The 116,324-nt window shown below is 37.1% G+C and overlaps 7 protein-coding genes and 2 non-coding genes across 11 annotated transcripts; 4 read left to right on the top strand and 5 right to left on the bottom strand.

The window, feature by feature from the left end:
* Positions 1-12,808: 12,808 nt before the first annotated feature.
* Positions 12,809-17,608, top strand: nipal4 (NIPA like domain containing 4). The gene is made up of 6 exons (XM_048167082.1): positions 12,809-13,113; positions 13,939-14,202; positions 14,487-14,543; positions 14,628-14,718; positions 16,232-16,392; positions 16,474-17,608. The coding sequence occupies exons 1-6, from the start codon at positions 13,074-13,076 to the stop codon at positions 17,082-17,084; spliced, it is 1,224 nt and encodes a 407-aa protein (XP_048023039.1). The 5' UTR covers positions 12,809-13,073; the 3' UTR covers positions 17,085-17,608.
* A 3,688-nt stretch (positions 17,609-21,296) lies between these two features.
* Positions 21,297-30,331, top strand: tlcd1 (TLC domain containing 1). Its single transcript, XM_048167195.1, has 4 exons — positions 21,297-22,121; positions 22,600-22,682; positions 26,350-26,432; positions 28,121-30,331. The coding sequence occupies exons 1-4, from the start codon at positions 21,916-21,918 to the stop codon at positions 28,502-28,504; spliced, it is 756 nt and encodes a 251-aa protein (XP_048023152.1). The 5' UTR covers positions 21,297-21,915; the 3' UTR covers positions 28,505-30,331.
* Positions 30,332-32,360: 2,029 nt separating this feature from the next.
* rpl23a (ribosomal protein L23a) lies at positions 32,361-34,706 on the bottom strand. The gene is made up of 5 exons (XM_048166753.1): positions 34,553-34,706; positions 33,689-33,869; positions 33,253-33,429; positions 32,644-32,713; positions 32,361-32,422 (listed from the first exon to the last, which is right to left on the bottom strand). Exons 1-5 carry the CDS (start codon positions 34,575-34,577, stop codon positions 32,408-32,410), a joined length of 468 nt encoding a protein of 155 aa, XP_048022710.1. The 5' UTR covers positions 34,578-34,706; the 3' UTR covers positions 32,361-32,407.
* LOC125253641 lies at positions 32,492-32,559 on the bottom strand. Its single transcript, XR_007181505.1, has one exon. It is a non-coding gene; the product is annotated as a small nucleolar RNA SNORD42 (small nucleolar RNA).
* On the bottom strand, positions 32,783-32,847 carry LOC125253640. The gene has a single exon (XR_007181504.1). It is a non-coding gene; the product is annotated as a small nucleolar RNA SNORD42 (small nucleolar RNA).
* A 2-nt stretch (positions 34,707-34,708) lies between the features above and the next one.
* rab34b (RAB34, member RAS oncogene family b) lies at positions 34,709-40,529 on the top strand. Its single transcript, XM_048166752.1, has 11 exons — positions 34,709-34,943; positions 35,027-35,139; positions 35,410-35,492; positions 35,754-35,819; positions 35,974-36,075; positions 36,156-36,220; positions 36,292-36,343; positions 36,434-36,515; positions 36,716-36,806; positions 38,927-39,034; positions 39,872-40,529. The coding sequence occupies exons 2-11, from the start codon at positions 35,083-35,085 to the stop codon at positions 39,928-39,930; spliced, it is 765 nt and encodes a 254-aa protein (XP_048022709.1). The 5' UTR covers positions 34,709-34,943; positions 35,027-35,082; the 3' UTR covers positions 39,931-40,529.
* A 2,261-nt stretch (positions 40,530-42,790) lies between these two features.
* Positions 42,791-60,037, bottom strand: supt6h (SPT6 homolog, histone chaperone and transcription elongation factor). Its single transcript, XM_048165167.1, has 37 exons — positions 59,881-60,037; positions 59,276-59,386; positions 58,991-59,155; positions 57,437-57,510; positions 57,146-57,329; positions 56,954-57,035; positions 56,576-56,831; positions 56,386-56,487; positions 56,178-56,291; positions 55,911-56,000; positions 55,670-55,812; positions 55,442-55,590; positions 55,250-55,360; positions 54,186-54,315; positions 53,925-54,075; positions 53,430-53,584; positions 53,115-53,307; positions 52,869-53,008; positions 52,379-52,496; positions 51,245-51,321; positions 51,015-51,150; positions 50,796-50,933; positions 49,885-50,052; positions 49,601-49,728; positions 49,300-49,507; positions 48,990-49,137; positions 48,705-48,847; positions 48,459-48,599; positions 48,120-48,315; positions 47,798-48,036; positions 47,152-47,265; positions 46,897-47,021; positions 45,236-45,348; positions 45,079-45,153; positions 44,794-44,975; positions 44,513-44,709; positions 42,791-44,162 (listed from the first exon to the last, which is right to left on the bottom strand). The coding sequence occupies exons 2-37, from the start codon at positions 59,373-59,375 to the stop codon at positions 43,973-43,975; spliced, it is 5,175 nt and encodes a 1,724-aa protein (XP_048021124.1). The 5' UTR covers positions 59,376-59,386; positions 59,881-60,037; the 3' UTR covers positions 42,791-43,972.
* A 216-nt stretch (positions 60,038-60,253) lies between these two features.
* sdf2 (stromal cell-derived factor 2) lies at positions 60,254-63,270 on the top strand. Its single transcript, XM_048165168.1, has 3 exons — positions 60,254-60,502; positions 60,851-61,047; positions 61,151-63,270. The coding sequence occupies exons 1-3, from the start codon at positions 60,328-60,330 to the stop codon at positions 61,445-61,447; spliced, it is 669 nt and encodes a 222-aa protein (XP_048021125.1). The 5' UTR covers positions 60,254-60,327; the 3' UTR covers positions 61,448-63,270.
* A 4,715-nt stretch (positions 63,271-67,985) lies between these two features.
* Positions 67,986-111,630, bottom strand: caln2 (calneuron 2). 3 transcript variants are annotated; one of them, XM_048167265.1, is made up of 6 exons: positions 110,933-111,630; positions 104,611-104,732; positions 97,975-98,118; positions 94,029-94,141; positions 70,747-70,903; positions 67,986-69,312 (listed from the first exon to the last, which is right to left on the bottom strand). In XM_048167265.1, exons 2-6 carry the CDS (start codon positions 104,723-104,725, stop codon positions 69,185-69,187), a joined length of 657 nt encoding a protein of 218 aa, XP_048023222.1. In that variant the 5' UTR covers positions 104,726-104,732; positions 110,933-111,630; the 3' UTR covers positions 67,986-69,184. The 3 variants fall into 3 exon arrangements, with proteins under 3 accessions (XP_048023222.1, XP_048023221.1, XP_048023223.1); XM_048167264.1 differs by lacking the exon at positions 110,933-111,630 and adding an exon at positions 109,970-110,913; XM_048167266.1 differs by lacking the exon at positions 110,933-111,630 and adding an exon at positions 108,798-109,030.
* Positions 111,631-116,324: the final 4,694 nt, after the last annotated feature.

Here is a 116,324-nt window from a genome sequence, read left to right as displayed (position 1 = left end):
GCCAACGCCTGAAATCACGTGACTTTGGTGCTCTGAACAGCTGATTCAATACACTGATTCATTTGTGCTCCGAATCTTCCTGAAGCAGTGTTTTGAAATCGGCCATCACTAAATAAGTCGTTATTTTGTTTTTTTGGCGCTCCAGAAATATTCTCGTCGCTTTATAATATTAATATTGAACCACTGTACTCACATGAACTGATTTAAAGGTGCTCTAAGTGATGTCACGCATTTTTAGGCCAAAACATTTTTTGTCGCATACAGCAAACATCTCCTCACTATCCGCTAGCTGCCTGTCCCCTGAACACACTGTAAAAAAACGCGGTCTCTGTAGTCGCCACAAGCTCCGAAAACGGCAAAAAAAACAAACTGGTGAAGCCTGGACCACGAATCATAATAAACATGCTCCAGCCAATAACTGACAGGAATGATTTTAAATGCATGACTGTTTCAGGAAGCACGGAGGGGAGGGAGAACGTCAAGTGTTGACGTTCAACACTTCGAACGTCAACAGGAAGTTACATCCACCCAGGATCACTTAGAGCACCTTTAAATATGTTTTTAGTACCTTTATGGATCTTGAGAGAGGAAGTGTCATTGCTCCCTATGGAGGCCTCACGGAGCCATCGGATTTCAACAAAAATATCTTAATTTGTGTTCCGAAGATTAACGAAGGTCTTAAGGGTGTGGAACGGCATGAGGGTGAGTAATAAATGACAGAATTTTCATTTTTGGGTGAACTAACCCTTTAAGAGGAACATTTTTACCTAAAATATTCTTTAACCATAGTTACACATCATTATTTATCATATAGTTCAGGTGGAGTGTGTAATTTCTGTGCCACTTGCATCACTAAGAAGAATTGCAATGACCTCTGTCTGCCATTGGTTAGTCAAACAGATCTCTTTTTTTTTCAGGTGGGTTAGGATGCACACTGTAGAGTGCTTACTAAATAGTTGCATATTAATCTGGGAAAGGAAAAAGTATATTAAAGCTGTAGTTCCTCCAAAAAAGAAAATTCTGTCATCATTTACTTGCAAACCTGTATGACTCTCTATTTCTTCTGTGGAACATAAAAGAAGATATTTTGAAAAAATGTCTCTCTTTTTTCCCCATTTTCTCACTGTTTTGGTCTCCATTATGGACTAAATTTGAAACATTCTTTAAAATGTTATTTTATTTTCCACAAAAGAAAGAAAGCCATACAGATTTGGAACAACATGAGGTTGAGTGATGACACAATTTTCATTTTTGGATGAACTATCACTTTAACATTGAAAAAAGTATACACTTTACTTTCAAGTCAAAAATTATGAATGAAATGAGTGTTTGTTTGAGGTCGTCCCATGAAAAACTAGGAAGTGTGCTACATCAGTGTGTCAGCTTCATTGCACAGTCTACAAATGTCTTCCTTTCCAACCGGTTTGATTGGCAAACCTCTCTAGGGAAGGTGAGTTCTTCCATAGGTGCGGAGAGGCTGATTACCAGTCCTGTCATTGTTAGTGCTCTATCTCACAGTCTCACTCTTCACTTATGAACACTTTGGATCAATCACCGCTTCCCTATCCATGCTGCTCGATAGAGTCTGGGAGTTAAAGACGTCAAGAGAAAGAAAATGGGGTGTGTAGACTACGCATGCGGCTCCACTTTTTGTGTTATTGTTCTGCCACTTCTCTTCTGTCTTCCTTTCCTGGTTTATGTGACATTTTTCTGTTGAAGTAGCTGATGTTATGTACACTACATCATTCCCACACTGAACGGCTTATGAGGTCAGCTTACACGGGTGTGAGAGAATTAACAGATTCAAGGGCAGCATGAGCACCCAGAAGAACGTCAACTTAGAAACCCTAAAACTTCTGTTTGTAATAATATTGTCATTGTGATAACAATTGAAATATCGTCAACAACGATTCCATGAAAAGCATTTTATGGAAATCTGCCTAATAGCTGACACAGGGACAACAACATGAATTGCTCATGCTGTGAGATTAATAGCCTGACTCTAACAGTCCATTTGAGAAGAACAAAGCACGCTGGCAACAGCTTGTTTGCTTGTTGCTATTGTCGTTTTATGCTCCAATAAAATGAACACACTTTTGGATATATAGACATGAAAGAAATTATGTCATTAGCAAATGATGATACTCGAGCCTATCGCATCTTAAACTGACTTTTCGAATTTTGAGGTGCCACATCAGGCCTTGTGTTTCTCTACCAGACTGGACGCACTGATTCAAGCACAGAACAGGATGCGAGATGGATGAGATGAACTCTCATGGACCTGATTATCATGTACTATGAACGGGCACAGGTAAAACTGAATGTCAATAATCTAAGCACAAGATCTTCATTCAGCCATTCAGGAGAACTTTCTCCAAGGCTCGGTGGTGAGCTTTTCTCTGTTTGTATCCTTCCTCGATACTTTGCCAGTGGACTTTCAGCAGTCCTTACATTGTCTGTCCTTTTTATTGTCGATTCCATTTGTACAAAGTAGAGAGAATCAACCATAACGACATGGAACATTTGTGCTGACAAAACGGTGCTTTGTGGCCTTTGTTTTCCATTCTATGAGTTATTCGGTTTGTTTATTATATTTTGAATTATTTCTGGTCTTGTATTTAAAGTGAAATTATGTATTTTAGATGTTTTTTGTTGGTTTCACACTTCTAGTTTTATATAGGGCTGTCAATCGATTAAACATTTTAATCGAATGAATCATGATATGCTGATTAATCAAATTAATCGCATACTGTGTGTTTTCATGTTTGCTGAGAAATAAAAATAATTTTTAATTAATTAATTGTTTACAAATACAACATTATTGTGGCATGGCAACATTAACTAGAATAACATTAACAAAAAGTGATTTATATATTGTCAACTAGTCAGTTTATTGTTTCTTTCCATGTCATTGAACATATGCACTCAGTCCATAAATCATGCAATTTTTTTTTTTTTTTCATCACAATCGCGAAACACAGAAGTTTGCTGTTACTTGCTATTTATCATTGTGTTCATTTTATTATTGCTTATTTTAATCACACTAAATCAATTTATTATATTGACAGCCCTAATTATACAAAAATCTCCTCTTTTTCACATTCACCTCACAAAATACATTTTAAAAACAGCAGCAAGATGTAACAGCAAGAACCAACATGTTGATGAGGAGTATTCGGAAATAAACTTTTCTTACTGAATGCTTTTTGTATTCTTTCTATTTTTTTGCTTTTTTTATGTGGGTCTATATTTTCTCTCTTTTCTTAAAGGGTTAGTTCAACCAAAAATGAAATTTCTGTCATTATTTACTCACCCTCATGTCGTTCCACACCTGTAAGACCTTCGTTCATTTTCAGAACACAAATTAAGATGATTGTTTGATGAAATCAAAGAGGTTTTTTTTATTTATTTTTTTACAAAGCAACAAAATTACCACATTCAAGGTCCGAAAAAGTAGTAAAGACATCGGTAAAATAGTCAACGTGACTACAGTGGTTCAGCCTTGTTATGAAGCGACGAAAATACTTTTTGTGCGCAAAAACAAAACCAAAATAACGACTTTATTCAACAATTTCCTCTCTACCCAATGCAGAGCTTCTGTGTTCTACATCAGAATAGGGCTGCGCGATTAATCGAAAAAAAAGGTCACGATCTCGATTCATACATAAATGCGATCTTTTTTTTAAATGACGGCGATTCACTTGCATACAAAAAGTATTCTCGTTGCTTCATAAAATTAGGTTAAACCACTGCAGTCACGTTGACTATTTTAACAATGTCTTTAGTACCTTTCTGGACCTTAAAAATGGTGGTTAAATTGCTGAGGGATTAAAAAACCTCTCGGAGTTCATTAAAAATATCTTAATTTGTGTTCTGAAGATTAATGAAGGTCTTATGGGTGTGGAACGACATGAGGGTGAGTAATTAATGACAGAAATTTCATTTTTGGCTGAACTAACCATTTAACTAGATAATGTTTGCATGTGTTTTAAGACTGAATGATACCAGAATCTACAGAGTCAAGTCATCTACCTCGTATATCTTTCTGCTCAACGTCATCAGATGAATTCATGTTCACGACTGAGCTGCACTGATACAGAACATCTTGTTTGAGCTCTGTTGGCTCTCAGAGTGCTGTATTGATCTCGATAAATGCCACATTTGTTCTCTTCCTTCTGTTTCCCCCATAGGCCTGGCCTTTCACTCACTCACTTCCAGCTCATGTTCAAGACAGAGAAAGCGCCAAAGGCTTTTGTGCATTTGCAAAGTGTTCAGAAATGTAGAATATCTGAACTCGGCTAATTGTGTGCCTACAGGTATGCATTCATCTCTTCTGAGAGCTGAAGCTGAGAATTTTTGTATGGTTACTGAGGTGCCTAAATTTAAAACCCAGCTTGAGTTGCAGTTCTGTTTGGTGAAGTTAAAGGGTTAGTTCACCTAAAAATTAAAATTCTGTCATCAATTACTCACCCTCTTGTCGTTCCACACCCATAAGGCTTTTGTTCATCTTCGGAACACAAATGAAGATCTTTTTGATGAAGATCTTATAGCTTTCTGTCCCCCCATAGACTGCTGTGCAACTGAAACTTTGATGCTTTATAAAGTTCATAAAGAGATTGTAAAACTAACCTGTTCATTAAAACTGTTCATCACATAAAGTGATCCTTGTCTCTTCATTTGGACTCAATATGGATTATTTTTACAATCTCTTTACAAAGAGATCAAAGTTTCAATTGCATACCTGTCAATAGAGGAAAAGAAAGTGCTCAGATTTCATCAAAAAGATCTTCATTTGCGTTGCGAAGATGAATGAGTCTTTGGAACAACATGAGGGTGAGTAATTAATGACAGAGTTTTCATTTTTGGGTGAACTAACCCTTTAATCCAGCTAAAACTACATGACAATTGACATACGAAACTTGGATATGTCTGCTTGGATTTAGATTTGAAAACAACCATTTGCTATTTGCTCAAAATCTACAATGCAGATATGAAGTAGTTAGTAGACTTATTTCTGGAAAAACTTGAACTGCACATATTAATTCACATCCTGCTCTCAATCAGTCAATCATGTCCTCCTCTCAAAGTTTCTTAAATGCATCAGAATAGAAAAAAATAAACAAATTTCCCAAATGATCTTTACTACAATCCACAGGCACTTACAATGACAGAATTGCATTACACAATCATAAACAGACTCACCTCCTCAGAGACCATGTGTCTGTGCAGGAGTGAGCTTTAATCATTGCTATACATTATTTGCATGTATTTACCAAGGAGGTGCATAATGAATGGTCAAGGTTTTTTGGCTGGTTAGCATGACACAGTTAGCCCCTGCTGGTAGATGCTGTAACTACACCATTCTGGGGTCAAGAGCCACAAGTAGTGTAATGTTTTTTAAGTGAAATGTCCTGAAATGGTAAGTGTAACCAGTCACATTTATTGGGCTCAAGTCGCAAGTACAGCCTTTAAGGACTTGACGGAGCTTCACACATTATGTTTGCTTTTGCATAACCTTCCTAGATAGCTAAAACTTGTTTAACCACTTCTGTTGCAGGATGAATTCAGTATGCCCAAGATTCCCGTGCATTTCCTTTTAATATCAAATGAGAAATGTTTAAATTGTAAATACCATTTAGGTGGATATGTTTGGAACATGCTTGTCATTGTCAAAAAATATGAATATATTTGCTGAAAAATCAAATTTATCAACATAAAACAAAAATAAGATGTATTTTGTCAAAAGACAAAAAGCTTGAGAATGCTGAAAGCTTCATGGCAGAAACAATTTGGTTAGTTTCTACTGAACACATACTGCTGCAGTGAATCACTGTTTGCTAAAAAAGAAAGAAAGAAAGAAATCCTAAGAGATCAGCCCAAAATGTTTGATCTCTTTTGAAATAATTGTAAAAATAACTACTTTTGATTTGCTGTTCCATCTTTCGTGATTCATATTCTTTTCCTCTTCCTCCTTTCAAATAAATAAATATTACTATTTGTTTTATTTTTAAATCTTATATTAAGTAAATAAAATATATTTATAATAAAAGTATATAACTTATTTTATATTACCATTCTACAGAGATAAAAAGCCTGCCAGATATTTATCAAATTCAGTTATCATATGTTAAAAATAGTTTTTAATACTGGATTGCCAAAGGCAATATTATACTTGTTTGGTTTTATAAGATTGGATATTTTTACAAAAAAATGATTTCTTGATTTAGTAAAGAATAATTGACTCAGGGTCGTTGAATTCTTAGAAAATGATGCACACCCGAGGTGGTAATTATTTATTACAATGCACACCTCGAGTGTGCATTATTTTCTAAGAATTCAACGGCGGAGTCAATTATTCCGCTTATACGGTTACCACACCTCAAGACACTGTTCATATGTTATATTTCAAGACAGGTTATTGTCCTTAAAACACTCCTGTGTGTAGGACTAATTTCTTAGGCATCTCATCCCAGGCCTTGCTGATTCCAAAACGTCATTTCAGAACTAGTAATGAAGGCTTGAGCCTTGATAGCAGAATAATACACCTGATACAGTTAGTTAGCTGGAGAGAATAAGCATAGGCCTATGTGAATTAGCCTACCTGAGTCTATGCCTCTTTCACGGCAGCAGTGTCTCTACTAATAGCGAAACTACAAGTTTATCTACCTCAAGAACCGCACAGTTATTACCTCGCTGGTGAGAAATGTCCTGTAGCTTTTAAGTTGCTAAACTATTTTACTGATTAATTCGTCAGAGCAGCGCTGACAAAACGTTTCTGTGCGAGTGTGTGTCCGTACTATACAGTACGTGTGTACGTTTGAAAGAGAGAGAGCGGGAGAGATTGTGTGCTTTCAGGACACAATAAAACGTAGGCTATTTTGTGGCAAAAACCATGACAATAATTTGTCGTTTTCATCCTATTGTTTAATATATTTATTTGCTTGGTCGGTGTCGTTGTGGGTTTTGTTTAATTTGCGGACCTATTGAAAGATAACTGAAAACATTTGGTGAAGTGATATGGAACTGCAATGCGGTCAAGACCTGCTAGAACTACTTTAGCCGTGCGTTTCCCTGAAAATAATTGCACACCTTAGAACAGTGGTTTGTTCATTTAACTCTACCATACCGTAAAATAATATTAAAACCGAACATGTATTTCTAACTGGCAAAATGCCGTAAATCCATTATATTTAATCAAATTACCCCATCTTTTGCAGTCAAAAATGACTGCATCCACAGCATGCATATGATAGATTGCGTGCAGTCTGCTGCCTTAAAGAAAATTGAAAAAAAAAATGATGTCATTAATTAATCACCCTCATGCCGTATTTTTGGTGCGTAAACATTGCACTTATTCTCGTGAAGAACAAATATATACACAGATAGTGATATCGATTTAAGGCTCAAACTTTCTTCGATACAAAAACATACCTTGTGTGAGTTCTTGTATTTAATGTTGATAACGAGCAAGAATGCAATTGTTCCCAAATATCCACATGACTGCAAACGTGACATTATTATACAACAGGTCAAAAAACAAAACGTACATTTTAAACACAGTACTGTCAGTATTTACTCTATTTTGCAACGAAAAAATATTTCTAACGAAAACCACAGCATAACTACAACACACAAATGTGGCTGTGGATTTGAACAAATTGTGAGAGTCAATGATTCAATGATTCATTCACAGCCACTTGCTTCGTTACTGAATGAATGACTCGATGACTCACTGATAAAAACAGTGACTTGCTGCCACCTACTGGCGGTTTTAGTTTAATATTTAAAAGTATCACTTCGTTTTACCATCATTGCATATTTCTCTATTGAAATTTTATTATTTAAAACATTATTTATTTTATAAAGTTTTTCATAAAGGTAAAAATACGCACTGGAAAATCTATTTAGGGGCAAGTATTCTTAAAGGAAAAGGTGTGACTGCAGTCTAAGTGGAAGAGAGGGGGTACGAAGAAGGATGGTAATCCCTTCAGGGGGTACTCTAAAAAGTTTGAGAACCACTGCCTTAGAACATTGGTCAACCAGTCAGAAATGAGCATTCAACAGCCCCGTAGTATAATTATTAAAGGTCCCATTCTTCGTGATCCCATGTTTCAAACTTTAGTTAGTGTGTAATGTTGTTGTTAGAGTATAAATAAAATCTGTAAAATTTTAAAGCTCAAAGTTCAATGCCAAGCGAGATATTTTATTTAACAGAAGTCACCTACATCGAACGGCCAGTTTGGACTACATCCCTCTACTTCCTTCTTTAATGACGTCACTAAAACAGTTTTTTGACTAACCTCCGCCCACAGGAATACACAAGCCATGTCGTCGAAACGCTGTTATTTTCATCCTGCAGTCCAATCACCGGGTCTGATTCCGGCTCAAATTGATAGGGTAAAATTAAAGACATGTTTACAATAACACTGAGCGCGTGCATCTCCACGTTATGGTAAGAGGCGTGACTTTTCCGGGCACGGTGCGCTCAGAGCTGTCGAATCACAACACAGGAACCGCTGGCACAATCAGAACTCGTTACGTATTTCTGAAGGAGGGACTTCATAGAACAAGGAAGTCATCAGCCCGTTTTTATGACAGTGGAAACAGCGGTATACAGATAAGTAAATTATGTGAAAAATACTGTGTTTTTTTACACGCGAAACATGAGCACATGTTATTTTGCACACTATAAACACAATCAAAGCTTCAAAAAACCACGTAAAACGGGACCTTTAATAATTATTTTATCTCTAATGCAATGAATGTAAAAAGCGGTAGCAAGTACACCCCTCACATTTTTGTAAATATTTTATTATATCTTTTCATGTGACAACACTGAAGAAATGACACTTTGCTACAATGTAAAGTAGTGAGTGTACAGCTTGTATAACAGTGTAAATTTGCTGTCCCCTCAAAATAACTCAACACACAGCCATTAATGTCTAAACCGCTGGCCACAAAAGTGAGTACACCCCTAAGTGAAAATGTCCAAATTGGGCCCAATTAGCCATTTTCTCTCCCCGGTGTCATGTGACTCGTTAGTGTTAGAAGGTCTCAGGTGTGAATGGGGAGCAGGTGTGTTAAATTTGGTGTTATCGCTCTTACTCTCTCTGGAAGTTCAACATGGCACCTCATGGCAAAGAACTCTCTGAGGATCTGAAATAAAAGAATTGTTGCTCTACATAAAGATGGCGTAGGCTATAAGAAGATTGCCAAGACCCTGAAACTGAGCTGCAGCACGGTGGCCAAGACCATACAGCGGTTTAACAGGACAGGTTCCACTCAGAACAGGCCTCGCCATGGTCGACCAAAGAAGTTGAGTGCATGTGCTCAGCGTCATATCCAGAGGTCGTGTTTGGGACCATACGCCACACACTGCATCAAATGGGTCTGCATGGCTGTCATCCCAGAAGGAAGCCTCTTCTAAAGATGATGCACAAGAAAGCCCGCAAACAGTTTGCTGAAGACAAGCAGACTAAGGACATGGATTACTGGAACCATGTCCTGTGGTCTGATGAGACCAAGATAAACTTTTTTGGTTCAGATGGTGTCAAGCGTGTGTGGCAGCAACCAGGTGAGAAGTACAAAGACAAGTGTGTCTTGCCTACAGTCAAGCATGGTGGTGGAAGTGTTATGGTCTGGGGCTACATGAGTGCTGCCGGCACTGGGGAGCTACAGTTCATGAGCAGAGCATGATCCCCTCCCTTCGGAGACTGGGCCGCAGGGCAGTATTCCAACATGATAACGACCCCAAATACACCTCCAAGACGACTACTGCCTTGCTAAAGAAGCTGAGGGTAAAAGTGATGGACTGGCCAAGCATGTCTCCAGACCTAAACCCTATTGAGCATCTGTGGGGCATCCTCAAGGAGCGCAAGGTCTCTAACATCCAACAGCTCTGTAATGTCGTCATGGAGGATTGGCAGAGGACTCCAGTGGCAACCTGTGAAGCTCTGGTGAACTCCATGCCCAAAAGGGTTAAGGCAGTGCTGGAAAATAATGGTGGCCACACAAAATATTGACACTTTGGGCCCAATTTGGACATTTTCACTTAGGGGTGGCCAGCGGTTTAGACATTAATGGCTGTGTGTTGAGTTATTTTGAAGGGACAGCAAATTTACACTGTTATACAAGCTGTACACTCACTACTTTACATTGTAGCAAAGTGTCATTTCTTTAGTGTTGTCACATGAAAAGATATAATAAAATATTTACAAAAATGTGAGGGATGTACTCACTTGAGATACTGTATCATGGTTTGAATGCCATTATTAAATGTCTATATTACAAAGGTCACAACACCAAAGCCAGAGCTGTTTTAAGCCAGACTGATGCCTCACTCAGAACTTCATCCTTCTGTAAGCAAAAACTCATTTTTTTCCCCTCAGTTCTCCTAAAACAGTTGCCATGCCAACCCATGCAATTCCATGCCTTAACTTGGGAAAGAGCCTCAGTGTTACCAACTTCTGTCCGTAAGCTGTTTTTCACATCATTTATTTCTCCCGCTCACATATTCAAACAAACAGATTGCCTTTAAATCATTTGAGCTATAGATGAAAATAAAAACATGAACGCTAACATCAAAGTGTCCAGCATCAGCGTGTTTATAATGATCAATCATAGATGCATTGCATTTAAAGATAAAAGACTTGATTTTCTAACTCGAGCTGCTTGCAATTCATAAGAACAAAGACAAGAGGGGTTTATGCATAATAAAGTCAGTCACCTATACAGACATCAGACCTCCAATGGATAACAAGCACACTGAGATCTGATATCTTTGACAATCATAACGACCATAATTTGGCTAGTGCCTTTGTCATTAATGATGTTAATTCATATTGATTGACAGTGCCATCTGACCTGCTAATAATAACCTCATCCAGTACTGTTCTGTCATTGAAATGATGTTTACTATACCTATCTGTCCTATAAATGAGTAGATGTCATCGGTGCATCTGTCTGTGTGGCTGTATGAATTGTTTTTCAGAGCTTGTGTGGGAGGCTGCAAGCAAGAGTAGTGTGCTCCGTTTTGAATGATCATGGTAATTAGTGCAACACACACACTGAACAAAAGCCATCTTGAAAATAGAACATGCACAGATAAATTAAAACAGTGTATTACTATGAGTGACATGTTTTTCCATTCTCTATCTCTGTTTCAGTTGGCTAATCTGACATTTTATCTTTTCCTGCATGAGCATGAATAGATGGAAAAGGTATGGGACAACACCAGCAACTACATCACAGGATTTTGTTGTTTGTTAAAGAAATAGAGAAATAAAATGACAGGTTTATATAGGCTCAAGCATCTATCATTTGGGATATTGATTTGACAGAATGTAAAGAATGAAACTGAACTATGTTGGCCCTTTTAACTCAACAGCATAAACAGACGTAGCCCCCGTCTGGATTCTAATGAATTTAAAATGTCTTTCAGCACCTCTTTTATCCATATAATCACACTAAACATTCTGTTTAGATGGAGCACCAGAGCAAAACAAAAATCCTATTTCACCCTGTGTTACCATCAAAAAGAAAATCTCTCAACAACAAGCCAACTTTATCACCTGGTTCGACTTCAGATGTTTTCTCTTCGACAGTAGTTGAATAGCAATGGTGAAGCTGTGTTTTCTGTCCTTTAGTCTGCAGCGACATCAACTGGCCAATTACAGAATTGACCTGTAATATTTTGTCCTTTTTGTCCCATTTTGTCCCTCTCTCCTTTTTTTCTTTTTTGCATTTTGCAACTGGAAATTTTATTTTATTTCATTTCATTTCATTTCATTTCATTTCATAACAAAAGAACATTTAAAAAAAAAACACCTTATGAAATTCAGTGGAACGTGGTTAGGAGGACCCAGTGCTTTGGGACTTTTGTGTGAGTACACTTGCTCTAGGTAACCAGTCTCCAGGCAGACTGCAACAGCCCCAGGTGCTCTGTTTAAAAAAAAAAGAAAAAAGATTGACACACCTGAGAACAACAGAATAACTGCTTACAAATCCTGTTCTAACAGGTTACACCAATCGTGTTTCTGAAATGTTGGAGGGACAAAGAGTGTCTAAATTGATTTGCATGCAGTACAACAACCACTGATGACTCTCAAAGTTCTCCTTTCTCATAAGAGAATCAAGCATATTATGATCCTTCTCTAAACAGAATGGAGAACATAGTTACAAAACAACAAACAACATATCAAATAACACTGAGAGAGATTAAAGTTTAATGAGTTTAGGCCTACGCAGTGATCAAAATAAGCCTGGTAAACCAGTCTCTTTTAATATAAAAACAACACTTCAGTGAACATAAGAATGTCTTTCTTCTTCATCTCTGCTCAAACCCGTTATAAGCTAAACTGGTTCTTCAGCTTTCAGGGAGAAACTTCTTGTCAGCCTAACACCATCACCACAGCAGTATCAGGTGTCTGCTGCTCTGAGATTACTGTACAAACAAGCAAATAACATGTATTTGATAGGATATATTAATATAGGATAAGTATATATAGTTGAATTCTGGTTACATTAACATTGAGATGAAAGGTTAAATAAATAAACGAATGAATGATTGATTGAATGAATGAACTGAAGACATACTCTCAATTTAGTACAATGATAGGCCTAGTTCATATTGTAAAAGTCAGGCGACTTTTGACAAAACATCATGTCTTCCCCCATATCGATATTAATGTCATGTTTAAATAGGAAGCTTTACGTGTGTTTGAGTTCCGCTTATTGTATTATAAGGAAGGTTATTACTGTGTATCCTTATTGACAACGGCTCACGCGTTATTACGTGTGTCTCAGTCAACAAGGTGCTGCTCGGGCGTGGCAGTACCTGCTTTGCTCGTGGCCGTGTTTACGTGCGCGCGCATCTCAGGTATCGTATCTTCCTCCGCTGCGCGGATAGCACCGATGCAGAAATTTTATTCTGGCATATTCAAATGAACCGAGTCGAAATCCAAAAGAAAGATGTTTATCTCATAGTTTATTCCGATACAAAATAATGTTTTTATTTTTAAATGGATTCATTTCGTTAAGTTTTAACCCGTCGTTTACATAGTGAGAGGGATACAATGAAAGACATACACCTGCCATCCGATTCATGTATCAATGGTAAGAGAGTTTGTTGTTTGTTTAATAACTATCGTCAGTAATATAACTTAAATTGGTAGTTATTTTGTTCATGTATTTGTGTGATAGCCTATTGTTAGAGCTCTAAGCTGTTTTGGTTCGATACTTGAGGTAAATGCTAGGCCTGTTTGTAATTGTTGCACATTATATTGTTTTGGACTCATTAATATGTTCTCTTTCGGAAAGGATATGAATGACAACATGCTTATTAACATATGATAACATAGGGCAAATACGCTTTAATTAATCAATTAATGACAGATGATTGTTTGTGCCAGGAACTTTCGTTGCATTGTTAGTTACCTATAAAACACTACGTAAACACCGTCTTTAAAAAATGTAGATGCTTTAGAAATCAGATAATGAGGATGATGATTATTATTATTATTATCAATATAATTATTATGAAAGTAGTTGTGTATGTTGTACTGTTGTGTAACTGTTGTTACATTATTAACCTGAATAAAAATCTGAGAGAATTCTGTAAACTGTAATTTTGCAGCCTACTAAAATTTAAATAGGGTAAATTAAATAAAAATGTATATGCATACATACATTATAACATTTTTGAAATTTAAGTGAACAAAATGACAACCTGCAGTGTTAAGTTCATTGCCCTTTTTGCCTTGCTGTCAATTACGAAATGCTCTTGTTTGATTTAGCTGGTTCATGTTGATTTAGCTGTGTCACTAAAACTATATACTGTATAGTTAGTTAGTATATATTGTGAATAAGCTGTTGTGAAAATGAACTAATCAATTTAGCCTATTGTTGTAACATTCAGTTCCTCTTGCTTCTTTTGATCAGGTTCAGTAATAAGGATCTTCTGTGCCACATCCGCCTCTGTTTGTGTGTTTGACACGGGTGTTAGCAACACGTCTTATAGTGTGGACAACTCCAATAAAAACTCTACAGTCAACACAGCAGTTCCTGCCATTGACAAATGGAGCAACTACAATTTCTGGACGGGCTTGACACTGGCCGTGCTTTCAGCTTTCCTCATAGGTGGAAGTATTATCCTGAAAAAGAAGGCATTGCTGCGTTTGGCCAGTACTGGGGAGACGAGAGCAGGTCAGGTCATTTACATCAGTATTTACATAATACAAAGACTTTAAAAGCACCATCAAATTCTGACAAAATAAAGCTTGTTTGATGTTTATACTTCAATGTTCAGACTGTTAGAGTGACCAGTTATGTATATGAGGGTATTTGGTTTAATGCTAATTATTTTACTTGACTGAACAGAAATTGCGAAATTGGTTGAAACCGGTTCCTTGTTTGTTTGTGCTTATCTAATAATCACAGAATTACCAGTTTCGTGATCTTTAAATAAATGTTCTTTAATACCTGTTTAGCTGAGGGAGGTCATGGGTACCTGAAGGACTGGCTGTGGTGGGGAGGGCTTTTGACAAGTAAGTGCAATGCAAAGCAACCGTAAGTTATCTTCCTTTTATGATTTCCGTCAAACTCAGTTAATATCCTGCTTTTTTTTTAAGTGGGTGGAGGTGAAGCAGCAAACTTCACAGCGTACATGTTTGCTCCAGCCACAGTGGTGACCCCTTTAGGAGCTCTCAGTGTTCTCATCAGGTAACAGCACACCCTTATTTACACTCACCAATGGCTTGTTTTACAAGCCTGTGAGTGAGAGGACCAGTGTACTTTGAAATACATATGACTATAATTGTAAACATCCTGAATTGCAATATGTGTAATTAAATCAAATTTAGCTGAGCCCCCAAGTAACGCTACAGTATGTTGTGCAGTATTGACATTCCTGTGAATAGAAAGTTCAAAGCAGCAGCATTTATTGAAATAGAAATCTTGTAAAATAATAATTGTCTTCACTGTCGCTTTTGAAAAAACGTTTAAGGGTTAACAGAGTCAGAGGCACAAATGATGTAATTTCTCTGGCAAATGTCATTTTAACAGACACTAGATGTTCAAAGAATTTGTCAGTTGACATTGTCAATAACAAACAGTCAATTCATCATGAGATTATCATTATTATAAACATATGCTATGAATATCTCATGCACTGATCTCCACCTTTACCTACTGAAGTCACAAGATCATAGTTGAATACCTTGAATGTCTCTCAGTATGAGTGAATTCTGGTAATTAGGGCCCGAGCACCGGTGGTGTGAGGACCCTATTGGAATAGCTCAGTTTCTTTTTATTCTTCCCAGAAATTAATCGCATTTTTGAGTACCTAAACATGCTCGAAAACTCATGAAACTTTGCACACGTGTCAGAAGTGGTAAAAATTTACATCTGATATGAGTTTCAGAATTAGGTGTGGCAAAATGGCTCGATAGCACCACCTACAAAATTTCAATGAAGTGCTCCTCACACTACGTTTCACGTACAAGTATGAAATTCAGTAGACACATGTAAACAGCCCAATACCTACAAAAAAGTCTCTTGGAGCAAAATCTGAAAACCAGTTTTTGCCTGACAAAGTCTGATGTTTCGCCATGAAAGAGGAAGCTGTTGTAACTCAGGCATACAATGTCCGATCTGCCCCAAACTTCACGTGTGATAAGAGTCCTGGCCTGAAGACATCTATATGCCAATATTCAGTTAGTCATAGCGCCACCTGCTGACAACAGGAAATGGCATGCTTTACACTGTAATTCACTCCCAGGAACACATTTGTTATGCCGTGAAGTACCAAACATGCTAGAGACACGTTAAATCATGCAACACTTGGATAAGCGCTAATGTATGCGATTAACGCCACGAAACAGGAAGTTGTTGTAACTCAGGCATACAATGTCCGATCTGCTCCGAACTTAACATATTTGATAATAGTCCTGGCCTGAAGACATCTTCATGGCAATATTCAGTTATAGCCAAAGCACTACCTGTTGGCAATAGGAAGTGTGGCACATCAAAATGACTTTGCTATTTTTCTCCTATATTTACCCATTTAAATGCATGTCACCTGTTCTCTGTTTTCCTAAGGCCACCTTGTGGTGGTAGCCCCATGTGCAAGGGCCCTTTCAATGCTGTTTGTAGCTTTAGTGGCCTTTTCTTTCTGGTGTTTTCATTGGAACTAAATGGAAAGGTATTAATGTTAATGTTTATTTACTCTCTTCAGTGCAGTGCTGTCCTCCCACTTGTTTGGAGAAACAATGAATCTGCTAGGAAAACTTGGCTGCATGCTCAGCATACTGGGAAGCACTATAATGGTTATACATGCACCTGAAGAGGAAGAAGTGACGACTCTTGCAGAAATGACAGTGAAACTGCTGGATCCTGGTTAGTGTTACAAAACCTTTAGTTACGAAACCTAAAACACATTGTCATAGATAACAACAGCTTTTTTTGCTTCTCCTGAAGGTTTTCTGGTGTTTGCCAGCATCCTACTTGTTGCCTGTTTGATCCTGATCTTCTACGTCTCTCCTCGCTTCGGTCAATCCAACATATTAGTCTACATCAGTATCTGCTCTCTGCTAGGAGCGTTTACCGTGTCCTCAGTCAAGGGCCTCGGCATTGCGATCCGCACCATGTTCTCCGACCTTTCGGTGGCCCGTCACCCTCTCACTTGGATTCTTTTGCTGACTTTAATTGGATCCATCATCATCCAGGTCAACTATCTGAATAAGTCACTGGACACCTTCAATACGCTCTTGGTGTACCCCATCTACTACGTCTTCTTCACCACCGTGGTCCTGAGCACCTCTGTGATTCTGTTTAAAGAGTGGGGAGCCATGTCAGGAGTGGATGTGGTGGGCACCATCGGGGGCTTCTTGGTGATCGTGGTCGGGGTGAGCATGCTGCACATCTTCAAAGACTTGAATGTATGTTTTGAAGATCTGAGGAGCAATCTCTGTCAGCCGCTAGGTCAGGAGAGCCCGTCGAAGAGGGAGGACAAGCACATCCTCATAGAGCACATAGAAAGCCTGCCGCCCATGAGAGAGGAAGGGCCCAGAGTCTTCATCATCAGCTGAGACTGTATCAAATATATTTGGAATATGCAGTTTAGCAATATCTTCACTGTCTTAATTGTTCATTTCCTCTGCTGAAGGCTGTTGTACTGTGACGCAGTAGTTTGAATGGCCTGCTGCTGAGTACAGTGATGACGCAGACATTTTCTTCGAAAATATTATTTTGCTGTTGTGACTTGAATGAACTCTAAGCAGCCTTGGAAATATTTAAAGATTGAAACAACATATACAGAACATGACGCAGCAGAAATTCAAATCTTGCTGCTGAGAATTACCACCTAATTTACAAAATATTTAATCATATTTTTTTCTTGGATGCAATCGTGTGGATAATCGTTCCAGAGAAATATCTTGAAATAGATCAAAATATATTTATTTACACAAATATTTGAATGTAAAAAAAAAAAACATTTCACATGAAATGTATTGTAGTTTGGCTTGAAAAAAAAAAAAAAACTATTATTGAATGTTTTGGCTAATTTGATAATGCCTTCTTTTGATTCTACTATAAAGCAGTATCACATTCAGTGCCTGACTTTCTGTATTATATTTATTCATATTTGAAAATGAACATTCTCTGCATTGTTGGTTATTTGAGACTGTGTTTCCAAAGAAGTGTTGCTGTAAATCTGATAGCTCCAAACGTCAAGAGACAAGTCAACAAGACTGTATTTATCTTTTAAATCATTGACCAGAAGAGCATTGGGTCAAATGACTCTGTCAATAGAACTGTAGCCTGTGTGACAGTTGGCATCTCTGTCTCTCAATTAGCATTTGGTTTGAACTGAAAAGATCAAAGTCTTTCAGGACAATGGTTTTTAAGTGTTAATTTTTTTTTCTGTCAAAGAAATGTATTTGAAAGTTAAGTATACAGAAATTCATATTATTTTCACTTTGTGCTCCAGTATTCATTCACAGTCAAGGCAGTTGCACCACACAGACAGATTTACTACCTAAAATATCCAAGAGTTCATTGCAAAAAGAACAATAGAGCATAGTGCAGAATTGCCTTTCTCAGTTGCACCAGTAGATGGCAAACTCTACACACCAGTCAGTCCAACATCAGTCAGTCCTATATCATCCAAACTGCCTAAACAACCTATTACACAAGGCTTTACATAGGTGTGCCTGAAATTGCTTAGTGTTGCTATGATACGGTAATACAAAAGCACTTAAAGTGATAATTCACCCAAATGAAAATTCTGTCATCATTTACTCAACCTCAAGTTGTTCCAAACCTGTATAAATTTCTTTGTTCCGCTGAACAAAAAGGAAGATATTTGGAGGAATGTTTGTTTGTAGCCAAGCAGACCTCGTACCCCAGTATTTTTACCCTACTATGGTAATCAATGGGGGGCAAGATCTGCTTGGTTACAAACATTCTTCCAAATATCTTCCTTTGTGTACATTCGAACAAAGGAATTTGTACAGGTTTGGAACAAATTCCCTATCCGCTTGTTAAGTCGTGACGTAAGGAATGCCGTTTCCGGGTCCAAGCCTCGACTCGTTTCACTTGAGAATGCCATCGACGACCGTTTATGAGCGCTATTTATTCATTTTAAACATCAATCATTTTAAAAAGTTAAACATTTTAAATACTTACAGTCTACACAACAGTCTCCGTGCTCACAGCGTCACAGATATTAATATTTTAACGATTTATAAAAGATGAATCATTGTCTGGCCATCTGGAATTTTGGTATGGAGATAAAGGTTATGATTATAATTTTTTTGTAGTATTACACCACATCGTGTATGTATATTAGCACCATTTGTTGTTTTCTTGTGGTATGAGATAGAGCGTTAGGACCCGGAAGCGCTGCCGCGTGACGTCAGACTTAACAACCGAATAGTTCACCCAAAAATGAAAATTCTGTCATTTACTTACCCTCAAGATGTTCCAAACCTGTATGAATTTCTTTCATCTGCTGAACACAAAAGAAGATCCATCCATCCATCTTCAACCGCTTATCGGGGTCGGGTCGCGGGGGCAGCAGCTCCATCAGGGGACCCCAAACTTCCCTTTTCCAAGTCACATTAACTAAGCTCTCACTGGGGGATCCTGAGGCGTTCCCAGGCCAGTGTGGAGATGTAATATCTCCACCTAGTCCTGGGTCTTCCCCGTGGCCTTCTCCCATCTAACCAGATGCCCAAACCACCTCAACTGGCTCCTTTCGACACAAAGAAGCCGCAGCTCTACTCTGAGTTCCTTAATTGGCCTCAGATTTAGAGGTGCTAATCCACATCCCAGCTTCTTCACACTCGGCTACGAACCGATCCATTGAGTATTGAAGGTCACGGACCGATGATGCCATCAGGACCACATCATCTGCAAAAAGCAACGATGAGATTCCCATACCACCGAACCGCAACCCACTATGACTACGCCCCGATATCCTGTCCATAAATACCACAAACAGGATTGGTGACAAAGCGCAGCCCTGGCGGAGGCCAACCCACCTGGAACGAGTCCGACTTACCGCAGATAACCTGGACACAGTTCTTCTCGCTTTGGATGTACAGGCATTGGATAGCCCTGAGAAAGGACCCCCTCACCCCATACTCCCGCATCACCTCCCACAGTATCTCCCGGGGGACCCAGTCATACACCTTCTCCAGATCCACAAAGCACATGTAGACATGTGCATACTCCCAGGCCCCCTCCAGGATCCTTGTGAGAGTAAAAAGCTGGTCCGTTGTTCCACGACAAGGACGGAATCCGCATTGTTCATCTTTAAATCTGAGGTTCGACTATCGGCCGCACCCTCCTTTCCAGCACCTTTCCAGGCTGAGAAGTGTGATACCCTGGTAATTGGCACACACTCTCAGGTCCCCCTTTTTGAACAGGGGAACCACCACCCTGGTCTGCCACTCCATGGGAACTGTCCCCGACTCCCACGCAGTGTTGAAGAGGAGTGTCATCCAAGACATCCCCTCCACACCCATTGCTTTCAGTATTTCTGGAAGGATCTCATCAATCCCCCGGACTTTGCACTGTTGAGTTGTTTAACCTCAGTGACTTCCCCCAGGGAAATTGACAAAAGAAGATATTTTGAAGAATATGGTTAACCAAACAGTTGCTAGACCCCATTGACTTCCATAGTACGGGCGAAAAAAGTCAACGGAGGCCATCAACAATTTTGGTTACCGACATTCTTCAAAATATCTTCTTTTGTGTTCAAAAGAAGAAAGAAATCCATACAGGTTCGGAACAGCTTGAATTTTTTTTTTTTTTTTTTATCCCTTTAAATCCTAAGAGTCATAACTCAGTCTGAACTGTTTTTAATCAATTCATTCAAACATTTAAATTCTTTCCACAATTTTACTTCCATTTAATTGTACTTTTATATAGCCTATATGAAGAATTTATATAATTACGAATCATTTTAACATAATATATAAAAATAGTAAACCAATTGGTATTTATTTAAAATAACAAGATTATTGTGGCGACCAGGGCGGGCGAGAGCCGTGAGGCCAATGTAACACAGTTCGTAAATATGGGAAGAAGGAGGCGGGAACCGGCGAACGTTCAACATACTTTAATATAAAATAAACAAAGAACAAAACGAAAGTAATGCTGACAGACCCTCGCGGACGTTTGCCGGCCCCACAAACATAATAAAACATAAAATAAAGTCCAGGCCTGCTCCTCTCTCGTCGTTCACTGTCGTCCCTCCTCCTTTTATGCTCCCGGAGCTCCTCCGTGAGAGACTCAAGGCCGGTGCGCCTCCCAGGTGTAGCTCGTTAACTCTAGCGCCATCGGCCTCGCGCCGTTCCCTCACGGCTCTCGCCCGCCCTGGTCGCCACAATTATATATATAATTAATAACATATTTGTTATTAAATTATTGTGACAATTTATGGTTTTCAGACTTTAGTGGAACATGTTCATAAATCATTATGACACCAGTTGGCTAAAAAATGACAAAAATGTTACTTCTGAGAATTTTTTTTTAGCAACAATTGTTCTCTGATGCCACTTGGTTTTCGGTATTTCGCATCTAATGCAGTGACATTTAAACATTTATGTTACTAAAAGTGTCCCAAACGATGTCCAGTACTTTTGGGGCCACTTTATAGGGCATTGAGCACAATGTTGAGTCAATATGTAATTCAGATTCCTCAAAAGTACGGCCAGTAAACATGAATTAAGTTACTGTAGAGTGATAATTTGTCCCATATCACAACTGAAAGCTGACCAAACACAACAAAGTGTTTTCTGTAAGTCATTCCTCCCTGTTGTGACAGTATGAGTGAAGTCATTTGATCCAGCTGCAGGACAGAGGCCATTTCATTTATTAGGGACAGCAGTATGACTGTGAGTTTAAATGGTTTCTATTGTTCTATTGTGCTCCCCCACTCACTCACTCACTCACTCACCCACACACATACACACAATTTCACTCACAGTTGACATAACTGCATCACTGCAAGCACAAATGTTTTTCCTGAATTGTGGAATACAGGGAGATGGACACAGAAAGTTCAAGGGAAGGAGATACAACCGTCATTCCCTGTTGTAACACTCCCACAGACATATTCATTATCAGCCAATCAGTGTTCAACAAACAGGTACTGTGACAGATACCACACCTATGACAGGCACCAGCACGTGGAGAAAGGAGCAAGAAGGTGGAGAATACATACAAAGAGCCTGGGTGTAAGGAAGACTCGAGGAAAAAGTGGAAGAAAACAGGCACTGTTTCAAGAATCTGAATGCGATTCATGTGGACACTGTTGGAAAGGGCACAGAAAGTTTAGATCAGCAAGGAAACAACATAAGAAGGACTCGCTGTCCGAGAAAAGAAGAGACACAGAATAAAGTGTGGAGGATGGACACATGGCTGAATGAAGTGCAGAAGCATCCAGCCCTGTATGTCTTGTTCTTTTCTGTAACCTTCAGGATTCTTCACAGGTTCCTGCAGACTGTGCCCAGCCCGAGCATAGTGGACACAGACCCCTGGAGGACGTGGAAATGGAGGAACCTCTCTGTGTCACTTGTCCATTCACTGCTGACTGGCACTTGGGCCGTCGCCTGGTGAGTTGTTTTAGTTTTCATTCAGTTTTTCGTTGAATTGTTTTATGAATTGTGTTCAATAAGAGCAACAAATCACCAAACGCCAATCTTCACTTTCATTATATATATATATATAACTTGTGCTTATTGTTGGATGTTGCAGTTAGTTTGTACTAACAGCACTGTCTAAGAATAAACACAAGTTATTGAATGCTCATAAACAGCACTTAACCTTCAGTTACAGCTCTTTCAGTTTAGAAACAGGAAAAACCTGCTTTACCGGCATGGATTGAGAGAATGAGTGATTGTGTAACTTAAAAGTAATTAGTATTGTCAAAGTATGAATCACTTCTCCCCATATACCAAGAATTTCTATCAGCAATAGACTTTTTCACTCTTTTTTCTGTTCTTTAGTGTCTGTTATTGAGCACATGTCTGTTGTATTTTGATCCTCTGGTTGAAATAATCACCCTACATGAATCTGTCTGTGTGCCGACAGTGTCATACAGCATCCTGTGATGGTGCATGAAATCCACTCAACTTACACCCCTTCATCCTACATGCTAGTCATCGTCTCATCTGGTCAGTAATCACATCATCATATGAGGAACACATTGTACTAACATAGAGTAAAATGCAACACAACGAACCTAGAACTTTGACACAAGTAGTAAGTGTACAAATCATTATGCTACTCACATTTTATTTATCTGAGAGTACATATAAACATGTATATTATACACTGCCTGGCCAAAAAAAAAGTTGCTGTATGGATTTTAATAGGCAAATACTTAAGAGTCTATGGATGGATCATTATTACAGTAATTATTATTTTTCTAGCATGTTATATGTTTGACAACGGTTCTTTTAACCCTTAAAGATGGAGTGTGTAGCTTTTTATTTCTTAAACAACCATGTTTTAAGATGTACCATGGCCATATTCCAGGATGACAATGTCAAGATTCACCAGGCTCAAATTGTGAAAGAATTGTTGGGAGGGAGCATGAAGAATCATTTTCACACATGAACTGGCCTGACCTTAACCTCAGTGCAAGTTTTTGGGATGTGCTGGAGGAGACTTTACAGAGTGCTCACCTCTTGCATTGTCACTACAAGATCTTGACCAGAAAATGATGCACCTCTCGATGGAAATAAATATTGTGATGTTATGATGTATCTTTCTACATGGTTGTTTAAGAAATGAAAAGCTACACACTCCATCTTTTAGGATTAAAAGAAATGCTGCCAAACATATAACATGCATATATATATATATTATACAAAACCAAACAACCTCAAATATTTTGGTTGGTAAGATTTTTTAAATGTTTTTGAAAGATATGTTTCTCATGTTCAACAAGGCTAAATATTTTTGATCAATAATACAGTACAAACAGCAGTATTGTAAAATACAAACCCGATTCCAAAAAAGTTGGGATATTGTACAAATTGTGAATAAAAAAGGAATGCAATATTTTACAAATCTCATAAACTTATATTTTATTCACAATAGAAAATAGATAACATATCAAATATTGAAAGTGAGACATTTTGAAATGTCATGCCAAATATTGGCTCATTTTGGATTTCATGAGAGCTACACATTCCAAAAAAGTTGGGACAGTTAGCAATAAGAGGCCAGAAAAGTTAAATGTACATATAAGGAACAGCTGAAGGACCAATTTGCAACTTATTAGGTCAATTGGCAACATGATTGGGTATAAAAAGAGCCTCTCAGAGTGGCAGTGTCTCTCAGAAGTCAAGATGGGCAGAGGATCACCAATTCCCCCAATGCTGCGGTGAAAAATAGTGGAGCAATATCATAAAGGAGTTTCTCAGAGAAAAATTGCAAAGAGTCTGAAGTTATCATCATCTACAGTGCATAATATCATCCAAAGATTCAGAGAATCTGGAACAATCTCTGTGCGTAAGGGTCAAGGCCGGAAAACCATACTGGATGCCCGTGATCTTCAGGCCCTTAGACGGCACTGCATCACATACAGGAATGCTACTGTAATGGAAATCACAACATGGGCTCAGGAATACTTCCAGAAAACATTGTCGTGAACACAATCCACCGTGCCATTCACCGTTGCCGGCTAAAACTCTATAGGTCAAAAATGAAGCCATATCTAAACATGATCCAGAAGCGCAGGCGTTTTCTCTGGGCCAAGGCTCATTTAAAATGGCCTGTGGCAAAGTGGAAAACTGTTCTGTGGTCAGACGAATCAAAATTTGAAGTTCTTTTTGTAAAACTGGGACGCCATGTCATCCGGACTAAAGAGGACAAGGACAACCCAAGTTGTTATCAGCGTTCAGTTCAGAAGCCTGCATCTCTGATGGTATGGGGTTGCATGAGTGCGTGTGGCATGGGCAGCTTACACATCTGGAAAGGCACCATCAATGCTGAAAGGTATATCCAAGTTCTAGAACAACATATGCTCCCATCCAGACGTCGTCTCTTTCAGGGAAGACCTTGCATTTTCCAACATGACAATGCCAGACCACATACTGCATCAATTACAACATCATGACTGCGTAGAAGAAGGAGCCGGGTATGCCAATGGCCAGCCTGCAGTCCAGATCTTTCACCCATAGAAAACATTTGGCACATCATAAAGAGGAAGATGCGACAAAGAAGACCTAAGACAATTGAGCAACTAGAAGCCTGTATTAGACAAGAATGGGACAACATTCCTATTCCTAAACTTGAGCAACTTGTCTCCTCAGTCCCCAGACATTTGCAGACTGTTATAAAAAGAAGAGGGGATGCCACACAGTGGTAAACATGGCCTTGTCCCAACTTTTTTGAGATGTGTTGATGCCATGAAATTTAAAATCAACTTATTTTTCTTAAAATGATACATTTTCTCAGTTTAAACATTTGATATGTCATCTATGTTGTATTCTGAATAAAATATTGAAATTTGAAACTTCCACATCATTGCATTCTGTTTTCATTCACAGTTTGTACAGTGTCCCAACTTTTTTGGAATCGGGTTTGTATATAAAAAAATATTTATATACAAAATGTAATTTATTCCTGTGATGGCAAAGCCAAATTTTCCTTCTCATATGCTGATATAGTGCTTAAGAAACATTTCTTATTATTATAAGTGTTAAAAAACAGTTGTGCTGATTATTATTTTTGTAGAACCTGCGCTTTTTTAGATTGTTTGGTGAATAGAAAGTTTAAAATAACAGGTCTTTACTATAATCATTTTAATGCAGCCTTGCTGAATAAAAGTATTAATTTAACTGACCCCAAACATTTATTAATCAAAAGATTATTATAGTCAAAGAAATGTTGAAAGGACTGAAACCCTAGAGATTAAAGGGTTAGTTCACCCAAAAATGAAAATTCTGTCATTAATTACTCACCCTCATGTCGTTCCAAACCCGTAAGACCTTCGTTAATCTTCAGAACACAAATGAAGATATCTTTTGATGAAATCCAATGGCTCAGTGAGGCCTCCATTGCCAGCAAGATAATTAACACTTTCAATGCCCAGAAAGCTACTAAAGACACATTTAAAACAGTTCATGTGACTACAGTGGTTCAACCTTAATGTTATGAAGTGACGAGAATACTTTTTGTGCGCCAAAAAAAACAAAAGATGGGCGATTTCAAAACACTGTTTCATGAACCTTCGAAGCTTTACAAATCTTTTGTTTCAAATCAGTGGTTCGGAGCGTGTATCAAACTGCCAAAGCCTTGTTCACTGAAATCACGTGACTCTGGTAGTTTGATACACACTTCGAACCACTCATTCGAAATAAAAGATTCGTAAAGCTCCGAAGCTTCATGAAGCAGTGTTTTGAAATCACCCATCACTAGATATTGTTGAATAAAGTCTCACTGAGCTCACTGAGCCATTGGATTTCATCAAAAATATCTTAATTTGTGTTCCAAAGATGAACGAAGGTTTACAGGTTTGGAACAACATGAGGGTGAGTAATTATTATTTTTTTATCTACAATTTTTATTATACAGACAAAAAAAAAAAAAAAAAAAGAAAGAAAAAAAGTGAGTAATTAATGACAGAATTTTCATTTTTGGGTAAACTAACCCTTTAATCTGAGAATCTATAAAAACTGTTCCAAACACTGACACCTGGTTGAGTGACACTATAGTGAATCTGTTTCACATACAGGGACTGGAAATCGTAAAAATTTAACCCTCTTATAATAAAACACAATTTATTTTAATGGTATTGTCAATAAATTCAGCATTGATCTTCTTCAACAGGGTACTTCATTCAGGATGCTGGAGACATTATTTTTAGTGGATACGCAAAAGCATCTTGGGAGTTTTTACTTCACCATGCTATGGTAAGACAATACACAGGTTATCATACACGGCTATGAAACATTTTCTTTAAAGTGCTAGGCAAAGTCATAAAAAGTCTATTATTTAGACCTGGATAATGTCACAACTTGTTCCAGATGAAAAGCTTAAATTTCAGAGCAAAGTTTCTTGAGCAATCCAGTTATTGATTTTGAACACAGATTAGAGTGGGCTCAACCATAATCCTGCAGTGAGGTGTGTGCACAGCCACAGTGGCTCATTACACATCATTCCCAGTATACTCCAGGGAAACATGCCTTTTGTACTTTGTACATAATATATGTTTCTTTTACTTCTTGTACTTGATTCCTTGTTTGGCAAGTCCTCATTGTTCATCCTGGGGAAAAAAATCCATATAATTCTAGCAAGTTGAAACAATGTGCAATAATGACAAACAATCCCCCCTAGAAAGACACTCAACACACAAAAGCAGACTTCAAAACTCCTGGAAAGTGTAACTCGGTTATCACTAAGATTGGCTGGATTCATAGCTATTTACTAGAGCAAACAAGGTTGAAAGACACTACAGACAAAAACATTGTTGTGCATGCACTTGTAAATTTTGATATTTTGAACTATTTGGCATTTCATAATGTGTTGTTTAAATCAGACTAAGGCAATAGAATAAGTGTTTATTTTATTGCACTTTATCTATTTGCATCTGTAGACTTAAAGGGATAGTTCACCCAAAAATTTACTCACCCTCAAGCCACCCTAGGTGTATATGTCTATCTTCTTTCAGATGAACACAATCAGAGATACAGTATATTTAAAAATATCCTTAGTCCTCCAAGATTTATAATGGTTGTGAATGGGGGGGTCCACGTTTTGAAGTCAAAAATAATGCATCCATCCATAAAAAAATAATCCATACAACTCCAGGGGGTTAATAAAGGCCTTCTGAAGAGAAGTGATGCTATTGTAAGAAAAATATCCATATTTAAAACATTATAAATTCAAATAACCAGCTTCCGGCGGACGACCGTACGCAGAATGTGCAAGTCGATTTGCGGCAGAGGAGTATCCTTTGACCTGATCCACAACGTAATGACGAACGCAGAGGTGAATAGGATAGCGCAAAACAAATCACTGGTCACAGATTATAAGTCTAAAACGATCATTTTTAAAGAAAAATTTCAGAGGATTTCAATATAAGTGAAGAGGAGCTTAAATTTGTCGCACAGCCCTATTTGTTTGAACTGCGAAAGGCGACTAAGCTTACAATACACCTACATCCTGCGTCATACATCGTGTCACAGGTTACTCATTTGGTGAAGTTATTTGAATTTATAACGTTTTAAATATGGATATTTTTCTTACTTAAACGCATCGCTTCGCTCCAGAAGACCTTTATTATCCCCCTGGAGTCTTATGGATACTTTTTTTTATGGATGGATGCATTATTTTTTACTTCGAAACACGGCCCCCCATTCATAACCATTATAAAGCTTGAAGGACTAAGGAAATTTTAATTATATATCCGATTTCTGAAAGAAGATAGTCATACACCTAGAATGGTTTGAGGGTGAGTAATGGGATAATTTTCATTTTTGGGTGAACTATCCCTTTAGTAACACTCATTTTATTCAACTGAATAAATATGGTGATATCTATTTGTTATTTTTTTACTCTACTCATCTTGGGTGTCTTAATTGTATATCTTTCCCTTTAGGTGATCTGGTGTTTCATGTACGCCGTGTTCACACATCAGTACGTGGCGGGTGCAGTGGTGGCTTTATTTGTGGAGGTGAACAGCGTGTTCCTGCACACACGTTTACTGCTCAAACTGGCTAAGGTGGCCCATAACTCTTTCATCTACACTGTTAATAAACTGTTGAATGTGGCGACTTACGTGACCTTCCGGCTTGGAGCGCAGTTTTACCTCACCTGGTACCTCATCCATCACTACTCGACACTGGATCATGCTTTCTACTTCCTGATGACCATGATGCTCATGAACATCATGATTCTCATCTATTTCTACCGCCTCCTCCGAACCGACTTCTTCAACAAGCGTCGTCCTCACAACAGTGCTCCTAAATTTGCTGAGGACTGAACTAACAGATGCTGATGTCTATCAGTCCATAAACCAAAGACTGAATTCAAGTGACTGTTAACAACATTTATACATAGGATATCTGTTCTGAACAGATAAACCTCACCAGAGACGGTCTGATGCCAATCAGAGACATTTAAAACATGTTAGAATAAAACATTTATTTTGATTTTTTTTTAAAAAATGTTTAAAACTTAAACTCAATAAACAACTTTAAACTCAAGAGTCATGGTAGCCAATTGTTTAAGAATCTGCTGCAGATGGGTTTTCACTGCAAAATGAAGTATTTTTGCCTCATTTTGCAGTAAAAATAATGGGTCTCGTTCACTAAGCAAGCATGCGTACGCACAAATTTGTGCGTGAAATCTGCCTACGAATGTTTTCATTAACATACGATTCATCAATAACTTTAGTTCTAAAATTTATTCTAAATTTATGAAAAAAAATGTACGAGTGGTACAACTGAAACCACTAGTATACAAAAATTAGGTTACACCGTGGGTGGCATTATAAACAGGTTAAGATGAAGGAATTGGTGTTCGGAAAGCCCTTATGGACATGGTTTATTCTCCAAATTCATTAACGTTCGAACAAGGTTAAGAAAAATCCATGTGCGTATCACGTGTTGCGAATTAGGTGAACATTTTTCGTGAGTTCTCCTGTGCGTATAAATACAAATAATCCATGCAATTATTAGTGAATGAGACCCATTATCTTATGTAATTTTGCTTTTCAAGTAAATGTATGTTGATTTAAGAATGTTTAGATGTTTATACTGGAAAATAATACTAAGAAAGTAACTTTGCAGTGCAGTGTATCCAAGGCAAGGGACATCATAACCTATCCAAAGACATGAAAATATCCAAATTATGTCATTAGTATCCCCTTGAAATAATCAATTTTTTTAAAATTTTTTTTAATGGAAAAGTGTGTAAACAATTGTGTTTTATGGTCGGTTGGAATTGTGACCAGTGGGATAATGTGTATACTGAATTAACATATTGCTGCAGTAATCAAAATTCTTATATGGCCCAGTTATCTCAGCCCAGTTATTAACATGTTTAGGGTCACATTCTAGGGTAACTATTATACATAAAAACCATTATACAACACTTATAGGAATACAGAGATAAAAGACCAAAAAAAAAAAAAAAAAAAAATTACAAACATCAATGCATTTCAAAAATGTTATTGTAACATATATAGGCTAATAATATTGTTATATTAGTGCAACCAGTTGCCTATTTAAAACAATTACTATTTTATACTATTATATTTAAACTATTTAAAAATTATTTGTAACATTTTAACTTAGTGCAATATTCACTGTAACTTTGTCATTGCAACATTTTAGTGCAAACTTCCCTAAGGACTGCAACTGGATAGTTCATTCTGTATTACCCACTGGTCACTGTTGTTTCCATTAACACATTTACTCATTCTATGACCACATTTAACAAAACCAAGTAACTGTGAAGTCATATAATAATACTAGACACCTTAAAGATAATGTGTACCAAAAATATTTGTCACTTCTTTGTTAACATACTTAACTAAACTTTTGTTTTGGAGCTTTGATGCAGCCATCATCTACTGAACAATAATTAAACTGCTCTGGTCACGTGACTATTTGCACTAACCATGTGAAACTGCACATATTTAATTGAGACCTTTCCATATTTGCAAGAAATGCACTAAAACGTCAGTTAGTAACATTTCTTGAGCTTCATAAATGAAAACTTTCTTTACAGTCACTATTGTTACTGGTGGGATAAAATGGGTTATTTGAATTAGCAGCAATTTATTAAATGAAGCATTTTCCCAAAATGGTTGCTGTGGGGTAAAGTGTGTCAGATTCTTATACTGAGTAATAACAATATCAAGCTTTGCACCCAAATGCAATCCTTCTGAGAGAGCAATGAAGGGGAATTCAACCTTTAATAAAAAAAAAAAAAAGTATCTTCCTAATAAATTATGTATTAGGAATGAAGCTCTCTCATCAAAGTTACCTCAGTTCTGCAGGGGAAAAAAAGTAGTTCAGTAATAGTGTTTGGAATGAGACAGTAAATTACATTTAGCAAATTTAATTCAGAAGTATTCAACCGTTTTTAGGCTTGTTCCCTTGGTGGAGAGACAGAGCAGGGATCCCCAATACACACTGCATAAAACTTTTTTTTTTGGCTTATAGTGTATATTTAGCATACCCTATTATTACTGTATTCATATAGGGACCCGTTCTGTAACTTGAACTTTGGTTAAAATATTTAGCACTTTAGTTTGAAATAAAAAAATAAACACCCCCTCTGCAGGAGCACCACAGGCCCCTTAGGTGTCATACCGGTCCTTTTGAATCACCTGATGCAAATCACTCACCGTTAACAGCAGTGACATAACTGGAAAATATTTTGCTTTTTACCTGTAAATTTTTTTCCCAGAGGAAAACTCAAGGTAAGCCACTGTCCCACTTTTCATTTCTCACCCTAAAGATCAACCTAAAAATGTTGCCCTGCCAAGAATTCAGAATCTAACTAGGTAGGATGAATGGAACAAAGGGAAACAGTTGATCCATAAATCCATGGTCATGACACACAAACTTCAATTATGTATAATTACTAAGGCTGGGTAATTTTTTTAATCCATTCTCATTTTTATGAACCAATATCAATTCTTAAATCCCAAGAATCGATTAGTCTATCCTGTTTTCAGTTGAAAAAATAGATTGCTGCAGCGCTTGAGCTAAGTTTTGATAAATATATAATAAATACATCAAGTTATGGCAGCGACTATTTAAATTTCAAAAAACATTGGAGCAGAAAAAATTATGCGACTGTGAAGTATTATAACTTTATTATAAAAACTTCTTTGGGTGTAATGCAATTGCAAATCAGTTAATTTTAACCTTTAATATTATAGTAAAGTAGTAGGCCTACCAACTGACTACCATGTTTACAGCATTAGTTGAGTTTTTTTTCCATGAGAAAATTTGCCATATACTACGGAAGAGGATTAGGGCCAAGCAATAATAAAAAAATAAAACCATCTCAAGATTAAAGTTGTTAAATTTCGAGAAAAAACTCGTTAAATCTCAAGAAAAAAGTCGAAATAAAATGTTGAGAATAAACTCATTAAATTACGAGAATTCGTTAAATTGAGAAAAATGTCGTTAAATTTCGAGAAAAAAGTTGAGATAAAATGTTGAGATTAAACTCATTTAATTATGAGAAACAAGTCGTTAAACTACGAGAACAAATTTGTTAAATTACGAATTTGTTCTCATAATTTAACAACTTTTTTCTCGTAATTTAATGACTTAATTCTCATAATTTAATGTTTATCCTCATAATTTAATGAGTTTATTCTCAACATTTTATCTCGACTTCTCTCGAAATTTAACGACTTTTTTCTCGTAATTTAATGACTTTATTCTCAACATTTTATCTTGACCTTTTTCTCGAAATTTAATGAGTTTTTTCTCAAAATTTAACAACTTTAATCTCGAGATGGTTTTACTTTTTTAATATTGCTTGGCCCTAATCCTCTTCCGTAATATACTGTACCTGGTATATATCCAAAATAATCAATAGTGAATCAAAACTGAATCGCAAGCTTGTGAATTGAATCGAATAGTGAAGTGTGCGTCAATAACCAGCCCTAATAATTACAATAATTACATATTAGATGAATGATAATTAGATTATGATATCAGAATCAACCTGCTGATGCTCTAGCTTTACTTGTGATTAATTATACTGAAACTACAAAGAAAAAAAACGCAAATGAACATTTTTGGGCATGGGGTAAAAGCCCATTCTCAAACTAGTATTCAAACAAATGTAAACAAATGAAGCCACAAGAGCAGTTTTTACAAACATTTATTCTTCTGTACATCTGACCAAGAACACTTTAGATGATGCCAATCTGTAAGGAAAAAAGATGACAATCAGCACAGATCGGAGCACTAACATTTCATTAAAATAAAAAAAAACAAAGCATCAGTGGTTCCTTTGAATGCATCACAATCATTCAGGCAGAATTGTAGTTTACATCATTTGCAAAGATTGACAATTTCCCCAGCAGCCAATTCTAGCTACATGAAGCTGACAACACATCTACTGCTTGATACGAGTGTGAACATTTACCTTGTTTGCAACATCCAAGGCATCGTAATCTGGTGCAAGACGAACGTATGCCTTCTTTTCACCATCAGGCCTGCAGGGAGCAATAAAGCATTTAGAACACATTTCATCACAACATCACAAATTTAATAATGCTCTTCCTGTGCATCAGTGGTTCCTTTGAGAACATCACGTTTCAGAGAAATGATTATCTTTACATCATTGCACAGCAGGGCTTCTCCCTCAGTGATTATCATTCTAGCAGTCCTCATTGGCCAGAAAATTTTGCTTTAAAACAGTGGTTCTCAAACTTTTTGACCCAAAGGCCCCTATATTGCCATTTCCAATATTTCTATTATAACTGACAAAATGGTTTCATTTTTTTGCCAACTCTTTATTAGCATGATATATTAAATGAACCAACTGTATGTGCTCCAATTAAAAAAAGATTACTGAAGGGGAATTTTACAATTTTAATATTATAAAAAATGCATCTTGATTTTATGGAGTTTAGAGTTACAGTTAATACATTAATTTATTCATTTCAATATTTATTAGTAATCTTGAGTGGGCCCCAGACACCAGCTTGAGAACCACTGCTTTAAAAGACTTGATGAATGAACCGAGTTCTACCTGATCAGTGTGTTGACTTTAGCCACATCGATGTCGTACAGTTTCTTGACAGCATGTTTAATCTGATGCTTGTTAGCCTTGACATCAACAATGAACACCAGAGTGTTGTTGTCCTCAATCTTCTTCATGGCTGACTCAGTGGTCAGGGGGAACTTGATGATGGCATAATGGTCCAACCTGGCAGGATGAGAAAGATATTAATAAACTAATGCAAGCTCGGCATTGTATTTACGTTTGAGTTCCATCTATATCTCAATGTTGAAATGAGGATGCATCAGTGTTTAAAAAAAAATGTAATCACATAATTTCATGCTTTGATCGCAATTCCCATCACTTGCATCCTAAAACATCTGATTTTAAAACATTTGCCACAAAGTAACAGATGCACGCTGGACTTTAGGGAGTCACAAAGCACAAAATAGCATGCTGGTCTCACTTGTTTCTGCGTGGAGCGCTCTTCCTAGGGTACTTAGGCTGCCTCCTCAGACGCAGGGTCTTGGGCCGGCGGAAGGTTGGGGTGGTCCTGATCTTCTTCTTCCTCTGGCTGTGGACACCCTTCAGCACAGCCTTCTTGGCTTTAAGGGCCTTGGACTTGGCCTCGGTCTTAGCCGGTACAGCTGTACAAAGATAGACAAATTATGACCACAGAATATCACCAAATGAACAGATAATGAATGAGTACAATGTACTCGCTTTCACAGCCATAATAAGCATTTTATTGCTTTATTATCAAATGTAAGAGACTTCGTCACATTATTTTGAACAGGGATATTAACGTGTTTACATTTAAGCAGCAGCTTTAAAATACTTCAAACTCAAATTTGATGAAAATTTGAAGCGATATCGTTTTCGAGGCTAAGTGAATGACTCTTTAAATCACTAAAATAACTGGTAATGAATGAGAAATTAAGGGATATGGGTAGCCACGTGTGTGTCTCCTAGCTAACTATGACAAGCTAATGAGGTGTAATTTACTTGTATTTTACTCTGAACGATCCAAATGGAAAGTAAATAATCAGTTTATGCCAGCTAAATGGTTTTAGCACGCGGACAGTCCGATAGAGTGACACACTGCGAGGGCAAGTAGCTCAGTTTTGTTAGCTTGCTAACCGCGGATCTGACTGAGGACGTCTCACTCCGGCACTTCTTGCATTAAAAACAGTGTTATTTCACTCCAGACGCCCAATAAAACCGCTATATAGAAACATAACCATATCAATTACATTTAAGCGCACACGCAGAGGTATATAATCAGAATAAACTTTATTTTTACAATGTAAAATCTATAAACCAAACGCACCTTCCTTCTTCGCCTTCGGGGCCATGTTGGGAAAGGAAGAACGAGAGGGGTTTCCTTCAGTATATCGCAGGGGTTCACGTTAACAGACGCAGTCATCGCGAGAACACCGCTAGGCATTATGGGTTCTGTAGTTAAATTGCGCACTGTAAATATCGAGCGCAGCAGCCACAGGGCGAGAGTACTTATGTTGAGCACAGTCACGCAGGGAAACTTTTATAGGCGATTACTTGTTTATATATTTGATGCATTTGCCGCAAAACATCCTACAAAATAATATTTGCCTCAACAACAAATATGTGTCGACTAAATAATAGCCTAATGCGAATTTACTGTCAAGTCTAAAATATAGGCTACTCGTAGAATGTAAAAAAGCCTTCTGCCTTTCTGCAAGGTAAGTTGTATTTAATTTTTTTTTTTAAATAAATATTTATTATTACTATTATGTTTATGTTTTATGTTTGTTTATCCCACTAGTCACAGGACAGAATGGTTCAGTGTTTGTATTGGTGTGGTCTAGTTAAAGCTCTCACATGATGAACTCTCTACCCCCTGTGAAAGGAGACAGGATCATCTGTGAACTCCCTTTGGTAACACTTTCTGTATTTTTAGTTAGTTATTAATTTTGTTTCAATGCACATCTTTATACTTGTACATCTTTATACTTCTCCCTAGCTTTTTTTCTCAGAATTACAACACTTAACACATACATTGCGGATTACTTTGTTGAATAACTGTGTAATACTATAAGCCAGACTCAACTGGACCAGATTATTATGTAAAAGGCGATCATTTTGTTTTGTCTTGTTTGAATGTTTTAAAGCATAAGCTAACTAATTTATATTGGTCTATTTATTCAGTACTTTACAAGGGACGCTGCAGTGCACACCAAAGATGGCTTTAATATTACTGTTAGAGAGGCATGTCAAGGACAGAAAACAGGGTAAGTTACTCTTTTTCTCTCTTTCACACACATGCAATTATTTGTTTGGCTATTATGGTTGGGGGCTTTCCATTAACCGTATTGTTTTGATATTTTCATTATCATATATTAAGCCTTTTTCCACATGGGGACCTTTGGCTGGTACCCATAATGTAGGCAAAACCTCATACACAAACCATGTAGATTGGTTTAGATTGGATATATGATAAAAAATGTGCAATGCAGTATGAATGAAAATTGTTTTATTGTAAATATTTTCAGGCTAAACGTAGCCAAGGTCATTGTAGTTGGTGATGTAGGAGTTGGGAAGACTTGTTTAATAAACAGGTAAGAATCTGCAATGTTAATTTACTATGCTCAATTCAGATCTCATTGTGCTTTTACTGATAAATTTACATTTTACTAAATTAATCCCTACTGTGTGTGTAAAAAAAAATTACAGCTTGATTAACTATAATTTTTTATATTTTTTTACCTGAAGATTCTGCAAAGACACTTTTGACAAGACGTACAAGGCGACTATTGGAGTGGATTTTGAGATGGAGAGATTTGAGGTCCTCGGGGTGCCCTTCAATTTGCAGTTGTGAGTTTTGTGTATTTTATAGGTTTAACAGTCATTCATATGGTTGCATCCTTCAATCATGGACCTCTTTCCCTTTGCAGGTGGGACACAGCAGGTCAAGAAAGATTTAGATGCATTGCATCCACATACTACAGAGGAGCTCAAGGTAATAAAACAGACTATATTAAGCATATGCTTGCTGTGAATTGTGCAAAAACATTTATCTTTTGTTTCCAGCCATCATCGTTGTGTTTGACCTGAGCAATTATAACTCTTTGGATAATGCGAGGTACAGTATGACCACTTCTTTGGTTTGAAACACTTATCTGAATGGTCATGAACCATGTCTGTTTTCTCTCACCTGTCTCTGTGTATTCAGAGAGTGGCTTGAAGATGCCATGCGAGACAATGACCCTTCTAGTGTTCTCCTCTTCCTCGTGGGAACCAAGAAGGATCTTAGTGTAAGTTGTCAAATTAACACCTTTAAACCATTAAAAAGACATCACCACACTGTGACTTGAACATAATGTTGACATAGAAGCATCCCATTAACTTTTTTAAGAAAAAATGGATATGGATGCATGAAATTATATTAATCCAAAATAATGCCAAAAGTGTTTCCTCAAGATAACTAGTCTTGGTGAATATTTCTCCCCTACAGCACCCAGATCAGTTGGCCCAAATGGAGCAAGAGGCTGTTAAACTTTCTGAGGAGATCAGAGCAGAATATTGGGCCGTCTCTGCCCTGTCAGGTACAGTAAAGTGTTAAACACTTTTAACAGCAGGTGTTTTGAATCAAAGTAGTAGATCAAAATATACATATATTCTGTGCAGTAATGACAAAATCTTTCAGAATTTATGAAAGATTAAAAAAGTAATAATCTCACTAAAACGTCTTCATCTGTATTAAACCAGTCTGATTCCACTATGTTCCATTATTGCCACCACTGCAGTGCTCAATCCAAGAGAGGGTTGGTAGCACCATAACCATCTGAATATATCGTCATATCATACATTATCGGTCCAAAGTTTGGAATAAGATAGTTAATGTTTTTGAAAGAAGTCTCTTATGTTCACCAAAGTATAAACAGTAATATTACCTGTTTTCTATTTTAATCAATTTTAAAATGTAATTTATTCCTCTTGTTGGCAAAGCTGAATTTTTAGCATGATTACTCCTTCAGTGTCACATGATCCTTCAGAAATCATTCTAATTTGCTGCTCAAGAAACAATTATTCTTATTATCAATGCTGAAAACAGTTTTAAAATGTTTTAAAATATTTTTGTGGAAAACGTGTTCCCTACCATTCAAGTTTTGGGTATAGATTTTTTGTATGTGTGTAAAATACACCGCCCGGCTAAAAAAAAAATTAGTCACTGTTTGGATTTTAATAAGCAAATATTTAATAATCTATGAATGGATTATTATTGCAGTGATTATTATTTTTCTAGCATGTTATATGTTTGGCAACGGTTCTTTTAACCCTTAAAGATGGAGTGTGTGGCTTTTCATTTCTTAAACAACCATGTATTAAGATGTATCATGACCATATTCCAGGATGACAATGTCAAGATTCACCAGAGTTAAAATTGTGAAAGAATTGTTCAGAGAGCACGAAGAATCATTTTCACACATGAACTGGCCTGACCTTAACCTCAGTGTAAGTTTTTGGGATGTGCTGGAGGAGACTTTACATAGTGCTCACCTCTTGCATTGTCAATACAAGATCTTGACCAAAAAATTATGCACTTCTTGATGGAAATAAATGTTGTGATGTTATGATGTCTTCCTACATGGTTGTTTAAGAAATGAAAAGCTACACACTCCATCTTTAACGATTAAAAGAACCGTTGCCAAACATATAACATGCTAGAAACGTAATAATCACTTTAACAATGATCCATGTACGTGTGAGCATGTGAGAATATGTATGCATATACAGTATATATAGACAAAATTTGATGCACCTCTTGATGGAAATAACCTTTGCATCATTTTCTGGTCAAGATCTTGTATTGACAATGCAAGAGGTGAGCACTCTGTAAAGTCTCCTCCAGCACATCCCAAAAATTTGCACTGAGGTTAAGGTCAGGCCAGTTCATGTGTGAAAATGATTCTTCATGCTCCCTCCCAACAATTCTTTCACAATTTGAGCCTGATGAATCTTGACATTGTCATCCTGGAATATGGCCATGGTACATCTTAAAACATGGTTGTTTAAGAAATAAAAAGCTACACACTCCATCTTTAAGGGTTAAAAGAACCGTTGTCAAACATATAACATGTTAGAAAAATAATAATTACTGTAATAATGATCCATCCATAGACTCTTAAGTCCAAACAGGGACTTTTTTTTGGGCTGGGCAGTGTAAATTAATTTATTTATTTTTTTCAGCAAGGATGCATTAAATTGGTCAAAAGTGACAGTAAAGAGATTTATAATGTTACAAAAGATTTTTGTTTCAAATAAATGCTTTATTGAACTTTATTTTCATCAAAGAATATGGAAAAAATGTATCATGGTTTCCAGCAAAAACTGTTATCATCATTGATAATAATAAGGACTATTATTAATTGAGCAGCAAATCAGCATATTAGAATGATTTCTGAAGGATCTGTGACACTGAAGACTGGAGTAATGATGCTGAAAATTCAATGTTGCCATCACAGGAATAAATTACATTTTAAATTATATTAAAATAGAAAACACTAATTTTAAATTGTAATAATATTTCACAATATTGCTGTTTTTACTGAATTTTCGATTAAATAAATGCAGTCTTGGGAACATAAGAGACTTTTTTCAGAAAAAAAAAGTGATTCCAAACTTTTGATGACATCATATGTTTAATTTCTGTTGTCCACCATAGGGGACAGTGTGAGAGACTTCTTCCTCCGAGTCGCATCACTTACATTTGAGGCGACTGTATTATCTGAGCTGGAGAGGAACAATTCTAGACAAGTTGGTGATATTGTCAGTAAGTTCTTTTTCAATAACGTCCAAGTAACGTAACACAAATGTCTTAAAGGTCTAGTCAACAAAACATTAAAAGAAGATATTTTCAAGAACGTTGGTAATGAAACAATTTTGGGTCCCATTAACTTCCATTGTATTTTTTGACCGTATAATGGATGTCATTTGGAACCAGCTTTCTTCAAAATATGTTCTGTTATTTTTGAGAAAGTCATACATGTTTTAGAATGGCATGAAGATGAGTAAATTATGGTAGAACTTTAATTTTTGGGTGAACTACAGTGCTCAGCGTAAATGAGTACACCCCCTTTGAAAAGTAACATTTTAAACAATATCTCAATGAACACAAAAACAATTTCCAAAATGTTGACAAGACTAAGTTTTATATAACATCTGTTTAACTTAGAACATGAAAGTAAGGCCAATAATATAACTTAGATGACACATTTTTCAGTTTTACTCAAATTAGGGTCATGCAGAGACTTTCAGTGGGGTGTACTCATTTTTGCATCACCCTAATTTGAGTAAAACTGAAAATTTTGTTCTCTAAATTATATTATTAACCTTACTTTCATGTTATAAGTTAAACAGATGTTCTATTAAACTTAGTCTTGTCAACATTTTGGAAATTGGTTTTGTGTTCACTGAGATATTGTTTAAAATGTTACTTTTCAAAGGGGGTGTACTCACTTACGCTGAGCACTGTATTCCTTTAACGAGTTAAACATTCAACCATTTGGGCTCATTTCAAACATTTTATTTCTGTTTTACTTGGGAAATCTTTCACTATGTTCATACATCATCTTTTCTTACATCTGCAAATTTTTTGTTCACTCCACAGAAATTTCTAATAATTGTAACGAAAATTTTAAGAAGAGGCAATCAAACTGCTGTCATTGACTGAACGTATGCAGCATGTTTCAGTGGATCTGATCAAATGGGAATAAACGTGACCCTTGAATACAAACATTGGGATGATGTCCCATAATGCCCTGACACAAATCTCTGGGTGAAAGAAGAAAATAATACAAACAGAAGACTTGGCCAGTGAGAAAATGAGGGAATCTCAACAAGAATCCATCTGAAAGTACTTACAGATGTATTAATGAATGCAATGAAGTTCCACTTGTTTTAATTATGAATCTACTACTTTTACTACATTTTCTGCATCATTGTATTACATGGTTATGTGGATACACAGTTTGTCATAGACTCTCAAATAACCAGGATTAAGTATTATTTTGTCTATAAATGTGTTAATGTTTGTCCCAAGCAATGCCAGAGATATATAGATATTTATCTACTCTAGGATCTATAAATACTTGGTGTCATTTACTGACATTTAGTCTATCAGTATTACATTAAATGATGCAAATCCCTGTAATTTAATGGTAACGAGTTCTGCCTTCACGTTTCATTTTTATGATAGCAAACAGCAGTGTTTAGTGCAGCGTACTTAAGAGGTCACATTAAATGCCCTCCTGGCAGTTCTGAGTGGATTTTTTGTAAATGCAGCCCTTGTTTTTCATTGCATCATGAGTTTCTCTGGCTAATATGATACATATGCCAGCACTCATGACCACAGACTTTGCTGCCGTCTGCTCCGACACGAGATTCCCACTGTGAGCTAAATGGAAGAATTGTTAGACGTAAATGGAGAAGTATCTCTTAAGCAAAAATGAGCAACTCAACAAACATGTATGGGTCATTGATGAATAAGGTTTTTTAAAAGTATTAAAAAAAAACAAAATAGAGATATAACTAGATTAAAAAGTTTGTCAAGACAAACTTTAAGTTGGCTTGAAAAAGCCGGTCCAGAAGGTTTGAAGCAGTTTTAAAAGTTTTCAGTTTGAAAGTTTCAGTTTTAGTTTAGTAATTTTGATAGAGTACTAAGGTGCACTTTGTGGTTTCTAAGATGTTGCTATGTGGTTGCTAGGGTACTCGGGGTGGTTGCTAGGGTAGTGCTATGCGGTTGCTAGGGTACTCAGGATGGTTGCTAAGGTATTCTGGGTGATTGCTAGGGTGTTGCTATGCAGTTGCTAAGGTACTCGGGGTGGTCGCTAGGGTGTTGCTATGCGGTTGCTAAGGTACTCGGGGTGGTCGCTATGGTGTTGCTATGTGGTTGCTAGGGTACTCGGGGGGTCGTTATGGTGTTGCTATGCGGTTGCTAGGGTACTCGGGGTGGTCGCTAAGGTGTTGCTATGCGGTTGCTAGGGTACTCGGGGTGGTTGATGGGGTGTTGCTAGATTTAGTTTGATAGATACATTTAGTTTGATAGATAGATAGATAGATAGATAGATAGATAGATAGATGAGTTTATGAGTTTGAATGAATTTCAATGGATTAGAAATAGTACATAGAATGGCACTTGAGTCTAATTGAGTTTCTGAGTATAATGGGCTTCCGTAGTTTAAATTTGAATTTTGACAGTTGGAGTTTGAAAGTCTTGGCTCATTTGAACATTCCGTCAATGAAAGTCAATGGGATTTTTCAGAGCTTTAACAGTCTTTTTTAGGAAAACCGTAAGTCCGATCAGTTAGAAAAGATATAGCACACTAAGTCAGAACAGTCTGAAGATCTGACCCAAGTTTGGAGTATGTAGAGTTAAAGCTCTAGGAGGAGTTAGAGTTGGAAATTTTAGTCTCAGAAGAAAATAGCATAACAGTAAGTTGGCTTTTTCAAGCCAACTTAATTAATTTTGAAGTTTTATTAAGTGTTAACAATGAGATTATGTGGTTTTTATAATCAATTAACACTGCTTTTGTCATTTTTTACAAAATTTGTCATCAAAAAAGTTTTTCGGTTTTACCGAATGACACTTTTGGTTATACCAAATTATGATATTTTCAAACAATGCTAACAGGCTGATATCTAGCTAGCTAGCTAATTAGCAAAAGGACTGTCACACATTTTAAATTTAGTAGTAAGTTTTTAAAATATTACAACATTTTCCATGTTTTATAGCGGTTGTACCAAATGACAGATGTTTCGGGACATGCGTATGAGCAAGTGAAAACATTAATTTTTTAAATAGTTAAAAGAGCGACCATGTGGTCCTTTGCAGGTGTCTTAATGATGTCATCCTGTCACATGATATTGTCCACATGACTTGATCCAAAATGGTCCCTTAATATTGGTTACTCCGAATGACATAAATGAAATTCATTTTTCTGGACATTTATATTAAAATACCTTTATATGTAGCAAAATATAATTGAAACCATTTGGATTTAATAAAATAGATCTAGTTGTACTACCTTACATACTTTGGATGTCATATCTTTGTTTTTTATTATTAATAAGGCCAAAAATATTATTAGTAATATGGACAAATATGGAGCCGTCACATCATTGACCCATACACATCACTGTATTCTGTACTGAAATATCCTCAAGTCTTAATTCATAAGGCAGTAAAGGCTAACATAAAAAAAAAAAAAAAAAAGTATGAATTTAAGTATGGATTGTGTTGAAAAAAAATTGAAATTGTTGCCATTTTGGTCCACTGGTAGCTTTGCATTACATATGATAGCTTGTAGAATCTTCTCAAGTCTCTTAAGCATCGACGGCATTCAAATTCCTACGAATGTCACATGGAAAATAGCACAATGCAGCCGTATCTTAAAATCACAGCTGTCTGAAATGAATTATCTAAGGTCTGAAGCTTGAAGACAAACCCTCAAACCTCTTCTTTACTAACTGAAATCAGTATAGACCATTAAGAAACGCACTACTTAAATAAAAACACTTGAATCAGAAGTTTATTTTTGACAACTTTATCAAATGAAAAGAAATGAAATGGATGTCAGCAATGAAATACACTGAACAGTGACTGGTATAGACACTTTGAGCTCACTTCCTGACCTGAAGGCATAGTGCAGCTTCAGTGCCAAAAGAACACATGATCAGAGCAGAAACACTTCCCAGAACTTGGAAGATTCACTATATGGGTTGTGTGTGGGTGGGAAGTCATAATACAAATACCTGCTTGATGTGTGAAAATATTGTTACAGTATAAGGAGCCTATTCATAAAGTTCTCTTTGCTTAAATGTCACACTTTCAGTCTATAGTGATACATAGGATTGTACATGAAGGAAATACAGTTTAAAACAGCATGTGTGCAAACACCTTCAGGAAGTCTGGCCAGCAAAGATGCATTCACATACACAAACAGCCTCCAAACTGAAAAAGCAAAAAAAACTCAGGAGGTCTCAATATCTTTAGTTCAGTTTACTTGTACAAGCAATGACATCTGATTCTGAACTTAAATGAACAGCTAAATGAATGGGTTCAGCAAAACTTAAAAACATCATTTTTCAAAGTTTAGAATTTAAAATATGTTCAGATCACCGAAATGGTCCACAAGGACACAGCATTTACAGGATCTCTTTTAAACATACTTCATTTTAGAGTAGATAAACAAATCTCCCGAGTGCTTTATTCTCAGAGTTTTGCGTAACAGCTCAACAGAGCACGGATTTTAAATCATTACAGTGCTCTGGTTCATACTGAAACAGGGTTTTATTTTAATGTTTAAGCCAGATACAAAAAGAAAAGCTCTCTCAGTGGCCCTGAACTAATGATCTTATGATGAATTGAATACCAGCTCCCATGGGCACATTCATGCAGCGTCTCATGCTTTAAGCCTTTCCTTTTAATTTTAGTTTAAAAAAAAAAAAACTAAAGAAAAAGAGGTGCATTCTGCACATACTTAAAAAGAAGAAAAAGAAAGAAAAAACTTTCGTGACAAACTTTTATTTTAGGTCCATTTCCTATCGGTTTGTCGACACCATATTTCAAGTGTTTGTCTTTGTATCAGTAGCTCTGAATGACTCAAAGAAATACTTCTAGCAGCGGAAGAGAGCAAAAGACGGAGAGTGAGAGATGGGATGTGGATGGATTGGGTTTTATATGAGATGTCTGAACACCCCTTCCCTTCTCCTATCGGTCCATCTCGTCCAAGAGAGGAGTGGCGTCTCCGGCGATGGACATGGGCGTGCTTTCGATCATAGGGCTGGGCGAAGGTCGGGGCGTCATGCGGGGCGTCTTTTGCTTCCGCCGCTCGGCTTCTTTCTCCTGCAGCCATTGTTCAGCCATCTTACCCCAATCCACGGCAGTATGGGAACTTGTCCTGCAGGGAACACAGATCGAGTTTTAGTACTTAGCAGCCCATAATAACATAAACCAGGCAATATATAGCAATATAAAATCAATATTAAACCACCATTTCATCATATAAAGCGATTGAGTCTCTTATAAAAGTTTGGACAGAATGCTCTCAGATTTCATCAAAAAGATCATCATTTGTGTTCCGAAGATGAACGAAGGTCTTACGGGTTTGGAACGTCATGAGGGCGAGTCATTAATGACAGAAGTTCCATTTTTGGATGAACTAACCAAATCCAAGAGTACAGAGAGTTTTCTTTTTGTGATGTGGCTAACATGGTTCTGTGTGTTGAAGAAAGCAGCAGTAGCACTCACTTGGGCTGTGGCGTCCGCACTCTCGATGACGAGGACGATGGCGTGGAGGACGAATGCTGATGGTGTCCGTGTGAGGACTGCGGTGTGCTGCTGGGATACTGGGGCGTGGTCATGGCCTGCTGCTGGCCAGGTGTGGTGTAAGAATAGCTGGGCGTCATCATAGGTGTGGCCATTGGCTGCTGGGGCGTTGCAAATACCTTGAAAACGCGGAAATATTAAATATTAGCGTGCTCTATTTTGATTCAGTAGGATAAAGAGGCAAATAGGTGCAGGTCTCGTACGTGATAAGCGCTGCTGCTGCCGCCTCCTCCTGCACTGCTGCCACCACTGTAACCATACTGACTGGAGGCCCACTGGGCCGGTGTTGTGTTGGGATTCTGGCCCTGTCCTGTAACCGCTGCTATGGCGTTGAACATCTGGGATGTCATGTTTCGCGGGAGAGCGTTGACGGCTCGAGTCAAGTCTGAGAGCGAGGGGACAGGTATGTTTTAAAATACATTTATGAGAAGAATCATCTGAAGAAATCACTGTTGTTTTCAGGGAAGATGTCAGCATGTCTAACATACCCGCAATGTTAATGTTGGCAGGTGTGGCGTTGACTGATGCTGGTGTTCGCGTTCTGCTGCTGGTTGGCGTGACACCTTTAGAGAGACAACAACTCAGAATTAAAAGGAATAATAACGATGCTAGGCCAGAGATGGGGTTAAGATGGAGACTACTAACCTGGCACAGGATCCTGGTAGTGGTCCTTGAACCAGCGGAAGAGACCATTGACTGTAGGGAATATCTGAGAACGGTACCTAAAGCCATCTGGAGTGATGGTTACAAATTCTATCCTGCAAAACAAAAGACCAAAAGCAAAACATTATTAACCCTCTGGAGTCTGAGGCTGATTTGGGGCCTGGAGAAGTTTTGACATGCCCTGACATTTGTGCTTTTTTCAGTTGTTCATAAACATATTAATGACACAAGTGTCATTACACTGTATTCAGCACAAACTAGGCTACCATAATATGTGAGGAACATGTATGTACATGTTTGTGTTTTTGAAGGAATAATGTTTATGCATGGTTATTGAAAAAACAAAAAAACTTAAGTCACTGAAATAAGGCCAAAAAAGTATATTAAATCTGTGTTCACAAGACTTTTGGGTATTGGAGGTTATAGACTAGAGTTTTTGCTTCAGAATTATGTAAAAATTATGCTGCCTACTCCTTCATATAAAACAATATATTGATTTAGTTTTTGTAAGACACTTTTTGTCAAGAAACACAGTATGCGTGGAGGCGTGAATCATCATGAATAATGGGTCATTTACACCTGAGAAGACAAAAGAATCGCATAATAATGACCTGAAATGACTTGCATATTAATGAGGCCTTTCAGTAGGCTGTGAAAAAACCCTCTGTAATCATGTCTCAGCTCAATTTAAAATAAAGGTATTCTATTATATTCTTTAAAATATGTATTTCTGTGATGCAAAGTGTCTGAACAATTATGTTACCTCTATGGCATTTCATATAGGCTTTTAGCTTAAAAGCATGCACATTTGGAGAAATATTGATGGATTCTTATATATTTATGTCAGAGGAGTAATATTTATTCAATATTTATAGTCATCACTATGAGTGCTAGATACTGTGTTTTCAATTCATACTTGCAGCCGGAGGGCGCTATGTACACCTTCAGGCCACAAATTCATATAAAGAAGAAATGGAACCAGGAACTAACTGCATGTCTTCTAGAGATCGCTAACCATGGCTTTAACATCCAGATAAACACTTTTCAGGACAATAAATACACGATTGAGACAATGCATACAAGTATTGCCTCTGAATTTGCCTCTGAATAGCGCTGGCTCTGTGGGCGTGGCCACATTAGCGGATAATGAGCTGAATCACAGACTTCTGACATGGCTCTCTTTTCATACAGATTGTGTAAACACAGAATGTTTATTTTCGATTTGACTTGCACGATTTAAAACCTGACATTTCAACGTTTCTTTAGACATAAGTGTCATTTTTTTGTCATTAGTATTCATAAGTTACAGTTCTATTTTCTGAGAACTATCAGATTGGACTTCGTTCAGAGGGAGACGAGAGATCACGCATGATGTTAGTTTTCTTCATTTTACAAAAAGCACAACATTGTGTTTTTACTCTGAGTGTATACAAATAAAAGAAGATATTCTATAGTTTCAATTGATATATTACTTGTGTCTCTATGACAAGAAATGACAGAGTATTTTAAGTCTGTTTTGCTGCAATGTGAAAAAAAAAATCGGGGCGTTAACGGACTCCAGAGAGTTAAAAATAAATAAAATCAATCAATCAATCAATCATGACGTGTCTAGTGCCCTGTTCTAGTTGGGTAGTGTGCGTTACCTCGGCTTCCCTCTAGGCTGGTAACCCAGGAGAAATTTGCCCGGTAGGTCTCTACAAGCTGAAACAAAGTAGGGGATGAATGTTGGCTTCTCTTTCTTGGACCTTATGAGGAGTTCCTCCATTTTCTGTACAAAGGGAAGAAAAGATAAATGAAAAACTCATGTAAAATTTGCAGAGGCCATTTTATCTCTAATAGAGTATTAAATCAAGATGAAGAAAACAGAAAAGTGGTAGTTCCTCAGAATCATAACATACCTTCCTATCGCCCCCATTGCACTCGTGGAAGTACTTGTGGCCAAGCAGATCTCGTGCAAATGCAGCCATGGGCTGGACATATCTGGCTGTGATTTCATCCAGATCCTCAAATTCCTGCAGACAACCACAACTGCCGTTAGATTTCAGATGTACTGTATGAGCAAGTGTGCTTATCCGGTATCGTTCAAAAGTTTGGGGTCAAGATTGAAAAAAAAAAAAAGAAAAGAAATAAACTTTCATTTAGCAAGGATATATTAAAATGATCATGATGTTTATAATATTACAAATGTTTTCTGTCCTTTTGAATGATCATTTTAACAAATAATTATATAAAAAAAAATGTATCACAGTTTCCACAAAAAAAATAAGCAACTGTTTTCACCTGTGATAAGAAATGTTTCTAGATCAATAAATCAGCAAATTAGAATGATTTCTGAAGGATATGACACTGAAGACTGGAGTAAATACCATCATTTTAAAATATATTCAAATACAGATTTTAAAATTTTAATATTTGACAATATTAGTGTTTTTGTATTTTTAATCAAATTTCTTGGTGAGCATAAGACAAAAACAAAAGAAAAAAAAAATTCTTACTGACCCCAAACTTTTCAATGATAATGTGCGTGATGTCGCAACAGATCACCTCAGTGTTGATCCAGAGAGTATGTCCAAGGCTGAAGGCGTTCTCTTTGCCCTCCTCACGCACATCCACATGCTGATAGATCCCATCAGCCACCTTCCACGTGACCGTCAGGTGGTTCTCCCCTTTACTGCTGGGTCGAATAACTACGTCACCCTGGTCCATGGATTCCATCATCTTCTCTGCTTGTTTGAAGTTGATGTTGTGGAAGGATGGGTGAGCGATCACACGCTTAATGTAAGCTAGAGAAAGAAAACAAAAGTCATTCCTGCATTACTTAAAAAGATGGTAAATGCTCTCAAAAAGAGATTTGGTCAATACTGACTGGTTCTCTGCTGTTTCTTCTTATGCTCCTCTTCCTGTTTAACATCATCTGTCTCAGCATCAAAGTCATAGTAGGTGTCTTTAGGAAGCTTCCATTCATTGTTCTTGTCACTCAGATCAGATGTTCTGCAAGTGAGGTCCACATTGAACTTCTCGATGTCAATCTTCATGATGCGGCAGTGCACGGTCATGCCAACCTAACAGTGGAGATCCAGGCATAAGTGTGTCAAAAGGACATTTCCAGACTTCCAGAACTTTTCTAAGGCGACATATTTGATTTATATTGTATATAAATGAATAAACAGATAAAGTAAAGAAAGGAAATATGACATTAGCTCACCTTGACCCTCTCCTCAGGGTGCTTGACCACCTTGTCACTAAGAAACTTGGTTGGGATAAAGCCCATGACGGCATTATCTAACCTGGTTCTCACACCGATGGCTTGACCAGGACAGGAGCCGCTGTCAAAGTGATTCCACACCTGAGAAAAACACACAACATCATCATGACAAGCATTTTACTAATGTGCAATAGCTAAAACTTCCACAATCTCATTCCTTTGAAAGGTAACAGAAAAGATTCCCACCTCACTGAGTTCAGGGAAGTTGTCCTGCTGGCAAAAAGGACACTGCCAGAGTCCCGTCTCATCATTACGAATGGCCTGGTCATAACTCTCACCCTGTGGCCTTCTGTGAGCGATGCCAGTCACCACACAGGTGATGAGTTTACCTATATGTGCACAGAGATTGACAAAAATATTTCCAACAGTATCAAGACTGAGCATCTCTAAAATATGTAAATCTGTAGGTTTATGATTATAGATTATTCTAAAATCATTTATAATATCTAAAAACACTCAGGTAGTATTTACCAATATAGAAGGTCTCAGGCGTCTCCTTGGTGAGCATGTTAAAGACCTCTTCAGTGTTGGGAGGCCTGTAAGGGGCTCTCAAATCTTTATATCTACAGCTGAGCTCTGCTCGGATATCATACAGTGTAATTTGCTTATTGCCATAACCCTGGGGGAAAAAAAAAAAAGATACATGGTTACAGGAAACCTGTCTAGTTCAGTTAAGTGCATGGTTGAACAGCTTATGCTGTATTCCTTGATTGTCGCTTTGGATAAATGCATCCGCTAACAGAAAAGAAAAAACAAAAATTAAGACCTAAACAAAGCTCACCTGTCTCTCCAGCTCCTCAGCAAAGGCATCCAGATCCAAGTCTTTCAGTCTTTCTGGGTTCTCAAGAATCTCCTCTAGTGCTCCGGCTGGGTTGGCATCTTCTGCCGACTCGTCATACTCTAGAGCATCCACCGCCATTTTACGAGCCCACTCATATGTTTCAGGATGCACTCGGGAACCGTCCAGAACCTCAATGTAGGAATCAGTGCTGCAGAGTGAAAGATGATATTATTTCTTCAGTATGCAGAGTAATTCAGAGTGAGCTGCTGGTCATTCACACACATTACGTTTAGCATCTTACCTGTCTCCAAGAGAGGCGGTGTCGATCTTGATAAAGCCAGCGCAGTTAATAAAGACTTTGGGTCCCATATGGCACATAGTGACCAACTGTGTCCGGTTCTCTAACCTAGTGTTGTTCTGTTTAAGAATCTGAGGAACATTGGGAAGGTGCAGAAGATGATTTCAACATCTTGTGATTTAGTTCTAGCAAAAAAAATCTTAACCCATTATCTAGACAAATAGAGAACATTTTTAGGCAGAAAAAAAGAATGAAAGTGAGAATACAGATTTTGGAGAATGTCTCACCTTGAGCAGGTGGGAGCCTTTTCTAGGTCCGAGGCCACATATGTACTGGACCAGGCTCTGGGTGTAAGGGTGAGCAATAGCTCGGTTCACATCCACACCAACCTCATTCACCCGGTTTATAAACTCACAGTAGAGAGCGCCCAGCAGCTCCTCTTTCACTACATGCTCCTGAATAACATTTAAATGATAATACATGAGAAATGATTCACAAATAACCATCTCAAACAAGCGGCCACAAAGCTATCACAAATCAAAATATAGGGTAATTCCGTGTCAACTCAGCCAGAGGTCGCCGACTCAAATGTTTTATTTTGTTAATATTTTTTCTGAAGAAAGACTAAAATAAATATAGGGATGGAAGCCAAATTATTGAGGGGGTGGGGGGGTGATATCAAAATGACAATTTTCACATAAAATTACAGGAAGGAGAAAATTACTTTAGAAAGATTGCATCATTTTATTTTTACACAGAAATCGATAGGTTCACCAAGCGCTTACACAAATACACATAGGAGCGTTTGAAAGCAAGTGTCTATCAGCAGATCCCTAATATATCCACAGATAGACAGATCTGCTGATAGACACCTGCTTTTTGTCCCCTGCTGTGTGTACCTGTGTAAGCGCTCGGTGAAGAGCATCATTAATGATTATTTTTGAAGCGTTGATCACTGTAGCCAATCACAGACATAAATGTTGAGCGTGTGAACAATGGCCAATCAGAGGTGTTTAAGAATCCACTCAACAGCACTCAAAATGCTAGGGGGAAAGGCTGGTATCACCACATTTTTTAAATTTCAGTATCGACTTTGTAATTAATTACTTCGACTTTGACACCAAGAGGAGTTGTTCCAACCCTAGTATTTAAACAAATAGCAGAAACCAAGTCATTAGAGGAAAAAATGTGCTGGTACCTGCAGGGGATGCAGTTTCAAACACAGAATGTCATCATCGGTGCTGCAGACTTGAGCAAACTCCACTAGGGGGTCCTGAATCTTGCGAGCCACAGACACAGCCTGCCGAAGCAGAGGTGGGTAATCTCTGAAGTCCGCCTATGAGAGGAGCAGAATGTGAAAGAAACATTAGGAAAGGTATTGGAAGTGTTGTCAAATTTGTTATCTCAGTGCACTGACCTCAGACTTCTTGCTGTTCATATAAAGCACAGCCAGCTCATTGTCCACCAGCTCCACTCCCACCGCAGGAAGAGAGGAGTCCTGCTCCAGCTCACTGATGGTGCGCTTGATGTCCTCCATCACCATATGAGCATCACTGAACACAATCCAGATTCAGGATTAACATGCAGCCCAATACAAGTTTAAAACTTATGCCGTTTTTAAAACAAAAGTAGCAACAATAAACATACCGATTCTCCCCAGCAACTGCAACAACATGTGGCTTCTTACTAAGGAGGAATTTCTTGAGATTTTCGATGTCTTGAAGCTATGGAAACACAACTTTTGTTTTAAAAGCCACAATACTGAAGTCAACTGGAATTAAAGGTGCCGTAGAACGTCTTTTTACAAGATGTAATATAAGTCTAAGGTGTCCCCTGAATGTGTCTGAAGTTTCAGCTCAAAATACCCCATAGATTTTTTTTTTGTAATTTTTTTAACTGCCTATTTTGGGCATAATTAAATATGAGCCGATTCAGGCTGCGGCCCCTTTAAATTCTCGTGCTCCCCGCCCATGGAGCTCGCGCTTGCCTTTAACAGCATAAACAAAGTTCACATAACTAATATAACCCTCAAAATGGATCTTTACAAAGTGTTCGTCATGCAACATGTCTAATCGCGTAAGTATGGTATTTATTTGGAAGTTTACATTTGATTCTGAATGAGTTTGATTGTGCTCCGTGGCTAAAGCTAATATTACACACTGTTGGAGAAGTTTATAAAGAATGAAGTTGTGTTTATGAATTATACAGACTGCAAGTGTTTAAAAATGAAAATAACGACAGTCTTGTCTCCGTGAATACAGTAAGAAACGATGGTAACTTTAACCACATTTAACAGTACATTAGCAACATGCTAACGAAACATTAAAAAAGACAATTTACAAATATCACTAAAAATATCATGTAATCATGGATCATGTGAGTTATTATCGCTCCATCTGCCATTTTTCGCTGTTGTCCTTGCTTGCTTACCTGCATAGTCTGATGATTCAGCTGTGCACAGATCCAGACGTTAATACTGGCTGCCCTTGTGTAATGCCTTGAATATGGGCTGGCATATGCAAATATTGGGGGCGTACATATTAATGATTCCGACTGTTACGTAACAGTCGGTGTTATGTTGAGATTCGCCTGTTCGGAGGTCTTTTAAACAAATAAGATTTATATAAGAAGGAGGAAACAATGGTGTTTGAGACTCACTGTATGTCATTTCCATGTACTGAACTCTTGTTATTCAACTATGCCAAGATAAATTCAATTTTTAATTCTAGGGCACCTTTAACTAACAGCTCAATAGTAAAGGCAGGGCTTCCGTTTCTTCACCTTTTTCTCTCTTTCATCCTCTCTCCATGCATTTCTCCTCTTCAGGAAATAAGGTAGCCGGAGGAAGTCCACAACCTCTCCTTCACCATTGATGAGAGAACAGAAAACTGGTGTGTCTCTATAGAAACACAAGAAAATACTATCAGATACCATTCAAAAGTATAAAAGGACTGATAACAATTCTGGCCAATACTGACAAGCCGATAATTATAATGACTTTTTGGTGAGTAACTGATAAATGGTCATTATTCTGTTAAAAAAATAAAAATAAACTAGTATTTAAAACTATAAAATAAAATTATTCACAGATTCATAATAAACAGTGTTTAATATCATTGTGTGTTATTCTCTGAATTGTGATTCACTTTAAGTGAGAATTAGAGAACCTAAATGCATTAAATACCCAGTATTTGCCAATAACCGATATGATGATATAATGCATCCCTACTCAAAATCAAATGAAATTCTCTCACTCAGTACAAATATATACCTGCCAGAAGCAAAGGCCACCCCAAGTACACGGATACCCTTTCCTTGTGACTCATCCATGAGGTCATCATCCTCCTCTACCTGCTGATCAGGCCGATAAGGAGCCACCTTCAGGCAGTTATAAAGCTTCTTGCAGCAAGACTGTACCACAGACACAAGAAACACAAATCAATTTGTTTTAGGCCACAAATTGGTACAGAAACTGTTGGGTAGCTTTTAAAGGAAACGCATGCAATCAATGTGGCACCTTAACAATATTGTCCTTGGCTTCAGCGATAAGCTTATTCTTAAGTTCCTTGGCCATCTGTGGATACAGGAACTGCTGAAGGGAACGTTCAATGGCAAGGGTTCTCTGTTTGTTCCATTCCTGCACCTGGTGACTGAACTCATCCCTGTAGTAGAACTGCTTAATCTCATCAAAGTATGTCTGATCGCCATACCTGTACAGATGACAAACAAAACTGCTCTGTATCTCTTGTATATAATCCGTAACAACTCTTGAATGGTTTCCTGACACTGAATTCAGGTTAATCAAGCCAAAATTTTCAGGACACATCTATACCCTTTGACTCCCACAAGGTCAATACAGATGTCTATGGCAAGCAGGCCTTCCTCCTCAGCCAGGCACATCTTCAAGAACTGATCTCCACTGAGCTCTTTCACAGGCTTGTTCTTCAGGTACTTGAAGGAATAAGCATAGTGTGCCTCATCCACATCCTGGGAAACATGACAGACATTAGCTGATGTGGAATTACTGACAAAAGAACAAACAATGCAGTCACTGGCACATCAGGTCAGTCTGGGTTTGAATAGAAGTTCACTACGTTAACATCTATTGCAAAGCAAAAACAATGCCTACATGCATCAACAGAATTGATTCTAGCTAAAGCTCTAACACAATAGAACTCTGCTGGGATGGGAAAGTTTTCTATTCCGCCAATACCCTTTCCTTGACGAATATGGTTAAGCAAAAGAGTAGAAGATGAACAAAAATATAAGTTAATAAAATGATGGTAGAATACAGACACTTCTTCACAATAGTAGTAAAAGTACCAACCTTCTTTCCCTTCTTAGTTGGCTTGATGTTAATCTTGGCCCTCTCCTGGAAGGTCTGTCTGAGCACGTGCCTAACCAGAGGTTCACGGGCAATCTGCATCGCTACCATGTAGCGAGCACCTTCCAGAACAGTCTCCGGGGTGTTAAATTGGCTATGAAAACATGAATAAATAAATGAATGAATATGCAAATTGCTAACTTATTCAGTAAGCAGTGAGTTAAAGACTTGATCACAGAACAACTTTTAATAATGAGCCATTACCTGCACACATAATCCTTGGCCAGCTCCAAAGGCTCTGCAGGGAACTGCTCGGTTTCGTGTCTCTGATAACTGTCTCGCAAGTTTTCTCCAAACTGCTCTGGAGTCAGACCAAACTTCTTGGCAAGACCATCTAATAAAATTTTTTTTTTTTTAAAAAGTGTTTTTGAATTCATAACTTTCAAGGAGTTACATTGTCATTATATAATATGCATATAATTATATAAACTGAAAAATAATAGTAATAATAATTTTTTCCACTTTACATAATATTTATCATTATTATATATATATTATATTACATTATATTATATAACATATTTCTGACATGCAGGCCCTGTTCCCACCTGGTATTAAGAAGCGTTTTGGTTGATCGGATCAAAAGTGGATGAGGGAGACATTCCCGTTTACAACAGTTTTTTTTAATTAGTCATTTCTTCAAGGGGAGGGTTTATGGGCGGGTAAATGTTTGGGCTTTTTCAGATCTTTTGATGTAATGGATGAAAAAAACTCAAGCAATGTACATATGAATGCATCCGGAGACGATGGAAAAAACATATGGAAAACAGCAGCTTTCATTTGTGCTATGATAGCCACAAGACCAAGGTGAAAAAAATCAGGAATGGTACGTTTTTCATCTTCAAACCAAACATAGGTCTTCAGCCGACAAAGTTTAAATCCCATCTGGCTAGAGCGCTTCTCATAATGTTTATGCATTAGGCATAGAGTAGGTGGCCTTTTGTGGCTGTTTGAAAGCATTCAACCACATGAATGTCTAAACTATGAAAGCAATCCGGTCGAATGCGTTTTTGACGACCTCTGGAAGTGGTCGAAAGTGGACAAGCTCTAAACGTTTTACATCCCGTTCATACCCGTATTTAGCGTCGTCTACTTGAGATCCAATCGACCAAAATGCACCTTAAGACCAGGTGTAAACAAGGCCATAAAATGTGTTGCTATACATTTATGTTAAAAATGTAAAAATGTTAAAAACCCTAGTGGGCCTGGGAATTTTTCTTTTTTTTCTTTCCCCTTCTCAAAAAAATATAAATACAGTATGTACACACCAAGGCCTGCGCCCTGGCAGATGCTGTACATATCTCTGCGGGAGGCTTGTTTCAGATCTGGCCCCTTCTGCTCCTCTTCTTCCTCTTCCTCTTCCACTTCTGCTTCTTCCCCTAGTAGAACAAAAAAACGGTGTTAGCCTAATGCATGCCTGAACATCATAATTGGCCCATTCAATGAAAACAAGGCAGTACCATCTTCCTCTGACACTTCCTTGATCTTCTTCAGTTTCTTTTTGTTGGCCTTGGTTGCATTTTGCATCTTAGGAATGTCTCGGCCATAGTAGAGCAGGAAGTGGTTGTAGACGTCTCCCAGCTCATCAAGAGACTGAACATCTTTCAGCCTGTCAAAGCAGAAAGAACAAGTGATTGCTGTGAACACAGCATAATATATAAGAAAGTTTGTTAGGTTGGTGCTCATACCTCTCCATATCAGCAGTGTCCAGGGGACGAGTCGAGTCGGCCAGCGGCTTGTCAGGGTCAGCTGAGATCTGCTCAAATTGATAAGACTGCATTCGCTGGAAAAGACGTGTCAGGTTCTGCTTTCTGGTCTTCAACTGGGTCCACTGAGGAGGACAGCATAAACAGCCACATTTAACTGTTAAATTAAAACAAAAGGCAGCAACCACAATGCATTCTGAGAACATTTTGATTGTGCCCTTACCTTCTCGTCCCACTGCCACACCTTCCACAGATCATTAATGTTCAGCTCTGGTTCCACATACTCCTTCCTGTAGAATGCAATGAAGGGAACCTGTAGGATGGAAAAGAGAAGGGACAAATTAATATCAGATGATCCATCTATCAAGTTTAAAGGCTGCGACACACCAAACTGACGTCAAAGAACTAGCGGCAAATGTTCACCGGCGGCCGACCGTAGGCTTGGTGTGTCACGGCCCTAATACACCCTATTTTCTCCACATGACTATACCTCAAAGTGTTGATTCCTCATAAAGTTCAGGGCTTCTTTGATTTTATTAATAGTAGAGGGGCCCTTTCTGCTGAAATTAGTGGTTGTCCCACGATCCAGGTAGTCTGTGCTCTCCTAAAGTGCAAACCAAAACAAAATAAGCATAGAAGTTAACTTGTGCAATGTGCAATGATATAAACATCATGATATACAAACATTCAGTTCCTACCTGCATGGAGATGGTTGGTGTAGAGAAGGCATTCCTGTAAATCCATTCAGCTTCTTCCTCCAGCTCATCATCCTCAGCAGGCTTTACAGGGATGGCCCTCAACTGCAAATGACAAGAGGTTATGAAATATCCTCATTCCCACCCATGAAAGGGGAAACATTCATATACACAGCCCAACGCTGATCCACACCTGGAATCTTTCTGGCATGTCTGTAGAGCGGATCTCATTGTCCTGATCGGTCATGTGGCTGCTCTCCAGCTCACTGGGCTCATAGATCTCAAAGATGCTACGACGTCCAACTCTTCTCTTGGTCTGCTTCTTCGGTCGATCCCATGACTCATCATCCTGATCCTCCTCTTCCTCTTCTGCATGATCATATGCCTCAGTGTCGAACTCAGCAAAGTCAAAGTCACCCCCGAAAATATCTTGAGCTTCTTGCAAAGCACTGGAACGTCAGAAAAGAGAGCAACACTAGGGTTGAAGGCCATTTGAATTTAGTCCATGACACCAAGGCACACACACTATATTTACATAACCAAAACACTGTTTACAGTTTACACAACTTACGCATCAGCGTAGCCAGAGACTTTCTTTCCCTTCTTTTTAGTGATGGGCTGTCCATCATCATCCACAATGAAATCATCAATGTCTGCAAAGATTTAAAAAAAATAAATAAAAACAATAAAAATCAATACATTTCTACAGAATTGTAGCACAAGAATTCAAATCCACGATGAACAGAGTAAATGTCTTTTCTACCAGATTCCTCATCATCTTCCTCCTCTTCATCATCTCTTGTGTGAAGTGTGTCCACAGCCTCTCCGTCCTCAACTTCTCCATCTCCGTCTCCATCCCCAGTGAAGATCTCATCAGCAATCATGTCTTTCTCATCATCATCATCCCCCTCATCATCCATGGTTTTTACACGAGAGTACTTCTTTTTCTGAACACACGCGTGATTTTTTTATGAATTCAAAAGTGTTTAACTTGTATCAGTTAAATAAGCAAAAAACCTGCAATCTAGCACAGGCAGGAACTTTGGTGACTTACCCTCCTCTTCACTTTCACTCCTAAATTCTCCTCAATGAGGTCCAGATCATCATCATCCAGATAGTCATCAAAACCTGACAGATACAACACATATTCTTAAATGAGAACTAAGGTTGAGCAAAATAGAAAACCAATACAGAAAACAATTTAATTTTTGCCTTGTCAATATTTTAAATGCTTTTTTTCTAATCAGAACAACCTTAATTGTAGTCAAATTGATTAAAAAAAAACAAATGCAAGAAGTAATAATTTAGTTATAAGACACATTTTTCCTAAATAAACATTGGAAGTACATAATAGTACTCGCATGCAACCATCTAACCAAAAAAAGTATTATCATTTAAGTATTTCCTGAACAAATCTGAGTGATGATGCACTGATTCATACAACTGAATCAGAGCTGTCAATCAATCAACTGAAATGACTAGTTTGAACAGTTTCATAAAAATGAACTACATTTACCAACTTGAACACTGTTTTGCTAATGAAATATAAATCATAGACACTATTAATGTTTTACTGCTCTCATACTCACAAGTCATGAAACAAGGAATCATCACAACTAAGGTTGGGTATCGTTTGAATTTTAGTGATTCCAATTCCGATTCTGCTTATCGATTCCGATTCTTTTCGATTCCCAGTTTCGATTCCAGTAAGGTAAAAACATTTAGTCAAACAATTACATCAAACATATTTGTGTTTTTTGGCAAAATGTTTTGTTGCAGCTGATTTCCACAAACTAAAATCAGCAGCCTAAAGAACGCTAACATTTTCCTATGGTTTTAGCAAAAATACAACAGCAAAAACAACTGGACTAACTGATATAAATTTCAAACATCAGTAAAGACAAGTATAGAGCAATAAAACAAGAACAAAAACAAATTAGCAATAGTACAAATAAATACACCTGAAATCTATTCTTTGATTAATGAAACAAACTGTAGCATGATTATTAGGCTGCTGTCACTTTAAGACCTCATGCAGGATCCAATATGTGTTTTCTTTCTCAAACGTTTGTTCATTTAAGACATAACTGACTGTGTTTATGAGGATATTTTGACATAATTTTGTGTGTATTCATGCATTCAAGGGCAAGAAGACGCATATAGTATCATGCATTATAATGAGGGGTGGCTCTCTGTGCACGCTTTTGGATGTGTGACCAAAGAAAACAGGGCAGTGCGAGTCCCGAATTGAGTTCTCTTTTGTGTCTTCTTGCGCTTAAATGGTTTGAAGACACGAATCGATAAGCAGAATCCAAATTTTAACTTTATTACAAGTATCCGATTCCAGAATTGGAATCGATTTTCAATTCCCAACCCTAATCACAACAGTATTATAATGATATGTTCTTTAGGAAAGTTAATGTACACCTAGAAGCATTGCAGAACTCACAACAATGCTTAATTTGTTATCCTCAGCAAAATAGCAGTTATCATATTGTGAATATTTGATTTCACCCAGCCCTATTGAGAACTACATTATTATTCACTAGTGAATTTATGAAACACAAAATACAGAGGGATTTACTAATGTGGCTTTAGAGTAACCTACTTCGTTTCCTGCGCCGATGACGGACCTCTTCACCAGAGTCACTGTCCTCTCCCCCACTTTGCGCTTCTACCGGTTCTTCCTCTTCCACGTCACCATCATCGATGAGTCCTCTCAGGTTTCCATGCTCATCCTGATCTTCAGTATTCTCTTCTTCCTCTTCCTCTTCTGGAGACAACAACAACAACACAAGCAATGAAGCAATGAATTAAACACAGCAGCACACTAAAATGAGGTTTCTGGTGGTATTCCTGCCCTGGATGTGGCTTTAAGTAAGAAACATCTTACCATCATCTTCCATAAATCTCTGCGTCTTCTTGGGCTTCAGATCCTTCTCCTCAAACTCCTCCTCTGACTCCTCAGCCTCGCTCTCGATGAAGTCAGACATGTTTGCAAGGCCTGTATAAAAAAACCAAAACAGGATTATTATTTTTTTAACAAGGGATCTTAAATCAATTATTCTTGCACTAGATATTCAAAACAGCACTTTGTTATATATGTTAACCTAATGTTTATTTTAAATAAGACAAAATCTGAGTGTTACTCCTGTATATACAGGTCTTTTATACCAAAACGTATATCGAGATGAACTTGACAGACATGCAACTAGCCAGATAGATAAATTAGATTAGCCAAGGAATTTGGGACGCATAATTATACCTAAGTTTACACCAATAAGAAATATCCCGAAAGTTAGCGATGAATCAGACGTAAACAACTTGTTCTTTTATTGTTATAAAATAATGTAACGACTCTATCCGCGACACTGTGGGAGATCAAGGCCCACATGCTAACAGCTAATCAATACGATAAGAAAAACAACCCCAAGAATTATATTCCGCTTTTAAAAACACCAATCTGAAACTAAGAATCGAGCACAAAAGCGCACTTACTTTTCCTTGCGAGGAAGGTCGATTAGTTTAAATGCCTGAAAATAAGCGCTGAGGTGAAGAACGAAGCGTCTCTTTTGAAGAAGCTGGATACTGACAACAGAAATGGCTGAGGATTACGGTCGAGATTCTGGTTCCGGTATACACATATTTAACTTCCGGTCAGGATGAATTCATTTGCTGATATCGTTGTGGCCGTTTATGATATAAGCCGATAGAGAAAGTGTTATTGTCATTTTTCAAAAGTTTTATTAAAGTTTACCATATAATCATAATCTTGTTTTTACCCAATAATATAGTTTCTTACATAGATATGTGCATACATACATGTATATCTGTGGTTTCTCCAAACCTGAAGACGGCGCTCTAACGTTTAGTGATTCACACGCTCCTTGTGTGACGTCAGTAAGGGTTTTTAAAGATTAGTTTTTCCATAGGGCTCAACAAGCCATGGACAATTTGGGGTTATTGCGGGTTCAGTTGTCCATAACAGTGTTATTATCATGTATGTTTTCATTGTCCCATGGCAGTGAAATGAATTTTGTAACGTGCGGGTCGGTGGTGAAGCTGCTCAATGTGAAACACAACGTCAGATTACACTCTCATGATGTTCGCTATGGATCCGGTGAGTAACGTAACTCCCATTCATTAATGCTGCTCGTCCAATCTGTATGGAAGTGATTTAATCTTTGATGTAAAATATAATTTAACAACCCTCACTTATATTATATTAGGGTAATTATACTGTCCAACTGACGCACTACACAGTATGTACTTATACTTTGCACTATGTACTCTACCGTGTAGTGTTTGAATATGATTATTTGAGTCCATTATCGCGGTATTTGAAGTGCATTTTCAATGTGAACACACTATACTACATTTATTCTACTAAACAGCATGGAATAGTGCATAAGTACATGAAGGATGCACCTTCTCTCTATTATCTGTTAATGTGATGATTTAATTACAGGTAGTGGGCAGCAGTCAGTGACCGGTGTGACCGCAGTGGAGGACAGTAACAGTTACTGGAGTGTGCGGGGGACCAGTGATGCTTCATGTCATCGAGGGACTCCGGTACTGTGCGGACAGAACATCCGACTGACCCATGTGAACACGGGCCGCAATCTACACAGCCACTACTTTACTTCCCCTCTTTCTTCAAATCAGGTTTTAATATTTTTTAACACACACTGTAATGTAAAGGTACCTTAGGTACAGTTTTATGTTACAATAGGCAGTGCAAGTTTACCTATAAACTCTTCCCATTTAGGAGGTCAGTGCCTTTGGTGAGAACGGCGAGGGCGACCATCTGGACGAGTGGACCGTTCTGTGCTCAGGCTCAGTGTGGCAGCGGGACGAGTCCGTTCGCTTCCGTCACACGGCCACTGAGGCTCTGCTGTCTGTGACGGGCGAGCAGTACGGCAGACCCATCCACGGCCAGAGAGAAGTGCACGGCATGACGATCAGCAGCTCGCACAGCTACTGGAGAACAATGGAGGGCGTCTTCATGAAACCCAGTGAGACTGGATCCAGGGATTTCAGCAGTCCATTACACACTGAGTTTTAGAGAAACCTGATGAACTCTTAATTTTATAGAGTTCTGTTCTTTCTTTACCAACTGGCCCAGAAAACGAGCCTTGAGCTGTTATGAAAAACAGTTTGATAAATCAAATTGTGCCTCATGTTCATTTTTAACTCTTGAAACATATGATTTTATATTGCGCCGCATACACTACCGTTCAAAGGTTTTGGGTCAGTAAGTTTTCAGCAAGGACACATTGTATGATTTCTATTTCAAATTAAAATTCATCAAAGAATCCTTAAAAAATGTATCACGTTTCCACAAAAAATATTAAGTTGCACAACTGTTTTCTTGAGCAGCAAATAATTATACCAGAATGATTTCTTAAGGACACTGGAGGACTGAGGCTGAAAATTCAGCTCTATAATCACAGGAATAAATTACATTTTAAAATAGAAAACAGTTATTTAAAATTGTAAAAATATTTCACAATATTGTGTTTTTTTTTACTGTTTTTATGTGAAAAAAAACAAAACAACCTTGATGAGCATAAAAGACTTTCAAAAATATAAATCTTACTGACCCGAAACTTTTGAAAGGTAGTATATAATAAGGTAAACGGAAATTTTGGAAGGCAGAAAGAAAACACTTTTATCTTTTTAAACAAATGTTCCGAATTAATTCCACAATTTTACAGATTTCATGATTATAAGGCAAAATTTCAATTAACCGAGTTTCAACACAAGTCTTATCTTGTGGCATGAATGTTTTGAGAATATTTAACGGCCGTTAATATATATAAATCATGGCCATCTTACAAGTAAAAAAAAAAAATATATATATATATATAAAAAAAAAAAAAGAACAGCAAATTAAGTCATAAAATTCACCCACAACTGTTCTCAAACTCAAAAAAAAAAAAGTCAAGTATAAATGAATTGCACACCAAACAAACTTGAATTGCTTGATGCTGACCTCAGTGTGAAAACACTACAGCAGCAGTGCTACATTATATTGCAACAGTATTAACATTAATCTTATTGAGAGACTTGTGCTGTGTAATGATGTTTTAGGCTATTTTTCTAAAGGAAGCCATGAGTCATTTATGATAAAAGCTCCAGTACAGCCATTAGTATCATACTTGCACACCTGAATATTACACTAGTAACACTCTGGTAAAGCAAGTATCTTTCGCCAAATAAGGCAATTTCCTAAGTATACATTAAGTAGGTAACATCATTTTTAAAGTGCCACTAAAATCATTCATTTCATTTTCTAATGTATATTTGAAATTAAAGCAAGTGCCTTTTTACTCGTATTCAATTACTTTGATTACATAGAATGCTGTAAAATTTAAGTTACAATTTAAACAATTGATAAAAGCAGATTTCTTGAGAATGTTAACTTGAGGTGATCTGTAAACATTTTTCTGTTTACATGTTTGGGGTCACACATGTATAACGGAGAATAACTGAGTACACATTTTGAAGTATTCCTCAAACAGACTCTAGAGTTTATTACCTCAGACTATCACATTCTACTTCAGGCCTTGGAAAACAGTATTTTTGTTTAAATATGTTAGTAATATGCTTTGATGGTTGTGTAGATTCTTTAAATTAAAGAAATCAAGACTGGCGTATTCATTTATGCTCCTTCTTTTATCATATTTAGATATGCACAGCTTGAGAAGAGAAGTGCAGAAAAAAAAAATAGCATGTCATTTATTTTAGTCTTATTTGTAGAAAATCCAATTGTGCCTCCTACTGGCCCAAACAATAATAACAAAAAGTGATGGTTATGATGAGAACAATTATTGGATGCAAAGATATGTTTATTGTCATGTTCAATAAATAATTTTCTTTTATTCATATTCTTTACATGTAATGATACATTTTTGTTTAGAAACCATATTGCTGTAATCTGACTGTCAATCCACATCCTGCATGCATGTATACTGTTTTGCATATTAATAATCCTTTTGATATAATCCATAAAAATACATACATATAAAAATGTATTTGGCATGCTTCAAATTCAGATGAAGTTAGGATCTGGATTGAGAGTAAATTAATTTAAAAATTCCATTAACCTTTGCAAGATTAAAAAATAAACAAATAAAATACCAATATAAAACAAATATTATTAATCAACAAAATATAAAATACAGTGTCAAATAAAACCTGGACCAATTTATCTTTTCAAAATGCCCATAAACTAGAGGGGTTTTTATATATATATATATAGATTGTGTATTCTAACCACAAAATGGCAACAAGCGGAGGAATACATAGAATAACGGCTAGTAAAAATGATGCTGGACATTTTTAAACTTTAGTCCACCAATCTGCCTTTGTGATAATTGAAAGAAATAGCAAAGCAAATGTTCTTATAACGTATTAAAATAACAAGGTGTAACACTTTAAATTGATACCGTACCTGTCAAAAGTTTGGAAACATTAAAAAAATTTTTTACGTTTTTGAAAGAAGTCTCTTAGGCTCACCAAGGCTGCATTTATTTAATCAAAACTACAGTAAAAACAGTAATATTGCGAAATATCATTAAAAATTAAAATAACTGTTTTCTATATGAATATATATTAAAATGTAATTTATTCCTCTGATCAAAGCTGAATTTTCAGCATCATTACTCCAGTCTTCGGTGTCACATAATCCTTCAGAAATCATTATAATATGCCGATTTGCTGCTTAAGAAACATTTATTATTAATGTTGAAAACAGTTTCTGGTGATGAATAGAAAGTTCAATAAACAGCATTTATTAAATTTATTAAAGCATTTATTAAATAGAAATCTTTTGTAACATTATACATATCTTTACTGTCACTTTTGATCAATTTAATGCATCCTGGATGAATAAAATATATGTAATGTAATGTTTCCAAACTTTTGACAGGTACTGTATATATGGAATTTACACTGAATTACACTCCTGTTTCCAACTTATTTTTGGTAAAAGTTACTTGTTTCTTTCTTCTTTGCTATGTGTCATTTCCTTCTTTACCACTGTCATGTCACAACCTCCAAAATTCGAACCCACTAGATGGAGCCATCGATTCAGAGGTTTCCGCATTCAAAGCACAGACTGACAGAATAAAAAGCACCAGTCCTCAATCAAGCCGTTCTGTGACGTTCTGGAAAACTGACAGGAACTTTGTCCAGTAAACTGTTCCAAATAATCCGCTTTTCTTTTGCAGTGTATTTTGGCACAGAATGCTGGTACTGTTTCAGATAAGATTTGCTCACAGGAAGGAAACAATGGGAGTTCAGACATTTAGACTGATGCTCTCAGCAAATGCCTGCAAACAGTACAGACATTGAAAAAGCACTGCATTAGTGTTCTGAACATGCAAACATGACAGTCAAACAGACGACTCTTTTGTGTGGCACTATATGCATAAATACACATGCAATATACGGGGGAGTGTGACAAACGGCTGTTAAGCATACATAATAATAAGGGACACGGGGAAGGAGACTGATGTGCTCACACATATTATAAATATATAGACAAACAGGTAGACAAATACTTATATTACACACATAGACTCTAACTGTAAAAGAAAAAGTGCTATTTTAGAGATTGACCAGTTTACTTCTGGTTGATTCAGAGCAATTAATGTTGCATTCACTGACTCTCTGAACCTGAGTGAATAAAGACTCCAAATGGACCAAAAAGTCCAACTATGTAGTATAGACACTTCCGCAGAAGTTCAGTGTCATATATTTAAACCAGACAGTATATGCAGACATTGAGAAGACCTTGATACTATATTTAAAATCAAAGAGAGTATTATACTCTCTTCTTCTGCGTACACACACAAAATAAGAGATTACTGGGTAATTGAATGAATGAAACAAACGGACTTCTAATTCCCATAAAAAACAATAATTCTGTTTACACATAATGCACAAGGTGTACCACAAAATGGAGCTGTGTGGAATTTAATTCATCCCACTTGCTTTGCAGAATATGGAATCTGTTAATGTACAGCCACAAAGCATTTGTAACTCAAATTATGAAGCAAACAATGAGAAATCAGGCTGCTTCTCACACTGGGTACTATAAATTACCACTCAAAAGTTTGGGGTCGGTAAGATTTTAAAATGTTTTTGAAAGAAGTCTCTTATGCTCACAAAGGCTGCATTTATTTAATCAGATATAGAGTAAAACAGCAATATTATGATATATTATAACAATCTAACTGTTTTCTATTTTAATATATCTTAAAATATAATTAATTCCTGAATTTTAAGCAGCCATTTCTCCAGTGTTTTTCAGCGTCACATGATCAATGTTAAAAACAGTTGTGCTGCTTAATATTTTTGTGTAAAGTGATTCTTTGAAAAGAACAGTATTATTTAAAACAGAAATCTTTTGTAACATCATACATGTCTTTACTGTCACTTTTGATCAATTTAAAGGTGCACAGCAAAATCTCCAGAGTTAAATCAACTCTGCTCAGAGTACATATGGTCCCTCTCTAAATAGTGTTAAAATAACACTGAAGCAGAGTTAAAGTTAATGAGATAATTAAACAATTAATGAAGGGATGATTGTGAATTAGTGATGAACACCTGCTGTTAACAAGCAGAATCACAGAAGAAAAGATAAACGCAAGAACTGTAACTGACTTCAGTCACAGCCTTATTAATTGCTTCATTATCTCATTAACTTTAACTCTGCTTCAGTGTTACTTTAACACTATTTAGAGAAGGACCATATGTACTCTGAGTAGAGTTGATTTAACTCTGGGGATTTTACTGTGTGCAGTAAGCGATTTCTGAGAAACACTATCTGCGTTTGAATTATTGTGCAAAGTGAAATTGCGAATTGAAAACACACCCAATGGAAACACGTCAATTTCATGTCAAACTCCCATATATCGCAAAAAAGTTTTTATGCTCGCATGAGGTGGTTTTTCAGGCAATTGAAAAAGGAGTATTTCTCAAAATTGCAATGGAAACTGTTTTTTTTTACTGTTCACATTTACAGGTCACCTGGAGTACGTAAAAGTCAAATCTTTAAAGATGGTGTGGTAAAGATGAGACAGAGCTCTTTATTAAACTCATAAAAGACAAAAACAACAATGAAATGCCACAATTTATCAAGACCTCAAAGGGTCCTATATATCCTTCAATTAAAAATAATGGCTAGTGCAGTGGCTGCTATATACTTAAACCTACCAACATCCGTTTCCATGATTTTTGGAATGACTTTTTAGTCGCATAACATTGGTTAATGTAAATGCCGTCATTTCGCAATAGTTTTTTATCGACATTTATCGCAAAAGTCTTGTGTAAATCTGTAATGAAAACCCGGCTACTGTTGAAACTGGTTCGGACTTTGTACCACAACATACTTGTAGCCAATCATCAGTAGGGGGGCGTGTCCAGTCATAATGGGGGAGGAAAGAGAGTGAGCAAGAGGGAGATTTGAAGAAAGACTGTAGAGACATTACAAGAGAGAAAGGTCAGAGGAATATCAGTGGAAAAAGAAAGGTTATGATCATACATGATATTAGAATTAATATTAGAAAAGCTTTTTAGTGCTGAAGAGGCCTATAAGCGGGAAGGCCTGAAAATAGACGCTGTTTCTGCTCCATATGTGAGTAATGTTGGTTGTCTGGAGCTGGTGTGCTGCTGTCGACTAACAACAAACTCTTGCATGTATATACTCTTGTGTACTGTGTGTTCATTTTTTGTTCGTCCTTATCTTTCGCTAGTCATCCTCACTTTATTTTTTTCATTATTTTGCTTCACTTCAGCTATGATAAAGCAGCATCCTACGGAAGAGGATTAGGGCCAAGGAATAATAAAAAAGTAAAACCATCTCGAGATTAAAGTTGTTAAATTTTGAGAAAAAACTCGTTAAATTTCAAGAAAAAAGTCGAAATAAAATGTTGAGAATGAACTCATTAAATTATGAGAAAAAACTCGTTAAATTTCAAGAAAAAAGTCGAGATAAAATGTTGAGAATAAAGTCATTAAATTACGAGAAAAAAGTCGTTAAATTACGAGAACAAATTCGTTAAATTTCAAGAAAAAAGTCGAGATAAAATGTTGAGAATAAAGTCATTAAATTTCAAGAAAAAAGTCGAGATAAAATGTTGAGAATAAAGTCATTCAATTTCGAGAAAAAAGTCGAGATAAAATGTTGAGAATGAACTCATTAAATTATGAGAAAAATGTCGTTAAATTTCGAGAAAAAAGTTGAGATAAAATGTTGAGAATAAACTCATTAAATTATGAGAATAAAGTCATTAAATTACGAGAAAAAAGTCGTTAAATTATAAGAACAAATACGGAATTTAATGAATTTGTTCTCGTAATTTAACAACTTTTTTCTCGTAATTTAATGACTTTATTCTCAACATTTTATCTCGACTTTTTTCTCGAAATTTAACGACATTTTTTAAATAATTTAACGAATTTGTTCTCGCTTTTTAACGACTTTTTTCTCGTAATTTAATGACTTTATTCTCAAAATTTTATCTCGACTTTTTTCTCGAAATGTAACGAGTTTTTTCTCGAAATTTAACAACTTTAATCTTGAGATGGTTTTATTTTTTATTATTGCTTGGCCCTAATCCTCTTCCGTAGCATCCACTCTTGCATTGTGTGTTTGTGTATTTTGGGGCCGAAGCAATGAAGGCAGTGTGTGTTCGGGCTGATTTCAAATATCAGCAGTTTCTCAGAAATTGCTTACTGTACCTTTAATGCATCCTTGCATAGAAGTTTTTTACAAATAAAAAAAAATAATTATGATCACAAACTTTTGAACGGTAGTGTACGTCTAACTATTTTTTGATGCTGTTGTCATTTAATTTGACACTGCATGTTTAGTTCAACGACTGCTATCAATTATTATTTTAAACTTTTATTTAAACTTGTTTCTTTCTTACCTTACTCATTTTTATGTTCTTAAATGATGTTGAAATATTTTGTTTTAAATGTCTCCCTCTCCCCCTATGCTATTGTAATGTAAATAAACTTGCCTCACTTTGGAAATATGGCAAGTACTTACAGTTCAGCCAAAGATGGAGATGTTAAAAATCAGCTGAAATAGTTTCTGGCTCATTCATCACATCAGATTCATCAGATGCATTGTGAGATACAGTATCCCATGCAGGTTGTATCCTGCATATTTTGGTAATAGGAGTTTTCTTTGCATACTGTACACAGTATACTGCATACTGTAAAAGTAATAGTATGGTCGTATGCTATTCCAAAATACCCAACAGTCCCTTCAACACTAAAAAATATCTTCAATGATTTCCATAGATGAGCTTCAACACAGTAAGGCTCAGAACAAATCGGACATTGCATTTGAGATGAACATGCACACACTCTTGATGCCAGACATCCTGCAGTGGCTCAGTTGGACAGGCTGCCAATCACTCCTCATCGTTCCCATCTGACATAGCTTGGAGTGAGATAATGTACAAAGTCGTCGCCTTTCAAAGACAGGGAATGAGAAAAACACGCAGCGCAGAGGGACACGGCATGTTATTGCATTAAATGATATTCAGTGAGGAGCCCTTGCATGTCGCTGTCAAGCTGATGATGGAGGACATTCCTCACTGTTGTTTCTGTCTGTCACAATCACAATCGACATTATAAATATAAGAGAGAAATCTCGCTTGGGATTCACATCCTCTGTACTGTGGTCGCCCTAACACTCTTCAAACTAAAATAAAGTGTAGCTTTTAATGCATGTTTCTTAAGTAGAGGTCAGATCAACCAGGGTTCACAGTGGGCGGGGCTACTCCATGCCATTCCGCAACATCTGATTGGCTGCGATGAGCATGACGCTGATGATGAAGGCCATTGCAAAAGCGCAGATGAGGCTCTTGCGGACACACGTCTGACGATTCTTCTTTTTCGAATGCACTGATGGAGTAGAACAGAGCATATATGAAAGACAGAAGAGCTGCTAGCGGTTACTGCTATGGAGCATTAGACATCAATGAGAAGAGATGACAGCAGACAATGAGCAAAAGCCATCCGAACAATGATCCAGCAGTGCTGTTGATCTCTGTGCATAATGAGGCTTTGAATATGCACAATAATGAAACAAAACATGTGGATCCGCTGAGGTGCCTTACTGGACTCAACACACGTCGCACACTAATTATCGCAAACGCACACACAAATAGCATAAATTATTCGGGTGAAACTGTTTAAGGGCACGGCGTGGGCCAATAAAAGATATATTTTTAAACAACGAGACAGACTAATTGGATTTTGAGGCATGAAATTGTTACATTTTATTCACCTTTTTCTCAGGCCAGCAGATTCAATTCCATTCAATTTGTGTTGTTATTCTGTGCTGCATATTGAGATTAAATATTGAACTGCTGAAACATAATTGGATACGAACCGTTACAATAATTTCCCTGTTTCTGAATTCCATTCATTCCCTTTACTTTTGTTGGCTGATGAAAACATCTGGTTCAATTATGCCTCAAAACGGGGCCATCTATGGCCATATTCAAAAGTAACCTGTGAAGAATGGTTTGAGTTGAATTTCTTCCTGGAATTAAAGAAAACATTATGCAAGTTGTTTTCATTTATCAGATGATTTTCATCCATAAAAACATATAATGTACTGAGACCACAGAACTCTCAACTCATTAAACGGACAGTTTCTGGGCAAACACAGCAGGCTATAGACCACAATAGTCTGGCTCCGGAAGTAAAAATCCATAAAGAAATGGATTTTTTATGATAACATATAAATCTTTGAAGACCTGCTATGAGCTCTGAGATTGTGAAGCGATGATTTATGCTTCTGCAGAAGCCAAAAGTCAATGTGGTTTCAGCTTAATTTAATAAACAAGCTTCTAGTTGGATGCACCAATCAGAGAAGTTGCTGTTACCATGAGTAAATGACTAGTGAATAATAAAGTCAATAATTTTATATTTTACTATCATTTTTGATTCAATTCATTTCGAATGTGTCATAGGAGGAGTACTTTATTGCCTCATAAAAGTACACAGTTTTGTACTTTGATTTGAATTACAACAGTATTTGATATAGTTTGTACTGTATGTTGGTTTAAACTCTTTATTGAAGACGTTTTTGAAATGCCTGTGTAGAAAAATACATATAGGCTCTTGAAAAACTGTCCGTTCACTGCTGCGCTTTATTGTCATGTGAAGGTGGAAATAAAATATTTTCATCAGAATTCATACAGATCTGAATTCTCGAGTACTGTCAGTTTTAAGCATCACCTCACTGAAGCTTCGCAAAGTTTCCAGTGTCTGTAAACAACTGTTGCATGATCCGTCAATTAATATGAAATTGTTTTCTTTGCTATTTACCTCCCTGAAATTCGGTCTGGCAGTTTCCTGAGTTCTCCTTCAAGCTCTCTTCCTCTGTGACGATAATATTCTCGATGTCCTTCATGGTGAGATGGTCTCTGAAGGCGTGGAACAGGACATGTTTGAGCTCCTCCAGGGACATCTGTTGCATGTCAAACTGCAGGGTGGAAACACAAGAGGCCTCTCGTCAAATCTCAGCACGGCTGGGCTGTCAACGCTTCTCTGTTGGGCAGTGCTCAAATCCTAGAGTGATTTATTAAGGGAGAATTTCCTTCGACAGAAAGTTTTGAGAAGTGAAGCTAGTAGGAAAATGACCAGATGAGCTGTTCACTATTCAGTCACTACACTAATCATTTGTTTACTTGCTCAATCTAATGCACATTGAAAAGAAGCACAGCACACTGGACAATGTTTCTGACGCAAACTGAGATGTGAATCAGCATTGATGCTGAAGTGTGTAATAGTCCTCAACATCTTTACTGTCCTTCAAACCAGAAAAAACGTCAACAGAAACACATTTCAGCTAAAAAAAAATGTCATTTCAGACATCCAATTAGCACAGCAGCTCTGTCCTCAATGAATTTCAATGCTTGAAGTGACAGCACTACACTTGTGACCTCAAGCTGGGTGAAAGCTGAATAAAAAAAGAGAAGAAGAAAAGGAGGAGGCATATTTGGGCTGGTTCAATAATTCAGAATCACTGAGAGACAGATTTGAACTTTTCCAATTTCCCAGCAAACTCTGTGTCAAGGGTCTTCTCAGAAACCTTGAATGAGCTTTGGTGGCGGGTGTGTTATCCTGTCTTGGCAGAGTCAATAAATTATTGAACTGTATGAAAAAGTATGTATTACACTGCTGAGAGTGTCCTTCTCCATGATTCCATCCACTCACATGCTTTTTTATCTTTTGATGTCTTTGTTTGCCGTTCCAGCGTGTTTTCATTAATGCTGCTCAATCATATAAAATGTGTATCACGCAAATGCAGTGATTACATATCTGCTTATTATTAACTAAACAAATCAAAAAGATGGTCAAAACTTACTTAGTTTCACTTTATTTTGATAGTTCACTTCAGACATTCTAACTTCTACATGTCAACTAACTCTCATTATTTTGCAACTACATGTCAACTAAAGGCTGGAATACACTACACAACTTTTGCCCAGATTTTTGCACCGACAGTCTCAACCTGGTCTCATGGAAAGACGCACCTGTTGTAAAAGATCTGCTTTTACATCTGCTTTTGAGATCTGCTTGGTTACAAACATTCTTCCGAACATCTTCCTTTGTGTTCAGCAGAACAAAGAAATTTATACAGGTTTGGAAAAAAGAGAGGGATTAAATGATAATAGAATTTTCATTTTTGGGTGAACTATCCCTTTAACTCTCATTAGAGTATTAGTAGACTGTTAGGTTATGATTGAGGTTAGTAGAATAAGTTGACATACCTGCAAAGATACTTATAGTTAGTAGAATGTCAAAATAAAGTGTTAGCAGAAATTAAGCAGACAGTCTACTGATACTCTAATGATGGTAACTGACAAGTAATTACCAGGTTACTTGTAGTTTGTATAATGTTTAAAGTGGACTATCGAAAGTGAAATTATTTTATTTTCATCAGAATAAACAGAAACCTTATTCAAGAAGATTTTTGCCCTCGGATGTTGTGGTTAAGGCATCTAGTGGTAGTAACTGGACCATGCTAACCAGCCAAACCTTGACGTCTTGCAAACACACATGGTTTTTAAGCCCTTTAGAAGCTCCTGGGATTCAGTTCAGATGCAGAACAATGGTTATCTGATGTTATCACCGAGGCCTGTCAGGAAATGTCACTTAAACAAAGCCATGCGTAAGGCCTCAATGAGACATTATCGGCTGGGATTGTCTCTTCTGATGAGTGAGATGACAGCACTGAGCGTGTATCTCTGTCATTCAGCCATTCACACCCATTCAGACATGTACTCTCATGGGATCCCTTCAACTCCAAATTCAGTTCTTTCCCAGCACTGTCTATTCTCTCACTCTGAAAGAAAACTACATGAAAGAGACCTATTGATGTCTACTGATGAACTCTGTAATATCATAGCATTCCTTGTATTAGACTGTGTTTTTCTCTTATTAGTTAAGAGTAAGCTGCCCCACTTTCTACTAAGCAGCTAAGCCAAAAAAGATGATGCAATAAAAATAAGAGACTGAATGCTTGTTGTGTTAACAAGGGATGATGATGTAGTACTTCAACGCATCCAGTTCTAACGTTCAAGCTCTTCACATGACCAATACCTGTATGACATTAAGTGAGGCAATTTACTGCAAGTTGTTTCATAGGTGTTGAAGTTCTCTATCAACATAATTGCACTTAGAGTGTGCTTGAAAACAAATTTGATATATGGTAACATAGCTGACTTTAATGAGATGATTTGAAAAGAATATTGTAGGAGTCTATTACTGTGCACCACAGACACATCCATGAGCCGTGGGGAAGACTACACTCTAAAAAATTCTGTAAAAATAGGGCACAATGTACTGTATTAATTTAACAAAATTTTTTTACAGTTTTTTTTTTTTTTTTACCTGTATTTAGAATTTTGCACTTCATTGAGTTGTGTTTTAGGGTTAACGGAAATGTCCGTAAAATTACTGGATAATGTCCAGGTAATGAGCTGCGAGTACCTTTTCCGTTATTTTACGGATTTATTTTAATAATTTATAATAATAATAATACAAACAGTAATATTGTGAAATATTATTACAATTTAAAATATATTAATATTTAATTATATAATTTATATAATTTAATTATATAATTTAATATTTAAATATATTTTAAAATGTAATTTATTCCTGTGATGACAAAGCTGATTTTTTAAAGCAGCCAGTACTCCAGTCTTCAGAGTCACATGATCTTCCAGAAATCATTTTAATATGCTGATTTTGTGATCAAGGAGCAGTTCGTATTACTTTTTGATTATTTTGTTATTTTTTCTGATAAACTTGATAAATGTGCTTACTGTCACGATTGATCAACTTAAAGTGTCTAGGCTGAATAAAAGTATTCATTTCTATTTATTTAAAAAAAAAAATGAAACAATGTTATATGCAGTATATATATATATATATATTTATACAACAGTTCTGTCTGGTTCTCGAATCTGATTGGCTGATAGCCGTGCGATATTTCAGTGATAACAGCACTCCTACCTTTTCACCCGTTTGTATCACTCCGCTTGAAGTGACCGTCATGGCGGCAGATCAAATCAACCGTAATATTTGCGAATACTACTTGTTGTACCACGAACTGTTGTTTTAATAGTTTTTTAAGACGAGAATGTAGTTGTTTAGACCTGAAATATGTGACTCATATTTACTCATAGTGCCTATTTTACATGCCTATGGACAACTTACAGCTGTGCTGATATACAGCCATATCGCATGGCTACTCGTGTGTATATATATATATATATATATATATATATATATATATACTGTATATGTATTAATATTTTTTATCATTTTTTATCTGTACTGTTTAACTAAATAACAGGTGCCAGACTTGCAAAGCTAGCACAGCTTTAAATAAAACATTACTATACAGCATGGAAATAAATTACTTTAAAAAAAAAAATTTACACCAAAAAAAAAAACATGATACATGTGTCACATGATACATTATTTTTCTTTCACATTCCGTTTGACTTGATGACATCAGTAAAGGAGTGATTTTGTAGGAGAACGCTACTTTATTGTGCAAGATCGCTCCTTTATCAGTGCGTGAGTAAATGCTATTGTTTGTGTGTGTGTGTGTGTGTGTGACTGCTGGCTGTAATCCACGCAGTCTGTTTGATTTGACAGGCATTTGAAAGGCCTCTGATTATTCCAGATTTACACTTACTGTGTTGCTTATTTTGCAGTGGCGGCACTAAAAGCCTGTATTGATTCCCATCATTGACCATCAATCCTGAAGTACCACCCAGTAGAGCAGGTGATTAACATTTCAATTACCTGAACGCTCTCATTTTAATGGCAGGTACATGATTAATGTGAGAATGAAAATGCCTCTGTGAAATGATTTGGGAGAGCTCTCATAAAGAAAGACAGAACAAACAATTCAATATAATAAACTATAATTCAGAGAGTTTAAATGCCTGTTAACTATTGCCAAATTCTTGTGAATTTACACATTGATCATCTCACATACACAGTTTGTATTCAATACATGCCTAAGATTTAAAATGCTGTGCCTGTGGGCAGATCATTAGGTTCATCAGAGTAATTGTGTCTTAACATCTCACTGTTTGCTATTGCCTTCCCCTCCAAAACCTAGACCTGGTGTTAAAAGTGTGTCTGGATTGTGGCCAGTTCTCATGTCAAATGGCTACGGATCTGCACGTAGGGGGAGATGGGCCATGGAGAAATCTGTCAGAGGCTGATGTCTTTGGTTGACCCACTGAGCAAGGGACGAGGCGGTAAGTGTCGTGTTGAAGGTGTCCAGACACATTTGTCACAATGAAATAGGAGCTGGGCTCTTTTTCCTTCCCAATCCTGTCTGCCTGCTCCCCTCTATAACTCACAGCCACAGCCACATTAATGCTGATATAAAGAGATAAGCTACACTGAAGTGAGGAGAGAAGAGTGAGGGACCATATCCGCTGACTATGGACACAGCAATGAACTGAAATTTGTAGTAATTAGCACTGATTAAAGGCAGGGTAGGTGATTTGCTTCAAAAAAAATTTTTGTTATGCTGTTTGAAAGTCTCTTCACATCCCGATAACAATCACTACGTTCATTTATATGTATTTATATCATCTGTGGAAGGCGTAGGACCATAAAATGTTCGTACAATCATATCCCTTGGTCCGAGGGATACGATAGGATGTCCTACCTGCCTTTCAACGTATGTTTTTACATACCCTCACGCACCCTGTTTGCGTGACATCATATGTCATCAGTGCATTTTAAGACAGACACGAGCACCGCAACCAGCAGCCATGTTTTACAGTTCCTCCTGAACCAAAGCAATGAGCTTATGCTGCATTCACGCCATAACTACCATAATTTGGATGAGATGGAAACCCATAACATTATGCTCAGAGCGAATTTATGCGTCTTAATGGCAACAATATCAACACCAATGGTACAGGTCAGTGCTCCTGTTGTTTACGTTCATTATTACTGTAATGTTATGTGCTTTGAGACATGAGGTAGTTTAACCCTCTGGAGTCTGAGGCTGATTTGGGGCCTGGAGAAGTTTTGACATGCCCTGACATTTGTGCTTTTTTCAGTTGTTCATAAACATATTAATGGAAAAAGTGCCATTACAATGTATTCAGCACAAACTAGGCTACAATAATATGTGAGGAACATGTATGTACATGTTTGTGTTTTTGAAGGAATAACATTTATGCGTGGTTATTGAAAAAACAAAAAACTTAAGTCACTGAAATAAGGCCCAAAAAAGTATAGTAAATCTGTGTTTACCATACTTTAGGGTATTGGAGGTTGTAAACTAGAGTTTTTGCTTCAAAATTATGCAAAAATTATGCTGCCTACTCCTTCATATAAACAATATATTGATTTAGTTTTTGTAAGACACTTTTTGCCAAGAAACACAGTATGTGTGGAGGCGTGAATCACCACTGAATAATGGGCCATTCTCACCTGAGAAGACAAAAGAATTGGATAGTAATGAGCTGAAATGACTTGCATATTAATGAGGCATTTCAGTCAGGTAGGCTGTGAAAAAAACCTTCTGTGATGTCTCAAGCTCATCATGATATATGAAACATACAGAAAAATATTATTACAATATAAAGTAATGGTTTTATATTATACTTTAAAATATAATGTATTTATGTGATGCAAAGAGTCTGAATATAGGCTTTTAGTTTAAAAGCATGCACATTTGGAGAAATATTGGATTCTCATATGCTTATGTCAATTTTCTATACAGAGGAGTTATATTTATTTAATATTCATTGACATTACTATGAGCGCTGGTGTTTTCAATTCATCCTTGAAGTCGGAGGGCGCTCTCTGTGCATTTTTAGTCCACAAATTCATCTAAAAGAAGAAGAGGCTATTCCATGAATGGAGTTTCCAATTCATACTGCAGCCGGAGGGCGCTAAAGAAACAAAAACTCATCTAAAATTCATCTATAGAAGAAAAGAAAACAGGAACTAACTGCATGTCTTGTCTTCTACAGATCGCTAACCATGACTTTTACATCCAGATAAACACTTTTCAAGACAATAAATACACGATTGAGACGATGAATGCATGTATTGCCTCTGAATTTGCGTCTGAATAGTGCTCCCTCCGTGGGCGTGGCCGCATTATCAGATAATGAGCTGAATCACGGACTTCTGACATGGCTCTCTTTTCATACAGATTACATAAACACAGAAGGTTTGTTTTCGATTTGACTTACATGATTTAAAACCTGACATCTTAATGTTTTTTTAGACATAAGTTTAAATTTTCTGTGATTAGTATACACTAAGTTACAGTTCATTTTCTGAGAACTATCAGATTGGACTTCGTTCAGAGGGAGAGGAGAAATCACGCATCATGTTAGTTTTCTTTATTTTACAAAAAGCACAACATTTTGTTTTTACTCTGAGTGTATACAAATAAAAGAAGATATTCTATAGTTTCAATTGATATATTACTTATGTCTCTATGACAAAAAATGACGGAGTATTTTAAGTCTGTTTTGCTGCAATGTGAAAAAAAACCTGCAAAACGCGCCGGCGCATTTTCAGACCTCAGAGTGTTAACGCAGTCTCTCGAGATATTTTTGTTTGCTCCCTGCTGTATGCGTTCATATGTTTTGGAGGAGGCGTGGCTTTGGAGAACGCTCTGAAGGATCTTATGCTTTCAAAGCTAGCTTGCTATTGCTAGTCTCTCCAAAAATGACTTACTCTACCTTTAAGTTATTTGCGATGGTCAAATGCTCATAACTATTTCTGTGAAAATGGCACATGTAATTGGCTCAGTGGTCCAAAGAGCCCCCCAAAACACCTGGTGAGAAAGTTACCCTGGTGAAGCAGTACTGAGTTAAGCATGGCACTGCAGTGGTAGCATCAAAGCCACTGGAAGGCAAGCCTGCAACCTTTAGCCAAAAAAGCATAACGGCTAAAGCTAACGCTCCAGCTGTGGCGGTACGCAGGGAAGGACCAGAGGCCATTACATGATAGGCTGAGAGGTGTCACATGTGATTAAATTAGCCATTACGCTTTCTCCAATGGTAAGAGATACAGACCCTCTCATCTCCCTATAATAATACAATCTCTGGTAAAATCGAGCTCCTATGCGAGTTGTCTGCAGACTAGAGGTTTGCCGCTGAGGTTGGAGAGTTTCCTGCCACTGCATCCATGACATGGAGCCTAGGAATTACAGAATGTGAGGCTCACCAATGTCGCAGAAGGGGCAGGAGCTTCTAACCTGTGAAGAACAGGCTCAATGACCCCCAAAGTGGAAAAGGAAACCATAAAAATAACTCACATGGCATTCCCATTCCCTCCTGATGTGAGCGCCTGAACTATGAGAGGATGCGAGGGCCAGTTCCCTCCAAAAGCAGAGATTCTGGCACCTCCAGTCGCGAAAAAACTCAGACGGAAGGCCCCGTGAATAGAAACATGAGAGATCACACTGCAGTTCGGAAAGGGGGAAGCCACTACTGCATCCAATGACAGGCTCTAACTTGGGTTGATTTGAGTTGCGAGGCAACAACTAAAGGGAGGCGAGGGTTAGAGGGGCTTGTTTGAGGCCAATCAAAAATAACCCGAAAGTAGCCGCATGAACGTATCCCAAAATCCCATACCGAAAATACATATTTCACTAAAATACTGTTATGAAAAATGAAAATGACTATATCGTAGTGATCACTAAGTTTTATCATTGGTAGAATATAAAATATTTCCATACAAGCATTTCTATCAAATATAATTTATGCGATATGTAAAACCTTTAACCCACGGGGGGAAAATCAACCTGCAGCAACCATATAAAAGTAGCCCAAATTCATAGAAAAACCGCAGACGTGGCAAACCTGTTGATGAGAGTCACAGTTGGGGCGACTGCAGAACTATTGCCTGCGAGTAGACTGCCGGCTGGGATGAGCGGCAGACGAGGAACCGGTGGTCGTGGATAAAGGCGGAGGCTGTAGAGGGTTGAAGGCGAGCGGCCTAGTCCATGTGAGGATTTGCTTCGGTGCTTCAGTTTGGTGAAGGACGAGTTAATGTCATCAGGGGAAAAGGAAATTTCCTGAAAGTTTGACATGATACCAGATTGGGGAGGGCCAAATGGCGAAAAAAATGATGGCGGGAAGAAGAGGCTGCTTTTATATTATGGTATTAATTAGAAGATTAGATGGATGTACTCCTCCCGAAATTATTTTTAATAACTTCCCTTCCGTTTTTTACTTTAGCGCAAATTGCTTACATTGAAGGATTTTTTTTCTCATTTCTCCCTGTTTCTCAATCTGGAATATATGTATGATAAAATATGTTAATTTTTAAAATAACTAACTGTATTAAACTAACATGTTAAATTGACATGTCTATTTTTTATCTGCTGCTTTTATTTGGGTGTTTTTTTTTCATTGTCCCCTCAAAGCCACAGCTGAATCCAAGTAAGCTGATCCTTAATCAAGATGATTCAGAATATCTCATACAGTCTGCCAATCGATACTATATCACTCCGTCAAGACATCAGGGGGGACCGTCTGTGGTGTCTTATCAGAGACTCCAACATCTTATTACTGTGTGCCAAAAAAAAAAAGCACTGAAAAATCGTTTGAGGAACTGCAGTGATATGCCTCTACTATAACTTGGTGTATACCCTTGAACTACAAGTACATACACAAACACACACATAACTGTCTTCTGCGAAATCATTTCCAAGGCACTAACAGCCTGTAATTCAGCTGCCAGTTCTGCAACTGTCACTTTGGGAAGTGTGAACTGAACAGATGGCATTTGGGCGTGAATGGTGCGTTTGGGAGCAGGGCGATTGTAACAGGAGGGTCTGGGGTTCATCAGCCATCCATTACTTCACATGGACTCATTTTCATTCAGCTCCATGAACCCTGGACCAATATCACTCCTACTTACTCTATTAAAGGCTATAGTAGATTAAATATTTGAACCAAGACCTGGCTAAATATTGGTTTAAATTTCACTGCGCAGAGTCTAGTGTGACCATGGCACGCACACACACATATCCAGATTTGCTTGTATGCATAAAGTACTCACCATTCATAGCACTATCAAGCCAAAAACACTCGCACAGACAAAAACCGACAAGGGTGACAAGCCGATTACGAGGTATAAGACATAACCAATGCAGTGTCTCTGTCACAGTCTCCACATGTGACATTTGACATGGTTAGGGCCCATCTGCTCGTGGGCCTGATTGTTATCGCATCATGTTAATGACTGCCAGTGTGAACGAAGCAATGCATCTGTCCTACTTTCATCCCCTTTCCATTAGCTGAAGTGTCCTAGAGGATAGAAGGCAATCAACAGGATAATTGCAGACCAGCAGCCATGAGAGAATTACAAGCAGCAAACAGGTGCCATTAACCACTAACCTTTTCTCTTCTCAAAGAGATGTTTCTTAACACACAGCCATATGCAGTGACAAAATAATCCGAAGTTTGTGATTTCCGGCGACCAGAAGCAACCGTGGGCGTGTCCAGCAATGCGACAAAGTTGAGAAAAGTTTCACTTTATGCAAATGAGCAGTGACTGCCAATGGGAGTGAAGACATGGGAGCACATGTGTGAGATGCTGTTGTCGAGTGAAGGCAAGATGGAGAAGATAACATTGCTATGAGCGATTTCTGCCCACATATAATAGAAAAATTATGCTTGGAAAACCGTGTCAGAAATTGTCTGCATTCTGAGTGATCCGTGCATTGACAGTCATTCATCTTGTTCATGAAATGATGTATTATCCCCTGCTGCACTTTATATTCAAATGCTTTCCCATCCAGAATGTTCATTTTTAGCAACAAAAAGCAGATTCCTTGTTGAATTAAAATTTTGTATATTTTACCAGCAATGCATCCCTTTTCTGATCAGATTTTGAAAAGCTATGACCAGTTGAGCAGCCCATCAATCATATTCGTCCAGCTTTAGAAACTATGACTAAAAATACAGTCACTATAGCAAACTATAGCCACTAAAGCAATACTGTGTCTGGGTGTGTATATATATATATATATATATATATATATATATATATATATACATATTATGGCATGCCATTCAGGAAATTATTGTATTTATGCTATGAAGTTTGAGTATATGGAATGGAAATCGGAATATATGGAATGGAATGAAAGTCTGAATATATCCCCTAGTGAAAAAAAGTATACTTTATTGTATTTTAAATATATTCCCTTTTTCTATAGTACACTGCAAATATACTAACAAAAAATGTACTTTCATTAAATATATAAAAAGTATATTAGTATCATATTTTCACAATGCAACTTTTAACACACATTGTACTTTAGTATATTTTCTAAAAAATATATTTTAGAAAAATATACTTGAAGTGTAAATTCAGTTTATTTTTTAAAAGTGTATTTATTTGCACTTTATAAAAATATATTTGAGGTATATTTTAACAGTGTGCTGAAAATGATCATTGTAACAATGCACTGAAAGTATATTTAAAAAATACATTATTTAATATCCTGAAGTTGTAGTGAACCTAATGTTAAATTTGAGTATATTTTTTAAGTTTACTTCTTCATCCTTGGAATTCATTATATTACTTGTGCTTATTTATTTCAGTATGAATGCATTACAAGCCCATTTAAAGGGTCATGAACCCCCCCTCTTTCAGCTCAAGTCTAGCTCACAATCTTTTTGAAAAATGCAACTTAAATGGGCGTGGTGGCTGTGAGAGGAGAGGAGAGGAGAGGGGAGGAGAGGGGAGGGGGGAAACTCTCATCGCCAGTAGCCCATGCATATCGACTGTCACTAAAAATCAGTGGTAAAATGTGAGGAAATACTACAATTTTTTAAAAAACTGGAAAAGTTAAAATCTAATGAAATACACTGACACTTTATTTTTGTCTTTTCAAGAGTTACTGAATGCCCTGCTACATATATCCTACAGTAATCGTAATTATATTTAAAACATATTAATGTACATGTGTAATTACAGTCATTATAAAATATATAGTTGTTTATATACACACTATACATGCATATATTTGAAAAAAAAATAACGCTTAAAAAAAAACCTTGCTTACATAGCATAGATCTACGCGCCGAACCTGCAACACGCTCAGTCAGTCAGGCTGCGTGTCGACTGGAGCAGAGCAAGCGACCAGAGCATTTTTAGATTCATTCCTATGGAAGTTGAGCGTCACATTTAACTTACGCGCGGCTAAACTTCCATAGGAATGAACCGAAAACACTCGCGCTTACCCGCTCGCTCCGCGCCAACGGACACGCACCGTCAGTCAGTCAGTCTCTCTCGCTGTTTAGTGCCGTTAACCGTCCTCTCATTGGAAAGATCCACGTGGTGTCATGAATAATTAAGAGAGTGTCTTCTCATTGGATAAAAAACTCAGTCTCGTTAATAATTATGAAACACCGATGAGTCATCAAAGCACTATCGTGCTCTGCCACGTCACAGCCTGTGACGTGGACAGGATGAAGATTTTAAACCCGGAAGACGAAAATAGCGTACTAAAACTAAAATTTAACCATTTCCCCCCTACTATTAAATCTAACAGATGCTAACATTGTCTTCAATGGTGTTCAACACACAACAGATGCACTGTTAAAATCTCAGAAATTTTGGTTTAGGGTTTCATGACCCTTTAATATATGCAGTGTAGCCTATACAATTTCCAAATATGTGTAAATGTTTATTAATTTTACACTGGCAGAATCATTTTACAATCGTACACACAAATCTATATTAAACAACACACCAGCAGCACAAGTAACGTTACATGCGAAAAAATATGTCGAGTGGTTAAACTTATCGGAATTCAAATGTCTCTTCAACTTGGTGTGTGACCAATCAGATTTTGTTGCTCACTGGCTTCAGCCAATCAGAGCTGCTGACGTCACGGTCGTCATCTGAATCCCCTCGCTCAGTCACTCAGGTGAAATATAATGTCGCAATGTATAATTTATTTAATAAAACACTGAAAGCGCAATACATCGCTCAATCTTGGGGATTTTGACCAGTTCAATCAAGTGACATCGCAGCCTGACCGTGATGGCGACGACAACCGGCTAATCTAATGGCCTACGCGATCCTGAAAGAACCGGAGAAAAGTGCTGCTACTGGGAGGTGAGTTGTAGTCTACCAGTTAACAAACTTTATTTTATTTCCTTTAACAAACGGAGAGCGATATTTCGGCTTGATATCTCCTTTTTGAGTTTTTGTGTGGTGGTTTATGGCGCATGTTTGTATGCAGCACCAAAACATTCATATGATTGGTCAAATCGGCCCGTATTCTGTACGATATTAATTCATAAAGTGTTTTATGCTTGACTATGTACCAAAAACAATATCGACATGCCATTCTGATACAGTTCCCTGCTGCTAATCCTCATTTACTGTTCAAAAATAGTATTGGTTCAATGTAGGATTTAGACAGACTATTGTAAACGTGAATAAAGAGTTGAACATGCTGTCTTATATCTTTGGTATATTCTGTCAACAGATGCTGTTCTTCACGAGTCTCTGCGGTCATCATTGTGCCATCAGACACAATGAGAAGCTCATCAGAAAATGGAATATAATGTGTCATTTGTATTTGTGTATAGAGGGTCACCATGGTCCAATATATATTTTTTTTCTTTAATGAAAAACATGGTAAGTTTTGCTGAATCTAAGTTTAAATAAAAACTATTGGATTTGTCAATGAAATATGTCTCTTCATTAGTGATGTTACATTTTATTTATTTTAATGGCCTTGAAAACAAATGCATTCAACTTTGGGAAAATGTGTTAAACTGTATTTAAATAGTAGCACAACTGTATTGTGTGAGATTATGTAATTCAAAGTACAGTAGTCAACATTTGAAGTGGATCAAAAAAGTTAGGACAACTTTGATTAAAGGTTTTGATCCGCTTCAAATGTTGACTATATTATACAAAGTATAAGTAATAACAAAGTGTATTGTTATTGACTGCAAAGTGTGTAATGTTTAATATTTTGAATAAGCCAAAGGTACTGAGCATACAGTATATACTATTACCTGTAAAATAATATATTCAGTGTATATTGCTTGTGTTTTCTGAAGACACTCGTAATTATTTTGTAATGTACTTAAATCACAAATAAAGTGTACTTATAACACAAAGTGTACTCATAACAGAAATAAAGTATACTTATAACACAAATAAAAGTATACTTATAATGCAACGTATATTATAACAAAAAATATACTTTTAACACAAATAAAGTATACTTATAACACAAATGAAGTACACTTTAATATCACTAATCAAGCATGTAATTAGTCCCTACACAGACATATATTTAAAGTGTACTAAGTATACTTGAAGTTATTCCAATTTAGCACACATAAGTATACTAAATATACTTAAAGTTGTATTTTAATACTACTTAATTTCAACTTAAATATACTTAGTACAAAATTAGTTGTTTCAAAATAGCACACTTTAAATGAACTAATCATTAACATACTTGAAATATACTAATAATTAGTCTTGCTGCAAGTATACTTAGTATACTTAGTATACAAATGTCTTAGGACAGAACTATGCTCTTGTACGTGCTCATACAGGTGATCTTCATTGTTTGTTCACACAGAGCACATTACCGGTAATTTAATGGTAATGTTACAACTTCTTAAACTTATTACCGTTAAGAGATCACGTGTGAACAGGACCTTTTCAAAAATACTGGTAAATTGGTTCTGGCAATTTACCAGTATTTTTGAAAAGGTCCTGTTTACACATGATCTCTTAACGGTAATTTTCAGTCAATTGCCGGTAATAAAAAGCCTACCAGTAAAGACTGCATGTGGGAAAGGGGCTATATTGCAACATTCTTAGGGCTTATGAGTAATCATGTTCAACAAAATGTTGCTGAAAAGAACATCACACATCATTCTTGAAGGAATTTACAAATCTCTCTTTAGACTTTCCTTTTAAATATTCTCAGGTTGCATTTCAAATGTTCTAATATAATATAATATAATATAATATAATATAATATAATATAATATAATATAATATAATATAATATAATATAATATAATATAATATAATATAATATAATATAATATAATATAATATAATATAATATAATATAATATAATATAATATTCCAGTATATTCAGACTTCATTCCATATACTCAGACATCATATTATAAATAAAATTATTTTATTCCAAATAAGCTGTATTCCATATATTTAGACTTTCATTCTATTTATTCAGACTTCCATTCCATATATTCAGACTTTCATACCATATATTCAAACTTTCATTCCATATATTCAGACTTTTGTTCCATATATTCAGACTGTGATTCTATATATTCAGAGTTTCATTCTATATATTCAGACTTTCATTCCATTCCATATACTCGAACTTCATATTATAAATAAAATAATTTCCTGAACGACATGCCATAATATATATATATATATATATATATATATATATATATATATATATATATATATATATATATATATATATATATATATATATATATATATATATATATATATATATATATATACAGTGGTGGTCAAAATTATTGGCACCCTTGATAAATATGATCAAAGATGACTATAAAAATAAATATGCATTGTTTATCCTTTTGATCTTTATTTCATAAAATTAGCAAAAATATAACCTTTCATTGAAAACAGACTTTCATACCATATATTCAAACTTTCATTCCATATATTCAGACTTTTGTTCCATATATTCAGACTGTGATTCTATATATTCAGAGTTTAATTCTATATATTCAGACTTTCATTCCATTCCATATACTCGAACTTCATATTATAAATAAAATAATTTCCTGAACGACATGCCATAATATATATATATATATATATATATATATATATATATATATATATATATATACACACAGTGGTGGTCAAAATTATTGGCACCCTTGATAAATATGATCAAAGATGACTATAAAAATAAATATGCATTGTTTATCCTTTTGATCTTTATTTCATAAAATTAGCAAAAATATAACCTTTCATTGAAGGAAAATAATTGAAAGTGCGGGCAAATCACATTATGAAATAAATGTTTTTCTCCAAAACACGTTGGCCACAATTATTGGCACCCATTTTATGAGTAAAATATCTCTGAAGTATATTCCCATTTATATTTACATTTTTTTAGCACACCAGGGTGATCATAAACATGAAATTGTCCAGCCATGACTTCCAGTTCCACAGGAGTATAAACATGAGTAAACACAAAGGCCAAATTCCTGTAATCATTCATCACAATGAGTAAAACCAAATAATATAGTTCTGATGTGCAGCAAAAGATTGTTGAGCTTCACAAAATAGAAAGTGGCTGTAAGAATATAGCTAAAGCATTGAAAATCCCCATTTCCACTACCAGGACAATAATTAAGAAGTTCTAATCAACTAAAGATGTTACAAATCTGCCAGGAAGAGGACGTGTGTCTAAACCGTCCTAATGCACGGTGAGGAGGAGAGTTTGAGTGGACAAAGACTCCAAGGATCACAGCTGGAGAATTGCAGAGATTAGTTGAGTCTTGAGTCTCAGAAAGCATAAAAAAAATTATCAAACAGCACCTATATCCCCACAAGTTGATCAGGAGGGTTTCAAGAAAAATCCTCCTCACTCATCCAGAAACAATCTCCAGCATATTCAGTAGTCAGACACGACTGGAACTTCAAACGGGACCGGCTTCTATGGTCAGATGAAACTAAAAAAGAGCTTTTTGGCAGCAAACTCACCAGATGGGTTTGGTGCACACATGGATAAAAAGTGCCCCTGCCCACGGTTAAATACAATGCTGGATCTTTAATGTTGTGAGCCTATTTTTCTGCTGGAGGTCCTGGACATCTTGTTCAGATAAATGGTATCATGGATTCTATCAAATACCAACAGATAAAAAATCAAAACCTGACCGCTTCTGCTAGAAATCCAATAAGGGGCCGTGATTGGATCTTCCATCGGGACAATGATCCAAAACAAACATCAAAACCAACACAAAAATGTGTCACTGAGCACAAAATGAAGCTTCTGCCATGGTCGTCCCAGTTCCCTGACCTGAACCCTAAAGAAAATGAGTGGAGTGAACTGAAGAGAAGAAGCACCAACATGGAGCTGGAATCTGAAGGATCTGGAGAGATTCTGCATGAAGGAATGGTCTCCGATCTCTTGTCAGGTGTTCTCCAAACTCATCAGGCATTATAGAAGAAGACTCAGAGCTGTTATCTTGGCAAAAGGAGGTTGCAAAAAGTATTGAATAAAAGGGTGCCAATAATTGTGGCCAACGTGTTTTGGAGAAAAACATTTATTTCCTAATGTGATTTTCTCCCCACTTTCAATTATTTTCCTTCAACGAAAGGTTAGATTTTTTGCTAATTGTATGAATTAAAGATAAAAAGGATAAACAATGCAGATTTATTTTTATAGTCATCTTTGATCATATTTACCAAGGGTGCCAATAATTCTGACCACAGCATATACATATATGCTGCAAGAATATAATATAAATTGAGGTTATAGCTAATGTGATGTGGAGGTATTTGTGTGTCATTAACAGCTTGCAGAATTTTAAATTCACTGCCTATAGAGGTAATCTCCATTGTACACTTGTCAGCACAAACAGCTCTGAAAAGTGAATATTTGTGCATTCAGCCCTGCTGAGTTTGTTTGTCATGCTGCTCTAAATGTCTCCACAGAGAGTTTTAGTTTACTTTTAAGACAGCTATAGCTTTATAGCATTGATGCCGCTGGCTACAAGCAAACAATAGTACAGAGATCCTGGTGTCATTCATCTGGGCTGGACATGGAGGAGGAAAGTGCCGGGCTGATTCACGGCTTAATTGAGTTGTCAGCTGTGGCGAGTTGGAAAAAAAGAGACACACTCCCTAAAGCTGTGGTGACCGTTGGGGATACTCCTGAAAGCTCTTTAATTTTGGCTCACTTCATCTTTCATATTTCTCTTAGTTTCTCTCTCTCGCTCTCTTTCCTGTCACTGTTTTTATATCCACTCCTTCAACTTTCTGTCATCTGTCTAAAAAAATATGTAAATCTTGATTTCAGAACAGAACAGAGACAGAAGTATTGTCCATTGCTCACATGAATACTACACAGAGGGCAAAACAACACTGGCTGATTCTAAAAAAAAAACAGGCTATTACTGTCTCTGAACTTTAGAATGGTAGTGTTTAGAAAAGACACCATGCAGGTTAAAATTCTATAGAATCAAAGAATATATAGAAATGTGCTTGTAATGCAGTGCAAGACAACAGAGGCAGACTACATAATTTAATATCAGCTGATGTGTATAGGCGCCAATCACTGACTCTAGCACCCATGCAGTAGAGATGTTTTTAAATAATAGTAAAACAATAGACAAATGTGAATTATACATCATAGATGGCTAGAATGTGTTATTAATGATACTGGTTAATGCTGACTGTTTGTCTCAAATCATTTCTACTGTCAAAATTGGGCTGTTGGCAGCAACTCTACATACACTCCCCAGGCTTGTACTCCTCGGGGTGGGGAAAACAAGCTTGTTTATGCCTATGTGTTCCTAATAATCCATGATTGCCTGTAGCTCTTGGCTCTGACATCCCCATTGACAATCTTGTTAAGAACATTTTTAAATGCCCCCCACTAATAAGTGCTCAGTCTTTCATGTTACACAAGGGCCTCGAGGTTGTTCGGATAAAAAATGTCCTAGTCAGCATGCAAATTTAAACTGAGATGACACCCTGATGAGCACATACACAATTTCTTTTTGCTGACAGATAAAAGCTAACTTTCTTCTGACTGGTGTATGACTTCACATCTACAGCTCAGATTTAAAAAAAAAAAAAAAAAAAAAAAAAAACAGCTTTTGGAGGGGATGGGTCTAGCTCCAATGCACTGTGTGTGAGACTTTACTTCATCACTACCATACTTCAATGTCAAAGACATGGTGTGTTAATATTTATTAGAGTTATTAGAGCAGGTTATTATGCAAATAGCTTGAAATATATTTGACAGGAATCTTACAGATTATGCCTGCAAAGATGCACTTGACCTTGAAATCATAAGATAAGAGTAGATCTGATGTACTATACTGTAAATTTATACAAATAAAGTGAGAAATTCTAATTTAAATCCTTCATTTATTCTATTGTATTTGAATTATTATTGTTATTATTAATCCCTTTTGTTTGTCTACAATTAGTAGACACAATTATTAGAGATGCACCAATACTAAACTTCTCTGCTGATACTGATAGCCGATTATTCAGAATGATATTGGTCGATGCCAATTTCGATACTGATTTTTCATAAGGAAAAAAAATCTCTCCCAAATAATGCAGGGAACCCTCTCATTTGGTACACTGTAATATTAGAGATAACAATAGAGGTATTATATTCAGCTGTTGATATAATAATTACACTCAAATAAAAATTGAAATGTTTGAATACAACTCAGATGCACATAAGGTGCATCAGTTTTCATAAGAACTTGTCTTCATGGAAAATTTATTCAAACATATAAGTGTTTTTTATAGTTAACTAAGGAACTGTGAACATTGGAAAACTTTCCTGAGGTAAATGTGACATTATGTGACATATTGTTCACAAGCTGTGTTATTGACGTCTTTCCACGGTTGAAACACGGATAAAGTGATTACATGAGACATGATACATTCCGGTATGTTTTACTGTATCTTTTAACATACCTTTTGATGTTCATGCATGTTTTTCAAAATATAACTTTTATTAATGTGGAAGAAAAGGCTCGTGCCCCACGCTGCCACTTTACATGAGGTGCTACAGCAATCTGTCATATCACATTTAAGAGCGTCAAAACGCCATTTATTTGTTTGAATGTCCTGACAAAATTTGAAAGAGGAGACTTTGTTTCTTATCAGAAGTAACAAAACACAAAGCTCTTTGTGATTCTTGGATGGGAAGAGCTACAAATAATGTTTGATGTAGCAAAAAAATAATAATAATAAAACGCAGATCTGGCAACCCTGGCTTTTACTACAGGTGTTTCAGGGTCAAATAGAGCCTGCTCTAACTGCGCTATTTTTTAACTGTTTAATGCGTTATTTTCACGTTAACTAAATTCAACACAAGAGAGATTTTCATCACAGTATGAGTTGCAGTCTGAACATGTTTTTCTGCACCCCTTTGATTGACAGGATATAATCGACCCTGATCATAGGCTGTTTTTAAACAATCGGCTGATGGCCAATAGTGATAATAATAGCTTTTGTTGGCCATAATAATTATTCTTGGGCAACAAATAATTGCATCTCTAATAATTATTCATTTTGTAGTCACTTTAAAACATTTTAAATTAATTTCATAATTTGTTATGTTTGTAATTTTAATGGATAACTGTAGTAAAGCGAATGATGACAAAGGAGATATCAGCAGTCTAATGAATAAATCCAAAAACATAACATAACACATAGAAGATCACTTGAAAAGCAGAATAGCACAACCACTTCAACATAAATGACAATCAAACTGAACAGAACTAAACATAACCCTGACATTAGACAGCCCCCCGAAAAGGTGTGTCCTCATGCCGTAATGGTGGGGTGCTCTGGAGGAGGGACGAGGAGTCAGAGACAGGCGGAAACAGGGAGGAGCCGGCAAATAGAGACACCAAGGTAGAACGAATGGTGGGATGAGCCAGGGAGGAATCAGATGTCTGACCACCAGCGGTAAAGCCAGGAGATTTGGAGACCAAGGTGGAGCCGAGGAGACACAGAGACCGGGCGGCACCGTATGTCCTGGTCACCGTGATTTTGCTAAGTAAGACATGTTCCTGGATCAACATATTTTGTTGATCCTGGAACAACATTCCTGTCTGAAAATTTAGTCTTAACCCTATTCCTACCCCTAATCCTAATCCTACCCATAACTTATCCCTAAAATCAGAGGGGAAAATATGTGAATAACACTGATGTAGAAGCACCTAACCCTGGTTGCAAGCCTAAACTTGACATAAATGGTAAACTTGTCCCTCAAATCTGATTGGTTGATTGGAATGTTGTTCCAGCATAAACAAAGATGTTGATCCAGGAACATGTCGTACTTGGTGAAATCACATTCACTGTATGTCCTGGAGGCCAAGGCAGAGCTGTGGTGATGAGCGGCTGAGGTAGAGCCAGGGTGCCGGAGGTAAGGCGGAGCCCGATGGAGCTCCATGTTGTTGGCAGAGCGAGAACTGACCTAGGTAGAGCCAGAGGGACGAGGCAGCCCAGTGGAGCCGTAAGGACGATAGGTGAGACGAAGGAGGGAGGAGCCAAGGTGGAGCAGACTAGACGAGCCAAGGTGGAGCAAAGAAAGGGAGGAGCCAAGGTGGTGCTGACTGGTTGACAGGCTGAGGTGGAGTACAGGCTCTCAAGGCAGAGACAAGGGATCCACATGTCAAAGCAGAACTAGAGACCAGAAGACCCGAGACAGATCCACAGAGCAGAGTGGAGCAAACAGAAGAGGAGCCTGAAGGGAACCAGCAAAGGTGGGGATGAAGAACTGGCTGTCTTTGGTAGAGGAAGTAGGAGACGGAGGCTGAGCGGGACCATCAGGGACAGTGGAGATGCAGGAGAATTGGACCTGGACGGGACCAGTGGGAGAAATCCCAGACAATAACACAGAATAACACAGTAACTTTGCACAGCTCACATTCAGCAACAAGAGTATGGGCGGGGCTCCATTTTATTCCCTTGAACTCCACAATGACACCCACTGTTGCTGACGACATTGCTGGTTCACACACCTGATCAGACATATTGTTGGGCTCAGGCTCCTCAGGCATAATGTCCGTGTTGGGTGTTGCTGGTGACTGGCTGGTCTCTGGGTCCGCAGTGGGGCTGGCTTTGGCCTCATTCATGAGGCAGACGGTCATAGGGGAGTTGTTGTTTAGCCAGCACCCACTCCACACAAGAGCAAATGGAGGACCATCACCGGGCAGGCATGCCTTACATTGCTCATTTAAGCTGGTGAGGAAAACACACTCATACCCCTTTTCCACCAAGGTAGTTTGAGTGCTGTTTCAGAGCCAGAGCCTAGTTTCAAATCAGCTCTTTGACTTTCGACACACAAAGCACCAGCTCCGAACCAGGAAAAGTGGTTCGTAAGTAGCATCAAAACATTGCTGGGCTAGAAGTAAGAACTGCTTGCATCAGGGGTTGGGGGCGGGGTTACCGTGACCAACAAGAAACTTGTGACCGCCATTTTTGAAATAGCAGCTAATTGAGCTAATAGCAGCTCACTTGTAATCTCCGTCTATATACAAATTATGGCGAGCCGTGTTTGGATGCCGATGTAGGTTTGCAAAGCCATGAGCATCAACAGTAGTGAAACATCCACGATTGTTGATAGAAGGTTTGTTTGAGATGCATCGGAGCAGCACGGACCGATTCGGCGGGTGCCGCGGATCCGCGGGAGCGTCTGTAGAGCATACGACTCCTTGTGCTTTTGGATCGTTCTGCGGAGCTTTGATGCTATTCGAGAAGCCGAGGCATCTCAAACGAGCCTGGTGTATTTGTGTTTGGTGCTGCGGTGCTAGCTTTGCTATAAAATATGAGATGTATGCAGTGACATAAGACCTGGCTTTGTGCTTGCTCTCTAGCCTGTGGAAAGGCAAACCGGTTCTTAGAAGGCTCGTCAGTTGAACCAACTCCAAACTGGCACTAGCACTATCTCTGAACTAGCACCCGGCTCATGCTGGTGGAAAGGGGGTATCAGGGAGCAGTCGGGGAAGGAGGTAAGACACAGCAGCTCTACAAAGTCACTTGTGTGGTCCACGAGGGTATTATCTTCCTGATCTAAACAGAACAATCTGACCACAGGAAGACCCATTTCTTGTACGGTTCTGTCTTCTGTAACAGGTGGCTGTAGTAAAGCGCACAGTGACGAAGGAGATATCAACAATGAATAAATCCAAAAACGTAACACACAGGAGATCAATGGAAAAATGCAATAGCTTATGTGCACCAAGGCTGATAAAAATACAGTAAAAACTGTACCGTACTTTAACTGTTTTCTATTTGAATATATTTAAAATGTAATTTATTCCTGTGATGGCAAAGCTGAATTTTCAGCATCATTACTCCAGACTTCAGTGTCACATGATCCCTCAGAAAATCATCCAAATTTTCTTATTATCAATGTTGAAAACAGCTGCTTAATATTTTTTTGTGGAAACCATGATACATTTTTTCATAATTCTTTAAAAAAAAAAAACGAGCTGTGTAAGAAAAGTGTAGGATTTCTAACAGAAAATTGTGAAATGATCTCAATAACAGTAGCTCTGTCAAAACACAATATTTCCCAGGGGGTTTTGTCATTTTGCCAAGATTAGACTTGCATTGGCCTCATAATAACATCAGAGAGGGAGAGGGTGTTTGGTATGCTGGTGTGATGATGTTACAAGGATTACCGTTGCAGTTATGAGTCACTGTATCCCACTAAAGGTGTGTTGAGATGAGCATTTAAATCACCTTCGAGACAACCAGTGTCTGTGACCTTGCTGTTACTCACTCCTACACACACCGCTCTGTTTCCTCTGTGAGGGAGAGACGCTACACATAAACATGCAAATCCAAACTCAGACACTGCTCCTTCAAGAAAGGAAGTCTATTTTTCCAGTCTAAATTCTTATTTAATAAAAGCAGAGATGGAGACCTCAAGAGAGAGAAAGTGAAAAAAATGCCCAAATGCCTATGATGACTAATTCAGATCTATACTTCCCTTTTAAGTGGCAAATCTTTCAATTAATATGCCTTCCTCTACGCTCACAGAAATCTCTTGGAAGTAAAACTGGGATTTCCCCACTATTTGAATGAATGTTCATTTTGAAATGGACAGATCTGCCTGCTCACTTTGAAGCCCACAATCTGGGAAGAATCACATTCACCAGTCGTCACGGGACGGAGGAGGCATGTGGAGAGGGCAGAGCGTGACCCATAATCTTATCAGTATGCTCAGAATACAAATGCATGCCCAAACAATGAAGAAGAGAAAAGAACACTGAAATATAGAAAGAAATGTTTTCCATACCTGCCAGAATATGCTGTCTATAGTGCTGCCTAAGAAGCCCTCTCTGGTTTCAGAAGAAACGAGTTTAGGTCCCAATATTGTCATAAATTCATCAAAATCCACCTGTCCATCACCTGCATCAAGAAGAGAACATACATGTTAGAATTAGAGAGAATTTTAAAAAGAGCCTCAATACGTTTAAGTAAAACAACGGGATCTTACATATCGGTACCATGATGCTTATCAGTTAAAATGAGATCTTTTTTTTTTTTTAAGTTTATGATATTCGTCCATATTTATTAAATATCTTCATTCTCAATTACTTTATTTTTACAATTGGATTACTTTTGCTGTCATCTAAAAGGTAATCTTTACAACACTTATAATTTAATAACACTGTTTTAAATGTCATTATATTGCTGTGATGCCTAAAATCACTTTAGCATTTAAAATGACTGACTTTAGTTTTAACATTATTATTTATTTTCATTTATTTAGATAAAATAGTATAGTATAATAATATAGAGTTTTAATATCTGCCATTTATCTGATATTATTCATGACATGAAAATAGTTATTGGTTTATCTATACATTGCTAGATTACTGAAGCAGTTTTTATGTAACACAAACAGAAACACTGTGTCCTAACCAGATGCGACACCAAAGAAACAAGTTATAAAATATATCTCTCTTCCATGTAATTCTAAGTTTTCTTTCTAACCAGCAGCAAAATCAAATAATCAAATGTCTTCTGAGTAGTTGAAATTTTGTCACGTTGCACAGCAATTTCACATTCAGTCTGGACAAGACAAACTGGTTGTCGCTGGAAACTTTTTACATTGCAGCTGATGAGGACAAAGTTAAAGAATAGAGTATAACAGAACAGACTAGAATTATATGGGGAAACCAAAATTGCCTTTTTCCATTTAATTTTAATTGAATAGGATCTACCCTGCAATGAGATTGATTTATTATGCAGTTTTTATTGGTGTGGCTCAGCTAAATGAAACCATTCAGGGTCTTTGAACTAAGCACTAAGCTACAGATCTGATATATTCAAGTTCACTTGATTACAATTTGAAACCGACAATGATATTTTTCTCTTCACAATTTATCTCCCATTGTTTTCTTGTTCAGTTTAATTCAATAAAGCAAATATTATGGGCCAGGCAAATTAAAATTCACATCAACTTGCAGCTGCTAATACCTACTACTTTTAATGAATACTTTTTTCATTAATAATTTAAAATTAAACTGAATTTAATTATCTCCTAAGGTGCATGCTTCTGACCTTACCTTTGCCCTAAAAAGGATTAGCTTACTTTCAAATGAAAATTAGCCCAAGCTTTACTCACCCTCAAGCCATCCTAGGTGTATATGACTTTCTTTCAGATGAACACTATCAGAGAAATCTTAAAGGTGCCCTAGATTCAAAAATTGAATTTACCTCAGCATAGTTAAATAACAAGAGTTCAGTACATGGAAAAGACATACAGTGAATCTCAAACACCATTGTTTCCTCCTTCTTATATAAATCTCATTTGTTTAAGCGACCTCCGAAGAACAGGCGAATCTCAACATAACACCGACTGTTACGTAACAGTCGGGGTGTACGCCCCCAATATTTGCATAATGCCAGCCCATGTTTAAGGGATTACACAAGCCAGTAACGTCTGGATCTGTGCACAGATGAATCATCAGACTAGGTAAGCAAGCAAGAACAACAGCGAAAAATGGCAGATGGAGCAATAATAACTGACATAATCCATGATATCATGATATTTTTACTGATATTTGTAAATTGTCTTTCTAAATGTTTCGTTAGCATGTTGCTAATGTACTGTTAAATGTGGTTAAAGTTACCATCGTTTCTTACTGTATTCACGGAGACAAGAGCCGTCGCTATTTTCATTTTTAAACACTTGCAGTCTGTATAATGCATAAACACAACTTCATTCTTTATAAATCTCTCCAACAGTGTACCATTAGCCATTAGCCACAGAGCATATAACCTCAAATTCACTCAGAATAAAACGTTAACATCCAAATAAATACTTTACTCACATAATTCGAAGCATGCATACAGCATGCATGACGAACATCTTGTAAAGATCCATTTGAGGGTTATATTAGCTGTGTGAACTTTGTAAATGCGCTGTAATATAGTCGAGAGCTCGTTTGGCAGGGAGCACGCGATTTAAAGGGGCGGCGCCGAGTGAAAATCAGTGCATTGTTAATGATGCCCCAAAATAGGCAGTTAAAAAAATTTATTAAAAAAAATCTATGGGGTATTTTGAGCTGAAACTTCACAGACACATTCAGGAGACACCTTAGATTTATATTACATCTTGTGAAAAAGCATTCTTGGGCACCTTTAATAAATATCCTGACGCATCCGAGCTTTATACTGACAGTGAACGGGATCAACGAGTATGAGCTGAAGAAAGTGCTTTCATCCACATCTATCCATCATTAATAAAGGTCTTCTGAAGTGAAGCGATGTGTTTGTGTAAAAAAAAAAATCCACATTTAACGAGATATGAAGTAAAATATCTAGCTTCCGTCAGACCGCCTTCTGTATTCAAGTTATGGCGCCATGTCAGTTACACTTTTTCTGTAAGTTAAATAGGGAAGGCGTAGGACGTAGCATAATCTTTTTGAACTGCAAGAGTTTTACACTTGCTTTGTACATTGAATATAGAAGGCGGTCTGGCGGAAGTTAGATATTTTACTTCATAACTTGTTAAATATGGATATTATTTTTTACAAACGCATCGCTTCTCTTCAGAAGGACTTTATTAACCCCCCCCAGAGCCGTGTGGAGTATGTTCATAATGGATAGATGTGGATGGAAGCACTTTCTTCAGCTCATACTCTACAATTTGGTAACGCTCACTGCCATTTTAAAGCTTGGATGCGTCAGGATATTTATTAATAATAATATATCTCCTATTGTGTTCATCAGAAAGTCATATACACTCAGGATGGCTTGAGAGTGAGTAAAGCTTGGCCTAATTTTCATTTGAAAGTGAACTAATCCTTTAAAACAAGAAAATATCTACAGTATATGGCATGTGAGCAAATGTGAGCATAACATCTATCAAACTTCCTCTCTCAATCCTTCCTGAAAAAAAGAAAATGCCTGGTCTGAGATACAAAAGGAATTAAACACCAGCTGAGAGCGAGTGGAACTTAAAGTGATAAGTCAGAGAGAGCTGTTATCATGCTAGTGTTTCCACTTGCTTCAAAACCTTGTCTCCGCTCGGCTGCTGAATCTTAAATATTTATTACTGAAATACAAAAAAGTGTGCATTCATATCTGCATTCTGTACAGCACTAAAGACCATATTTTCAATTAAGAGTCAAAAAGCTAAAGATGTGCCGTGCTTAAAGCCGACACAGCAAAGCTATGCAGAAGTCTTTGAGGTAAAATATATATTGAAAAGACATTTTATTTTAATCTTAGAATGATATTATAGATGTGACCCTGGTCTTAAACTAATAAAATTCATATTATGAGGGGTAAATGACCTTCCAAAACCACTTCATGGTGTGAGTTTTATTAAACGCCCTACTTTCACAAAAATGTCTGCATCAAGAACAGCAACAACCTGTCGGTGCTGATTGATGAGCTAAATCAATGCATGTTCTCTAACCATTCAGTCAACTGGTCTGACCTTGAGGGACCCCCGGATCCGAACACACACACACATGCACACATACACACAGTAAGATGAAGATTTCTCAGAATTCACCTCACAGAATTAATCTATTTACAGCTCCCTGTAGCATGAACGGTTCAGGATGTCATATATCTCTTCAGTGCAAGGATTGGAAGGGGTCTGTGACAGACTCTAAAGCTGTTTTTACAGATGATCAGAAGGCTGACGCTCTTTTGTTTGTGTGAATGGTGCAAGCTCAGAATGAACCAGAGAATAAGAGAGATGTAGAAAGAGAGTGACTCACCGTCCATATCCAGTCTCTGCATGATAATAGCCAGCTCCACCTCACTGGGCATGTACCCCAGAGAGCGCATGGCCATACCCAGCTCCTGCTTTGAGATAAATCCATTACCATCCCTGTCTAAAACTCGGAACGCCTCACGAATCTCTGCAGAGAGAAATAGAGAAACAAGAAATAAAACCGAAATGTATTAACAACAGGATGCAGAACAGTAAGTAAACACAAAAAACTCAATTGGCGTTCATAATTCAAGTGATTCAAGTGAATCAAGTGAACATGTGCATGTCATCAGGGACCATTAGACTGTATGTATTATATAATGCATGCTTTTCTCAGCGGTAACACAGAGTCCTATCACACTAACAGCAGACATACTAAATACAGCTCATTCTGTTTTCAAAGGCGCATATTTAGTGTGCTGTGACTAAATGTTTATCCACCGTTTCAAAGGGCATCAGTGCCGGTTTTTCAGTTCAGCTCAGGTTAAGGAACCCACACCAAGTCGCAAATGGCAACAACAAAAATAACACGTGTATCTCAGATCATTTCTGACGAGTATTACACTTTTTTTTCTGCTGTCTTAAAGACCTACCTTTGTGTTATTCTGGGATAAAGAGGCAGAGGTGCTGTGTACCTTGTAATATGCTGAACTGAGCACTTCCTGCATTTCACAAACCCTAAATGTTTCTTCACTGCTTTAGATAAAATATCCTTAACATTCACAGCTATGTTTCATCTGTTTCATTTGAGACAGGCCTCACAACAGAAGGGGCCCTGTATGAGTTCTTGTTTGTAATATTTGCAGGATATAATGTGCTGTTTTCCCGAATATCAGCACGACTGCAAATATATTAGCCTATTGATTTTATACAACAGTTAATAAACAAGAAGCTACTGTTAGGTGACTTTCATTTTAGACTTAGAACCATGTCTGTTTTTGCTGTTTCGCAACAAATCCACAGCAGAGCCATTGTGCATCTCCGAGCAATGGAATGAGTCCGTGTTTTGAAGGAGTGATTGAATGACTCACATATTAAGACAAAGATTTGCCACTACCTACTAGCAGTTTTAGTTTCATTAAATTTGTTTCCATCGCTTCATTTTCTATATGTGACCCGCTCTGCCGAAATGAGTCGGAAGTCGCAACGTTCTATTTTAAGATATGGGCTGATAATGTGGAAAAACAATGAAAAATCGATTTTTGAGCTAATTTCAAAGAACAGACTTTCAAAAATAATCTCCCAAAGTTTCGTAGTCCAGATAATTGAGTAAAGGTATTTAAATGGCTATTAAATTTGACATGGAACTCCTCTAGTCACTTATGAGCATTTCCCAGTATCCCTTGAAACGTCTCTGCTCTCCAAATATGGTGTTACACGTTGTATAGAACCAATCAAAAAGCTTAGAAATGTAAACACACTGACATAAACGCTGATTTTTATCAATGGGAAGCCCCGTTTCGACTGACAGGCACGCGATTGGTCCAGCCATCCTCCTGTCAGACTAGCGCTTCAGACAGTCCTTCAGACTGAAGTTTTCGTGAAGATTTATAGTTTATGAACTGTTTTGATTTCGGTAATTACATCTAGAAAGGTAAAAGCATTGATGGCATCTATAAAAGAGATATATGAAAGTGAAACGAAAGTCCAGTGAGGAGGACGCACGAGAGGAGACCTGCGCGTTTAATTGGTATGTGTATACAGTGTAATACTGCATTTACAATGCTTATCAGTGGCATGCACTTTGATCGTGAAAGTGAAAGTGCCCTTTGCGGTCGCATCGCGGTGCCCCCGTGTTCCCATTTCTCCTGATGTGAGCTTCAGTCCATTACAATTTAGAGCGGTTAAGGCCCGGGTATACTTCATTTCCCGCGAGCCTTTTAAAGAAACTCCTTTGGCCATGAGCGCGGAAAGACACGTTCGGCTCATGCACACGTGCATCTCCTGTGGTCATAACAATTCACCCCCAGCCTGGTTTAATAGCATTTATATATATAAAAATGTCTTTGGTCAAATTAGGCTGTAAAATAAATAGTTTATCCCTTTAAATGCAATGGATTTTGAAAGATATCAACAAAAAACGGGCAAAAAACTTTAAAAGCGATTTTCTCAGGTTTTCAATTGGAAAAAGGAGGCAGACAACCATAATTCAAATGGGAATATCTTTAAAACCATTCAAGGATGACTAGGATGACTAGGATATCATTTTAAAGCTTATTGTCTCATCTTTCCATTGATACCAAAATCTCAATTTTGAAATTTGGGTCACTGTGACTCATTTTGCTGGATCAGGTCACATATTTATATCTTGCGCAAGAAAGACTGTCTGCACTTGCCCAGATGTCAGTTGAACACGATGTTATGAGATCGCTGGATAAACTTGTCAGAGCTTTTGTAGCACTTCATTATCATAAAGTTCTAAACGTCCAAATCGGAGTAAGTCTGTGTGTCCACCAAAGCATTTTTTCTAATGGCTAGCATACTTTTCCAATTGTTTTCAATAGGAGCGCGGTGTTTTTTTAAATGCCATAAGCATAACAAGGCGCTCGGTGTCTTTTTCATGCTCAAGCGCTGAGCGCTCTGCGTATTTTATCAGTTGCCTCGAGTTGAAAAATGTTCAACTTTGAGTAAAACACTGAGCTCATCACTGTCACTTTTTAGCCAACCATCCAATCATAGTGTAGGAGGGGCGGGACAAATACAACACCGACCAACTGTAACAACATTCTTGCTGTACAACGACATCAACAAGCAGAGAACGGGACAAAATAGATGAGAAATTAATATTGCTGGTCTCCGAACATACATAGCATAGCATTGTGTCGACATTTTTAGTCTAAAACAAATTATCAGCAAAATCAGTTAAAAGTAACAGTGCCACGGAAATTCCATATCATAGCAACAAAGCGTCTCAACTGAAAAAAAAAAAAAAAAACGCTGTGCTGCTGAAGCGCTCTCAAGCGCTCACAGATTTGCATTTTAAGCAGAGCGCCTAGCATTTTCAGCTGGCTAAAAATGCTTTGGTGGACTCACGGCCTAAGTGTAAAACATTTCCTCTTGATGTAGCGGTCACACGTGGTTGAAATCAAAGTAGAGGATGCAGGATCTAAGTGCAGCAGTACATTTATTAAATAAACTCCAAAACAGACTTAAGAAACAGGCAGGAACAGAACAACATATATGCAACAGAGAACTGACAACTGAACTGAACAAACACAGTGTTTAAATACACAGAACTGAGGAGCAAATTAACAAGACACACCTGAACTCAAACACTAATCAAATCAGTTACCAAGGATACAAATGAGTAGCGGGAAACACTGAACAAAGAAGAACATGTGACTAATGGAAAACAGACTCTAGACATGAACAACTAAACAGAACAAAACACAACTCAAACTGTGACAGTAGCCTATTCGAATTCATCTTGTATTAAAGCACTTATCTAATCCCTGTTTGCTCATTTTTATTTCTTTGCTCTCATGGCCAGGTCATTATGCTGTCTAAAGTGCTCGCTAAGGGGCTGAGAGAGTGATGATGATTGAATGTTGATTTTGCTATAGGTCGTGATTGTAATGCGTGGATAGTGGTAGATAGAATGTGTTTATAAATAGACTATAAAGAGTGAAATAAGAGTTAACAATGTTAAAGCTGCAGTCCGTAACTTTTTTTGGTTAAAAATGATCCAAAATCAATTTTTGAGCAAGTACATATCCAGCCAGTGTTCAAAACTATCTCCTTACCTTAGCTCAATTCACAACGGTAAGCTTGTAATAATGTTTTATAATAAGAGCGACCTGGTAGATTTCTGCGGGAAATTCGAACATGCAGCAGTTCGTCTTTGCATCATTACGTCACGTCTGTAAACAGAAAGGAGTCCAGGCTAGTCGGCTTTATCATGTGAGGATGCTGCTTGTAGCGGATCATTTATAGTCTGTTCTCACAGAAGCTAGAATAATTAAACTTATCATTTTGATGACGGATTGTAATCCAGAAAGGTCCAAATGACAATCATCAGTGACAATTGGAGATTCAGCCATAATCAAAAAGCAAAAGACTTTGGACTGTGGAATGGCTACAGAAATTGAAATCTACAGGTAACGCTAATACACACTAAATACACAGTCACGCAATGCTGATGTTGTTAACATTAACAATTTGAGAACAAAGTATAACAACAATAATAATTTGCATGGTTTGGCATGATCCAAGCTAAGCGATCATTAGATTTAATCATCATTGGCAGCATGATTTATCGTAGGTTAATGCTTTTCCCCTCAGTTGGTCAGAACAAAAGTGTCAGACATGTTACTTACTTGTTCAGATGACATTTTCCGGTGAAAATTCCTACTTTGGTCATACTTCAAGACTACATTCTGTAATTCTGAAGTGCAGTATCCACACCGGTGTGGTGACTGACAGCAAACATTAGATTCATTCGCGCTGACGAGCTGTGCCGAGGCACGACGCACGTACAGATAATAATTCCGCATATGACTGCAATCGCAGGTTTCAAACAGAGATGGCGACAAAGAGGAAAAATGCCGGACTGCAGCTTTAAATATACCATAGATAATAAATTTAAGATTATGCAAAGTAATGTCAATCTCAGAAGAACATGCAGTTTATTTTCCTCTGCCATTAGAAAAACCCAATCCTCTCCACTCTTTCATACAAGGCTAATTGTCTATGAATTCATGACATTTTAATGCATTTTAATGCATCTCTTTAATGCATTACATGCCATTTAGTACCCGATTTAGACGAAGGTTCTAGATTTCATTCAATATGAGTTAACTGATAAGTTGATCCAGTCAGTGGGTCATTATTATTTGTCTCCCTTAAGATTTTTTCTTTCTGCAAATGCAGACCTCATCTGAACGGCCACTTAAACTTATTACCCCTCATCTCATGAATGTTTTACATTGTGGGTATCCCTTGGTTCCTGGTCTGTCAAAACAATCATTTTCAAAGGAGGTGCAGGAAGCTTTAATACCATCTGAGAGTTTCACAGCTCAAACATCTCTTCAAATCAACCACTGTATTGTCAATACCCTCAAACCCACCAGTCAGACCATCGATTTTCTTCTTGTTTGCCCTAAGGCAGTGCCTAAACACATGACCGGCAAGACATTCTAGATGAGGAAATGAGACTTACAGCTGCATTGGACTGTAGTGGGGCAGAAACTGTAATGGGTTTGTAATATTTATCACTGAAGGCACAAGAGAGTGAAACCTGAGGCTCATTTGCTTAGATTTTTTCCCTATAAAACAGCAGTTAATAATGAAAGGACAAAAACAATATATTCCAAGTTTTCTAAAGCCATACTACAGGTTTCCTCTCTGCTGTAACTGTAATCTCATTTATGTTCACATTCAGATTCAAAAATGTGCCGGATGCTTTGTGCCAAGATATGACATCACTGATGCCAAAATGGCATTTGCTTCTTCCATGTGTTATAACCAAAATATGCAGAATGGAAAATGAGATTTGAGATCAGCAGAGAAATAGATTTTTACAAAACAGCCTAGATTTTGATGTTTTACTCAGAATATATTTGCAAAATTGTCCTTGTGTGTTTAAAGGTGCCCTAGAATTGAAAATTGAATTTACCTTGGCATAGTTGAATAACAAGAGTTCAGTACATGGAAATGACATACAGTGAGTCTCAAACTCCATTATTTCCTCCATCTTGTGTAAATCTCATTTGTTTAAAAGACCTCCGAAGAACAGGCGAATCTCAACATAACACCGACTGTTACGTAACAGTCGGGGTGTACGCCCCCAATATTTGCATATGCCAGCCCATGTTCAAGGCATTAGACAAGGGCAGCTAGTATTAACGTCTGGATCTGTGCGCAGCTGAATCATCAGACTAGGTAAGCAAGCAAGGACAACAGCGAAAAATGGCAGATGGAGCGATAATAACTGACATGATCCATGATTACATGATATTTTTAGTGATATTTGTAAATTGTCTTTCTAAATGTTTCGTTAGCATGTTGCTAATGTACTGTTAAATGTGGTTAAAGTTACCATCGTTTCTTACTGTATTCACGGAGACAAGAGCCGTCGCTATTTTCATTTTTTAAACACTTGCAGTCTGTATAATTCATAAACACAACTTCATTCTTTATAAATCTCTCCAACAGTGTGTAATGTTAGCTTTAGCCACGGAGCACAGACTCAAACGCATTCAGAATCAAATGTAAACATCCAAATAAATACTATACTCACATGATCTGATATGCTGCATGACGAACACTTTGTAAAGATCCATTTTGAGGGTTATATTAGCTGTGTGAACTTTGTTTATGCTGTTTAAGGCAGTCGCGAGCTTGAGGGCGGGGAACACGGGAATTTAAAGGGGAAGCAGCCTGAATCGGTGCATAGTTAATGATGCCCCAAAATAGGCAGTTAAAAAAATTAATTTAAAAAATCTATGGGGTATTTTGAGCGGAAACTTCACAGACACATTCAGGGGACACCTTAGACTTATATTACATCTTTTGAAAACACGTTCTATGGCACCTTTAATAAAATAATTACAGCATACAGGTTTGGAATGAAATGGGAAAGAGTTCAGAATTGAGACAAATAGCAGCCATGCAAACAAAACACACACAGAAACACACTCACCACCAAGCTCCTCTGTGGAGATGTTGGCAAGCTGTTCTTCACTGGTTTCAGAGAGAGAGGTGCTCAGGAAGTTGTCTGTGTAGAGCAGCCCTGCTCTCACATGGTGAAAAGGCATCTTCACCCTTCAAAGGAACAACAAACAACTGAGATGAATCGATGAACACGCAACCACTGTGCCTGCAGCCTCACCGAATGTGAGTAATGATCTCATGTCTGTTGCTGAAAGAAAGTGACTAGACCTAGAAAGGAGGATAGAGCACAGGCGAACAGGTTCCTCAGTGTATAATACACAGTGGTGTAAGGGGGCATAAATTTACAACTATAAGTGTGTTCAACCAAATTCATTTTTAAGGATAACATTCAAATACATAAATTCCCACATGTACACACACAGTGTATACACATTATATTAGCATTTACCTCATTAATTCATTGAGTTTCTCTTTACCAACTGTTTTAAGGTGGTTGTCAGTATATTATAAAGGTATAAAACTGGTTTTAGTGATTTGGTATATTGTATACTTATATTTTAGTTAATGAAGTATGTAACTGTAAATTTACGTACAATCTGTAAAAATTAAAAAATGTTGCTACCATTTTTTTATGGTAAAGTTCAGGCAACCACCGCTGCCTTTTTATATAAATCTCACAGATTTTTTACAGTTATATATTTACATATTTTTTTAATATTTAAATCAATATTATATTATATTATATTATATTATATTATATTATATTATATTATGTATAAATATTATTTATAAAACGGTTAGTTCCTCTCCTTGATTCTGATTGGTCAATAACTGTGTTTTATTCATGACAAAACACGGCTATGACCGCTTCACCCAACGGTTCTGTGTATCACTACACAACACCCTTAGCAACCACTCTTAGCAACGTAAACTGTTTGTTCTCAGTTGATATTGTTCATTGAAACTTACTGTATTATGTAGAAGAGTATTGTAAGAAAGAGATCGAGTGAGCGAATTCATTACCTGCATTCAGATTTAGCATTTTCCTTCAGGTCAGTCCTATGTTCATAATAAAAAAAAAAAGTCTGTTTAATTATCTTGTCCTTTTAACAGTTAAGGGGTTTTCCCATGACTGACAGCGCTAGTCAAAGCATTTGTCAGTTGCGTTGCATCGTGTTCTGTGTTCACAACAATTCAGTCTTTTCAATGTAAAAGTCTTCGCTACTGACTGACACACTCATAAAGACAGTCTTTGCCGCCATCTAATGGCATAATAATGTAACTTCTGTTGCTGTTCAGGGACTATTTTTTTTTGGTGGAAGGAAGGCTTTTGGTAAAAGTTTACTTCATAAAAGTTGCATTGTTACATATTTTTGGCTTTAATATTTGTAATGTGTGGTAACCGTTTTTTTAAAAGCAATAAGGTACTCGAGGCTAGTGCTGTATCGTGAATAAGTCACGGCTGAAGGGGTTGCTCCGCTTCCCTTCAGCCGTGACTTATTCACTATACAGCACAGACTCTTGTACTTTATTGCTTACTAGTATCATTTTTTTTTTTTACTTCAACTATTATGTTGATCGTTTTAATTAATATATTTGTATTAAATTTGTATCTTTTTTCTAGTGGTCTGTAAATGTGTGTCTGAGGGATCATTCGTTCAAGCCATTGATTTTTTTTTTTTCCCTGTGAGCACAACAGGGCTTTTATTTAGTAAAACAATGACAGTGCCAAGGTAGATAAGTTGCCAAATAATTTAGTGGCACAATTTTTTATGGACTGAAACTGTGGATCTGTTTCTAGCAGCCTGACAAAAGATGAAAAATTTTCCACAGGATTTAGGTTTTTGTTTTCTTAGTGGTTTGATTCACTGTCAGCGCATCAAGCAAAGGCTTGAATGTGTCTTGAGTGTCTGATCTGTTTTAATAATTTCAGCCCTGTTATTCTGTTAAAATGCTGACTGACCGGAGAGAGTTTTTGTATAGCTATAGACACATCTAAAACACCAGAAAGCACAAAGCTGGGGAAACCTCTGAGACAAAAAAGAGCCACTATCAAGAGAATTTCATGTAAATTAAGGGTAAATTACAAAGAGGTGACAGAGGGGTTGAAGCAGCTAATTTGTGGTGCTGCTCACCAAGGACGAACCCTAGCTGTACAATTGGGTTCCGTGCTACTGTAATTACCATAGATATTAACAGGGCTTTAGCTAAAGGCAGCTTTGGGAGCAGTTTGATTGATATTAGGCTCAGCTAAGGGCAGCTAGACATGAATATTTTAAAGAGCCATTGATGAGTCATTTGGCTCACTTTTAAAACTTGACCTGTGTAGTGGATATCAACATACACTACCATTCAAATGTTTGGAATTAGTAATTAATTCTTTTATTCAGTGAGGATGCATTAAATTAATCAATTGACAGTAACAACATTTACATTGTTACAAGAAAAATCTATTATTTAAAAATGCTGGTTTTTTTTTTGGAACTTTCTATTTTTCAAAGAATCCTGGAAACAGACTCTGCATTGTGGTTTCCACAAAAATATTTAACAGCACAATCATTTTCAGCATTGATAATAATAAGTGTGACTTGAGCAGCAAATCAGCATATTAAAGGGTTAGTTCACCCAAAAATGAAATTTCTGTCATTAATTACTCACCCTCATGCCGTTCCACACCCGTAAGACCTTTGTTAATCTTCAGAACACAAATTAAGATATTTTTTATGAAATCCGAGAGGTTTCTGATCCCCAAGAGAAAGCAACATAATTACCACATTCCAGGTCTAGAGAAGTAGTAAAGACATTGATAAAATAGTCCACGTGACTACAGTGGTTCAACCTTAATGTTATGAAGTGATGAGAATACACTTTGTGTGCAAAGACAAAACAAAAATAACGACTTTATTCAACAATTTCTTCTCTTTTCCTTCATTCTCCTATGCTGTTTACGTTGTAAACATAGTGTAGCACTTCTGGGTTCTACATCAGAACGCCGACTCATTATTAACCGGCTCCTGCATCAGCAGCACACATATGCATTGTGAACAGTGAACAGTGTCGGCCAATAATGAGCCGGCGTTCTGATGTAGAACCCGGAAGTGCTGCACTGTGTTTACAATATGAACAGCATAGGAGAATGAGAGAGAAGAAATTGTTGAATAAAGTTACAATTATTTTTGTTTTGTTTTGTTTTTGTGCACCAAAAATATTGTCTTCGCTTCATAACATCAAGGTTGAACCATTGTAGTCACATGGACTATTTTAACAATGTCTTTACTACTTTTCTGGACCTTGAATGTGGTAATTTCGTTGCTCTTTATGGGAGATAAAAAACCTCTTGGATTTCATCAAAAATATCTTAATTTGTGTTGTGAAGATGAACGAAGGTCTTACATTTTTGGAACAACATGAGGGTAAGTAATTAATGACAGAAATTTCATTTTTGGGTGAACTGAAATTGATTTCTGAAGGAACACTGACACTGAAGACTGGAGTAATGGCTGCTGAAAATTCAGCTCCTTAGAAAATTCTATTTTAAAATATATTAAAACAGATGTTATACATTCTAAAATACTTCACAATATTACTGTATTTTTACATGTATTTTATTTACAAATTTACTGTATTTTTCATCAAATAAATGTCTTGGTGAGCATAAGAGACGTCTTTCAAAAACGTAAAATAAATTAAAAATTAAAATAAATTAAAAACTTTTGAACAGTAGCGTACATGAAGCTCAATATAAATGCAAAATAGAAGTAAATGGTATATTTTAAGGTAATGCATTTTAAAAAACAACATAAAGTAATTTGGAAAATGCTGTCAGTTCAAATGACCCTCAATTTCTTGGCATTTACTTGCTAAAAAACATGCAAATAACAAATACTCAAGGCCAGATTGTACTGTACGTTGTTTCTTTGGTAACAGATTTTGAAGTTTATTATTCTGAGGTTGCAAGAGTAACCTTACCAAACATTCTCTTCTAAAGTTCTTTAAATCTGACCCATGTCTAATTCACAGGCAGTGTGAATGCTGAAGCAAATTGATATTGAGCGAAACTGCCATCACATTAAGCCTTTAGTGTGGCAAGGACTGTTAATTTAATTGTTTAAAAAACTGAGATAGAGAAAGAGCGAGAGAAGGAAAGGAAGTGACAGCCATTGTTGGCATGATAAATAACATATGATGCTATATTAATGGATTCTTTCCAGACACCTTTTAGCTGGTCTGACTCATGGGATTTAATGGGACCAACATCGACCAGTACCGGAAAAAGTGTGAGACCTTCCCATGTCGTGAGTAGTAGGTGCTATCTTGGCTTTTTGGTTTTGTACATCTGCTGCTGGCTCTGTTCCAGGACCTCTTAAAGAGGGTTCATTGACATTTTGGTGACAGACACCACACCTACCTAGGAGACATGTAAGCTAGTTCATTAAATGACCTCAAACAGAAACACATGGGACAGTGATGATAATGAGCCAACAATAAAAATGCACCTTCACAAGGTCAACTGTTGTTCTCATCCTCAAAGCAATAAAAGAGATTCAGTGTTCCGAACAGTTCAGGGAGTGAAAATATGTCCGAATGGCATCTAAGATACAATTATACGACCTTCACAAGGTGATGAGAATGCAGATGAAGCTGATTTTTTGACTGAAATGCGAAAGCAGAATGTTTAGTCCACAAATAATGCCATGCTTAGAATGGCAACCTTATATGAATGGTCTTTAAAAAGATGGGCAAATAGATAGAGAGGGATGGAAAGATCTGACATTGTGAAGTTGCATCAGAGAAATGTCAGAGCTGCTCCACAGGGACTTAACACTTAGTGTTCACAACAGCCACATCAAAAATACAGTTTAACCCTTCTGTCATGTTCAAATATCTTTTTTCAATATAAAACGTGAAGTTAAGGATAGAAACATAAAGAAAATAACTAATGCAAAGTAATGCACCAAGAAGTGTGTAAAATATCCGAATGACAACTGCATTATGGCATATCATGCACTGTAAAAAAGCGAAAATGTGCAGTTTTTTTTTTTTTTTTTTTGCTCGGACAAAGAAAAAATGCAAAATTGCTGCAATATCAACTCAATCAGCATCTTTCAACAGATGTCAAATATTACAGCTCATAAAGCTACAGGTCCAATTTCTTAAGTTATTGCTTATTTGGTGTCTGAAAACTAAACTGACACCCAATTATGATTCAAATACACCAGAGATGAACCGAGCGGCCAGTTCACCATCTGCACTGAGAACTTCACTCGCCTCAATACCAGCCAAAAAGCCTCTGATAAAGAAGAACAAACACCCTTATTTAGAATACATCGTATTTGGTTAATGCATTAAAGCGATTTTTACAAGACTTTACAAGACCTCGCAGTTACCTCCACAGATCGCAGTCAGCGGGCATCACAAAGGAATCCTCTGAGTGACTCTCTCCGCACAGCTCCGTTTCTTCTGCTCTGTTAGTTGGAGACGGGCCGGACACATCCACCGTGCGCAAAGGCAGTTCTAAACCTTACTTTTCCGGACCCATTATCGTTTATTATAGTATCAAGGCATTTTACGCTGACGTCCCCGCAAAACTACTGCCGTTTGCGTTCCCACGGACAGCCCAGGCGAACAGCTAGGAGTGCGGGCTTGTAGCCTCCCGTCCCCTCGCCTCTGGAGACTGGAGTGACAAGCAATAACTCACATGGGCCATACATCACTAGTCCTTCAAATATCACCTTGCTCTTACCGTAATGAACGCCCGTCCACCACTACCATTTAAACAGATTGAGAATTGCTTTTATATAAACATTTTATATTTAAAATTTAAAGGGTATAGGCTAAATTTAAGTTTAACGTGCAAGCCTTGTGTAGGACACTACAGTTAGTCGGTTATACTTTTGTTAAGCGGGTAACCAACATTTTAAACATTATCCCGCTTATAGGCATATGTCTACAAACAAATATATTGTTGTTGAGCTCTTACTTGATAACCTGTAGTGACACAAAGCTATGAAACGGTTTAACTGTCGAGCTGTCAGTTATTCAGCGTCTCATTAATATTCGCAAAAATTTGATCGCTATCAAGTGATTGGCTAATAAGAATCAAGTATTCCGTAAAGCCGTGTAATAAAGTTTTATAATGTAGGCCAAAAAACTACTAGGCAAACTTTCTAAATGTAAAATTCATTTTTTTTTTAAAAATCCACTCGATGAAGAACGGACCATGAATAGCCTATATATCTACGACCAATTCTTTTCACAACAGGTGCCATATAACCAGATTGTTCTTCGTCTTCCAAACACTCCATAGACCTGCATAGCCATTTTAAAGACATCCTATGAAATCTACTCACCTCCTCAAAGACTGTGTTTTGCAATTCGCAAAGTCTCGGGGTGCTTATAATGCCAGTGTTTTGAAATTTTCTCGGTTGGAGTTATGGTTATCGTTGGTCTCATGTAGTATGCTGAACACACTAATTCTGAGGGAAAACAACGAAATTTTCAGTTGCCCCAGTTATCTCTTCTCGGTCCTGCTGGGATGTGACAGCCCCATTGCCACCGCAGCAGAGTTTCCTGAAGATCCATCAGGTGAAATGCTCGTTCCAAAAGCCACTGTCGTATTTTTTTAAGTTAAACAATTGAACTGATTTGTTCAGAAATTCCCCAGTCTCGCGCTCGCCTCGTGCGTAACAGGCGCTCTCCGCCGCGCGCCTAAGGGTGTGTTGCATTTAAAGTCCTTTCCGAATGCACCCGGACAGATTTATAACCGTCTTAAAAATGGAGTCCCCCTTCAATTGCGTGTTTCTTGTCAAAACACGCGAGAAAAAAAAATATTTTCGGTTGCAATAAGATGATAAGATCTGAGATGGGCGCGCTGCCCTGCAGCTATCGAACGGCTGGAGTGGTACAGCCGATCTGCTCCAGAATGTTTTCCCTCCTTTAGAGATCTGGCAGGTGTGTCAGAGAGAGTGGTGTAGGGTGGAGTTAAAAATAGATCAGTAATGTATCACTATTAGCAGACAGAGACATAATGCACACATTTCTGCTGTTCATTCTTGAGGTTTATAACCTGATGGAAAGAACAGGTAAAGGAAAACGTGTTGTTTTTGTTCCAGCTCTGTGTATTTTGCAAATTCGATATAACATTTCCATATTTATTTGCTATAAATTGCAGTAGTTGACAAATTGACAGCATTTTGATACCAGCTCTTTCATTTTTGATTCAGCAAAATGATCATATTGTAAACCAGATTTTTTTTACTTTCTTACCACAAAATATAACTGAGTTACAACACACCTCATGTTACATCACTCCCATATCCAACATGTTCTTCTTTATGCTTCCTCCAAATAGTGCTGGATAGTAACTGATTACATGTAATCTGGATTACATAATCAGATTCCAAAAATTAAACACTGTAATTAGATGATATTATGTTTTTAAAATACATGTAATTCAGACTACGCAACGCATTACATAATCACGTTAGAAAGGTCATGCGTGACGTAGGCGGAAGTACCGCGGGAGGGCGAAAAATCTCATTTTCTCCTCCAACTTCAAAATCAGCCGACATCATTGTTATACCTTTTTTTTTTTTTTTTTGTAAAGGCCATTTGACTTAGGGGCTTTCACACAGAACACGTTTTTCTATTCCAATGTGCTACTTTCCCATTGTTTTTCTATGTAAACACGCGCTTGACGGACGTGCATGACCGTTACGCTCGCGTCTCGCGTCTTTTGCAGTGTCTTGCACATGAGCGCCGCGTTTTTAAGATGCCGTGTCAAGTTAAAAGAATTTCAACTTTTACACACAGCGCCGCTCATCAATGTCAGTTCCAAAACAGTTCCAATCAGAAGAACTCGGAGGCGGGGCAAGCGTTGCGAGTTGGCATGACAACCGTTTTATATAAGGCAACATGGCGGAGGAGGCGCTCATTATGATCTTATTTTCTTTTTTCCATGTCAAAACTTGTATCTGTAAATTCTGCAGTTTGCCTATTTCTATTATTTCCGTTATTGTCATTATTGCATCATGTCTCAAAGGCGCGTCTCGAGACTTTCGCGTTCTATGCTGCGCTTTTTTTAAAACCACTCCTGAGCGCTGCGTCTCGTGTTTTTAGACGCAAAGACGCGTTCTGTGTGAACGGCCCCTTAGTCTGCACGTTCTTTTTGTAAACACTTGCTCTGTACTTCCACTTACATCACGCATGACCTTTCCAACGTGATTACGTAATGCGTGGTGCATCGCAGAGCTAGTGCAAGACGAGCATTTGTGGTTAAAAAGTATATAATTTTTTTTTTTTTATTTTAGAAAATGACCAATCGATTCACTAGATAAGACCCTTTTGCCTCGGCTGGGATCGTGTAGAGCTCTTTGAAGCTGCAATGAAACTGCAATTTGGACCCATTAGTGGCCGTTGAAGTCCACTATATGGAGAAAAATCCTGGAATGTTTTCCTCAAAAACCTTCATTTCTTTTCAACTGAAGAAAGAAAGACATAAACATCTTGGATGACATGGGGGTGAGTAAATTATCAGGAAATTTGAACTAATCCTTTAATGCACTTCATCTTGTTGACAAAGAATGGAATATATTGTCTTTCTCTTTAAATAAATGAGTTTGGTCAAAAGTAATCAAAAAGTAGTCAGATTATATAAGGCTACCTTAAATGTGTAATGTAATGGATTACTTTACATGTCATGTAATTTGGAATCTGTAACCCACTACAATTTGTACCCAGCACTGGCTGCACCTGTTATGTATAAATTACATGATAGACTTCTTTGTATTCATGCCATCCCATTTTTACATAGTTCAGAACATAGAGTTCATAACTGTTTGGAATGAAAGGTACAGGACAACCAGCTCCCTACAGTTACTTATAATAAGCAGCTTTGGTTGAAAACCTTCTGCTAAATGGAAATTTAGAAGCAAAAAACTCAAAATGATGACGTTGCATTGTTCTGTTGCTGGGACTCACTACCTGTTGAACACTGCAAGGTCTGGGCGCCTGTCAGACATGACCCATCTCCTTTTTTCATATTACTGTATGAATGATATCAGTATTAGAGACATAGTGAGGATTTGATGCTGTATTTTCTTGCTTTTGAAAGTGGCAGAATTGCATCATCATCCCTGTTTTATTCTCAAAAGACTGTGGATGCATTGCCCAAAGGTCTAATGTTCATACATTTTCAATTATGTTGTATTCTTACTCATTAAAATAAGATCATTAACACCATCTCAAAGGGTAAATATGCACTGCCTAATAGTTTGTGACAAAAGATAACAGAAGTATGAATGAATGTCATTGATAATTACTTTGTTTCATTTGAAGTTTATTTGAAATGTATTTGGTCCTCTGAGAACCTATAAGGAAGCAACAAAAATGCATTAACTATTTAGTTTTTATCTGTTTAATTAGGAAATGAAGCCAGGTTGGCTTGAAGAATTCAGTTTGACAGCAGCTCCACAAATGACCTTGAGATGGCATCGAAGTGCTTGCACTGCAGGGGAGATGATAAACCTATGCTACAGTCTTCACACAATATTGGGAACAAGGTGAGAGCACCCAAACTTCACAAACAGTGGCATTATCTTGGCTGGACAGAGAGTGACTTCTTCCATTTTTAATGAGACCTAAAAAGCTAAGAGATAAAAGCACAGAAATTGGAAACAATTAAAGTATATTAAGATCAATTCAACAATAGTCTCATAAATGTGACCACATAGTTATTGATTCACATTCACCATTCATAACAAAGGTCAAGCTTCCATCAAGGAGTTTCAAGTTTCAATAGAGAATCTATCTTGCATATTTCATAAGGTCATTTTAAGATTTCTGTATTGAATGGAGCCCTGTGACTGAAAAGTCATGGTTTGGTTTGACATAAGCTACTTAACGTCCCATTTCACAACTATCACACACACCATAAACACTAAGTGACACTTAGAGTTGGAAAACAGGCTACATAAAACAAAATGTAACATATGGATGCTGTCATTACCTCATAGATCAGGTCTAATTTGATTCAAGCCGGCTTCATTAAAAAGGGAAATTACCCCACCCAAAAAAACCTTCCATTAATATATTAAAATTAAAAACTTCAGCAGAAATTCAGTACACCTCAATCACATATATTTTACAAACATAACAGTTTCTAATGTGTACTCCTTCCAAATTAGATCAGAATAAAAGATCCCATCAGTAGAATAGAAGAATGGAAGACTTTACATGAAGCCAGATATTACGCAATCATCTTTCTGCAGCAATAAAATTATTTATAAAGTTTAATTTAAAATTAAATGATAAGATGATGAGAAGATAACTGCCTTAAAGTGCACCATTTATTCTATCTCTGCAGGTAAAGACAAACACCAAGAAATGAAACGGCACAAAAAAAAAAACAATATTTCCTATAATCTTGTAAAAGTGGGTCTTGTTACTGCCGTTTAATAAAAATGACACAACCCACTGCAAAAGATAAAGTGACAACATTTAAGAGAGCTCCAGAGATATTCATGGGCAACATGGAGGAATAATAAAAAAAAGACCTTCATGGAGGTGAAACTATTTTTCCTTCTACAGACAGCTAAAGAAAATCCTGAGATCATCATTTTGTATTTGTTGACAAGTATGAAATTGTTTTCTGTGTTTTCTAAACATTTCATACCATAGAATATTTTTCATTAAATGCCAACATGTTTAAAACAAAAAAGACAAATTGTTATTCTAAAATGCATGCCTGATTAAACTTTAGTATTATAAGCACTTATTTAAAAGACTAAATTGAAAAGTGATACTAAATATCACTTTTCTTTATACTAAATTGAAATTAAATGGAATATTCCTTTAATTATTTGTATTAATTCATACCATTTATAAACATTTTTAAAGGTGCCATCGAACGTTTTTTTTACAAGATGTAATATAAGTCTAAGGTGTCCCCTGAATGTGTCTGTGAAGTTTCAGCTCAAAATACCCCATAGATTTTTTTAAATACATTTTTTTAACTGCCTATTTTGGGGCATCATTAACTATGCACCAATTCAGGCTGCGCGGCCCCTTTAAATCTCATGCTCCCCGCCCACGGAGCTCACGCTTGCCTTAAACAGCATAAACAAAGTTCACACAGCTAATATAACCCTCAAAATGGATCTTTACAAAGTGTTCGTCATGCAACATGTCTAATCGTGTAAGTATGGTATTTATTTGGATGTTTACATTTGATTCTGAAGGAGTTTGATAGTGCTCCGTGGCTAAAGCTAACAATATACACTGTTGGAGAAGTTTATAAAGAATGAAGTTGTGTTTATGCATTATACAGACTGCAAGTGTTTAAAAATGAAAATAGCGACGGCTCTTGTCTCCGTGAATATAGTAATAAACAATGGTAACTTTAACCACATTTAACAGTACATTAGCAACATGCTAACGAAACATTTAGAAAGACAATTTACAAATATAACTAAAAATAACATGATATCATGGATCATGTCAGTTATTATTGCTCCATCTGCCATTTTTCGCTGTTGTCCTTGCTTGCTTACCTAGTCTGATGATTCAGCTGTGCACAGATTTAGACATTAATACTGGCTTGTGTAATGCCTTGAACATGGGCTGGCATATGCAAATATTGGGGGCGTACATATTAATGATCCCGACTGTTACGTAACAGTCGGTGTTATGTTGAGATTCGCCTGTTCTTCGGAGGTCTTTTAAACAAATGATATTTATATAAGA

Source organism: Megalobrama amblycephala, linkage group LG18, assembly GCF_018812025.1.
Source record: "Megalobrama amblycephala isolate DHTTF-2021 linkage group LG18, ASM1881202v1, whole genome shotgun sequence".
Taxonomy (NCBI): Eukaryota; Metazoa; Chordata; class Actinopteri; order Cypriniformes; family Xenocyprididae; genus Megalobrama; species Megalobrama amblycephala.
The sequence above is the reverse complement of the archived record's forward strand: the minus strand, read 5'-3'. Positions and strand labels throughout refer to the sequence as shown.

Coding starts and splice junctions, on each gene's coding strand:
- nipal4 (XM_048167082.1), top strand. CDS start 13,074: ATGAAAGACATACACCTGCCATCCGATTCATGTATCAATG. Junction 14,544..14,627: donor GTGGGGAGGGCTTTTGACAA/GTAAGTGCAATG, acceptor TTTTTTTTTAAG/TGGGTGGAGGTGAAGCAGCA. Junction 14,719..16,231: donor GCTCTCAGTGTTCTCATCAG/GTAACAGCACAC, acceptor TACTCTCTTCAG/TGCAGTGCTGTCCTCCCACT.
- tlcd1 (XM_048167195.1), top strand. CDS start 21,916: ATGGACACATGGCTGAATGAAGTGCAGAAGCATCCAGCCCTGTATGTC. Junction 22,683..26,349: donor GCTAGTCATCGTCTCATCTG/GTCAGTAATCAC, acceptor CTTCTTCAACAG/GGTACTTCATTCAGGATGCT. Junction 26,433..28,120: donor TTTTACTTCACCATGCTATG/GTAAGACAATAC, acceptor CTTTCCCTTTAG/GTGATCTGGTGTTTCATGTA.
- rpl23a (XM_048166753.1), bottom strand. CDS start 34,577: ATGGCCCCGAAGGCGAAGAAGGAAG. Junction 33,870..34,552: donor CCCGAAGGCGAAGAAGGAAG/GTGCGTTTGGTT, acceptor ATCTTTGTACAG/CTGTACCGGCTAAGACCGAG. Junction 33,430..33,688: donor AGCGCTCCACGCAGAAACAA/GTGAGACCAGCA, acceptor TCATCCTGCCAG/GTTGGACCATTATGCCATCA.
- rab34b (XM_048166752.1), top strand. CDS start 35,083: ATGATGAACTCTCTACCCCCTGTGAAAGGAGACAGGATCATCTGTGAA. Junction 35,820..35,973: donor AAGACTTGTTTAATAAACAG/GTAAGAATCTGC, acceptor TTTTACCTGAAG/ATTCTGCAAAGACACTTTTG. Junction 39,035..39,871: donor ACAAGTTGGTGATATTGTCA/GTAAGTTCTTTT, acceptor TTCACTCCACAG/AAATTTCTAATAATTGTAAC.
- supt6h (XM_048165167.1), bottom strand. CDS start 59,375: ATGTCTGACTTCATCGAGAGCGAGGCTGAGGAGTCAGAGGAGGAGTTT. Junction 52,497..52,868: donor GTGGCCTTTGCTTCTGGCAG/GTATATATTTGT, acceptor GTGTTTCTATAG/AGACACACCAGTTTTCTGTT. Junction 44,976..45,078: donor TGCCAACATTAACATTGCGG/GTATGTTAGACA, acceptor CCTCGCTCTCAG/ACTTGACTCGAGCCGTCAAC.
- sdf2 (XM_048165168.1), top strand. CDS start 60,328: ATGGACAATTTGGGGTTATTGCGGGTTCAGTTGTCCATAACAGTGTTA. Junction 60,503..60,850: donor TGATGTTCGCTATGGATCCG/GTGAGTAACGTA, acceptor ATTTAATTACAG/GTAGTGGGCAGCAGTCAGTG. Junction 61,048..61,150: donor CCCCTCTTTCTTCAAATCAG/GTTTTAATATTT, acceptor CTTCCCATTTAG/GAGGTCAGTGCCTTTGGTGA.
- caln2 (XM_048167264.1), bottom strand. CDS start 109,995: ATGCCCGCTGACTGCGATCTGTGGAG. Junction 94,142..97,974: donor GCAGAGACTGGATATGGACG/GTGAGTCACTCT, acceptor TTCTTGATGCAG/GTGATGGACAGGTGGATTTT. Junction 70,904..94,028: donor TAGACAGCATATTCTGGCAG/GTATGGAAAACA, acceptor TCCACCCTGCAG/TTTGACATGCAACAGATGTC.